The sequence below is a fragment of the Anomaloglossus baeobatrachus genome, chromosome 9, assembly GCF_048569485.1.
Source record: "Anomaloglossus baeobatrachus isolate aAnoBae1 chromosome 9, aAnoBae1.hap1, whole genome shotgun sequence".
Lineage (NCBI taxonomy): Eukaryota > Metazoa > Chordata > Amphibia > Anura > Aromobatidae > Anomaloglossus > Anomaloglossus baeobatrachus.
In genome coordinates, this window is record NC_134361.1 from 37,994,790 (window position 1) to 38,116,615 (window position 121,826).

General features: G+C 46.9%; 4 protein-coding genes across 5 annotated transcripts; 1 reads left to right on the forward strand and 3 right to left on the reverse strand.

Moving 5' to 3' along the window:
• The first annotated feature begins 14,506 nt into the window (after positions 1-14,506).
• On the forward strand, positions 14,507-35,309 carry LOC142250405 (uncharacterized). 2 transcript variants are annotated; one of them, XM_075322567.1, is made up of 5 exons: positions 14,507-14,624; positions 27,441-27,699; positions 30,250-30,283; positions 33,644-33,764; positions 34,176-35,309. In XM_075322567.1, the coding sequence occupies exons 1-5, from the start codon at positions 14,582-14,584 to the stop codon at positions 34,469-34,471; spliced, it is 753 nt and encodes a 250-aa protein (XP_075178682.1). In that variant the 5' UTR covers positions 14,507-14,581; the 3' UTR covers positions 34,472-35,309. The 2 variants fall into 2 exon arrangements, with proteins under 2 accessions (XP_075178682.1, XP_075178684.1); XM_075322569.1 differs by having other exon boundaries at positions 27,441-27,494.
• A 3,315-nt stretch (positions 35,310-38,624) lies between these two features.
• LOC142250406 (cytochrome P450 2B11-like) lies at positions 38,625-47,239 on the reverse strand. Its single transcript, XM_075322570.1, has 9 exons — positions 47,066-47,239; positions 42,143-42,305; positions 41,914-42,063; positions 41,609-41,769; positions 41,322-41,498; positions 41,015-41,156; positions 40,601-40,785; positions 39,047-39,188; positions 38,625-38,809 (listed from the first exon to the last, which is right to left on the reverse strand). The coding sequence occupies exons 1-9, from the start codon at positions 47,237-47,239 to the stop codon at positions 38,625-38,627; spliced, it is 1,479 nt and encodes a 492-aa protein (XP_075178685.1).
• Positions 47,240-68,592: 21,353 nt separating this feature from the next.
• LOC142250407 (cytochrome P450 2B11-like) lies at positions 68,593-82,107 on the reverse strand. Its single transcript, XM_075322571.1, has 9 exons — positions 81,934-82,107; positions 73,785-73,947; positions 73,556-73,705; positions 71,890-72,050; positions 71,596-71,772; positions 71,248-71,389; positions 70,582-70,766; positions 68,989-69,130; positions 68,593-68,777 (listed from the first exon to the last, which is right to left on the reverse strand). The coding sequence occupies exons 1-9, from the start codon at positions 82,105-82,107 to the stop codon at positions 68,593-68,595; spliced, it is 1,479 nt and encodes a 492-aa protein (XP_075178686.1).
• A 25,811-nt stretch (positions 82,108-107,918) lies between these two features.
• On the reverse strand, positions 107,919-120,858 carry LOC142251056 (cytochrome P450 2B11-like). Its single transcript, XM_075323557.1, has 9 exons — positions 120,685-120,858; positions 116,699-116,861; positions 116,470-116,619; positions 115,372-115,532; positions 115,081-115,257; positions 111,258-111,399; positions 110,580-110,764; positions 108,845-108,986; positions 107,919-108,640 (listed from the first exon to the last, which is right to left on the reverse strand). Exons 1-9 carry the CDS (start codon positions 120,856-120,858, stop codon positions 108,456-108,458), a joined length of 1,479 nt encoding a protein of 492 aa, XP_075179672.1. The 3' UTR covers positions 107,919-108,455.
• Between the last annotated feature and the right edge of the window lie 968 nt (positions 120,859-121,826).

Here is a 121,826-nt window from a genome sequence, read left to right on the forward strand (position 1 = left end):
CCTGGAATAAGGCGTCAGACATAGGGGTAGGGAGTGGAGCTCAACCCTGGAATAAGGTGGCAGACATAGGGGTAGGGAGTGGAGCTCAACCCTGGAATAAGGCGTCAGACATAGGGGTAGGGAGTGGAGCTCAACCCTGGAATAAGGCGGCAGACAAAGGGGTAGGGAGTGGAGCTCAACCCTGGAATAAGGTGGCAGACATAGCGGTACGGAGTGGAGCCCAACCCTGGAATAAGGCGGAAGACAAATGGATGGGGAGCGGAGCCCAACCCTGGAATAAGGCGGCAGACATAGGGGTAGGGAGCGGAGTCCAACCCTGGAATAAAGTTGCAGACATAGGGGTAGGGAGAGAAGCCCAACCCTGAAATAAGGCGGCAGACATAGGGGTAGGGAGAGGAGCCCAAACCTGAAATAAGGCGGCAGACATAGGGGTAGGGAGCGGAGTCCAACCCTGGAATAAAGTTGCAGACATAGGGGTAGGGAGCGGAGCCCAACCCTGGAATAAGGCGGCAGTCATAGGGGTAGGGAGTGGAGTCCAACCCTAGAATAAGGCGGCAGACATAGGGGTAGGGAGCGGAGCCCAACCCTGGAATAAAGTTGCAGACATATGGGTAGGGAGAGAAGCCCAACAATGGAATAAGGCGGCAGACATAGGGGTAGGGAGCGGAGCCCAACCCTGGAATAAGGCGGCAGACATAGGGGTAGGGAGTGGAGCCCATCACTGGAGTTGAGAGATGTGCGTAACTAACCTGTTGGTAAAAAGTTTGACCCATCCCTTCCACTGTAAGAATCACCATCATCATACAGTATTTACTTTGTTTAATTTAAGGTTGTTAGAGGTTGAATTTCATGGACCTCAGTCTTCAACAGCACAACATTTTTAAAACGTCTTATGACCCCAGTAGTAATGCTGCAGGGACCCAAAAGCAGCAGGACAGAGAGGTTTCCTGGGAAGGTTCCTTTGACCTGATTTTTGCTTATATCCAAGAGAAAGCAGCTGATGCGGCAGCGCACACTGTATGTTACAGACCTTGGGAAGTTTCCCTCGTTCTCAGCGTCCGTGAGCCTCCAGAGTGGATGTGCTGCCAGCGCCTATTGTCCTGGGCTTTCAATTACTCCATAAACAATGCAGAACACGTGTTCTATTCACTTACTATAACGTCATGTAACAATGCGCCTCCAAGACCCATAATGGAAAAAATATGATCTAAAAATAATCCAAGTCTTGAAAAATATTTAGTAAATTATGGGGCATTGTTCTCTTTTCACTAAACATTCCTATGGTTTTCAGGATCTCTGCTTGCTGTCATACAATACAAACCTGCATTATTTGCAGTGTTGCTGTGTCTTGGATTGTGACACACCAGGAGTTCCAAAAATGTCCCCGTATCCGTATATTACAAAACAAAAAAAGTGACTTAAGCCCCCCGAGATGATGAATCGGCCCCGGGTCTTAGTTCCCCATTTCTTACATGACATTCTTATTCATTACAAGAGACAATTGAAAAATCTCTTTCACTGATACAATTTTTTGTATCATAAACAGATGTATTTTAAGGCATTTTTTTTTTTTTTTAGATCATTCATCACCAATAAAGGCTGAAATAAGTTTCTGTATGGGTAAAGTATCAGCAAAGTAAATTGGTTCCGGAGTAATAAAATACCGTATTTCCAGGGCTTTTCCTGCATTACAGCCCTGCTTCTGCAGGTATATATATATATATACTTACATAGGAAGGATCATGTAATCCTATGAGAGTCATCTGTTTAATTCTGCCACATGGACAAAAGCCAGGTAAGTAACCATTTATGGGTCCTACTTGGACTAGTTTATTCCTTATTTATGATCGCCATCTAGTGGGCAGAAATAGTTTTGCAAAGCAGTAAAAAAAAGCAGCCGCTGTCACTTAGGGCTCATTCAGATGTCTGATTTTTACATACGAGTTCCACTCAGGTTTTTCACAGATATCTCCTATTCCTAGTATAATCTATGGGGTTGTCCACTTGTGTATAATTTTTTGCAAACTAAGGGCATAATCGCAGAGACATGAGTGTCGGATCAAAATTGGCAATGCAGGTCTACAGGGTCATGAAAAAAAAATGGAAAGCGAACAGAACTCAGATGACATCCGAGTATTGCCTGTTTTTCATGGACTGATAGATAGGAGAACATAAAGACTTTTTTTTTTTCTTATCCAAGACAAGAATGGAGTGTGGTCAAAACTTGGATGAAAATCCATCATGCAATTAAGAGACCTTTGGTCACATGATGTCATGTCAGAAAGGTCCTTAAGCAGTCTTATCTTCAGGATATAAAACACTGGGGCCCTTAGGAGAATGGGGACCCTGTGAAATTACCCAGCTTGCTCTCCCTTCCTCCTAATGCCAGTCCTGCATACCAGCCTGTATCCTTCTGCAATTAAGAGACCTTGGTGACATGACCGTGATCTCACAAAGCTCCTTAAGCAGTCTTATCTTCAGGAAATAAAATACTGGGGCCTCTAGGAGAATGGGGACCCTTTGAAATTCCCTAGTTTGCCGTCTCTTCTCCCTAATGCCAGTCCTGCATACCATCCTGTATCCTTCTGTAATTAACAGACCTTTGGTGACATGACCGTGATGTCACAAAGGTCCTTAAGCAGTCTCATAATCAGGATATAAAACACTGGGGCCCTTAGGGGAATGGGGGCCCTGTGAAATTGCCCAGCTTGCTCTCCCTTCACCCTAATGCCAGTCCTGCATACCAGCCTGTATCCTTTTGCAATTAAGAGACCTTTGGTGACATGACCGTGATGTCACAAAGGTCCTTAAGCAGTCTCATAATCAGGATATAAAACACTGGGGCCTCTAGAAGAATGGGGACCCTGTGAAATTCTCTAGTTTGCTCTCCCTTCTGCCTAATGCCAGTCCTGTATACCAGCCTGTATCCTTCTGTAATTAAGAGACCTTTGGTGACATGACCGTGATCTCACAAAGGTCCTTAAGCAGTCTTATCATCAGGATATAAAACACTGGGGCCCTTAGGAGAATGGGGGCCCTGTGACATTGCCCAGTTTGCTCCCCCTTCCTCCTAATGACAGGCCTTCATGCCAGCCTGTCTCCTGTTCAGTTCTTTTAGACTCTTGCAACTAAGGCTAGGTTCACATTTCCGTTGTTTTGCATCAGTCACATACGTTGCCAGACGCTTGTGACTGATGCGTTGTACAACAGATGAGAAGAATTGGAATTCATTGTCATGAGAAAGCGGATTCCGTTGTAAAACGAGAGAGAGAGAATGATTGTCGCGGGTGGGGAGGAGGGTGTCGGCACACTACGCTCACCCCTTCTGCTCGGGTCCGGCGGCTGCTGCTCAGTGGTGGCTCGAGCGGTGGGCCGGATCCCGGGGGCTTCTCGAGCGGCACTCCTCGCCCGTGAGTGAAAAAGGGGGATTTTGGTTGGGGAGATTGTTTATTGTCTGTGACGCCACCCACGGTTGTGGTGATTGAGTGTACACCACCGCTGCTCTATATGGGGGTCCCGGGGATGGTGAGGCGGAGCAGCCAGTTGTTGTGTTGTCCCTCCGTGGGTAGGGGTCGGTGATCCCGGGGCCCAGTGGGGTGCAGGGGCGCAGGGGCAGCGCTGTGCCTTGCGGCACTGAGGTACTCACTCAGCCAGTAAACACGACACAGTTCTCGGTAAACAAACGGCTGGTTGGACGGGTCCCTCGGACGGTTCACGGTGCTGCGGTTCCCTGCAGTTAGCGGTGTCGGTCTCTTCCCTGCACCTTTGAAATGTCTGTTTGGTAGCGGTGGATTCCCACCGGTTACCCGCTCCCCGACTACAATCTGTGCCGGAGGAGCTCCACACTTTGCCCGCAGGCGCCGGCCCTGGGAAACTGGTGCCTTGGCGGTGGCAGTGTTTCCCCGTTGTGGTTGGACCTTTGCCGTCAATCAGGACTTGCTTGTTGGGGGATCTGCGTCCCCTTCACTAACGGATTTAGCAATTTACAGCGACTCCAAGCCTTGCCGGGATCCGAAAAGCCCCTGCTTTGGTGCTGACTGCCCTTTGTATACTGCTCCAGACCCCCGGATACACACAGCCTCCGTGGTCCTTCCAGCAACCTCCAGACAGTCCCACTGCAGATCTTCACCACTGTCTGCTGACCTTGCTGACTCCGTCTGGGCACACAGCCACAGACCAACTTCAGGCTTTCTGTCCCTTTCACTGCTGTTTCACTTCACTCTAGCTCCCTCCTGAGCTACACTCTGTTCACCTCCTACTCCTTCCTCTTCCTCCTCCCTGACTAGACTCCACTAGACTGCCTGGTACTTCCTGCCTCCAGAGCTGTGAACTCCTTGGTGGGCGGACACCAACCGCCTGGCTCCACCCCCTGGTGTGAATCATCAGCCTCTGGAGGAAGGCAACAAGGATTTGTGGGTTAGCTGGTGTACCTGCAGGGAATGTGGGGTGCGTGTGTGTGTTACCTTTGTCCCCTGGCTTGCCCAGGGCGACACACGATCAGCTGATCTCCCGGCCGCCGGCTATTGTGAACGATCAGCTGATCGCTGTCATAATAAGCCGGCCGCCGGGAGATCAACTGATCGCTCACAGAAGCCGGCCGCCGGGAGATCAGCTGATCGCTCTCAAAAGCTGATCGTTCGGCCGTCGAGAGAGCGCATGCGCAGCGAAATCAAAAGGATTCTGCTGCTCAAAAAACGTTACATGCTGCGTTCCTGCCTCCCGACGGTCAGTCGTTCCATGTCTGATCAGTCGGGCGGCGGATGTCACGCAACGGCATCAGTCATAATCTGCCGCTTATATAAGTCTATGGGAAACAACGGAATCCGCCAAACGGATTGCGTTGTTTATCAGAACGGCGGATTGTGACTGATCATAAACAACGGAAATGTGAACCTAGCCTAAGAGACATTTAATTAAATCATGGTCCCATGACTGTGAAGTCACCAAAGGTCCTTTAATAATCTGAATCTCGGAATACAAATGCAGGGGTCCCTAAGAGAGAGGGGGCTGTAAGAAACTGCGCAGTTTGGCTCCCCCATAACTTCAACCCTTTAAAGGGTGTAAAGTCACCACTAGGGGGAGCCGAAACACTGGTGTGTGTAACAGGTATATGGATCCACAAGGTGTCACAGGAGTAATCACAAATTGATTACTCAGAGAAGTCGTACAAGCAGGGTCAGAGTCGGGAGGTCACGCGGTACAATGGAGTAGGCAGAATCCGTGTCAGGGGCGAGCCAGATGTCGGGAGAACAAGCCGTAGGAGGGGGATGCAGGGACGGAACAATGAACAGGGAGCAGGAGAGGAAGACCAAAAGTTAAGAAAAGACAGAAGGGATGGGAGTCAGGGAGGGCAGACGAGGTAGCAGGCAGAATCAAGAGAACTTACGACCAGGTGAACACGCTTTAGAGCAGGGCTATAACTGGCGCCAAACCGATGGAGGAGACATCCTGATAAAGTGGCGTGATCCCGGGAACGAGGCACGGAAGGATAGGCTTCCCCCACCAGCCTAGCAAAGGGAAACATCGACCGCAGGACCAGGTGACAAATGCAACTCTGCAACAGTAGAGTCCAAACTGAATCATGACATAGGGCTTATTTTTGAAGTAGGGCTTATATTTCAAGGATGCTCCAAAAATCCTGGAAAATCATGCTAATGTGTCGCCCTGGGCAAGCCAGGGGACACAGGTCACACACCACCACACCCTACATCCCAGCTAGGAACACCACAGCTAACCAAAAATCCTTGTTGCCTTCCTCCAGAGGCTGATGATACACATCAGGGGGTGGGCCAGGCGGTTGGCTCCGCCCACCGAGGAGTTCACAGCTCTGGAGGCGGGAGAAACCAGGCAGATTAGCCCAGGCAGGGCTAGAGTGAAGTTTTAGTTAGGGGAGTGAAGGAGTAAACAGCTAAGATGAGCTAAGAAAGTGAAAGTAGAAGTGAAGTGAAGTGGTAAAGGAGGAAAGCAGGAGTGGTGACAGAGAGAAAGCCTGAAGTCGTCCAGCTGTGTGCAGGACAGGTCAGCAAGGTCAGCAACGGCGGTGACTGTCTGGAGGGGGACCGTTTGGACGTTACTGGAAGGACCTCGGAGGCTGTGTGCCCGGCGGTCTGGAGCAGTGTTCCGCAGGACAGTCAGCACCAGGGCAGGGGCCTCTCGGACCACGGCAAGGCTAGGAGTCGCCATAATTTGCCAAATTCGTCAGTGACGGGGACGTAGATCCCCCAACAACCAAGTCCCGATTGAAGGCAACAGCCCAACCAGAGTAGAAGAGACACCGCCACCGCCAAGGCACCAGTTTCTTCGGGCCAGCGCCAGCGGGCAAAGAGTAGAGCTCCTCCGGTCCAGCTTGAAGCCGGGGAGCGGGTTACCGGTGGGGACCCATCGCAACCAACAAGTACACAAAGGTGCAAGGAAGAGGGACATCACCGTCACCTACTGGGAGAGCAAGTGCAGCCGTCCGTGGGACCGTCTATCCAGCCGTTTGGTTTACCGTAAAAACTGTGTCAACGTCTCAGGCTGAGTGAGTACCACAGTGCCGCAAGGCACAGCGCTGCCCCCGCGTCCCTGCGCCCACCAGGCCCTGCACCTCCCTCACCATCACCGGGCCCCGGGATCACCAACCCTTACCCACGGAGGGGCAACGCAACATCTCGCTGCTACACACCATCGTCCCCGGGCCTATAGAGCAGCAGTGGTGAAATCACCACAACCGTGGGTGGCGTCACGGACAATAAATACTTCCCACACCCAACAAGCCCCTTTCACTCACGGGCGAGGAGTGCCGCTCGAGAAACCCCCCGGGATCCGGCCCACCGCTCGAGCCACCACTGAGCAGCAGCCGCCGGACCCGAGCAGAAGGGGTGAGCGTAGTGTGCCGACACCCTCCTCCCCGCCCGCGACAACTTGGCGTCACGAACAGGATCTTACCGCTCTGCCGTCTGGTAGAGGTGCGCCTTGTTACCGCCGGAGGTATCCGGCATAAAAATTTCAGAAGCCGCCATCTTTGGCGCGAAAAGTTCCCACTCGAGCGTCTTCTCGAGTAGTAGAGGCGCGAAGGCCAAAACCCCGCCCCGAGAGAGGAGGGGCCGGAAAGAGCTAAGGGGGACGCGATGGCGGCTGGACGCATGTAGCTGCAGCTATAAAAGCAGGGACGCCAGGACTCTGCGAATATACCGTTCCTGGAAGTAGAGAAGAAGCCATCATGTGGATGCCGTCCCGCGACACCGTAGCCCCCGCGCCTGGAACCGCGGCGTGGGTGGAAATCCGAACCGCGCAGCTCTACCAAAGGCTGCAGGTCAGGATGCAGCTCCTCATGGAGGAGTGGGAGGCCGACATGGCGGACGTTATAGCCACCGTGCGGAGACGCGAGGAGGAGGCGGAGAAAGGGAGGGTGAGTGACCCACGTCCCGATGCCCTTGAAGGGCCGGTCATCGCGGCTGTGGGGCCCGGTCCAAGCCCTCTCCCCCCGCTGCCTCCCTCGCCACCCGTCCCGGGGGCCGTGACCCCGCCACTAGGCCTGCTACCACCGAAACCGGTAGCAGTACCCAGCGTCCCCGCCCAGGCGGGCCGACCTGTAGCCGGAGCCCGCGGCACCCCGGAGGTGTTACCGTGGAAGATTCCGAAAGCTGAACCGGAGGCATCCCCTGAAAAATCCCTCGAGCCGGAGCCGATGACCCGCTCCGAGCCGAAGGCCCAGCAGCGGAAAGCCCCTATGCCCATCCCCCACACCTCGGCTGAGGTAGCGCCGGGTTGTTGTTGCAAAGCAGCGCCCAAGGCCAAGACACCGCCCAGATTCCTGACAGTGGGCAACGTCCAGGATGTCCCGCGGGGCCCAACCCGTGCGCCGGGGCTGGCGGCAGTGCCGTATTGGGATAGGGAGCCGGTACCGCTGGGCCTGGAGATCGCCGAGAGGGAGCGGAAGAAGGCCGAGCTGGTGGCCCGAGCTATCCGAGAAAAAGAAAATCTCCGCCAGGCCACGTTCCGTGTCCGGGGCCCGTTGTACGAGGGGCAGGTGAGGCGGTTTGATGTCCGCCGGGGCTACGGGTTCATCTACGAGCCGGGCCTGGAGGCCGAGGTGTTTGTAGCCCGGCGGGATGTGAATGCCCACCTGCCTGAGGAGCATCCCGGCCGCAACCTAATGCCGGGAGACCTTGTTCGGTACACCCGACACTGCGGAGAGAGGGGGTGGTTTGCCCTGGATGTGAAGCTGCGGGGCAGCCAAGAGAGCAGAGTGAGCCCTGCACCCCCTCCCTCGGATGAAGCTGAAGGCCTGGAGTAGGGCAGCGAATGCCCGTTGCACCGTCCCCGTTGGGACCACCATATTGTTTGTTGTTTGAAAAGTTGAAAAATGATGATGACCGAGTACATAACCTGATTTGCTTTGTGATTTGCAACCGGCTGGAGCCGGCACCGTTGTCCCCGTGTGGACCGTTAAAAGTTGTTCTGCATGGAGGACTATCCATGGACAAGCCCGTGAACTTGCAGGGCAACCACAAACGTTAAGTGGCTTGTAAATAAGTTGTTTACTGTTACCGTTTCCGCAATGCCGCCTCCGGAGAGGCAGGTTGGAGGGAGGGCCCTGAGCAGAGCAGGCTAGGGCCCAGCCACCAAAGGAACCGGTGGCTACCCTCTGGAGGGAAGGACTGATCCCGCTCGGGTACCGTGTGCTGGACTGTGGGTCAAGGGGTGCTGCCTGGGCTTTAGGGGCAGCATCAGGGCCAGGTTGCTTGGGTGGGAGAGAGCGGAAAACCGTAACCGTGAACCGTTATGCAACGTTTAAGAAATGTGCCTCCCGTAAGGGAAGAGTTATTAAAAATGTAATTATGTTATTATTTCACCATGTTATCTTTTTCAGAAAAATAAAACCGGTGTTGGACGGCAGCCCACGGACGGTCTGCATTTTGCTAAGGGGGAATGTGTCGCCCTTGGCAAGCCAGGGGACACAGGTCACACACCACCACACCCTACATCCCAGCTAGGAACACCACAGCTAACCAAAAATCCTTGTTGCCTTCCTCCAGAGGCTGATGATACACACCAGGGGGTGGGCCAGGCGGTTGGCTCCGCCCACCGAGGAGTTCACAGCTCTGGAGGCGGGAGAAACCAGGCAGATTAGCCCAGGCAGGGCTAGAGTGAAGTTTTAGTTAGGGGAGTGAAGTAAACAGCTAAGAAGAGCTAAGAAAGTGAAAGTAGAAGTGAAGTGAAGTGGTAAAGGAGGAAAGCAGGAGTGGTGACAGAGAGAAAGCCTGAAGTCGTCCAGCTGTGTGCAGGACAGGTCAGCAAGGTCAGCAACGGCGGTGACTGTCTGGAGGGGGACCGTTTGGACGTTCCTGGAAGGACCCCGGAGGCTGTGTGCCCGGCGGTCTGGAGCAGTGTTCCGAAGGACAGTCAGCACCAGGGCAGGGGCCTCTCGGACCCCGGCAAGGCTAGGAGTCGCCATAATTTGCCAAATCCGTCAGTGACGGGGACGTAGATCCCCCAACAACCAAGTCCCGATTGAAGGCAACAGCCCAACCAGAGTAGAAGAGACACCGCCAAGGCACCAGTTTCTTAGGGCCAGAGCCTGTGGGCAAAGAGTAGAGCTCCTCCGGTCCAGCTTGAAGCCGGGGAGCGGGTTACCGGTGGGGACCCATCGCAACCAACAAGTACACAAAGGTGCAAGGAAGAGGGACATCACCGTCACCTACTGGGAGTGCAAGTGCAGTCGTCCGTGGGACCGTCTATCCAGCCGTTTGGTTTACCGTAAAAACTGTGTCAACGTCTCAGGCTGAGTGAGTACCACAGTGCCGCAAGGCACAGCGCTGCCCCCACGTCCCTGCGCCCACCAGGCCCTGCACCTCCCTCACCATCACCGGGCCCCGGGATCACCAACCCCTACCCACGGAGGGGCAACGCAACATCTCGCTGCTACACACCATCGTCCCCGGGCCAATAGAGCAGCGGTGGTGAAATCACCACAACCGTGGGTGGCGTCACGGACAATAAATACTTCCCACACCCAACAAACCCCCTTCACTCACGGGCGAGGAGTGCCGCTCGAGAAACCCCCCGGGATCCGGCCCACCGCTCGAGCCACCACTGAGCAGCAGCCGCCGGACCCGAGCAGAAGGGGTGAGCGTAGTGTGCTGACACCCTCCCCCGCCCGCGACACTAGGTCTTATTTTTGGGGAAACACAGTAGAACTGTTTTTCTCCAACGTGAAAAAGACTGACATCTGAATGAACCCTTAGACTACACTTAAGGGGGCTTTACACACTACGACATCGCTAATGCGAACTCGTTGGGGTCACGGAATTTGTGACGCACATCCGGCCGCATTAGCGATGCCGTTGCGTGTGACACCGATGAGCGATTTTGCATCGTTGCAAAAACGTGCAAAATCGCTCATCGGTGACATGGGGGTCCATTCTCAAAAATCGTTACTGCAGCAGTAACGAGGTTGTTCCTCGTTCCTGCGGCAGCACATATCGCTACGTGTGATACCGCAGGAACGAGGAAGCTCTCCTTACCTGCCTCCCGCCCGCAGTGCGGAAGGAAGGAGGTGGGCGGGATGTTACGTCCTGCTCAGCTCCGCCCCTCCGCTGCTATTGGGCGGCCGCTCAGTGACGTCGCTGTGACGCCATACAGACCGCCCCCTTAGAAAGACGGCGGTTCACCGGTCACGTAAGTATGTGTGACTGGTCTGGGCGATATTGTGCGGCACGGGCAGCGATTTGCCCGTGTCGCACAACAGATGGGGCGGGTATCCACACTAGCGATATCGGGACCGATATCGCAGCGTGTAAAGCCCGCTTTACCCCTTAGGTATAAGCTCAACCTGTCATATAACAATACAATACAGCTATAGGTCGGGGCTGCAGCTACATGACGTAATAACAATCATCCTGCTGGACTTATAACTACTATAGTTTCAGAAAGCAAACAGATATTATCACTTATGTCATTATGTCATTTTGGATAAGTGATAAGTTGTATGTAATGCCTAAAAGAGAAGAGGATTAGACAAACTTGACAGTTTTCTTCCTCAAATAGCGCCACACTTTTCCATGGGTTGTGTCTGGTATTGCAACTTTGCTTCATCGAAGAAGCAAACTGCAGTGCCGCACACAATCTGTGGACAGCTGTGGCACTGTTTTTGTAAGACAGGAGCAATTTCCTTAATTAACAAAATTAAGAAAAAAAATAAACCCTCATATGACGTATTGGGGCACGTTGATCTCAGAGAAGTGCTAGGAGGAGAGCCCATGGATCATTGCATGGCCTACAGGTGCTTCTTCCCCATCTGGTGGTTTCTACACTAAAGGCGGCATCACACGCTACGATATATTGGGCAATATGTCGTCGGGGTCACGGATTCCGTGACGCACATCCGGCATCGTTTGAGATATCGTAGCGTGTGACACCTCCGAACGACTGTGAACAAGCAAAAATACCTTATCGTTGCTCGTTGACACGTCGTTCATTTTCATAAAGTCGTTCCTCCTTCTGCGCGCCGGTTGTTCGTCGTTCCCGAGGCAGCACACATCGCTCCGTGTGACACTCCGGGAACGACGAACACAACTTACCTGCGTTCCGCCGACAATGAGGAAGGAAGGAGGTGGGCGGGATGTTACGTCCCACTCATCTCTGCCCTCCGCTTCTCTTGGCCGGCCGCTGTGTGACGTCGCTGTGATGCCGAACGTCCCTCCCCCTTTAGGAAGAGGATGTTCGCCGCCCACAGCGAGATCGTTTGGGAGGTAAGTACGTGTGACGGGGTTACTGACTTTGTGCGCCACAGGCAACAAATTGCTCGTGACGCACAAACGACGGGGGAGGGTGCGATCGCACGACATATCGACGCGTGTGACGGGGCCTTTAGACATTCACCAAAGACTTCCCAACCAATATTCTGCTCTGCACTGATGAGGAGCTTTCTTCAGACGGGAGGCTTTCCTCCTGGATTAGACACTGGTTTGGCTAATATCCTAAGTCATGGGGCAAGGCTGGTTGAAAACCATTAATTTATAGAGACTGAAAACCAGCTTTTTTTTTTCGATTGAGAGAGGATCTAATATGCATATATTTTTTCCCAGTATGCCATGCATGCTCTTTAAAGGGAATCTGTCATCAGGTTTTTGCCACTGTACCACCCTTACAGCAGTCGGACTGCTCGGATCCATGGTTGCCGTGGCTCGAGGGTCTCCGGACCCGGGGGCTTGGGGTCACCTGAAAATTAACGGGGGCTATTTACAGGGGATTAACACTAGAACTACTGAGGTAGTCATTTTGACTACTTTGCACTATGTATTTCTATATAGGTGTCACGAGTCCAGTAGTTCTAGTGTTAAAGTTCGTGACGCCACTGTGGTTCGCGGTAAGGGGAGTACCGCCGCTGCCAATGGGAGTACCTGGGGGAGATGGAGTGGGACAGCCACATGACGTTCCCTCCACGGGTAGGGGAGACCCCAGGACTCTGGATGGTGGAGGTGTAGGGAAGCGTGGTGCAGGCCAGGCAGGGAGATTCAGGGGAGAGCAGCAAACTTACTTAGGCTGTATGGATGTTGGTGCGATCATTAAGCAGACTCTGCCACAGAAGTAAACCAAGTCTCTGGGTGCCGCTTTAGGTGGAGCTCGTCCGTGAATCCGTCCCCGTGGATATTGCTGATGGTTCTGGACCTGCCTCCATGCACTATGTTTAGACTGTTCTGAGTGACCCCTCAGCCTGAAGCTACCGTTAGTTAGAGGAGCTGTGCTCTCGATGGCTGACACTTGGGATCTCAGTGGGCCGCATAAGCTGGAAAGCCCTATCCCCCTCGTTGTGTTGGTGCCTTCAATCTCTGAGCTCTTGGGGAAAGTTCATAAAGAGACTATCCTCCACATTTAATTATCAGGTTGCATGAAGCTACTCCCTGATCTAGGGTCCAGTACCCTGTCGTGCTCGGTACTAGTCCGGTTACTAGATTTTCCAGTGCCGACCGTTCTCCCAAACTAAGTCTGACACCCCTCTCTAATACCCTGCGACTGGGTCTCCGTCTCCTCCGGTCCCAGACCACCGTCTGCGCCTAGCCAAGTCTCCCAGGGAGCTCCAACTCCCTTCAGCTCCTCACTCTCTGAGGGCTACCACTCAATTGACCACTCCCACCAGTCTGCCTGACCCCTAGGCGGGTGGCCCTGTTCCAGCTAGACCACCTACTGGTGTGCCTGACAGGGTGTGGTGGGAGATGTGGCTAGGATTTGAATGCTGATGGAGCAATACCAAAGGTTAGGATCCCAGAATCATGGGGGGTTGAGCTCTGCACCAAAAGAGAAAGGAGTGCAGTACCCTGTGATACCCTGATAGATTGAGGGGCGTTATACTCCCTCATCTGAGAGCAGCATGATGTACTGTAGACAAAGAGATCCTGAATCCAACCATGTATCACTTAGATTACCGGTGCAGCCCTTCTGACACAATCATAATTTTTAGCTTTAGCCATGTAGCAGAGCTAGGAGATCTGTCCTCACCCACACCAAGCTTAACAATGAGATGTCAATCAGACTGTGTGACTGCGGTGTAGGTGACATTGTAGTCCGAGCAACGATAAGTCGGCTGCTTAAACAATAGTAGCAAATAAACAATAGATCGGATTGTGACAAGACAGGCATTCCTGGATTCTCTGTATTAACCCTTGCAGCATGCTGGTTTCTGCTTACATAGCAAAAACCTGCTGACAGATTCCCTGTAAGTCTTCCTACAACAGCTGTGCATCTCCACAAGGAGAAACAATGCCTCCCAAATTTCTGATTAGTCTGAGACAAAGGAGATATATGGCTGCGACTTCTCCGGCCGGCCGGCTTTAACACCATTTCCAACCTGGGCATTCCTATATCACTTTTCCACAACACAAGTCACATAATTTCCTGACACTCCACTTGTTATTTTTTTTTACAAAAAAATCAATATACTGTATATTTGTTTTCTTTTTATAAACAGATGCAAATGGATTGAGAGTGTATATATATATATATATATATATATATATATAATATAGATATAGATATATATATAGATATAGATATAGATATAGATATATATATATAGATATATATATATAGATATATATATATATATATATATAATAAAATACATATAACAAATAAATATAAATAAATATAAAAAAATAAGCAAATATTATATTACAACACATCAGGTAAAAAAAATCTGATCAATAAAATCTGATAAAACAAATATAAATTAGACAAATAAGGAAAATAAAAGATGCGTTATAACAGATCCGTTTTTTCCCCCTTGTTTACAATATAAAAAACATGTAGATATTAAAGATTAGAAAACCGTCAGTGAAGTATTAGTGAGCGTCCATGAATTGGGTCAGTCCTCCCCGGCGGCGGTGTATTGGGGGGCGAGGTGGCAGGGTGACGGTGGCATCATGTGTCGGGGTGAATATATTAATGTCGCAGAACTCCTGTGAATGACAGAATCTGGGGAGGGGGATGTGTATTCTGTGATAGGACACAAGTGGGATTAAGGGATCAGTCCCATTGCTGCCGCCCCGGGCTGCCCCTTCACATCTGTCTCTGTCTCCCATGGAAGATCTGATCGGAGATGGATTCGTCCCTCATACACCAAGGCTACCTCAAGAAATATGGTGAGTGGGCAGCGAGCGGACGATGGAGGACCACTCCGGACCATAACATACAGGGGTGAGGGGGCTTCTGGGGCAGATGTTACATCACAAAACCTCTGGATGTCCCCGGGTGCGGACAGGGGAATAGGATTGTAGAGCTGGGTCTCTATGGTCTGTATTCTATATAGGGTTAGTATATGTGTCATCTGTGTCCATTTCTGAGAAATCAGATACTGCTGGGAGTTGTAGTTCTGCAGTTATATATTACATCTGTGTAAGAGTGTATATGTACAGAGATGTGCTCATTACAACTCATATCTTGTACTGTGGTGTATATGGTTTATGGGATAGATAGATAGATAGATAGATAGAGGGATAGATAAAGGGATAGATAGATATAGGGATAGATGAATGGATGGATAGATGAATGGATGGATAGATAGAGGGATAGATAGAGGGAGGGAGGGATGGATGGATGGATAGATAGAGATAGACGGATGGATGGATGGATGGATGGATAGATAGACTGACGGATAGAGGGAGGGCGTGAGAAAGGGATGGAGGGAGGGATAGATAGATAGAGATAGAAGGATGGATGGATAGATAGATAGACGGATAGAGGGAGGGAGTGAGGGATGGATGGATAGATAGATAGAGACATGGATGGATGGATAGATGAATGGATAGATAGAGGGATAGATAGAGGAATAGATAGAATGATAGACGGATGGATGGAGGGATAGATAGATAGATAGATAGATAGATAGATAGAGGGATAGATAGATAGAGGGATAGATAGATAGATAGATAGATAGAGGAATAGATAGATAGATAGAGGAATAGATAGATAGATAGATAGATAGATGGATAGATAGATAGAGGAATAGATAGATGGATGGATGGATGGATGGATGGATGGATAGATAGAGGGATAGATAGATAGATAGATAGATAGATAGATAGAGGAATAGATAGATAGATGGATGGATGGATGGATGGATGGATGGATAGATAGATAGAGGGATAGATAGATAGATAGATAGATAGATAGATAGATAGATAGATAGATGGATGGATGGATGGATGGATGGATGGATGGATAGATAGAGGGATAGATAGATACATAGTCCTTCCTTTTTGTGTGTTTTTGCCCCAGTTTTTCCTCCATTTATTTGTAGCATTGGTGGTCAGACATATGTATGATGGGCTTATATATTATAGAGGGTTGATGCAAGGCTTGGAGGGAACCTGACAGTATCCAGCCCTGGCTGTATGATTCCAGTCATGTATGTTTGATTCTGAATCACTGCAGCGTTTCAGAGAAAAATATACTTTAAAAGCCACTGGGGGCTGAGCCACAACGGTGACTAGTCAGAGAGGCGGGTTCCAGTGGCTTCCCCACAACCACTGCCCTGGATTGACAAGTCTGTGACTATGTGAGCATGTAGGCAAAATGTTAAAAAAAACATATGTATTGTGTGCGGCAAGATGAGGTTAAGGTAAGTGAATGTTTGCATACAAGAATGATGTGACTTTTTACTTGTCATTGCCTAGAAAAGCAACCGTACTGCCATGTGATGAGGCTGATACCGTCCATTCATTTGCATGCACAGACAGTCACGACTTCATAAAAAAAAATGTATTCATCATAATCTTAATTATTTGTGATTCATTTCGCTCATTGGTTGCTACTGGCTGAACTTTTTTTAGGGCTGGGTAACGGTTAAAACAAAATTACACACCTTGCTCATTACTTGTCCTTCCACTGCAGTTTCTGGCTTGGCCCTCTACTCACTCCCACTTGTCTGAGCATTAACTCCTAGGTCTCCTGTAATCACTCCCTTTGGTCTGAGCGTTAATGCTTAGGTCTCCTGTAATCACTCCCTCTTGTCTGAGCATTAACTCCTAGGCCTCTTGTAATCACTCCCTCTGGTCTGAACATTAACGTCTAGGCCTCCTGTAATCACTCCCTCTGGTCTGAGCATTAACTCCTAGGCCTCCTGTAATCACTCCCTCTGGTCTGAACATTAATGTCTAGGCCTCCTGTAATCACTCCCTTTGGTCTGAATATTAACTCCTAGGTCTCCTGTAATCACTCCCTCTGGTCTGAACATTAACTCCTAAGTCTCCTGTAATCACTCTCTCTTGGCTGAGCATTAACACATAGGCCTCTTGTAATCACTCCCTCTGGTCTGAGCATTAACTCCTAGGCCTCCTGTAATCACTCCCTCTGGTCTGAGCATTAACCCTTAGGCCTCCTGTAATCATGCCCTCTGGTCTGAGCATTAACTCCTTGGCCTCCTGTAATCACTCCCTCTGGTCTGAGCATTAACGCCTAGATCTCCTGTAATTGCTCCCTTGCAGTTTGACTGGCAGACTGCCGTTCAGCATGTGTGCACAGCGTGTGTGTGCAGAGCAGGATGTCAATCCAACTACCAGGGAGCGATTACAGTGTGCTCACTATATTATGGTCAGGGACTGCATCCACTCCCTCTTCAATCACAATGACTGAAAGCAAGTGGCTGCAGGTAGAATACAACTTAATGTCCTCCTTGTAGCTGCTGCTCCTGTAAACCTGCAGCCTTTACATATCAAGCCCTATATGCCAAGTCTAATTTTCAGCATCCACACTTATTCTGTATATAGGGATGCTTTACATTTGGGCCCTGAGTGTTTGTAAATTTTCAGACAGTTCGCAAAAAATTAGGGGGTTTTGGGAGTTTTTTTTGCTGGTCTATCATGTGAAAAAAATCCCCCCATCCATACATGTCATATACAAATACATGGCATATACAGGGCAAAGAGGTCTTCAGCCTTTCCTACCAACAGCAATCTGAATTAATTTTTGGGGCTTAAGGTTGTGGTGTGGAGGGAATCTTTATCAAGGGGTGGGGTCAATGTCCCTAAAATTTTTCTACAGGTGAGAGGTAAGTATACTTTATTATTTTTAACCCCTTCCCTTCCTTCCATTTATTATTCTTTGGAGTCGGGAGAGATCTCTGAGCGCAATAATCGTCCACTACATTATTGACAATTGGGTCATTTTTAATTCGCTTTGAATTAATTTGCTGCAAGTTTAATTTCCAAGCTAAATTTAATTGAATCTCCCAAATTTGTGCTCTGTATAGTCAGCGACCGGGATGACTAAGGGGTACTTTACACGTTGCGACATCGCTAGTGACTCGCCCACCCCAGGGCTATGGGACACCCGGTGCCGGGCCGGACTAGTCCGGAGGTCGTCAGTGGTGGCGGGGCCCGACTCCGTGGCCCTGGTGGGTGTCAAGTAATATGGCTGGTGACTTGGGGTGAATAAATTTTGTGTTCGTGACGCCACCTGTGGTATGCGGCTATTAAGCCGCCGCTGCTGTATGAGGCCTCCGGGGTGATGGAATGGCAGCAATGATGGTACTGCTCCCCACAGGTGGAGCGGTGCCCCGGGGCACAGTTGGTGCTTGTAAATGTCTATGCAGAGAAATAACTGAGGCAACACCAGGGGTGCAGTTTCAAGGTCTTTACTCACAGTTCTTGTCAAGGCCTGCAGGAGCCTTTGGCCTGCTGGGACCACCGTCAGGGACCTCCGCCGATCCTGGGTAGATCTGGGGGTAAATGCTAGTGCACCCCTCTCTCTAAAGTGTCTCTGTCTTCAGCTGTCTCCTTAAGCCCAGCTCTTTTAGGATGAACCTGCTCGGCCTCCACTACAGCCTCCAGGCTGGGAGCTCGCCTGTCGGTTACTTGTCCCCTTTCTAGAGGTTCTGCTGTGGGCTGTGGCCCGGGGAGTTTGCAACTTTCCCTGGGCCTCGGTTTTTACTGTTGGAGATGATTTTTCACTCCTTCTGTTCTAGGGACCGTCCCCTGTTGCAGCTTGATCCCTCCACCGATGTTCCTGTGGAACAGGTCACCACAGCTCACCAGCTATCCGTGGCCCTGGGATCCCTTCGTTCCCTGCTTGGTACCTGGACCCTCTGAGTCCCAGGGTCTTTACCAGGAAGCGTCACTTTCGTTTCTTAGCTCCTGTCTGACTAGAGCTTCCTTACTCTCTCTCCTTCTCCTCTGCTTCGCGCAGACCTCCTCCTCCTTCTCCCCTCACTCTCAGACTACTCAAACTTGACCTTCCTTTCTCTGTCTGCTCTCTGGTGGCTCCTCCCACCTCCCCAGTTGCTAAGCTGTACCCTATAGGAGCAGGGATGGGTCTTACGGCCCCTCCCAGCATGCAGCATGGGAGGGTTGCTGCCACTCTCCCTGGTCCCAGTGTGTACCTAACAATGGGTGTAGTGTAGATTTGCCTGGGGACCTGGCATGTACCCCTTTCCTTACCCAGGATGGGACATCACACCTCTGGATGGGGTGCAATGTCTCTGTGGCGACGGAAGCCTCAGTGGCGCCACACTAGCATCGGCTAGCGATGTCAAGCGCAATAGCACCCGCCCCTGTCGTACTTACGATATCTGGTGATTGCTGCCGTAGTGAACATTATCGCTACGGCAGCTTCACACGCTCTTACCTGGTCGGCGACGTCGCGGTGACTGCCGAACAATCCCTCCCTCAAGGGGGAGGTGCGTTCGGCGTCACCGCGACTTCACCACGACGTCACAAAGCGGCCGGCCAATAGAAGTGGAGGGGCGGAGATGAGCGGGACATAACATCCCGCCCACCTTCTTCCTTCCGCATTGCCGGTGGACGCAGGTAAGGAGATGTTTGTCGATCCTGCGGCTTCACACACAGCGATGTATGATGCCGCAGGGACGACGAACAACATCGTACCGGCAGCAGTAACAACATTATGAAAATGAACGACGTGTCACAGAACAGCGATTTTTGACGCTGATGCGCTCATTCATCGTCGCAACTAGGATTTACATGTTGCAATGTTGTTACCGGCGCCAGATGTGCGTCACTAACGACTTGATCCCGACGATATATCGGTAACGATGTCGCAACGTGTAAAGTACCCCTAAGCTTACTTTATTATACTGAGCTTTGTCATTTCGGTCTCTGTCTATGCAGAGCGAAGCAGCCGATGACAAATCCATCTCCACTGCTGCACTCTGCATAAACAGCTCTAGGCGAACAACCAGTGGGAGCGGCGAGGGAGAAGGGGTCCTGAAATGTTGCATTCCCATAGACTGTGGGATCGGGGGCAATCAACCCCCTCCCCCTTCCGATCCACACTGCACCACTGGTTATCACCTATCCACACAAAAGATGTAAACTACTATATTGTGGAAGTTCCAGTAGTTGTGACCATAAGCACATACGCCCGGTGCATCATGTAGCACCCAAACAATTAAGTGCACCTTTCCACCTGTCTGTTTCCAACTATTTCTGCCCTTCTTTAGCGCTATGAAGCCAGATCTGTCAATCAAAGAAGGGGGGGTGGAGATACAGAGTGGGAAGGTGCACTTAAATATTTGTCCCCACCTTGATGCACTGAGTGCCAGTGCTTGGTTTGAACAGTCACTGTGCTGTAGGAGTCCCTTCAACCATAGGTCCAACAGGTCTCTTTTGTAACATCATTATGTTATAGGTTTTGTCCTGTTTCACACACCCTATAAAGGTATTATAAAGTAATAGAGGGGCTTGCACACTCCCACTGGAGAGCTCAGCTTGTTTATATACAGTCATAGCTGAAAGTGTTGGCGCCCTTGAAATTGTTCCAGAAAATGAACTATTTCCCCCAGAAAATTAATGCAAGTACACATTTTGCTAAACCCATGTTTATTTCCTTTGTGTGTATTAGAACAACACAAAAAAAACTGGAAAAAAAGGCAAATTAGTCATAATTTCACACAAAACTCCAAAAATGTTCCGGACAAAATGATGCCACCTTTACAAAATTGTGGGTAAACAACTTTGTTTCAAGCATGTGATGCTTGTTAAAAGTCACCTCTGGCAAGTAACAGGTGTAGGCAATATGAAAATCACACCTGAAACCAAATAAAAAAGGGAGAAGTTGACTCAATCTTTGCATTGTGTGTCTTGTGTGTGCCACACGTGGCATGGAGAACAGAAAGCGGAGAAGAGAACTGTCTGGGGACTTGAGAACCAAAATTGTTGAAAAATATCAACAATCTCAAGATTACAAGTCCATCTCCTGAGATCTTGATGTTCCTTTGTCCACAGTTTACAACATAATGAAGAAGTTTACAATTCATAGCTGTCACAGGTATGTCATGGGTGACAGACAGTCATGTGGTTTCTGGCAATAGAAGGTCACAGTGTTTGGCTGTGCAAAATGCTCCCTGACTTTCCATTGTTTCTGCTGTCAGTATTGATAGGTATTTTCCTGTTGGATTCATCTCTCTCCCCTTTGGACCCAGCAGGAGCTCGCCTTCCACCCAGCTGCTGATCATTACCATTATCTTGGCACTTAAATAACCCTTCCTTCCTTGGACTGGTGCTGGTGATATTTTCAGTTCCTTCAACCCGAGGTTGCAAGCAGGTGGCTTATACTCCTCTGTGGTATCGTTGCTGAAAACCTTGCTGAACTTCTACCTGAGTCATCTAATGATAAGTAGTTCAAGCATTTTCCCCTGTGTGTCCTCCTTGTGTCTTCCCTTAGTGTTTAGTGGGTTTGATGAAGAGCTCATCCCATCCGTTCTCTATTTAGGGTCCAGCACTAGGGATACCTTGGGTCAGGTATCCAGCTCAGCACATAGATGCGGAACCTATCTAAGGTGGTAAGGGACCCCATGAACCAGCAGCAGGGATACCTAGGGTCAGGTATCAGGCTCGGTGCATAGGTGTGAAACCTATCTAGGGTAGTGAGGTACCCCAGGGACCAGTAGCAGGGATACCTAGGGTCAGGTATCCGGCTTGGTGCATAGGTGTGGAACCTATCTAGGTTGGTGAGGGACCTCACGGACCAGCGGTAGGTTTAGTCAAGGGTCACCATCTTCCCTTTCCCTAGACACAGGGTTCCCCTTCCCCTTCGCCGTTCGCTTGGTACTTCCTCGTACCTAGTGTGACAATATCACTGTAGCTAATCTCCCTGGATGTGGATGGCAGACCAAAATTGCTGAAAGGTTGCAATGCAGGATAGTCTGGAGGGTAGATAAGCCCCAATCAAGGTCCAAAGACATTCAAGCTGGTCAACATGTAATTCCTAATTTCCCACTGATAGTGCTCTAGGGAACTGATCCCCTACTACCATCTGATTGCTTCTAACAAATAAAGCCTAGTCTGCCATTTAAATTCTTGGTACTATTATATAGTCTAGGTAACTTAAAAAGTCATGGCTCTTAGGGTTGAGGATGGCAGATAATAATTGGTCACAAGTTGCAGAGGAAGAATAGAGCTCAGACATATGGTACGTGCCATTCAGGGACTCACCTCTTGCACGCACTCCTGGGGTCCATGCCCATATAATCTATCTTTTTCCTCCCGCCTTCACTCAGTGCCCGGCTATATTATGTGTTCTGTAGAAGATTAGTCTCACTGCTACGGATATAATTGTGTTTTAATCCATAGGAACTGCTTCTGAGCTCCGGGAATGTTTTGTAATCCACGGAGCACGTCCAAAGGCTCAGATTTAATATGAGAAAGCGATGTACTGCAGTGATGGACAGATGTGTTCGCAAATTCATGTGTAGACGCGTGCCGATGTTTAGCTCAAAGGGGAAGAAATTTAAAGAGACAGCGAGAAAATGTTACAAGTATAGAAAAGACAAATAGCAAACTAAAGGCCATTAACATTTCAGTGTACCACTAATAATACCATAACTACTATGCCATGGTGCAATAAGGGGCCGAAATAATTTTGAGCCCAAATCATCTTCTGTTCTACATTGGCCAAAAACATTGAAAGGGAACCTGACAGCTCATACCTGGTGCCCAATCCACGGGCACCAGGTATCAGCTTCTCCCTGCCCGCTCCCCTGGAGTGATTCATGATGCTTTGCACACAGTTAAAGCCTCGAGTGCCAGAGGCAGTAACACAACCCAAAAACATTTCTGAGCCGCCACCATATTTGACTGTAGGTACTGTGTTCTTTTCTTTGTAGGCCTCATTCCATTTTAAGTAAACAGTAGAATGATGTGCTTTACTCAAAAGCTCCATCTTGGTCTCATTTGTCCACAAGATGCTTTCCCAGAAGGATTTTGGCAAACTGCAGTCTAGCTTTTTTACAGTGCCATAGGGTGTAAATTTCTTGATTTATATTGCTCACTGTGGACAAAGGAACATCATGATCTATGTAGATCGACTTGCATTCTTGAGATTGTTGATATTTTTCAACAATTTTGGTTCTCAAGGCCTCAAACAGTTCTCTTCCCCTCTTTCTGTTCTCCATTTCTCCATGCTTAGTGTGGCACATACAGACACACAATGCAAATATTGAGTCAACTTCTCCCCTTTTTCTTTGGTTTCAGATGTGATTTTCATATTGCCCACACCTGTTACTTGCCACAATTGAGTTTGTTTATGTATAAGAAGGAGATATACAGATGAAACTGGGTGTCATGCCGCGCTGATCACCATTCAGACCAAATAAATTATTCCATGTCTTTATTAAAAATTGGCAAGTACAGGTCAACGTGTTTCGGAAGTCGCAGCCCCCTTCCTCAGGATATGGCAAATTGGACATAATTTCACACAAAACTCCAAAAAAGGCCGAACAAAATTGTTGGCACCCTAAACTGGTTGCCTATCCTTTGAAATAAATAACTTCCATCAATTGCTTCCTATAACCGTTCACAAGCTTCTTGCTCCTCTCACCTAGAATTTTGGACTCTTCGTTATAATCTGCTCCAGGTTTCTCATATTTGAAGGTGTCTTCTCTTCTCCCAACATCAATTTTAAGATCATTCCACAGTTGTCAATGGGATGTAGATGCAAACTCATTGCTGCCACTTCAGAGCTCTCTAGCGCTTTGTTTCCACCCATTTCCTGGGACTTCTTGAAATGTTTAGGGTCATTGTCCCACTGGAAGACCCATAACCTAGGACACAAACCCATCTTTCGGACACTTGGCACTACATTGCCACCAAAAATCCATTGGTAATATTCAGATTTCATGATGCTCTGCACACAGATAAAGCCCTGAATACCAGAGGCAGCAACACAACCCCAAAACATCTCTGAGCCTCCACCATATTTGTCTGTAGGTACTGTGTTCTTTGTAGGCCTCATTCCATTTTTAGTAAACAGTAGAATGATGTGCTTTATCAAAAAGCTCTATCTTGGTCTCATCTGTCCACAAGATGCTTTCCCAGAAGGATTTTGGCAAACTGCAGTCTAGTTTTTTTTTCAGTGCCATGGGGTGTAAACCTCTTAATTATATTGCTCACTGTGGACAAAGGAATATCATGATCTATGTAGATCGACTTGTATTCTTGAGATTGTTGATATTTTTCAACAATTTTGGTTCTCGTGGCCTCAGACAGTTCTCTTCTTTCTGTTCTCCATTTCCTCATGCTTAGTGTTGCACACACAGACACACAATGCAAATATTGAGTCAACTTCTCCCATTTTTCTTTGGTTTCAAATGTGATTTTCATATATTGCCTACACCTGTTACTTGCCACAATTGAGTTTGAAGGAACACCACATGGTTGAAACAAGGTTGTACACCCACAATTTTGGAAAGATGTCAACAATTTTGTTTGCTCCATTTTTTGAGTTTTGTGCAAAATTATATCCAATTTGCTTTTTTCCTCTGTGTCTGTTTTGTGTTGTTCCAATACACAAAGGAAATAAGCATTATCTGGTAGAAAATTTGGCAAAATGTATCAGTTATCAGGTTCAGTTTAAAGAGTTTTTCCCAAAACAACAAGTTACTTCATATCGATAGGATTTGGGATAAACTTGTTGAATACATGGGGTCCTACTACTGGGACACCCCACGATCTTGAAAAAAGGTCTCTGCAAAACCCAATCTTCAATAGATAGAATATGCATATGTTTAAGTCTATTCATTGTCTATGGGACTTCCGGAGATAGCAGAGTACAGTTCTCTATCGGACAATGAATGGAGCAGAGAGGAGCATGTCCGACTTCTTCATTCAGATGGGGACTTCAGAGTCCCTTTCTAGGGATCAGTGTGGGTCCCAATAGTTAGACCTCCATGGTCTATTATTTTTGGATAACTTGAAAACTTAGTACAACCCCTTTAAATACAGGAGCCTAGATAACACTCCTAAGCAGTGTTGCTACCACCTTACACAATGACAATAATATACAGAAGGAGGCTGCACAGGCTTTAAGGAACAGCCACTTCCAGCTCACACTGCCCTCCATGAGATCCGGTGGTTGTGATCAGATGTGACTTTCCAATTCTGGTGCATCTAATATGTTGCGTCACTTGTGAGGTGGCTGCGGGCTGCTATATGTAGGCTGGGGAGGACCCAATATCCATTGACCTTCCCATCCTAATATCAGCCCCTAGCTGTCTGCTTTACCTTTGCTGGCTATCAAAAATTGCATAGGCCACATGTTATTTTTTTATTTTCATTTTTATAATTATTTGGTTAATAGCTGTAAAATCTATCTATCTGTCTTTTCACATCTTTAACACATAAAGCCCATTAATTTTAGTGTCATGGTTTTTATCGGTACGTGTCGGATGTTATACGGATGGCACACACGGATGGTCAAATGGATGGACAAAACAGAACATGCCACACCTGCGTTTTTTTATGCCTAAAGCCCGCTTTACACACAGCGACATCGCTAGCGATGTCGCTGGTGAAAGCATCCACCCCCATCGGTTGTGCGTCACGGGCAAATCGCTGCCCGTGGCGCATAACATCGCTAACACCCGTCACACGTACTTACTAGCCTAGCGACGTCACTGTGACCGGCGAACCGCCTCCTTTCTAAGGGGGTGGTTCATTTGGCGTCACAGCGGCGTCACTAAGCGGCCGCCCAATAGAAGCAGAAGGGCGGAGATGAGCGGGCCGAACATCCCGCCCACCTCCTTCCTTCCTAATTGCTGGTGGCCGCAGGTAAGGTGATGTTCCTTGTTCCTGCGGTGTCACACACAGCGATGTGTGCTGCCTCGGGAACGACGAACAACCTGCGACCTACAACAGCAACGATATTTGGAATTTTAACGACGTGTCAACGATCAACGATAACGTAAGTAATTTTGATCGTTAACGGTCGTTTGTAGCTGTCACACACTACGACGTCGCTAACGAGGCCGGATGTGCATCACGAATTCCGTGACCCCAACGACATCTCGTTAGCGATGTCGCAGCGTGTGAAGCCCCCTTTAGGGAGTGTAGCAAAGAAAACAATAATCTCCTCTAAAAAGTTTTTTCTTTTTAATGAAACAAAAAAAATTAAAATTGTTCATTTTTAAGCCGCTATCTGTGTGGAGAGACTTGTGCCAAATAACGAAATCACTGAGTAACCAAATTAAAAAATGGAACTAATCCCACTGTTTTTCCATCTGCTCCATCATAATGTTTATTACCATAGTTGAAAAAAATATACACAGCTGTAAAATTCTAGATATTACCCCTATGGCTCATTCAGACATCCATTTTTTCATGTATGAGTTCTATCTGTGTACAGCACGAGTAGTACTGGTACCAAGTAATATCTATGGGGCAATTCACATGGCCAATTTTTTTTGCGGACAAAGGGATCTATGCAAAATTGTAGAGTCGTGTCAGATGTTAATCCGAGGGTCAGATCAAAATTGGCAATGAACGTCTGAGGGTTCATGGAACAAAAATGTTTCCCACATGAAAATAAAAAAGAGACGTCTGACTGACCCTTACAATTGTGCTCCAATCTATTAGCTGTAAAGGCCCCGTTACACGCAACGACATATCTAACGATATATCGCCAGGGTCACGGATTCCGTGACACACATGCGGCATCGTTAGCGACGTTGTTGCGTGTGACACCAACGAGCGACCGTTAACGATGGAAAATAGTCACCAAATCGTCCATCGTTGATACGTCGTTCATTTTAAAAAAATCGTTGATTGTTGAGGACACAGGTTGTTAGTCGTTCCCGAGGCAGTACACATCGATATGTGTGACACCTTGGGAACAACGAACTATAGCTTACCTGTGGCCGCCGGAAATGAGGAAGGAAGGAGGTGGGCGGGATGTTATGGCTGCTCATCTCCGCCCCTCCGCTTCTATTTGACGGCCGCTTAGTGAAGCCACACGAACCGCCCCCTTAGAATGGAGGCGGTTCGGCGGCCACAGCGACCTTGCTAGGCAGGTAAGTCCGTGTGATGGCTCCTAACGATATATTGCGCTACGGGTAGCGATTTTCCCGTGACTCACAAACGACGGGGGCGGGTGCTTTCATCAGCGATATCGCTAGCGATATCGCTGCGTGTAAAGCCCCCTTAAGAGTAGCTCCATACATAACACTGACTGTCTAATTAGGACCTAGAAAACTTATTAAATCCCTCATGCAGGAGAATTTTTACAGTTTCTGGCAGAGTGGTCCAGTGATGGGATTTCCCGAAAATTGATTTTCTAAGGTGGTCAACTCCTTTTCTGCACCAAGAAGGCATATAGTCCACATTATATAGTATTGACACCCAGGACAACCCTTAGGAAACCCCATGCAAATAAATATTTTATGATCCATGGATCAGCTGAAAATTCCCTCTATTCTTTCTACTCCTGTGTCAGAGGTGTAGGAACAAGTCATGGTGGTCCACATATGCGAAAATATGGTGTCAGTTGACTTTAGATTTGGTGAGTTTCTTAGGAAGGGGCATTCATGTGTCGCTTTGATCGGTGATTGCCCATAGACACCTTTACTGCCCTGATTCAATTCTACCTTTTACAATAAGATTACACAATAACTTTTTGGCCGGTTTCACACATTAGTTTTATACAAATATTTACTGTCTTCTATTTTTTAGGTGGCTTTCTTTTCAAGCAGTGGAAGGAACGATACTTGCAGCTCACCCAGGAAGGTAGCCTTCTCCTGTCCAGAGATCCAGACTCTTCAGTAGACCTAGAAATCCCACTTCTTACTCGTTGTCAAGCTATAATGGAGGGCACTGAGATTGGGGACCTGCCCAAACTGCCCATTGGCATACAGAGGACCAACTGTTTAGGTCTCTCCTTGAGTGACGGGAGAACACTTCTGCTTCATGCCCCAGATTCACAGGAGTGCAGGTATCTCCGTCTACACATCCCACTATCTCAGTTCTTCAGTCATATTATATTTACAAGTCAAATAGGCATAAACACCAGGTAAATGTTTTGCAAGGTCCATTGGGCTTTCATAAAAAATTTGGGTAAATAACTTTTATGAGCTTTGGATGAGTAAACCGGTGAATCCCTTGTGGCTCACTCATGGGCTTTTTTACTGGTGGTGCCAGTCCTGAATGTCCCTCTTTGTAGCAGTTTACTATGTTCTTCTTGAATTTCAATGCTCCTTTCCCCTTTATTATAACTCAGTGGAGTGTGGGGGATTCTTTATTAAAATAAACTGGGTTTTTTTTTCTTGTGTGTGTGTCTTTTAACTCTACACTTACCGAGTTAGCAATGGGAACATCTGATAGATGCCTCTACATTATTAACCCCTGGGCTTGATGCCAGCTGTCAATTGATAGCTGACATCAACTCCAAAAGTATTACCTTGATTGCCACTGTCTCAGTGTTATCGGGATGAGTCAGAATTGGCATATTTAATGGATGCACCACTTTTAGGATAGCTGTGGGCTGCTATTTTTAGGCTGGGAAGGGCCCATAACCAAGGCCCTTCCCACCCTGATAATACCAGTCCGCAGCTGTCTGCTTTACCTTGGCTGGTTATCAAAAATGGGGGGGACCCGAAATCGTTGTTTAAAATATGGCGTGGGGTCCCTTCTATTTTTGATAACCAGACAAGGTAAAGCAGACAGCTGCGGACTGGTATTATCAGGGTGGAAAGGGCCATGGTTAATGGGTCCTTCCAAGCCTAAAAATAGCAGCCCACAGCTGTCCTAAAAGTGGTGCATCCACTAAATGTGCCAATTCTGGCTCATCCCGATAACCATGAGGCAGTGGCAATCAAGGTAATACTTTTGGAGTTGGTGTCAGCTGTGAATTGACAGCTGGCATCAAGCCCAGTGGTTAGTAATAGAGAGGCATCTATCAGATGCTCCCATTCCTAACTCGGTAAGTGGATGCAGCCCCCAGCTGCCTGCTTTACCTGCGCTGGTTATCAAAAATAGGGGGGACCCCACTTCATTTTAAAAAAAATGTATTGTTTACAATAGCGTAAAGGCATCTTCCCCATTACAAAAAGCTTGTTGATTTGAAGCCTATAAGCAACATTTTTTAGCATATTAACAACACCCAAACTCTGAACTTGAACACGGATTCGATTTTAAAAAGCCCTGGACACCAGGTGACCCGTACAAACCTCAATCCTTACTGTTTGGGTTTGCTCATCTGTTGTCACCATTATTCCTGGCTTAATTCCTTAAATTCATGAGTGTACTGGAACTAGAGCTGCAATATCAATTAGGACCAGATGCTATGGAACCACTCAGGTCTTTTTGTCGGTAAAACCAAATAGTGGCTTTCTACTATTTCTGGGATGTCAATAGGAAGTCTTTGGGGTAGAATATCTACTATACTAATTACTATAATTTCTGCTCAAAGGATAATTATATAAAGAATGTACGTCTGGAACACCATGGTGTGAACAAGGTGCAAGACTTAAAAATATACAACTAAACAATAGGATAAAGAGTCACACACTAGTCACAATGTATAGGGGAATAATGAAAAGCAGAACTGCTATGGGAATACTAGACTGAAAAATACAATGGACTATCTGAAAACAGTGAAAAACATGAAAATGGAATGTGCATAACTGCTATGAATAATTGGAATGAGAGATGTTTAGCCATTGTATTGATCAATGCAAAGGAGCCCCAAAACCAACGCCAAGGTAATCTCTATTTTTGGGATCCCTAACCTATGTGTAACCTCACCTGCAGTTAAAAACTTGCTCTGTATGGGAAGCAAAGGACCAAGCTATATATGTGAAATAAGACCCATGGCTATGGGTGGGGCAGGGTTCTCAGACAGAAAATGCATACTAATTAAAGAATGTACGTCTGGAACACCAATGGTGTGAACAAGGTGCAAGACTCAAAAATATACAACTAAACAATAGGATAAAGAGTTGCACACCAGTCACAATGTATAGGGGAATAATGAAATGCAGAACTGCTATGGGAATACTAGACTGAAAAATACAATGAACTATCTGAAAAAAGTGAAAAATATGAAAATGGTATGTGCATAACTGCTATAAATAATAACTGCAGGTGAGGTTATGTTAGGGACCCCAAAACTAGAGATTACCTTGGCGTGGTTTGGGGGCTCCTTTGCATTGATCAATACAATGATTAAACATCTCTCATTCCTATTATTCATAGCAGTTATGCACATATCATTTTCACTTTTTTTCAGATAGTCCATTGTATTTTTCAGTCTAGTATTCCCATAGCAGTTCTGCTTTTCATCATTCCCCTATACATTGTGACTTGTGTGCAACTCTTTATCCTATTGTCCAAAGTATATTTAAAAGCTGAGCACCCCTGACTTATTTGGGGTGTTAATAATTCCTGTAACGCCTCCTCCATTGTTCATGCATTTTTGTACCATACTTGTTTTAAGAATGTGATTATGATTATGTTTTCCTTCTTACAACCTTTTTTTTTGTAGCAAATGGATAAATATTCTACGAAAAGTTAAAGAGGTGAGTAAAACACAGGAAAGAGATTGTGAATGCATGTCATAGCTGTTTGATATTGTTACTCTCTATTGAGTAAGACGTATATTAGTATCAATGCTATCCCATCACATTCAACTTTCTTGATTTGAAAAAAAGGAACTGTGGCCTGTCAATAGAAGGTCACAGCGTTTGGCTGTGCAAAATGCTCCCTGACTTTCCATTGTTGTTGCTGTTAGTATTCATTGTAATAGGTATCCCCTCTGCTGGGTTTTCATCTCTTCCCCTTTTGTACCCAGAGGAGCTCTCCTTCCATCCAGCTGCTGATTGTAACGCCTGCCTGGATCAACAGACTCAGGGGGAATGTAATGGACAGACTAGAGGGAAGCCACTCACCAAGCAGGACCCCCAGAACCCTGACACCCTTTAACCCCTATACAGGGATTTGGAATTACACAGGGCTCTGGAGATCATTACCTGTGGAAGGCTGCAGTCCAATGAGCATAGTCGTCAGGCAGGGTCAAACCAGGAATAGCAGAACAGGGACAGAATCGGCAGACAAGGACGTAATCAGAAAACAGAGCAGAGGTCAAATCCGGATCGGGCAGCGAGGTACAAAAACAGCAGCCAGAAGGGTAGTCAGAGAACACGCAGAAGTCAGCACACCGGAATCACAAAACAGAATAGGACGGACCAGGAGCCAGGAAATCAGAACTATCTCTGGCAGTGGTCATGTGACAGGAGTGGGAATAAGAAGGGTGTGGTGTCTTCCCATTGGCTGTAGCTGAACGCTGGCAACTTCAGCTGGAAGACACACGCCACCCACAGTCAGCCAGCGGTACTGCAGATCCCAAGATAACCCAGCCCAGTGGATGATCGGAGCCTGCGCCCACTGGTGCCATTGGCATCGACTCCTCTCGCATCACCAGCACCATCCACGGCAGGAACACGGCGTCGCCTGGTGATCGGAGCAGAAGTCGCTGGAGCAGACTCTGGCGGTGACATAACACTGATTATCAGTATTCCTCTTGTGCTTAAATATTCCTTTCTTCTCTGGACTGGTTGTAATTGGGTATGCGACAGAGCAGTAAGGGACGCCAGGCCGAGGAACAATCCAAAGGGCTTTTTTTAACCACAAAGATAAAGCACTAAACATGAATATAAATCCTTAAAGTCTGTAGGGGTCCACAACAAAACAACAGATCCGGGGTCGCCTCCTGGTATTCCGACACCAGGGAAAATATGGCAATGGTCCTTATATGAGTTCCTTGAGTCCAACAGGTTGAACAACAAAACACAATCCAACGTGGCCACTGATCTCCAATCTGTAAAAGTCCATACACAGGCACTAGGATCCAGCCTCCACTATAGATCCGAGTCCTTCTCCAGCCGAGATCCAACTAACTGACTAACATGGGTCTCATTGTTCTCTTCTCCTGGGATCAGACCCTTAGGTGGGCAGAAAGGCCCACCTCCCCCTGGACATTTGATACATGAAAGGACTCTAGATGTCCTGGCTCTATTCTGTTTACCAAGTTGTGGATTGGATGAGTCCCATGCTGAGAAGAACAAACAATCTCCCACCAGAAGTAGTACATTCAGGGCAGTCAAGGAGGGACAGACTATTACAGCATGAGCACAGGCGGGGGAGGGACAGGCTATTACACTGGTGCTGGTGATATTATTCAGTTCATTAAAGCTGTGGTTGCAAACAGGTGGCTTGCTCTCATCTGTTGTATCGTTACTGAATCTTTGCTGAACTTCTACCTGAATCATCTGTGGATAAGTAGTTCATGCATTTTCCCCCGTGTGTTTTCCTTTTTTCTCCTCTAGTGTTTAGTAGGATTGACGAAGAGCTCATCCCACCCATTCCCTATTTAGGGTCCAGCACTAGGGAAATTAAGTAATACGTAAATATATTCCCAATGTGCAAATATTTTATTGGTAAAATCACACTTAGTAACACAAACAAGCTAACCCAGAAAAGGTTTCATACACGAGTAATCTCACTAGACCCCAAATATAACTCCCCATCTGTTTCTGGATACCGGGAGCAGAGTGGAGAGAGCAACTCAGGTCTTTATGACCATACAGATCACACAGGTTACGGTTTTATACAAACATATAAATATGCACAGAGACAAGATATAACAAATGCTCAACAGTACTTAACTAAGGATAAGTAGTCTTATCACAAACATATATTCCACTGCAGTAGGTGGATGAAGAGAGGTGTTGGCAAATAGTCCTCTGTATATTGTATGCACCGTAGATTATTGATGATAAGCCTGGTGATTTTGCCTCCAGCACTAGGGATACCTAGGGTCAGGTATCCGGCTCAGCGGATAGGTGCGGAACCTACTGTATCTAGGGTGATGAGGGACCTTAGGGACCAGCAGTAGGTTTGGTCAGGGGTCACCATCTCCCCCTTCCCTAGACACAGGGTTTCCCTTCCCTTTCACCATTCGCTTGGAACTTACCTGTACCTAGCGTGACACATGATCGTATTGGTACAAAAATGCAGTAAGACTTCCATGGATCTTCAAATGGCTTCTGCATAGAGTCCAAAGGAAATATTTTTTCCTGTTACATCAGACTCTATCAATGTCTTCCCCTCGAAGCAACGGAATCCAATGCTTCTTATATGTCATGGAATTAAGACAGTATGGTTCAATGTTCATAAGCCTTCAACTTCTGGAGCCTCATGACCATGTTTGCTGGATCTTCTGGAGCCTTTAGTGACCCACGATATACTGTATTTTTGTTTTCAAATTCTGAGAATAGTTTCCAAATAGGACTCTGGTCTCACAAGACCAGAAGTTGTAATTTTTTTTTCCATCAAATTAAAAACCCCTGATCTGCATCAAAGATCTGAGACAATTTTTGGGCTTTTGTTATAAGCAGAAGCACAATACTGGTGTGAATAGAACCGACAGCTGGCTTCACATCACATCTGTTTCTCCATTCATGATTCAATTCAGGGCTTCTTTATGAATCCCTGAAAATTTGGATTCAGAAATGCCCCCGATGGAGTCATTGACTTCATTTAGGCAAACATAGTCCAAAATTAGATACATTGGACTCCATTTCACATCTTATCCAACGTAGTTTGGCACAATAGCATAGTAGGTCAAATGGAGTCCAAAATTTCATAGTTTGGACTTTTTTTTGCCTCAGTAGTTCTGTTGGGAGTGTTTCTTGAAGATTTAGATGAAGCCTATGATGGAGTCGTTACCAGGGACAGAGCTCATCTGAATCTTAAGACCATGTGACCATTTACGATGCTTTTTTGCAGTGGTTTCAGTGGTTTGAGTGCTTTAGTTAAACCTACTGACTTACAAAACTCTAGTTGTCCATATATAACACATTTTTCTCCACATCTTTTAGAGTTTGTCACAGCCTCCACTATCCCCAAACAGTTGTAGACTTCACAATGCATCCCCAATCCGGAGATGCTGCTGGAGCGAGATTTCCAATCAACCGAAGGACAAGGCTCAAGGAAAAGAAGGTTTGCGATGTCCATTTTATCTATAATTAGAGGCTGTGAAGTACTTTAAATTCACCACAAACCAATTTGCAATGTATCAAATTTCCTGGGAAAATTCGGCAAGTTTGGTAAAATCAAATTTTAAAAATTTTGTTTAAAACTCTTGTTTCCCATTTTTTTGATTTATTAATTTCAAATTTCTAAAATTTGCTTATCCCTCGTTTAAAAATGATTGTCGAGTAATACAAAATCTGCCCTTGTAAAATGTTTTCAATTTACCCATAAATTCCTAATATTAAAAACCATTCCACCCTTTTCTGTTACTTTCTTCAATGTCTAATGCATTTATTGTTTACGGGTGGTATTTCGGTAGTCCAAGAAAAATATCTTTGGATACTTTACATTGTGTTTCCCAATTCCTTTTCTTCTCAGGTAGACCAGCTCATCGTAAGGAAAAGTGTCCTCCACACTGTCTGCGTCATGGCTCCCAGTTGCACTGGGGGGTGAAGACGGCATGTGTGCTAATGGGAGGTGCTGCTGCAGGTCCAACCCTGGGGTATATGGTGACCTCAAGTCATGGTGCTCGTTCTATTGACACTGCTCCACCAGATTTCCGAGAGCTGGGCTACCACCCCTCGTCAGATGTAGAAGGTTGCCAGTATGATGTGGATTTTGAAGGCATGGACCAGGATTTCAATGGTTTTGATTTTGGTGGATTTGCCTTTTAAGCATTTTTTATTGTATTTATACCTATTGCTCCAAAGTAAGACTATTGTAACCTGCTCTTATCCCAGTCAATCTTAGTCAATGACTGATCACTGTCAAGGACCGCTCGTAATACCTTACCACTGTCCATTGAGAGCCTCCATCGTCATTGCCTGATGGCCAATGAGTATCCTATAGATGACATTGTTCTATATGTTTGTGACTTTGCACTAGTGTTTGAGGGTTTAGTGCCACTTATGGGTCATTGTGTCAAAAGTATGAGTTTGTGAAGTGATTTTTTCGCTATTATGGGTCAAATCGATTTCTGTATGTATTATCTTTTGATTTCCTGAGCACAGGAGACAAGTGTCAACCTTTTGAAAATGGTTTTGCTTCCATGGAATTTTCCGACTAAATACATTTAAATGGATTATCCGGTAGGAAAAAATTATCATCGGTTCGAAGGATAACTGATTACCTCTAGATCAATGGGTGTCCAACACCCAATGAGCGCCAAAATGGGGCGTTATGGTGACTGTCTTTCCATTCATTCTCTGTGGGACGTCCGATGGAGTGCTATACTCGGCTTTCTCCAGCAATATCACCAAAGATGATGTTATCACATCATCTTTGGATAGGTGATAAGTTCTTCACAGGATAGGTGATAGATTAATAATCATTAAATGTTCGACAGCTAAGACCCTCATGGATTCCAAGAACAAGGGTCCCAAAGCTCTAGTTGTGAATGGGACCACCACTCCAATGGTAGTGATGATAAAGGACCTACAGCAATCATATAGTTATTACCTATGCTGAGAATAGGTGATAAACATATTTAATAGAAAAAAACTTTAAGATATACAGTGTGTTTAATAAAATCAATTTTATATTAAATCTTGTGATAGTATTGTGGTCTTCGAAAAACAGCTCTGACCTACGTCTAATAAACAAAAATGTACAGACCGGAAGACTTGACTTTGTTAAAATTGGTTGGCTACAGGAGCCAAAGAGGAGACAGCTAGTATCCAGGGAAGGGTGGGAAATATGTCAGATCCTCCACTCTTTTAGGGGCCCCCAGGAGTTCTACTCCAAGGTTAAGACTGCTTAAGGACCTTTGGTGATATCACGGTCATGTGACATTGATGTCATCAAAGGTTCTTTAAATTTTAAAGTCTAGAGGAAATGGAGAGGAGACGGTGTGAATGGTAAGTAACGTATGTGCAGCGTAAAGGGTGCTTTACACGCTGCGACATCGCTAGCAATAGCTAGCGATGTCGTGCGCGATAGCACCCACCCCTGTCGTTCATGCGACATTTGGTGATCGCTGCCGTAGCGAACATTATCGCTACGGCAGCGTCACATGCACATACCTTTTCAGCGACGTCATTGTGACCACCGAACAATCCCTCCTTCAAGGGGGAAGTGCGTTCGACATCATAGTGACGTCGCTAAGCGGCCGCCCAATAGCAGAGGAGGGGTGGAGATGAGTGGCCGGAACATGCCGCCCACCTCCTTCCTTCCTCATTGCCAGTGGACACAGGTAAGGAAATGTTCGTTGTTCCTGCGGCGTCACACATAGTGATGTGTGACGCCGCAGGAACAACGAACAACCTCGCTACTGATGAGACAACGATTTTCGGTAAATAAACGACGTGTCACAGACCAACGATTTTTGCCTCTTTTGCGATCATCTAAGGTCGCTCATAGGTGTTACACGCTGCGATGTCGCTAACAACGCTGGATGTGCGTCACAAACACCCTGACCCCGACGATATATCGTTAGCGATGTCGCAGCGTGTAAATGGCTCTTAAGAGTAAAGCGGGCTTTACATGCTGCGACATTGCTAGCAATTGCTAGCGATGTCGAGTGCGATAACACCTGCACCCATCGTATGGCCGATATGTGATGATCGCTGCCGTAGCGAACATTATCGCTACGGCAGCGTCACACGCACATACCTTCCCTGCGACGTCGCTTTGGCCGGCGAACCGACTCCTTTCTAAGGGGGCGGGTCGTGCGGCGTCACAGCGACGTCACACGACAGCCGTCCAATAGAAGCAGAGAGGTGGAGATGAGCGGGACGTAAACATACCGCCCATCTCCTCCTTTCTTCCGCATTGCCGGTGGAGGCAGGTAAGGAGATGTTTGTCGCTCCTGCGGTGTCACACACAGCGATGTGTGGTGCCACAGGAACGAGGAACAACATTGCTAACATGCAGAGAACGATTTTTTGTTTCAGGACGACCTCTCCGCGGCAAATGATTTTGCCCGCCTTACGATTGTTTAAGGTTGCTCGAACGTGTCACACACTGCTGTTACGATCCGGAACCATGGAAGACAACCATAAATCATTGGTAAAAGGTGACAAGAGCATTGGCAACTAATCCGGCCGCCATCCCCTTACTAACCATCACAACTAGAAACAGCCGAGGGGTGAACTAACATCCTGTGCACCGTGAACCCAGCCGGAGAACTAACTATCCTAAAGGTAGGAAAGATGAATAACTCTCTGCCTCAGAAAATAGATAAAGAATAGCAAGCCCCATACATTCAAAGACTGCGGTGACATAGGAAAACACAATACACAGATAGATAGGATTAGCAAAAAGTGAGGCCCCCACTGACTAAATAGGACAGGACAGGAAAGGGACTGATGGTGGCCAGAGAAAAACCCTGCAAAAATCCAACAACCTGATAGTACAAAAAAGCCCTCAGATCACTAGATCTGAACTCCGTCCTATCCCAGGCACTCTTGTCATACCAATGAACAGAAAGCATGAACCATTACAAATTCAAGAAGCAACAAACACATGGACTTATAGGAGCAATACTCCAAACATAGCTGCAGGGAGCTTCCCAGCTAAGCACAGAGAGGGAAGATCCCTGCATGCAAATAAACTGAAAACAACCACAGCAAATGACAAACTCAGATAAGAACAAAAAGAACCAAACAAAAATAAAGAGCCAAGCACTTATCTAGCATACATGTGGTCTGGAGCAGGATGAAGCAGGCTGGTGAACAAAGAACAACTGACATCCGGCATAGCCTGCTATCAGACCAGGGTTTAAATAAGCAGAGAGTTAGCAATGGAAACGCCCATTGCTCATCACACCTGGTCTCTGTCCAAACCATTCCTGGCCACAAGAGGGAGCCTCACAGCAGCCAAAGCATAACTGACATTCACAACACACTGCGATATCGTTAATGACGCCGGATGTGCGGCACTAACGACGTGACCCCGACGATAATTCATTAACAATATCGCAGCATGTAAAGCCCGCTTAAAATGTTGGTTTTTCGACAAGAATAAATGTGGATTGTGGTTCCTGGAAAAAATAAGAAATCCCCTGAAAATAAGCCCTAGGAGCAAAAACTAATATAAGACCCTGTCTCATTTTCAGGGGAACACGGCACTATTGTTTTACCAGTATATCGATACTTTGATTTACTTAATAATGACAAATGTTGAAAGCAAAAAAAATAATTTTTATTTCAAGAAAATATATATATTTTTTTTATTTTTTTTAATTCTATTTTCACATAGTAAATATATGGGTTTCCAATTGGGGACATTAATTCTAAATACACTCAATTATCCCGCTGTTTCTTTGCCTTTCTTAGGACATTTTGTTTACATCAAGCAAGCCTAAATATGAATGCAAAATTATTAATAAAGCACATGGTACACCGATAGAAGCATTAAAACTAATCATACGAGTGTCATCCCCCATGTGAGACTGCTGTAAAACAGTCCTCACATTTTTTTTATTACGCCTTAAAATCAAAAAGCAAAAAATAAAAATAAATAAGACTGGGGCTATACTGTGACTTTGGCCACAACACAGAATTATGCTTCCAAAGATGCCGATGTTACATATGGTCCGACCAACAAGGTACATGAGTTGCGAAACGTCTTACAACTTGTGTTTCACAATCTCGACAGCTAGGCCTAAAGCTTTATTAAAGCCAAGTTTAAAACAAGTCTAAAACCTAATGCCAGGCAAACCACTTTCATTCTAATTTATTGATAAAGAAGAGATGAAAACAGCGAGGCCTCCATCTGATTGCCCTATTAGTGGTGAATAACCTAAGTGCCCACCAGTGATTAATGGTCCTTGTGAAAAAGATCTCAACATGCACAAATCTGGTCTGTTTTATTTATTGTAGTATAATGCTAGTTATGAGAAACTGCAGACATCTTGTAAGAAGGGGGCATGTGGTCGGCACTGCTAAATTCAGGATATAAGTCAATGTCTTCTGTGGGCACCACCGTGGTCAGGGTGAACTTCTGGAGGAGTGTAGTTAGGAACAGGAAAAGTTCCATTCGAGCCAAAGCTTCTCCTGGACATATTCGCCTTCCTACGAAGAAAATAAATATTTTTAAGAATTTTAATTCAAACGCTTCTCGGGTTCACAACATTCTACGAAAATTAATTGAGAGTGTAAACTATAGGATTATGTTCAGCCGGGATATTTATTGAAGGGTAATCCATTCGCAACCCGCAACTAAGGTTTTGGTGAATAAGTTGACTTTCCAAGTAAATGAGTGGTTTCGTAAGATAATGATTCTAATTAAAAGCAAAAAGGACATTTTACCTGCAGAGAATGGCATAAGAGCTGCCTGTTTCTTTACCACCCCCTTATCATCCAGGAACCGATCTGGGGAGAAGTGCATTGGTTTTGGAAACTCTTTGGGATCCTTTAAAACAGTAGTCAATAATGGGAAAACATCTGTGCCCTGAAAGTTGAAGAAAGAAAAAGTTAGATTAATTAATATTTTGAACCAAGTTTTCCTAAAGTTCTCATTTAGGATTACATAATCCAAAGCACTGTATGGAACGAGACAATTTTTTTACATCAGTCCCAGGAGAACCTACACAAACATGGGAAGAACCTGAGTGCAGCAAGATAACAGCGCCAGGTACACAAATGACAACTGTTAACTACGTGCAATGGAAATCATCATCATGGAGGCCATCAAAAAGGGACATCTGATTCCTTTTGATGGTCAGATATGAAACTCCACATTAAAATCTATAGTGAAAATATTGAATCCACTGTTCGAGTCTTTCTACACATAGATGTTAGCCAAAGTCATGAAATTATGGAGGACGGCGGTAGATACCACTTTCAGTAACATTTTTAGTTCTAAAGGCCCCGGTTACACGCTACGATATATCGGGCGATGTGTCGTCGGGGTCATGGATTCCATGACGCACATCCGGCATCGTTTGACATATCGTAGCGTGTGACAGCTACAAGCGACGGTTAATGAGCAAAAATACTCACCTAATCGTTGCTCGTTGACACGTTGTTCATTTTCAAAATATAGGTCAAATTCCTTGATGCAGGCTGTTTGTCGTTCCTGAGGCTGAACACATCGCTCCGTGTGACACCTCGGGAATGACGAACACAGCTTACCTGCGTCCCGCCGGCAATGCGGAAGGAAGGAGGTGGGCGGGATGTTGTGTCCCGCTCATCTCCGCCCCTCCGCTTCTATTGGGCGGCCGCTGTGTGACGTCGCTGTGACGCCGAACGTCCCTCCCCCTTCAGGAACAGGATATTTGCCGCCCACAGCGAGGTCCTTTGGGAGGTAAGTACGTGTGACAGGGGTGACCGACTTTGTGCGACATGGGCAACAAATTGCCCGTGACGTACAAATGATGGGGGCGGGTGCGATCGCACGATAAATTGACTCGTGTAACGGGGCCTTTAGGGTCAGGTCATATTAACTTAGGTTCTACATCCAGGATACAGATTTGGAAATACTCTGTAGGTAAAATGAACACAATTGTATACATGTGTGACATATGTACAGTATGATGGTACTATTCACGTGAGCTAAAAGTACAGCCAAATTGTTTTTTCAGGGAGGAAGGAGATGAACTCTAGTGCCACCTATTAGAAGTAGCAATCCTAAAAGTCAAAAGTGGCTCTTTAACAAACCTTTTCATATGACTTAGGATTTATGCCAGATCAGAACCTCAATTTTCAGACACTGTGTTTTGGGGTGATTGGCCCTCGTCACTGCAAAGTATGAGATCTGATCTGGCTGTATGAGAAGCCCAAACATGGTAGGATCTTAGCATTCGAGAGTAGCTGATACTCCATGTGCCCATCATTATCTTTTCCCAGTTCCTAGGGTTTTACCTTGGGAATAGCATATCCTCGAAATATGGTGTCCTCAGTTGTAGAATGGGGAACCCCCGTGGGAACAAGATCACTGTATCGCTGGAACTCACAGATTACAGCTTCAGTAAAAGGCATGTTGGTTCTATCTTCTGCTAAAGGTAGACGGTCACCGATGACATGGTCAATTTCTTCCTGGATTTTTGCTAAATGAGATATACAGTATATTCATGTTTAATTGGACTTCAACCTTACTGTAGGGAAAAGTTGGTCAAAGTGGGAAAAGATTACCGTAATTGTCCACAAGTTGTTTAAACAACTAACCATACGGATTCGTTAATCAATTTTTGTTGGTGGAAACCAACTCGTAACCTGTACATAATTCCCTTTGGCACAGAATATAATCCAAGTGTAATTACATTTTTAACTTTATACCTTGAATTTCAGGATATTTAAGTAAAGCAAGGAAGCCATATCGTAGGGTGGTACTGGTCGTCTCTGTCCCACCAAAGAACAAGTTCAGTGCTGATCCTACAAGATTCTCGTTATGAAATTCTGAGGTTCGATTTTGTTTTTCCTGTAAAAAGGCAAAATAAAATGAGAAAATCATGTCTAGTAAGCAAGATGGGTGGCTGGTTTGTATAATTGGACCTTAGAAAAACCTCATGAGACAACCACCAAGTAATCTCTATAATTAAGAGTTTAATTAATTAATTAAACCTTGGACAGAAATATTGTTTACCTGTTGCATCTTAACCAGAAAGCAATCAATAAAATGCCTTGTAGAGTCAGCATTAAGGGTTTTCACACTTTCATCCACCTCCTCTTGGATGAATGCTTTGAGGTCGAAGAGATGTTGAAGACCTTTATGGTGAGGACCAGGAATATGGCGTATACGTCCATGCAAGTAGAAGAAAAGCTAAAATAATCAAATTGTTCAAGTTAACTAAGGCTTGTGATCTATTGTCGAGAAGTCATCTCTAGAGGTAAATAACAAAAATAGTAGAAAAAGGTAACACTGGTACTCACCAAACCCCATACAGAACTCATAAATCGAAGAGTCCCAGTGATGTTTTTAAGTAGAGACAAAAAACGTTCGTCTTTGTAACTAAACCTCTTGCCAAATAAAACAGAGCAGATAATGTTGGATGCGGCACAACTAAGAAAAAAAGTTGGGTCAAACATTTTCCCTATAGAGAAAAAAAAAGTATAGAGATTTTATGCAACTTATGAAGAATGATTGGGCACTAATGACTTTGTGTCGAGCAACTAAACTCCGGAATGACTAGTTGCATGACATAGAGACATGTATGGGACATGAAATTCTTCCACACCTTCAGTTTTCCTGAATTCCTCCACTAAAAACTGGGCCTCCTCCTGGATTCTCTCTTCTATGCTCCTCTTGCCCATCCCGAAGTTTCTAAGGGTGGTAAGTGCAAAGCGTCTCATCTGCTTCCAGCGATCTCCATTGCTGCCTATGATTCCTAGACGAAAAAGTACTCAGGTGGGTTTCCTAAGTGTGACAAGTCTAAGTTGGACAAGTCTAATGAAACCATATCTTACCATATCCCTTCATCACATATTCCGGCACTACCATCTTCCCTCTCGCACCGAACACATCCTTGTTGTCTATTAAGGCCTCTTTTACTGCATCATATCCACAAAGCACAACAGTTGGGCGAGATCCAAAATAAATAGTGAATACTGGGCCATATTTTTTCTGGAACTGTGAAGAAAATAAAAAAATGAGGTAAAAATACACCAATTCCCTTACATACCTAAAACAATTCTATACAAGCCAACTGTCCTTGCTTCAGCAGGACAGCCTAGAATTTATTGAGCTGTCCTGCTAGTTCGAGAATATTTCCCAACTATATCTGCATCTACTGTATGTTCCCTGCTCACAGATGCATTTGAAAAAGGAGCCATCACATCCCGATTCTCCAATTTTTCTTGGGCAGTGATTAAAGGACCTACAAAGACCTGCAGGTCGTGTGTTATTTTCACATCATGTGACTGGGCAGCAGAGACCAGCACAGTAACAGAGGAACAGGGATGTGAAAGGACACACAATCCTGGAAAAATTCAACCTGTGTGAAAGGGAAAATCATACTCTGGGACAGAATACACTGTGGGAAGGACTTTGAGAGGCATCATCCTGTCTGTGGGAGACAGTGGGGACATCATACTATTTATGGAGGCTTTGATGGCATCATACTGTGTGGGGGCAACATACTGTGGGGGGCCTTTGGGGGAATTATACTGTGTGTGGAATACTTTGGAGACATCATACTGTGTGTATGGGTCTTTGGGGGAATTATACTTTGTGTTGGGTGCTTTGGGCCATCATACTGTATGTGGGGGTCTTTAGGAAATTAAACTGTGTGTGGGGTGCTTTGATGGCCTAATACTGTGTAGGGTGGTCTTTGAGGTAATTATACTGTGTGAGGAGACCACTGTGTACTTTGGGGGCATCATACTGTATGGTGGGTTCTTAGGGGGAATTACTGTGTGTGGAATGCTTTGGGGTCATCATAGTGTGTGTGTGGGACAGTGGGGACATCATATGGTTTATGGGGGCTTTGATGGCATCATACTATGCGGGAGGTGGAATTATATTGTGTATGGGATGCTTTAGGGGCATCATACTGTTTGTGTGGATCCTTGATGGGATTACACTTTGTGTGGGGTGCTTTAGGGGCATCATAATGTGTGTGTGGGGTCGTTGGTGGAATTTTACTGTGTGGGGGGTGCTTTGGTTGCATCATCCTGTGTGTGGGAGTCTTTGGGGGAATTAAGAGAATTATACTATGCATGGGAGGCACTATAAAGGCCAGTTGAGAGGTATCGTACTATGTGGGACTTCACTTCAGCTCATGTGACTAGGCAGCAGAGAGTAGCACAGTAACAGAGGAACAGTGATGTGGTAGGACACACAGCTGTGGACGACTTCATCCTGTGTGAATAAGTGTATCATACTGTGTGGGGGAGAATATACTTTGGGAAGCACTGTAGGTGGCATTATTTTGTCTATGGAAGACAGTGGGAACATCATAATGTTTATGGGGGCTTTGATGACATCACACTATGTGGGGGGTATTTGGGGGCATGATACTGTGTGAGAGTCTTTGGGGGAATTATACTATTTCTGGGATGCTTTGGGAACATCATACTGTGTGGGGGTATTTGGGGGAATTATACTGTGTGTGGGATGCTTTGTGGACATCATACTGTGTGGGGGTATTTGGGGGAATTATACTGTGTGTGGGATGCTTTGTGGACATCATACTGTGTGGGGGTGTTTGGGGGAATTATACTGTGTGTGAGATGCTTTGTGGACATACTGTGTGGGGGTGTTTGGGGGAACTATACTGTGTGGGATGCTTTGGGGACATCATACTGTGTGTAGGGGTCCTTGGGGGAATTATTCTGTTTTAAGAGGCCACTGTGCTCATCATACTATGTATGGGAGGTGCTGTGAATGCCAGGAGGAGGTATTATACTATGTGGGACTTCACTAGGAGCAATATATCTGGGTGGGCAGGACTAGTGTGACAGTAGTGGCTATGAGTAAAATAAAAATGATATATTTATACAGTCAGACTAGGACTTGTGATCATAAAATGAGTGCAGAAATATAGGACATATAGTATATTAAACTTTTGTTTATTAGACTTTATATATATAATTGCCTTATTCTGTCTGTCTGTCTCCAAAATTGTGTCCTTACGGTGACACAAAGCTGATTGGCCGCTGGGCTCGCCATGGCCCCGCCCCCCGCACGGATTGGCCACTCGCCTCGCCTCGGCTTCGCCCCCCCCCACGGATTCGTCGCTCGCCTCGGCCTGGCCCCGCCCTCCGCATGGATTGCCCGCTCGCCTCGGCCCTCCGCACGCATCGCCAGACATAATCTTGCGCTGCTGGGATCGTGACGGAGCCGGTGAACGCTGGTAATCATTATACACATCGGGTAACTAAGGTCCCTTGGTTACCCGATGTGTATCATAGTTACCAGCGTACACCGGCTCCCGGTACACATGTGCAGGGAGCCGGCATTATACTCCTCTCCCCCCAGGACTACTCCTCCTATTATAGTCCTCCTATTATACTCCTCTCTGAGTATAATAGGAGAACTATTATAGCATGGGGGATGGAGCACGATGGGGTGCACAGCATGGGGGATGTAGCACGATGGGGGGTGCGCAGCATGGGGGATGTAGCACGATGGAGAGTGCGCAGCATGGGGGATGGAGCACGATGGGGAGTGTGCAGCATGGGGGATGGAGCACGATGGGGGGTGCGCAGCATGGGGGATGGAGCACGATGGGGGGTGCGCAGCATGGGGGATGGAGCACGATGGGGGGTGCGCAACATGGGGAATGGAGCACGATGGGGGGTGCGCAACATGGGGAATGGAGCACGATGGGGAGTGCGCAGCATGGAGGATGGAGCACAATGGGGAGTGCACAGCATGGGGGATGGAGCACGATGGGGAGTGCGCAGCATGGGGGATGGAGCACGATGGGGGTGCGCAGCATCGGGGATGGAGCACGATGGGGAATGCGCAGCATAGGGGATGGAGCACGATGGGGGTTGGGCAGCATGGGGGATGGAGCACGATGGGGGGTGCGCAGCATGGGGGATGGGGCACGATGGGGGGTGCACACCTCCCCCCAACACACACACACACACCACACACACACTGGGAACCTCAAACACCGCCCTACACAGACACCCACACACACAGACAATGCCGCACACACACAACACCCAACACACAAACACTGCGGCATACATAAATATACGCACATACCGCACAACACACACATTGCACAAAACATACCTCCCCCCAAAACACACCACACCCACACAAACCGCGCAACACACACACACACACAACGCGACAGACACACAGCGCTCCACAAACAACGCAACACACGCAACACACATACAACACCGCTCTCACCCCCCGCCACACCCAGACAACACCCAGAACATGTACAGCGCCCTACATAAACACTTGGTAACTACACACAACAACATCTATATATATATATATATATATATATATATATATATATATATATATAACAAAAATCATACATTAACTACACAATACGTAAATTCTAGAATACCCGATGCGTAGAATCGGGCCACCTTCTAGTGGTATATATGCTGGAACAGATTGTGTGACTTTTGTTTTTATTTTTTAAAAAGTCATTTTCATAAATGATTATTTGTATTTCGATAATAAAAACATAGGGTGGTTTCAAGGAAAATATGAAAAGCACTGTAAAAAGAAAAAAAAGCCAAGATGAATAAGAAAAAATGAGTTATAAATATAATCTGATGTAAATTTTCATTTTAGAGACATTCAATAATTGACCGATCTATTGTTTCTAGAAAGTGATTCAGTTTTGTATAGTTTCTTAGAAAAGGTGGATTTAGCTCCGGTCTGGATCCTCATGGGCGGAGTCAGTAAGTTGACATTTGTTTCAACTACTTTTGTTTAAAAAGGTAAAGGTTTATATTCACCTTTGACTTTTAATCCATGCTATATAGATTTTTTAGATATACTAAATTAGGAAGAAAAGTTAGTTGAAAAAATGGACATATCCTTGAAAAATCGTTGATAATCATTGGTGGATAGATTAACCAATCCCTGCCTCTAAAATGAAATCTGCTCTCTGATTGGTGCCGATGGGTAACACTAATTTTTCTACCCGACTCTCTTGATAAATTTCAAACATATTTCATGGATTTCACTAGACGTATTGGTTGCATTACATATGAGCTAGTCTAAAGCCAACTTAAGCAATTTTAAGCTCAGCTTTGGAGGATTACATATTTGTACCTTTATATACTTTAAAGAAGGAGATGCTAATTAATTTACGGCATTTATAAATTATTACAGCACTTTAGGAACAAAATCAAAAGCTAATAACGCAATATAAACAATATATAAGAAACACAGATGGTAAAGAAGACAATTGCAAAATTTGTAATAAAACTTATTTTTAGGTGAAAATATAAACATTTAGTTAAAATAAAAAGGGGACATTTTAGCAGAATTTTTCCCCCATACATTTTACATGTATATCATTATAATATATATATATATATATATATATATATATATATATATATATATATATATATAATATATACATAGATAGATAGATATAACAATGGAACGGATCCAGCAAGAAATTCGGAAGTCCAGATGGCAGTAAAGAAATATTATTTCTCTTTATTGAGCATGATTAAAATAATCCAGAGCTCATGACATATGGTGGATACAAGGCACACACAGAAAACGGACTAGGCGTTTCGGCGATACTAGCCGCCTTCCTCACGGTCCAAAGCCAAAACATTTACTTTAAATAAAAGGGGACATTTTAACAGAAAAATCTTTTTCCCATATTTTTATATAAATATTGTTATAGTTATATATATAGTTATAGAGATATTATTCCCATTGTTTACCTTCTTGAGCGAGAGCAAAAACTTCAGGGGTTTTATTTGGAGAATGTTACCGATCACTGGGAACGGACGAGGTCCCGGAGGCAGGTGTAGTCCATCCTTAGGTTTTCCTTTGATCCACACTGTCCAGACCAGACATAATAAGACAAGGAGGAGGATAGTCGTGGCTAGGAGCATGCTGATGAGTCTGGGTCTCTCTTGGAGAGGTGTAATGCTGCTCATCTCCGGAGGGCTCTTATATACAACCTCCAAGGTGGGGACTCCGGTGATCCCGGCTCATGTCCTTCGGGTCATGGAACCAGGGACCGGGAACTAAACATTTTTCCACTGAGGAATTTTGTCAATAATCCCTATTATTGAAATGGACAGGGCACATACCGAGCGTATTACCTAATATATATATAGTGATCACAGCTCTAAGAGCTAAAAATACTCAGAGCTGCGTCCTTTCACCCATTATTGTGTCTATGCTACAGGGTCAGTCTATAGAAATGTCACTGATACAATGCAATGTGCTACATGAAATCGACAAATCTAGAAAATTGGTCTTAGTGTAGAAGATATTAAATAAAAGGGCTTTGGATAAGTCTACATTGATTATAAGACCATCACAAGGAAATCCCGCCAAGTCGCCACTGTATATTTGAGGGTCCTAATTGGGCTCCTCTTCTTTTAAGTCTACATTTCCAAGAAGACATTTGAAAAAAGTTCTGAACTAACCAACGCCTTTAGGAGTCAGCATAGCCTTGCTGTATATAACATTGCAGTACTTATATCATTATTTCGACATCTTTATTTTTAGTTATTTTTGTTTTTAGAAAACTTTGGGGTACATATATATTACTATCAATTATTTATAGGAGAAAAAAAAATCATATATGATGAGTTGTAGTTAAAGTTGAAGAGAGTTGAGTAAAAAAAATTGTCACAGCCCCATTGTGTTCTCCTTGGCAGCCGGCCACTTCACTTGTATACCCGGCATCACTGGTGGACATGTGCCGCCCTGCAGCGGTCGAACCGCTTGGATCCAGGGCTTGCTGTGGCTCGAGGGTCTCCGGACCTGGGGGCTCATGGCCACTTCAAATGTAAAGGGGATATTTACAGGGGATAAGAGTTTGTGACGTGGTGTGCGGTAAGGGAGTACCGCCGCTGCCGATGGGAGTACCCGGGGGAGATGGAGTGGGGCAGCCAGATGACGTTCCCTCCACAGGTAAGGGAGGCCCCGGGGCTCTGAGGATGAAGGTGTTGATGCCTTCGATCTCTGAGCTCTTGGGGAAAGTTCATAAAGAGACTATCCTCCACAGGTTAATTATGAGGTTGCGTGAAGCTACTCCCTGATCTAGTAGGGTCCAGTACCCCGCCGTGCTCGGTATCTGTTCAGTTACTAGGTACTCTGGGTACTCTGGTGTCGACCGTTCCCCTAAACTAAGCCTGACACTTTCTCCAATACCCTGCGACCGGGTCTCCGACTCCTTCAGTCCCAGATCACCTTCTGCGACCTAGCCAAAAGTCCCCATGGAGCTCCAACTCGAAGCTCTTCACTCTTTGAGGGCTACCACACATCTGACTATAATCCCTCCCACCAGTCTGCCTGACCCCTAGGCGAGTTGCCCTGTTCCAGCTACACCACCCACTGGTGTGCCTGACAGGGTGGGGTGTGAGGTGTGGTTAGGATTTGAATGCTGATGGAGCAATACCAAAGATTAGGATCCCAGAACCATGGGGGGTTCAGTCCTGCACCAGAAGAAGAAGGAGTGTAGTACCCTGTGACACCCTGACTAGTTCAGGGGCGTCACAGACACACACAGATAAGAACCCATGTGATGTCTTACTCTTAACATCTTCTTAATCAACAGAACAAAAATGTGAGCTGCTCTCTTAGCGGCTCTCAGCTATCCAATATTAGGCCAAACATTCTCTATTTAATTCCAAAAAGATCCTTGCCGGAACGTTTTTCAAATGTAAACTGAGGCTTAGCAAAAGAATCTCATATCCGAAACGCGTTGCTGCATAGAATGTTTTTATAACTTGTTGGAATTAAAATATAAGAGCAATATCTAGACGGATATCAGGTAGTGAAGGGCTAGCATACTTTCCTTCTTTTTCTTTCGTTGTTTTCCTCACACAGCCATGCACCGCAGAATTGCATCCTTACATGCTTGATGAGCCCACATCACTTTTTACTGAACAAATGTCACTGTTTTCTTGTATCTGTCATTTTTAGTGATGAGCGAATTCGCAAATAACCGGGACCAGCGGGTCTAACCAGGTTAAAAAAAAAAATCCCAGTTCTGGTTTGGGATTGGTCACGGTTATCTGGCTGGATGCCGGTCCCCAAATAAGTCTATGGTTACCAGAATCCAGCGATTAAAAATGGTGGTAGAAGGGATAGGGGGATAGGAGCAAGCACTTCATATTTATCGAGGCTCTGGCGTGGCTGTAACTGCTTCCAGGCCGCTCATTCACTTCTGTGGCTGCTCATTTACCTTCATGCATATGCGCTGCTTTCCCCTCCCACTGGCTGTCCTGGCATCTGTGCACTTCAGTCCTTCAGCCTGCTGAGCAGTGCATTCCAGTCCTTCAGCCTGCTGAGCAGTGTACGTCAGTCCTTCAGCCTGCTGAGCAGTGCATTCCAGTCCTTCAACCTGCTGAGCAGTGCACGTCAGTCCTTCAGCCTGCTGAGCAGTGTACGTCAGTCCTTCAGCCTGCTGAGCAGTGCACTCTAGTCCTTCAGCCTGCTGATCAGTGCACTCTAGTCCTTCAGCCTAATGAGCAGTGCACTCTAGTCCTTCAGCCTGCTGAGCAGTGCACTCTAGTCCTTCAGCCTGCTGAGCAGTGCACTCTAGTCTTTCAGCCTAATGAGCAGTGCACTCTAGTCCTTCAGCCTGCTGAGCAGTGCACTCTAGTCCTTCAGCCTGCTGAGCAGTGCACTCTAGTCCTTCAGCCTGCTGAACAGAGCACTCTAGTCCTTCAGCCTGCTGAGCAGTGCACTCTAGTCCTTCAGCCTGCTGAATAGTGCACTCCAGTCCTTCAGCCTGCTGAGCAGTGCACTCCAGTCCTTCAGCCTGCTGAGCAGTGCACTCTAGTCCTTCAGCCTGCTGAGCAGTGCACTCTAGTCCTTCTAGCTGGCACACTTTTAATAAAAATATTTTAGTGTTAGGACTTCCCCAAGAGATTTGCCATGACGTTAGCGGGGTGGCTCGAAAATTTGCAATTTTTTGCCAAAAATCTCATTTTTTCAATAGTACAGCTTGGAATGTTGGTACTCTGCACACTTTGCAATACATAATATTTTGAGTAGAGGTTGTTTTTATGTTGTTTTTCATTGTTATATAGGTTTTCATTCTAGTACTTCAGTCTGCTGAGCAGTGCACTCTAGTCCTTCAGTCTGCTGAGCAGTACACTCTAGTCCTTCGGCCTGCTGAGCAGTGCACTTCAGAGCTTTTTTTTTTTGAGTGATCTGTAAGGATCTCATGTGTGGCCCCTACCTGCAGGAGATGGAAGTTACAATATTATTAATTTTTGTTATCATACTACCAGGGCAATCATGGTTCAAAGGTGTCTATCCATTTTAGATCCCAGGTGATACAAGAATGTACCCCTATATTTGGTATTTGGGAACAGTTGCACTTAGAAAATGGGGGTTGTAGGTCAGCATTCAATCCTCTATTCTGGTCACAAAGTGGAAATAGAACTTTATTGAGGCTGCAGTGCAACGCGTTTCGAAGACCCACTTGGTCAGGTGAGCAAAATCAATTGTTTGTGGCATTTACCGAACCCTCTGTCAAGATCTTAGCAGGGAGAAGTCTATCAGGCTACTTTTTTCTTTTAGATATTATGCTCTCAGCATAACTTCACCAAGTGAGAGTTTCTACTCTTTCTATCATGGGTGTGTCACGGGTGACAGACAGTCATGTGGTTTCTGGCCATAGAAGGTCACAGTCTTTGGCTGTGCAGAATGCTCCCTGAGTTTCTATTGTTCCTGCTGTCAGTATTCATTGGTATAGGTAGCTTTCCTGCTGGATTCATCTCTCTCCTCTTTGGACCCAGCAGGAGCTCATCTTCCACCCACCTGTTGATCATCAGTATTATTTTGGTGCTTAAATGACCCTTCCTTCCTTGAACTGGTGCTGTTGATATTATTCAGTTAATTCAAGCCTTAGTTGCAAGCAGGTGGCTTGTGCTCCTCTGTGATATTGTTGCTGAAAACTTTGCTGAACTTCTACCTGATTCATCTGTAGATAAGCAGTTTATGCTTTTTTTTCCCCTGTGTGTCCTCCTTGTGTCTTCTATAGTGTTTAGTGGGGTAGAGGAAGAGCTCATCCCATCCGTTGCCTATTTAGAGCCAAGGACTAGGGACCTAGGGTCAGGTATCCGGCTTGGTGCATAGCAGTGAAACCTATCTAGGGTGGTGAAAGATCTCAGAAACCAGCAATAGGCTTGACCATCTCCCCCTTCCATAACCTGCCCTTTTGCTGTTCGCTTGGTACTTCTCCGTAACTAGCGTGACATTTTCCAACCGGACAGTTGTGCTCTATGAAGCGCAATCTTTCTTTTTTATTTTTTATATATAGATATTTTTGGTATTGCTGTCATCATAATTCTTTTATCTGCAGTGTTAAGATTTTGCTGACTAGCAAGAAATAAATACTGCGACGGGATTGCACTATGTATATATGGTCTATATGTTTGCACTTATGAACTTCCTTCTATTCTGGGAGACACTTGTTTGCTTATACTGTAGCTGTCCATTGTGCTATTTGTTTGCTCTTTGGACACACCATAGCTATATCATCTACATCAGAGGTTAGACCTGTATGACATAAGTGTAGTGCTGAAATACATCACGATTTGATGATATCCCTTAGACAGGCCTCCTGTGATATTACTGGAGATGGATTGATGGATACAATCTCTACGATTGCTTTCACATGAAAAATTGGATAAGTCAGTAATCAAACATGGTGGTAAATCTCATTGGAAAGGCTGAAGAAGACATTTTTCCAAGACTGCTCTATTTTGGCAGAAGTTCATATCTTCTGGAGATATGGCAGGACATATATCAAACCTCTACTATGGGTATTCCCCAGCACTAGTGAGTCAGCAGGAAGGTGGGGGCAGCTGGAGGGAAGGGGGAGGACACGCAGTTTTTACATCAGAATAGTCTGAGACTCAGAACAACAGAAGCTATAGAGAGTGCTTAAGAGCTTCTATAATTAGGACCGAGCAGACTGGATGGAGCGGGAAATGACAGTAGAAGAGCTGGCTGACCGGCAGCTCCCATGGGACGAAGGAGAAACACGGTTGCCAAGGGGAGAATTTTATTGCTCCCTTGGGACTGGCGCCGATCAGGGTGCAGAGCCCTAGGGTGGAACAGACTTCACGTTGGATCACCAGAATCTGCAGGACAGGGGGATTGCATGTCCCTCTGGCCACCACAGTTCCCGGATCACAGTGCTATTGTCGCGGGCGGTGGGGACGCGCTCACCACGCTCGGGTCCGGAGCTTCTGCTGCTGCTGCTCGGTGGCTCAAGCGGTGGACCTCGCCCGTGAGTGAAAAGGGATGGTTTAGTTAGGGAGATTGTTCGTGACGCCACCCACGGGACGTGGTGATGATGGCACCACCGCTGCTGGTAACGGGGATCCCGGGAGAGATGGTAGGGTGCAGCTAGGATATTATCCCCCCCGTGGGTAGGGGGTTGGTGATCCCGGGGCCCGGTGGTGTAACGGGGAGGCCGGATAGCTGGGGTGCAGGGACTGCGCGGCGCGGTGCCGGATGGCACTGGTGTACTCACTCAGACAATCACTGACAGAGTCGTTGGTAAACCAAACGGCCGGATGGACGGGTCCCGCAGTTAGCTGCAGTGTTGTTGTTGTGCTCTCCCCGGACGGCTGATGGTGGCTTTTAGAAATGTTCTGACTCCTGTGGTTTCCCACCGGTAGTCCGCTCCCCGGCGTATAGGTGCCGTAGGAGCCCGTGTTGCCCGCAGGCGCTGGCCCTTGGATCTCTAGCCTGTGGCGGTGGCTGTATATCCTCTCTGGGTGGACGGTTGCCTTCAATCGGGACTTGGTTGTTAGGAAACCCCTGGGGTTCCTGTCACACTCATATTTGACTATTGATGGCGGCTCCAAGCCTGGTCGGGGTCCAGGCTTTGTGTGCTTAGCTTTACTCCGTTCCCCGGTCCGGTACCGGCGGGCCGACGCCCGACCCCGGTCCTTACGGCTCTGCGGAGTTCCACCAACTCCTGCAGACGGCCACCACCGTCTGCCAACCTTGCTGTCAGTGCCTGGGCTCCTACCCAGACACCTCAAGTGTTTACTCCTCTCACTTTCACCTCCAAGACTGAACTGACACTTTTCCCGCCTCCAGGCCTGTGAACTCCTCGGTGGGTGGGGCCAACTGCCTGGCTCCGCCCCACCTGGTGTGGACAACAGACTCTGGAGGGAGGCAACAAGGGTTTTTGTCTGACTGTTGTAACTGCCTAGGGTGGGGGTGTGTATGTTGGTATGTATGTGACTACCTGGCTAGTCCAGGGCGTCACACTATATATGGTCCGGAGCCGTGAGTGGAGTCTGGCCACACCACGGATCCGTGGCACCTGCAGACGGGACAGGAACTTTAACACTACACCGGGGTCCCCAAGCACTTCAGGTCACGGGGATCCACACTAAAAGGCGCAAGGAGGAAAGGCTAACAGACTACCAGACCGGTTCTGACCTTTGACTAAACTGGGATTGGCTGGAGCTTAATGGCAGCGGACACCAGTGCCTCTGGGCAATCTACGAACTGTGAGTAAAAGACCTGGAACCGCAATTGCCGTGTCACACCTTTATTGCTGGCGCCGTCACCCCGCGCTTCGGCGCCAGCAGCCACTGTCTCCCCCATCACCTCCTTGGGGCCCGCTCCACCTGTGGAGAGCAGAACCATCTTTGCTGCTACTACCATCCACCCCGGAGGACAGTGACAGCAGCGGCGGCTAATCCTTGGCCGCGTACTGCAGGTGGCGTCACAAGACAAACGTTCATTCCATCATCACCATCCCCCTTTTATTTTAAACCTCGGGGCCACGAAGCTGGGCAGGACCACCTGTGACATCCCAGACCCACATCACCGGCCCGGCGGCGAGTATTTAACCCCTGCCCCGTGGGTGCTACAAGTTCTCCCCTAAAAGACCCTACAATAGTCCCTGGCTAAGGACTGGGCAGGTGAAGGACGCTAGCCTCACTGCTGCACTAGAAGAACACACCAGGAAAGGAAGACAGACAGGGGGAAACCACTACAAAAGACTGCTGCAGTCAGCACCAACACTGCAGCCACCAAAGCAACTTTAACAGAGGATATCCACCAGCTCTTTCCACCTCCAGGACCAGCATCTAAGTGGCCAAAGAGAATAACCAGCCCCCTCTGCTGGTAGCAGAGGGTATATATCGGGACTGGGAGCGGTCCCAAATCAGAAACACCTGAGCTGGTACTTAGCAAGGAATCCTGACATTAACCCTCCAACTGCCAAAGGAAAGGAAACACGTTTAATATTTAGAGTCAAGAAAGGAATATGACTCTGAACACCTGAATCTGTCACTAGTCTCATAATACAGGGAGATGGCCATAATACTAGGTCATCGATGTCATTTGACCTGACATTCCCTTTAATGAGGGAAGGGTAGGATCTGCTATGATCTGGTATGCATGGTGATCTTAATACATTTCATATTCTAGTCTTTCTTTTTAGCATAAATGTTTCACTGTGACATTTAGGGCCTCTTTCACACGTCCGTGCCTCCGGTACATGTTTGGTCCGTTTCCTCACGTACTGGAGACACGGGCACACGTAGACCCTTTAAAATCAATGGGTCTGCGCTCACGTGCGTATTCTGCCATGGACTGTGTGTACGTGTGGAGCATACGTGTGCCCCACACGTAGACATGTCCGTTTTCTCTCTGGCATCACGGGTGTCACACGGAACGCAAACGGGTCACACGTAACGCAAACGGACCACACGGATGTGTTCCGTGTGACACGTGCCGGATAAAACACATGTGTATGTGGTTCGCCCTGGACAAGCCAGGGGACACAGGTAACAACACACACACCCCCCCACCCCCAGCAGTTCACAGCAGACATCCCCAAAGTGACCTGCTTTCTGCCTCGGGCTCAGACTGACACACCAGGTGGGCGGAGTGAGGAGATGGGGACGCCCACCTAGGAGTGAGCTGGCCGGAGGCAGGAAACAAGCCCAGTCAAGTCCTAGGAGAGGAAGAGAGAAGGTCTGCAGGGAGGCAGACATAGCCAGGGGCCTAGGTTGGAGCCTAGGGCCTCGTACAGAGAGTCCGGCAGACGCTAGGTGCCGTCTGCAGGAAGCCGGGGAGACAGCTGGTGGAACCGCAGGTAGCCGGGGCTGGGCAGTGGCCACCCGGTACGGAGTCGGGGAGCCAGCGGAAGCCGGAGTGCAGGAGAAGGGTGTACGGAAGTGAAGAAAGGACTTACACCACCAAACTGGGTCAGGGGAGAAACAACAACCGCAGCCGTCTGTGGGTACCCGTCCATCCAGCCGAGTGTTTTACCAAGAACTGTGTCCTGATTACTGGCTGAGTGAGTACCACAGTGCCGCAAGGCATAGCGCTGCCCCCGCGTCCACCAAGCCCTGCATCCCCCACCTCTTCACTGGGCCCCGGGATCACCAACCCCTACCCACGGAGGGGCAACATAACAACTGGCTGCTCCACATCACCACTCCCGGGATCCCCATATCGAGCAGCGGTTGTGCTAACAAATCACCACAACCGTGGGTGGCGTCACGGACAATAGACTTTATCCCCAAAACACAATCCCCTTTCACTCACGGGCGAGGAGTGCCGCTCGAGAACCCCCGGGATCTGGCCCACCGCTCGAGCCACCACTGAGCAGCAGCAGCCGGACCCGAGCAGTGGGGGTGAGCGCAGTGCCGACACCCTCCTCCCCGCCCGCGACATATGCAAGAAAGAAAAAACAACTTTACTCACCTTCTCCAGAGCTGCTGTCTCTGTCGCTGCTGTCACTTGCTTTTGACCGCAGCTCATTATGCTCATGAATATTCACTTCACTGCGGCCGGAAGCTGCAGCAGCACGGAGTCGGCAGGACCGGAGACCGAAGATCAGCACCACGGACAGCGACGCCAGAGACAGGTGAGTAGAAAGTTCTCGTTCTCCGTGTGTTATCACGGATAACACACGGAGAACACACGTGTGCCATAAACAAGGCTCACGGAGGGCAAAACGCACCTTTGACACTTCCGTGAAAAACGTGCGTGGTTTTTCACGGACGTGTGAAAGAGACCTAAACTAGACTCGGCTATCTTCATCCTGCAGCATCGGGAACGTCATAGAGGCCATTCGAGAGCAAAAGATCATGTCTACAAAAATGTGACCTGACCTCACAGCAAACAATTTACAAAAGTTTCCACAGCCGAGCAATGGGCAGTGTATGCGCTGGCTGATAACACTATTCTTACCTATGCTACCAGTGTGTGGTTTTTTTTGTAAATGTCCATGAAAAATTATTTTTTTATACCTTTGTATCTTTTTTTTTAGTAACACTCAATAAACAGTATAAAGGGTGCTAAAAAATCCGGAACTTTAGAAATGCAAATCTCAGCCGAATAAAAGAAACTTTAATTCTATCAACTGGAATCATGTCCGGCTTGTAGGGATATTGAGGCTAAATGAGCAGATTTTAAAGCTATATATGCTTAAAACTTACAAGGTGGAAGGTTCTGAAAAAGGAATGAAGCAGATAATGGAATCCAGTTAACTGAAAAAAAAACAGTAAAATAAATCCACCCCCAAAAATCTAAATACAAAAATATTAAAAATAAAAAAATCTAAAAAATATTGATCCACTTAACCATAATCATGGGGATACAATAGTAGAGGAGATAGAGGAAGGTAAGGCAATACATATGTACAAAATTGTATTCACAATTACTAATACCCCAGGCCAAGAGGATATTCACCCATGGGTATTAATGATTATTAAACTGGTAATTGAAAGCCACTGAGAAAGATGGGTTAGTTGCATTATGAGTGGCCTTTCCTTACCACAGCTTTCCTGGTATCTTCAGTGTTAGATTGGATAGGCAGGGTGTACAGTAGTGTGAGCAGCCTCTTCTTTCCTCAGGATCCTTTGTATCTCAAGCCGAGATCTCATCTGCGGATGCGCCACCTCCAGGCGCTATTTTCCTTAAGTCCGCTGCTGGGAGATCAATGGACGAAAGGCAGCACATGCACAGATAAGATCTTGAGCCAAGAGCTTGATCTGTGCATGCATCGACTCCGGGCACCATTATTTGAAGCTTGTACCACCGACAGAGCATCTTAACCGCTGCACCGCCCTGCTCCACACATCTCCCACCGCAGCCAGCACAGCCCCCACCGTAGTCAGCACAGCCCCCACTGCAGCCAGCACAGCCCCCACTGCAGACAGCACAGCACCCATCGCAGCCAGCACAGCCCCCACTGTAGCTAGCACAGCACCCACAGCAGCCAGCACAGCCCCCACCGTAGCCAGCACAGCACCCACTGCAGCCAGAACAGCACCCATCGCAGCCAGCACAGCACCCACCGCAGCCAGTACAGCCCCCACCGAAGCCAGCACAGCACCCACTGCAGCCACCACAGCCCTAACTGCAGCCAGCACAGCACCCATCGCAGCCAGTACAGTCCCCACGGTAGCCAGCACAGCACCCAACGCAGCCAGAACAGCACCCATGCAAACCAGCATAGGACCCAACGCAGCCAGCACAGCACCCATCGCAGCCAGCACAATACCCATGCAAACCAGCACAGGACCCACTGCAGCCAGCACAGGACCCACCGCAGCTAGCACAGCACCCACCGTAGCCAGCACAGCCCCAACTGTAGCCAGCACAGCCCTCACCACAGCCAGCACAGCACCCACCGCAGCCAGCACAGCACCCACCGCAGCCAGAACAGCACCCATGCAAACCAGCACAGGACCCAACGCAGCCAGCACAGCACCCATCGCAGCCAGCACAGCACCCACCGCTGCCAGCACAGCACCCACCGCAGCCAGCACAGCACCCACCGCAGCCAGCCCAGCCCCAACTGTAGCCAGCACAGCCCTCACCGCAGCCAGCACAGCACCCACCGCAGCCAGCACAGCACCCACCGCAGCCAGCACAGCCCTCACTGCAGCCAGCACAGCACCCACCGCAGCCAGCACGGCACCCCGCAGCCAGCACAGCACCCATTCTCCACCTCCCACTAAGCTACATTCGCATTATAAGATACACCCCTCATTTTCCTCCCAAATTTTTGGGAGGAAAAGTGCGTCTTATAATCCAAAAAATAAAGTATGTGTGCCCTTTTTGTTGTATATCTATATATTGTTGTCCTGATGAAGGAAAATTTTGTTCTCTGAAATGCGTAAACCCAAATAAAAAAGAATATGTAGACAATAAACAGATTGTTCATTCAGCGACAGTGCGGTATAAACCTCGTCCTCCTCTCCAGCTTGAGTGACTAAGCATGTGGCAGCCACTAGCAGAAGCATCACCACCACTGGCAACAGTAGTCAGAGTAGTAATACTATCAAACCTTGATCGCCGCTGCCCTCCTTTGACTTTCGTATGAGTTAGTAGGAAAAAAGCAGAGGTGCATTATGGAATAACTGGTTACTGTAATTACTCATCTCAGTCACAGCAGCATGATGTTACCTCTGGCAGCAACACCAACAGTTTGGTTTAGTTTTCTGTACAAAATGGTCTGCCTGATCATGGATGACTGAGAGTGACTCTTTTGGTCCATATTTTAATTATAAAAATACATGAAAAATATTTCAGCTGTTTTACTTAATGAGCTCTTGATTACTACCAGGCTACAACTTTGACAATAGTAAGAGCTGTGTTATTGTAAAAAAGCGTGAGAGGGGTTGCATACAGTCCTTTGATACCTCATCTTTTTTCAGGGCATTTGGAATTTTTTAGGATTAGAATTCGAGATTTAAAAAATGATCAAACCTGGTGAAATAAAACTTCCAAAGATTCTATCATGTCTAGTTGTTATGAAAACTCATCATTGATGTCAGTCCAGCTTCGGTGACCTTAAGGTCATGGTCATGTAATCAGAAGTCAGGGACATGATTATTTTGTGTCAACAAAACTGGCATTGAAAATTGTGGACTGTTTGGGGATTGACAAAGTGCTTTATATTGTGTTATATTATGTTTATTGTACGTGGATAGAAACAGAGGGGAATGTTAAAGGGAATGTGTCAGGGAGCTGCCACTTTCAGCCGTTATGGGGACAAACTGAGCAATTGACCAAGGCCCCCACTCCCTTGGGGAACCCCAAGGTCAACAGCTGCAGCTACACTGAAAATAGCATTAAAACAATAAAAAAATACTCATATTTGATATTGCTGAGTTCATAAAACTCCGATCTATCAAGATATGAAGTAAACAAATCCATTTGGTAAACTGCGTAACAACAAAGAAAAGCAAAACTCCAGAGAATTACGTTTTTTTGGCAACCGCAACATAGCAATAAAATGCATTAAAAGGCGATCAACATCATATCTGCGTCGAAATTGTATATATATATATATATATATATATATATATATATATATATATGCTCTGTATACTTGTGTGTGCTGTTTGTATGTATAAATATGCGTGGTTGTGTATACATATGCGTGTGTGTGCTCAGTGTATAGATCAAAAAAATGGTCTGCACGCAGACAAGTGGGTGGTGGTTCAAGTGAGAAATGGGTCCAATCCAAGATAATAATAAATTCACTGCACTCATAGATTGTGATGCAAAAAATATATTTAAATTTATTGAGGCGACTGTGAAGTAATTCGACATTTCGACCCCGCCTGGGTTTTAAGCAGGCTTTACACACAGCGACATCACTAACGAGATGTCGTTGGGGTCACGGAATTTGTGTCGCACATCCTGCCTGGTTAGCGACGTCGTTGCGTGTGAAACGCAGGAACGACCGTTAACGATCAAAATTACTCACCTTATCGTTGATTGTTGACGCGTCGTTCCTTTCCCGAATATCGTTGCTGTTGCAGGACGCAGGTTGTTCGTCGTTCCCGAGGCAGCACACATCGCTATGTGTGATACCGCAGGAACGAGAAACTACATCGTTCATGCGGCCGCCGCCAATGAGGAAGGAAGGAGGTGGGCGGGACATTCGGCCCGCTCATCTCCGCCCCTCCGCTTCTATTGGACGGCTGCCGTGTGACGTCGCTGTGACGCCGCACGAACCGCCCCCTTAGAAAGGAGGCGGTTCGCCGGCCACAGCAACGCCACTAGGCAGGTAAGTCCGTGTGATGGGTGTTAGCGATGTTGTGCACCACAGGCAGCAATTTGCCCGTGACACACAACCGACGTTGGCGGGTGCTTTCACCAGCGACATCGCTAGTGATGTCACTGCGTGTAAAGCAGCCTTTAGTCAAGAGTCACTTAAAGATGGGTGCATGGGATATGGAGATTTGAGTGGATTATAGCGTTGGTAGAGAATACCTTGAGGATAAAGGTCCAGTCACACTAAGCAATTTACCAGCAATCCCAACAACGATAGGGATCGCTGGTAAGTTGCTAGGAGGTTGCTGGTGAGATGTCACACTGCGACGCTCCAGCGATCCCACCAGTAACCTGACCTGGCAGGGATCGCTGGAGCGTCGCTACACAAGTTGCTGGTGAGCTCACCAGCAACCAGTGACCAGCCCCCAGCGCCGCGTGGAAAATGCTGCGCTTGGTAACTAAGGTAAATATCGGGTAACCAACCCGATATTTACCTTGGTTACCAGCGCACGCAGCTACACGTGCAGAGAGCAGGGAGCAGCGCACACTAAGCGCTGGCTCCCTGCTCTCCTAGTTACAGCACACATCGGGTTAATTACCCGATGTGTGCTGCAGCTACATGTGCACAGAGCAGGGAGCAGCGCACACTGCTTAGCGCTGGCTCCCTGCTCTCCTAGTTACAGCACACATCGGGTTAATTACCCGATGTGTGCTGCAGCTAAATGTGCACAGAGCAGGGAGCAGCGCACAATGCTTAGTGCTGGCTCCCTGCTCTCCTAGCTACAGCACACATCGGGTTAATTAACCCGATGTGTCCTGCAGCTACATGTGCACAGAGCAGGAGCCGGCACTGACAGTGAGAGCGGCGGAGGCTGGTAACAAAGGTAAATATCGGGTAACCAAGGACAGGGCTTCTTGGTTACCCGATGTTTACATTGGTTACCAGCCTCCGCAGAAGCCGCCTCCTGCTGCCTGCACATTTAGTTGTTGCTGTCTCGCTGTCACATACAGCGATGTGTGCTTCACAGCAGGACAGCAACAACTAAAAAATGGCCCAGGACATTCAGCAACAACCAACGACCTCACAGCAGGGGCCGGGTTGTTGCTGGATGTCACACACAGCAACATCGCTAGCAACGTCACAAAAGTTGTTCGTTAGCAGCGATGTCGCTAGCGATGTTGCTTAGTGTGACGGGGCCTTAAAGGTCCTGGGTTTAGCCATCGGAGCAGTGCTGTGGCTGGTGATATGGTGTATCCTATGGTGTATACCCCATATCACCAGCCACAGCACTGCTGCGCTGGCTAAACCCAGGACCTTTATCCTCAAGGTATTCTCTACCAACGCTATAATCCACTCAAATTTCCATATCCCAGGCACCCATCTTTAAGCAACTCTTGACTAAGACCCAGGTGGGGTTGAAACGTCGAATGACTTCACAGTCGCCTCAATAAATTTAAATATTTTTTGCATCACAATCTATGAGTGCAGTGAATTTATTATTTTGTGCTCAGTGTATACATGCATGTGTGCTTTGTGTGTGTCACAAGGAGATTTTTGCAGGTATCCCCAACTTTCATGGTGGTGTCAGGGTCCATGGAGACTACAGATTCTGGCACTCTGCCTGCTAACTCCTCTGATGTCTGTGATCAGTGCAGGAAGACATGGATATCAACCCACAGACTTAAGCAGTGTAGCAAGACGTAATCTCGGCTGGGCTGCTTGTGATCCAGACATACTGGTAGTTGTGCATTATTACTGAGCGCAGTTGTGGTGTTAACCCTTGGTTTTTTTTCTTGCTGCCTTCCTGCTCTTACTTTTCTCCTTAGTCTCTTGCTGTTTATTTCTGTGAGTTTGCAGTATGTCTGAGTTTTGGTTTTCCCTTGTCTGTCTTAGGCCTCTTTCACACGTCCGTGAAAATCACGCACGCTTTTCGCGGATATGTCAAAGGTGCGTTTTGCCCTTCGTGAGCCGTGTTTATGGCTCATGTGTGTTCTCCGTGTGTTATCCGTGATAACACACGGAGAATGGGAACCTTCTACTCATCTGTCCCTGGCTTCGCTGTCCGTGGTGCTGAACTTCGGTCTCCGGTCCTGCCGACTCCCCGCTGCTGCTGCTTCCGGCCGCAGTGAAGTGAATATGCAATGAGCATAATGAGTGGCAGTCGGAAGCAAGTGACAGCAGCGGCAGAGACAGCAGGGCTGGAGAAGGTGAGTAAAGTTTTCTTTTCTCGCAGACACATGGGTTTTCTCCGGTGCGTGTCACACGGAACACATCTATGTGGTCCGTTTGCGTTCCATGTGACCCGTTTGCATTCCGTGCGACACCCGTGATGCCGGAGAAAATTGGACATGTCTACGTGTGGAGCACACAGGTACACGTATGCTCCACACGTACACACGGTCCATGGCATAATACGCACATGAGCGCAGACCCATTGATTTTAATGGGTCTACGAGTGCCCGTGTCTCCGGTACGTGAGGAAACGGACCAAACACGTACTGGAGACACGGACGTGTGAAGGAGGCCTTAATCTGTATTTCCGTCACACTTTTGCCCCTTCATTCCCTGGGTGGGGGGGACAGATTAGATATGGCCAGGAGAATAGTAAGGCACGAGACTCCACCTTCAGGGGTAATCCAGAGGTCATTGATAGCCATAGTATAGGAGCCCTTTGTCCTCCACTATCCTGCAGTTGTAACGGGGTGCCAGGGGTGCCTCGGGGATTGTAGTCGTGGCCCCTTTTTCTATCAGGCTTACCCCCGGCTTCGCCGTCACTTTTGGGACAGGGGATTGTTCTGTGGGGCAGAGTGTGGTGGAAGAGAGCATACTGTCAGCCGCAGGAAGACTCATCAGGCAGGGATCAGATAAACCAAATTACATCTTTATTGCACGAAGTTTCAAAGACAGCTCAATGCACTGATTTTGTAGCACACAGTCACAATTCCTGTCCGGGGAAATCTTTCCTTGTTGTCTCCTCTAGTCGGGATGTGCCCGGCTACTCCACTTCACCTAGGCTCCCACTCCGGCTATCACAGACTGGACCCACACCAATTCTGCTTCACCCTTGAGGACACTTCTTCTCTCCTTCCCTCCGTTCTTCCTGTCCACTCAGCTCCACACTCTGCCCCTGGCTGTTCCTTCTCCCCCGTCCCGGAATCAACTGCCTTCAACACACACACACTCCCTTTCCCCCTAAGCTGCCGGCTCCTCCTCCCTCCTGTACAGTTTCTATGGGGACAGCCGTCCCACCCGGCCACTAGGGGAAACCCACTAAAATAGTGCAATTACAATAAAACATCAACATAACACATCAACAGCTTTGTCTACCCCAGCGGGGGTATCTTCAGGGGAAAACACTGCACCTCCTTGTAAGGGGTCTGCCCACCCCTTACATTCCTCCCCTCTTTCTGCCTAAGCCTCCCGGCAAGGCACGAACCTGGAAAACAGAATTTAGCAGCAAGACAAACTTTGAATAAAACTTTAAAACCTTCATAAACAAAGTCAACCACGGAGCGCACAAGTTCTGCGCCCGGAGTCCCTCCTGGGAGCTCCCGATCTTTGTAGACGGTGTGCCCGGAGGCTTTCACAGCACTCCCGGTCTTTGTAGGTAGGAGTACAAACAGTAAAGTCTCCGTTAACAACACAGAGGGAGCCCTGGGCTCAGTCCAGCATCAGGCTCCTTCCGGGCTCGGTAGGTTAAACATGGTTGCAAACTGTGGAACTTTTCCGGCTCTTTCAACAATGCCGGTACTCAACACAAACAGGCCCATTATCTCCGGTCATTACGGGTCACTCGGGGTGGTAAGCGCGCTGCCATTCGGCCCGCTGGGCCCTCACATAATCGGAAAGGGACTGACCTGGCAAGCGGCGCAGCCTCCGGAATGGTTCGTAGTTGACTGGTGGTTCTGGCGCCTCTGTCTCCGGTTTTGCCTCTTCAACCCCCGACGGGGGTGATGGGGTCACTGAACGGGACGGCTGGGGACTACCCACGACGATCACCGGGTGTGTGACCATGCTCTGGTGGATCGCTAACACCACCGGTGTCCCCTTTTCTGGGTCAGCACTCCGTCCTGTCATGATTTCTGGCGACACCGCCAGAGTGTTTCTCGGCTGGGAAATCTCAGCCAGCACCGGTCTCTGTTGAGTGCGTCTCCGGTACTGGCACTCTTCCCATTCGATCTCTTGCTGTCACTGTGCGGCCTCTTGTGTCGTGGGCATCCGGGTCACTCCCACGGCAAATAGGCCCCGGCATCCCACCGCCACCTCTCTCCGGAACTTCACTTTTTCTCCCGGGTACAGCGTATGAAGGCGTTGTGGTAAGCCCTCAATGTCCAGGTTAACCCGGTTGTAGAAGAAATGGTCACCGTTCTCTTCATCCTCAATGAATCCATAGCCCTCCGCCTGATTAAATTTGACCACGGTGCCAACGGTGCACTGCCGATCAAACTCGTCGCTAAGGGGACCGTCCATCATTTCGCGGGCCACGGTCTCGGCCAGTAACCTTTCCTGCACCGGATCGGGTTCAGGCGGTGGGGACTTTCGCTGAGTCAGGGGCGTCGGCTTTACCGGCTCCCAAAAGAATCCCCACTCGTCTTCTTCTAGCTGGTTGGAGGTCTCACCTCGCCTGGCATGAACATCTCCGGACACTGGAGTGGTGCTCCCAGGACTTCGCCTCCCGGCCGTAGCTGCGCCGTGTAGGTGGCTCGAACTTCAGTCGAGGTCTCACCGGTCGCGGTATCCCAGGAAATGCCCCACGTTACTTTTGTGGGCCGCTCCGGTCCTCCTGGCACAGCCGGTAGGTTAAGGGTAAGTCCTTCCGCGGTCGCAGTCTGCTTCGGGCGTCCTCTCCCCAGGCTGGTTGCTACCAGCACGCCCACTGCAGCATGCTGTTTTCTCGGGGTCTCCTTCTCGCTCGGAGTCGGTCTCTGGGTTGGCGTTTCTTGCAATGGCGCCGGGGTAGGTGGAGATGCTGGGGAAGGTGGAGGCGGGCCTTCTTTTCCCGCTCTTGGATACACTCCACCCCCAGTCTCGCACATCAAATCGACCCGGCCGAGGCGGCTCTTCTTTTTTCCTGTAACGCCGCCCACTTCACATGTCTTCGTCAGCATCCTGGGGCCAGCACCTCCCCTCTTTGAGTGGCGTACTCCGCATTTCTTTTTCTTCACCGGCTAGCCCCAGGCTTTTCTTTTGGCGCCAATTCTTCGCGCACTCACTGTGTTCGTGAAGACGGCGGCCATCTTGCCGCCATCTTGTGCCCGGTCCAACGCCTTAGGCACCACTTGTTCTTCCCACCATGGAATCGGGACCCTTCGCTAATAATCCGGATCCTGCCGACTACGCCACATGTAACGGGGTGCCAGGGGTGCCTCGGGGATTGTAGTCGTGGCCCCTTTTTCTATCAGGCTTACCCCCGGCTTCGCCGTCACTTTTGGGACAGGGGATTGTTCTGTGGGGCAGAGTGTGGTGGAAGAGAGCATACTGTCAGCCGCAGGAAGACTCTTCAGGCAGGGATCAGATAAACCAAACGACATATTTATTGCACAGAGTTTCACAGACAGCTCAATGCACGGATTTTATAGCACACGGTCACAATTCCTGTCCGGGGAAATCTTTCCTTGTTGTCTCCTCTAGTGGGGATGTGCCCGGCTACTCCACTTCACCTAGGCTCCCACTCCGGCTAACACAGACTGGACCCACACCAATTCTGCCTCACCCTTGAGGACACTTCTTCTCTCCTTCCCTCCGTTCTTCCTGTCCACTCAGCTCCACACTCTGCCCCTGGCTGTTCCTTCTCCCCCGTCCCGGAATCAACTGCCTTCAACACACACACACTCCCTTTCCCCCTAAGCTGCCGGCTCCTCCTCCCTCCTGTACAGTTTCTATGGGGACAGCCGTCCCACCCGGCCACTAGGGGAAACCCACTAAAATAGTGCAATTACAATAAAACATCAACATAACACATCAACAGCTTTGTCTACCCCAGCGGGGGTATCTTCAGGGGAAAACACTGCACCTCCTTGTAAGGGGTCTGGCCACACCTTACACAGTCACATTGTGACATTTTGGTATGTGTTTGTGTGTATGTGCTCAGTGAATACATGTATGTGTGCTATGTGTGTGTATACAGACGTGTTTGTATGAGTGTATACATAAGTGTGTGTAACATACAGTGTTTATATTATATAGTGTGTACATAGTATCCACATTTATAAATCTCGATAGAGCAGACTAGAGTTGATAGGTGTAAACTTGTCGTCAATCGCTCAATGAACGAGCAAAATGCTGCTCATTAATCGGGTGATTGGATTGTTTATGGATGAACAAAAATCATTCTTCTAAGTAATGTCGATCACACTCCTTTACCAGTCTGAACTCGGTGATGGTGCAATATGTAAGCATGTAGGGCCCCGCTTTAAACTTTTATCCAGGGCCCCCTTTGTCTGCAGGCATGTCGGTGCCGCCACGGTTGGTGCCAGCCCTCAAGTACTGAGCAGTGACTGTTGTTGATGTGTGCACGCCTCTATGACTGAAAGCCAGCGACTCCTGGGAGGAATAAAGTTTATTTCCTCTAGTAACCCGCACTTTCAGAAAGGCGTCCATAGAGCATTTTAACACTACTAACCTGCAGATTAACCCCATATCTACAATTTATTACAGATTCCCAATGTTCATAGATATGTTGAGAGGTGTGCAAAATGGCAGTATCTGCCGTATTTTTCGTTTTATAAGACGCAGCGCAAATTCAGAGCAAGAAAAGGTGAAAAAAAGAGGGTCCATCTTGTAATCCGGTAGTACTTACTGTAGTAACGGTGGTGGAGGAGACTTTGCTGGTGCAGAGGCGGAGGCTGATGCAGCGGCGGAGGCTGGGGCTGCTACGGAGACTGGGGCTCGAGCTACAGAGGAGGCTGGTGCTGCCGTGCTGGGGCAGCTGTGCACGGGCTCAGGCTGCGGCAGCTGCTGCTGAGGCGGAGGATGAGCTCGGGATGCGGCGGAGGCTGGTGCTGCCATGCTGGCGCAGCTGTGCTGGGGCTCAGGCTTCGGCGGCTGCTGCTGCGGTGGCTGCAGACGGTGAAGGCTTCAAAGAAATGGTGCTCGGAGTCAGAGCAGATTGAGCTCTAGGCTCAATGGCAAGCCGTGATCTCATCTGTGCAAGCGCCACCTCTGGGCACAATTTTCCTGAAGTCCGCCGGAGGGAGATCAATGGACCGGAGGCAGCACCTGCGCAGATGAGAGCTTGAGCCGAGAGCTCCAACTGCACATGTGCCAACTCCGGGCGGCATTATTTGAAGTCCTCACCACCCGACCCGCAGCGCCAGTAAAGCTGCCGGAGACCCCGCGCAGCAGCTACTGACACTGCACAGCCAGCCCAGCACCAGCCTCCACAGACCCCGCACCAGCCCAGCCACCGCAGCCCCTGCACAGCCACCGCAGCATTCCCCCAGCCCCTTGAACCCCTTCTCCACGACCCCGGTAAGCTACATTCAGATTATAAGACGCACCAATCACTTTCCTCCCAAACTTTTGGGAGGAAAAGTGCATCTTATAATCCGAAAAATATGGTAAGTTCTCACTGCTACTGCCTATTTTTATTGATATACTGGTAAAATAATTACATTTAAATAACAATTACAAATGTTTCAAGCAAAAATAAAATTTTATTTCAAGAAAATTAGAAACATTTTTTACATTCTATTTGCATGAAATAAATAAATGATTTTCCAATTGTGGCCAGCAATTATACAGTATATATACACACAAAATACGCTTTTTTTTTTCCTATTTTTTTAGGACTATTTGTTCACGTAAGGCAGGCCTAAATATGGATGCCAAGTCAATGATGAAACACACTGTACAACAAAAAAAAATGTAATGCTAAAAATAAGATAATTTCTTAATGTTATTAAAAAGAATCTTAAAAAAAACTATGTTTGTCCTTAGCTTTAAAACAAAAAAAAGAAAAAAAATAATAAATAAATATATAAATAATTAAAGCTAGGGACTACACGGTAACTTTGGAAATTAAGTACAATGTGCGGCCGAAGATACCAATGCTACATCGCACCATAATGAAAGTGAATGTGGTCATGTTGTGGCCATTAATGTTCTGCGAAAGCCACAAGTGACAAAAAGTCAAGCAGATTTGGACTTCGGGTGAGTTTTACATACCGCAACAACCAAAAACATTACTATTGATATAAACATATATACATCATAAAGTTAGTGACGAGGAATCGCAGACATCTTGTAAGAACGGGGCAGATGGCCGGCACTGCTAAACTCAGGGGTCAAGTCCAAGTCATCTGTGGCCACCACTGTGGTCAGGGTGAACTTCTGGAGGAGCGTGGTCAGGAACAGGAAAAGTTTCATTCGAGCCAAACCTTCTCCTATACAGATTCGTCTTCCTACAAACAAAAGAAACATTTTTAAGAATTTTTGTTCAAATGCTTCTCAAGATTAATTCCGTATGTAAATTATAGGATTGTTTTCTGAGGGCAATTACCGAAGGTTGGTCAATTCGTGACCCAGAACTAAAGATAATATTTTGTTAAAGAACTTGATCTTCCAAACAATTGTTAATTAACTCATCTTCACCAATAACAAAGCCCATTTTACCTGTGGAGAATGGCAGAAAAGCTGCGTGTTTCTTCACCGCCCCCTTATCATCTAGGAACCGATCCGGGGAGAAGAGCTCTGGTTGTGGAAACTGATCAGGATCCTTTAGAACAGTCGTCAATAACGGGAAAACATTTGTTCCCTGAAGGTTGAAGAAAGAAAAAATTTAGATTAATTCTTTATCTTAAAAGAGTTTTCCTAATGTTTCAATTTATCATTTCTGTTTTTTAAGTAGCACCAACATATTCCATAGCAGTGTACAGAGACAGACATTTTTCACATCAGTCCTGGAGGAAACTGCACAAATATGGGCAGAACCTCCGCACAGTAAGATAACAGTAACCAGGGGCAGAACGATCACAGTCACAGGGATCCAGGGGTGCAGGGGATCCGCCGGCCCCAGCCCCTGCTTCAGCTGGATGTGCCTCTGAGGCTGCACATACAGCTGAAATGCATCACAGTGCAGAGACCCATTGGGTCCCTGTACTGTAATACACGCTGCCGGTCAAACAGAAGCTGACAGCTTTCATCTATGTCCGAGTGACTGAGGGCGGCGCATGGCAATGATGTCATGCGTTGCAATAGCGATGACACTGATTAAAGCTGCTGTACACTGTCTGCTGGATACACAGGACCCTGTGCGATGTGTGAACCAGGGATGATGAGTACAATGTTGTTTTGGCATTAAACAGAATGGATGGGGATATATAGCAGGAGGGGGACAGTAGATACCAGGAAGGGGACAGTATATACAAGGTGCAGGACAGTATATACCAGGAGGGCCCCAGAAGGGGGACAGTATATGCCAGGAGGGGCTCAGGATGTGGACATATATACCAGGATACTGACATATATACCAGGATGGGAACAATTTTACCAGGATGGGGTTATATATACACCAGGATGTGGGCCAGAATGGGGACCATATATACTAGGATGGGGACATATATACCAGGATGGGGAGATATATTTGCCAGCATGGGGGACATATCAGGATGGGGTTATAAATACCAAGATGGGGGACATATTTACAAGGAAGGAGCCCAGGATGCGGGACATTAGAACAGGCTGGGGACTTTACTACATAATGGGGGTGCAACTCGTATGTCTTTATAGGAGAGAGAATGCCAAATATATACATACATAACAACGGAACTAAACATCATGGAGGATAGTTCCTAAAACGACAACAGAAAATGACTTCTGATTCTTTTTGATGGTCAGAGTAGAACCTTCATGTTGAAAACTGTGATGAATATTTTGCATCCAATGTTCTTTCTACGTTGGCCTAAGTCTAGAGATCATGTAAGCTATTGGTGGCTTCAAGATAATGGTTCTTCGGCGTTTACTCTTTCTACTCAATATAAATCATGTTTTTGGCTCTTAGGTTCACGTTACACTTAGGTTTTATATCCAGCATACAGGTAGACAATGGGAGTGAATGTATACATATGCCCACAGAAGTATATATCTGAAGCACATGTTTTGGTGTCAATGTGTATGTCAAATGTACACACAAACATGGGGTGAACTTTGCCTCAGAGACTAGCTGACAATTTTGGTGCCCATCCTTTCTTTGTGTTAGACTTTTACCTTAGGAATAGTATAATCTCGAAATAAGATGTCCTCTGTTGTAGAGTGAGGAACCCCGGTGGGAACAATATCACAGAACCGCTGGATCTCACAAATTACAGCTTCAGTGTAAGGCATGTTGGTTCGATCTTCTGCTGATGGCCGACGGTCGCCTATCACGTGGTCAATTTCATCCTGGATTTTTGCTAAAGGAGAATTAAATTGGAAGTTAATTAGCCTTCAAAGAGAAATGGGGATCAAAGGGTGGGAAAATATATTTGTGCGTGACCTCTAAACATCTGCCAAGTGCCACCAATTTCTCATAACCAACCAGCCAGACGATCGGTGGTGCAAGAGCCAGTTTGACCTCCAGGTCTCTTTGAACTAGTTATAATACTAATTGTGAGATGGGTTCTATGGTTTATAGATGTTAGATGTTTCTGGTGCCATTTTTAAAGTCCCAGTCTCCTATCACGTATGCTACCTATTGTATATTTGAGATACTACCCTGGTGCATTTTGTGGATCAATATTTTGTCTTCTGACCCAGCTTGTCTATCTTGTATTTCTCCTGATTAATCTCTGGATGTTTTGACCCTTGAAATATAATGCGATTCTTAAAAATTGTGTAAAATTCTCTTTCACTCAGATTTGAATCTAAATGCAAATACGATCGTAACTTATTTACCTTGTATTTCAGGATATTTTAGTAGAGCGAGGAAGCCATATCGTAGGGTGGTACTGGTCGTCTCTGTCCCAGCAAAGAACAAGTTCATTGAAGACCCTAGAAGATTCTCATTATGGAATTCTGAGGATGGATTTTCTTTTTCCTGTAAAAAGACAAAAAACAGATTATGTTTAGTAAGCGAGATAGGTGGCAGGTTTGAATATGTGGATCTCAGGAAAAACTAATAAAGCAACCACTAAGTTAAATTTCTGGTCATATATATCATATATTTTTTAATATTGACTAGTTAAGTCTTAATGAAACTCTTAACAACAAATCTCTAAAAACCAGAAAATTTAATTTTTGTACCTGTTGCATCTTAACCAAAAAACAATCAATAAAGTGCCGTGTAGAGTTGGGGTTGAGGGTCTTCACACTTTCATTCACCTCCTCTTGGATAAATGCTCTGAGGTCGAACAGGTGCTGAATACCTTTCTGGTGAGGACCAGGAATATGGTGCATAACTCCATGAAAGAAGGAGAAAATCTAAAATAGGACAATTGACCAAGTTAGCGAAGGATTTTGATCTAGTGTCGAAAAGTCATTTTGAAAGGCAACTTCTTAAAATAAAAAAAGAGTGAAAAGTAAAACAATGGTACTCACCAAACCCCATACAGAATTCATGAATCGCACAGCCCCAGTGACATTTTTAAGAAGAGACAAAAATCGTTCATCTTTGTAACTAAACCTCTTGCCCAATAGAACGGAGCAGATAATGTTGGATACAGCACAACCAAGGAAAAAAGTTGGGTCAAACAGTTTCCCTATAGAGAAGAAGAAAAGGATAAATTATAATAATATAATCTAATAAAGGTGACTTCTACTCGCTTGTCCTTTGCGTTGACCCTATAACACATGGCGATGGACAGTAGTTTATGGAATTTTAGAAACTTGTTTATGAAGAACAATTGGGCATTAATCATTTTGTGTAATTGGGCAATTGGACGTTGAGTTATACTTGGATTATATTATATTTGTCACAATTCCTCTGTGCAGAGCATTTTGCCTTAGGATATGCTCTGCGGCGCCTTCCTTAGATACTGAACTTTCAACTTTGTTTACAACGCAGGATTCCACGCTGGTTTTGGGTTGGTGCTGACTACTCAGGTGTTCCACTTTCCTGGTAATTGCTAAGGCTTCTTTACTGAGCATACTAACCCAGAACCTCGCCAGTTGTATTTTCTGGTTCTGCAGTGTTGCTGTTGGTTTGTGTGTCTGTTAGTGTTTTGATCTTGGTTTTCTGACCCTGGTCTGTTATTTGACTACTCTCTGCCCGCTCCCTGTTACCGCCTTTGACCTCGGACCGTTACTTGACCACGTCTCTGTTTTCTCCCTGCATCACTACGTGCTTTCCTGGTATTCTGACTCTCAGATTGTGACCTGACTATGCTCCTGTTTACCCCTTATGATCATACATGTCCTCCTGTTACCAGAGCCTTGCTTTCCTGACTACTCTTCATCTATACTATCCGTAAGGTAGTGACTAGCATCACAATATTGAAGCATTGTAAAGTGTCTACATTTCTCACTGTACGGTAATACAGGCTATGGAATCATTCTGCAAATTTGGGGGATTGGAAACTCAAACACCATTGGCACACTTAATGGGAACTTGTCACCTCATTTTTGGCTGCAAACTGCACCCTAGTTATAAAAAATGAAATATAAATGGATGCAGACTTAAATACTGATGAAGAGTCTTTTGGGTAGATTTCCTCTTCTAAGGTGTCATGGAGTCTGGTACCAAAACATGCCCTTCCTGGCCTGACGAACATAACTATTGTTTCATTTTCTCCTACCATCTATTCAGTGGAGAACATCTCTGTCTAATGCCACCACTTTCTCTTAACCGGCCAGACAGATGGGTGGTAGAAGAGCCAGTTTGACGTATCCTCCAGGTGGTCTGGCTGACCAGCCAATGGTTTGGAGCTAGTTATCAGACTAATTATGAGATGGCTTTTGTGGTCTATAGATGATTCTGGTGCTCTTTTAAACCCCCAGTCTCCTATCACGTATGCTACCCATTGCACTTTTGTGATAGTACCATGGAGCATTTTTGTGGATCAATATCTTGTCTTCTGACCCAGCTGTCTATCTCAGAATTCTCCTGATTAATCGCTTAATGGTTTGACCCTTGGAATGTCTAATGTGGAACACATCCTGGACCCCAACTTATCTTTCCTTGTCTATGCCTTTGTAACACATTTTCGACTACAATGACTAGTTGCATAATGTAGAGACACGTATGGCACATGACATTTTTCCACACCTTCAGTTTTCCCGAATTCTTCCACTAAAAACTGGGCCTCCTCCTGGATTCTCTCTTCTATGCTCCTCTTACCCATCCCGAAGTTTCTAAGGGTGGTAAGTGCAAAGCGTCTCATCTGCTTCCAGCGATCTCCATTGCTGCCTATGATGCCTAGAGGAGAAAATATTCAGGTGGGTTTCCTAAATGGGACAAGTCTAAGTTGGACAAGTCTAATGAAAGGGCATCTTACCATATCCCTTCATCACATAGTCCTGCACTGCCATCTTCCCTCTCCCACTGAACACATCCTTGTTGTCTACTAAGGCCTCTTTTACCGCATCATATCCACAAATCACCACAGTTGGGCGAGATCCAAAATAAATAGTGAATATTGGACCATATTTTTTCTGGAACTGTGAAGAAAATAAAAAAAGTAGGTGATAATACAGGAATTCATAATGTACTTAAAATTATATACCTTCCAAGTGACCCAAATCCAGCAGGTTAGTCGTGAATGGTTAGTCGTGGTTTTTTTGTCAACGCGTTTCGGAATCACCAGATTCCTTCATCAGGACATTCACATTGGTAATGTCTGGTAACTCCGAAACGTGTTGACAAATAAGCACACTCCAGGATTATTCGTCTTGTTCTATTCGTCTACCGGCAGTGCAGGATTAACTCCTTCCTTCCCAATCTTTGATGTCAAACCCAGTGGGGCTCTGCAGCAACCTGTGTAAGCCATTTTACTGGTTGGATCTCACAACCACATCAGGTGGGAACCTGTCTTGCTTTCTAAGCCCTTCTTATTCTCAGATAAGACCTTATGGCCCTCCTTGTCTCTCCAGTTTCATATCTCATGATATCTCAAGATATTGAAGTCAATGATGGTTGTGTAGGGTTATGTCTTGTATAGGATTCCGGGTAGCTTATGACACGGAGTTGCCAATAAGAAGACCCTCATGAAGACGAGGTATAGATAACTTTTTGGGTGGGGTAGGTACCTTCTCTTTGAGTGGTATTTTATATACCATTATTGGTGCATTCTTCTACATGTCTACTCTTACATTGTGTGTATATGTGACGCCCTGGGCAAGCCAGGGGTCACAGGTCATCACACCACCACACCCTACACCCCAGTAGGAACACCAAAGCTACCGAATTCCTTGTTGCCTTCCTCCAGGGGCTGATGTTCACACCAGGAGGTGGGCCAGGCGGTTGGCTCCGCCCACCGAGGAGTTCACAGCCCTGGAGGTGGGAAGAACCAGGCAGTTGAAGCCAGACTAGAGTCTGAAGAGGGTGAAGTGTAGGAAGTGAAAGTAGAAGGAAGTGGCAGTGGAGCTTAGAGAAAAGCTGAAGTAAAGTGGCAAGAAACAGTAGTAAAGCCTGAAGTTGGTCCGGCTGTGTGCCTGGACAGTGTCAGCAAGGTCAGCAACGGCAGTGACAGTCTGGAGGTGGACTGCTCGGAGGTTGCTGGAAGGACCGCGGACGGGTAGTGGCCCGGCGGTCTGGAGCAGTATACGAAGAACAGTCAGCACCAGGGCAGGGGCCTCTCGGACCCCGGCAAGGCTAGGAGTCGCCGTAAATTTGCTAAATCCGTCAGTGAAGGGGACGTCTGTCTCCAAACAACCAAGTCCCGATTGAAGGCAACCGTCCAACCATTGAGGAGAGACACCGCCACCGCTAGGGCACCAGTTTCTCAGGGCCAACGCCTGCGGGCAAAGTAGGGCTCCTTCGGTCCAGCTTGAAGCCGGGGAGCGGGTTACCAGTGGGAACCCTTCGCAACCATTGTAAACATAGGTGCAGGACAGAGGGACCGTCACCGTCACCTATTGGGGAAAGCAAGTGCAGCCGTCCGTGGGAACCGTCTTTCCAGCCGTGTGTTTTACCGAGAACTGTCATCGTCTCAGGCTGAGTGAGTACCACAGTGCCGCAAGGCACAGCGCTGCCCCCGCATCCCTGCGCCCACCAAGCCCTGCATCTCCCACCTCTCCACTGGGCCCCGGGATCACCAACCCCTACCCACGGAGGGGCAACACAACAACTGGCTGCTCCATACCATCCTTCCCGGGATCCCCATACAGAGCAGCGGTGGTGCTAACAAATCACCACAACCGTGGGTGGCGTCAAGGACAATAAACAACCCCCACACCCAACAACAACCCCCCTTTTCACTCACGGGCGAGGAGCGCCGCTCGAGTCCCCGGGATCCGGCCCATCGCTCGAGCCACCGAGCAGCGGCAGCAGCAGGCCGCAGTGCCCGCCGGACCCGAGCAGAAGGGAGAGCGCGGCGTCCCCTCCTCCGCCCGCGACAACTTGGCGTCACGAACAGGATCTTACCGCTCTGCCGTTGGGTAGAGGTGCGCCTTGTGACCGCCGGAGGTGTCCGGCTGAAAAATTTCGGAAGTCGCCATCTTTGGCGCGAAATGTTCCCGCTAGAGCGTCTTCTCGAGTAGCAGAGGCGCGAAGGCCAAAACCCCGCCCCAATAGAGTAGGGGCCGGAAAGAAGCTAAGGGGGACGCAGATGGAGAAATGGTGGCGTCCCCGAATTGGAGTGCGGGAATACCCGCCATCGGAGTACCCAAGCTCTGGGGGAAACGAGGCGGAGTAGCTTTTGAGGACTGCGGCCCGGGTGAACTCCCCGCCGGGACCGCTGCGTGGCTAGAGCGGGAGTTGGGCTGGTTCTGCGTGAAGGTGAGGGCGCAGAGCCTGCAGCAGTTGATGGACTGGAAGGCAGAGATGCGCAGGATGGTTGCCGTAGTGGGTGCCCGTGAGCAAGGGGCCGCTGCCGCCGTGCCGTGTCGCGACCAGTCCACCCAAACCCCCGAACCAGCCCTGATTGAGTGGGAGACGGACAGCAGCGCCGCGGCCGGGGGGCCGGAGAGAATGCCGTTGATGGAAGAGGAGGTCCCAAGTGCGCTGCCTCTGCCGCCATTCCCAGCGGCTGTCGGTGGTTTGGGGTTGAACTGCCAATGGAAGGAGAACCCCATGTACCGTTCGGTCCTGGAGTGGGCCGACCCCCTGTGGTGGTAGCCGCCTCAAGGGCAGCGGATGCCCGCTGCAGCAGTCCCCGTTGGGACCACCACTGAGTTGATTGTTTGTTTGAAAGTTGAAAGATAAAAATGAAAATAATAACCGAAGTTTTATCTGATTGTCTAACCGTGATTGAACCGGCCGTAGCCGGCACCGTTGTCCCCGTGGGGACCGTTTAAAAGTTTTGCATGAGGAACTGCTTATGGACAAGCCCGTGAACTTGCAGGGCAACCACAAACGTTAGTGGCATGTAAATAAGTTGTTTTACCGTTACCGTTTCCGCATTGCCGCCACCGGAGAGGCAGGTTGGAGGGAGGGCCCTCAGCAGAGCAGGCTGGGGCCCAGCCACCACAGGAACCGGTGGCTACCCTCTGGAGGGGAAGGACAGATCCCGCTCGGGTAGCTTGTGCAGGACTTGGGTCAAGGGGTGCTGCCTGGGTTTTAGGGGCAGCATCAGGGCCAGGTTGCTTGGGTGGGAGAGAGCGGAGACCGTAACCGTAAACCGTTAGTAACGTTTAAGAAATGTGACTCCCGTTGTGGGATGTTGTCATAAATTGTATGTGTGTTATTCTTTTTACATTTTCCAGAAAATAAAACCGGTGTTGGACGGGCAGCCCGCGGACGGTCTGCATTTTGCTAAGGGGGAATGTGACGCCCTGGGCAAGCCAGGGGTCACAGGTCATCACACCACCACACCCTACACCCCAGTAGGAACACCAAAGCTACCGAAATCCTTGTTGCCTTCCTCCAGGGGCTGATGTTCACACCAGGGGGTGGGCCAGGTGGTTGGCTCCGCCCACCGAGGAGTTCACAGCCCTGGAGGCGGGAAGAACCAGGCAGTTGAAGCCAGACTAGAGTCTGAAGAGGGTGAAGTGTAGGAAGTGAAAGTAGAAGGAAGTGGCAGTGGAGCTTAGAGAAAAGCTGAAGTAAAGTGGCAAGAAACAGTAGTAAAGCCTGAAGTTGGTCCGGCTGTGTGCCTGGACAGTGTCAGCAAGGTCAGCAACGGCAGTGACAGTCTGGAGGGGGACTGCTCGGAGGTTGCTGGAAGGACCGCGGACGGGTAGTGGCCCGGCGGTCTGGAGCAGTATACGAAGAACAGTCAGCACCAGGGCAGGGGCCTCTCGGACCCCGGCAAGGCTAGGAGTCGCCGTAAATTTGCCAAATCCGTCAGTGAAGGGGACGTCTGTCTCCAAACAACCAAGTCCCGATTGAAGGCAACCGTCCAACCATTGAGGAGAGACACCGCCACCGCCAGGGCACCAGTTTCTCAGGGCCAGCGCCTGCGGGCAAAGTAGGGCTCCTTCGGTCCAGCTTGAAGCCGGGGAGCGGGTTACCAGTGGGAACCCTTCGCAACCATTGTAAACATAGGTGCAGGACAGAGGGACCGTCACCGTCACCTATTGGGGAAAGCAAGTGCAGCCGTCCGTGGGAACCGTCTTTCCAGCCGTGTGTTTTACCGAGAACTGTGTCATCGTCTCAGGCTGAGTGAGTACCACAGTGCCGCAAGGCACAGCGCTGCCCCCGTGTCCCTGCGCCCACCAAGCCCTGCATCTCCCACCTCTCCACTGGGCCCCGGGATCACCAACCCCTACCCACGGAGGGGCAACACAACAACTGGCTGCTCCATACCATCCTTCCCGGGATCCCCATACAGAGCAGCGGTGGTGTCAACAAATCACCACAACCGTGGGTGGCGTCACGGACAATAAACAACCCCCACACCCAACAACAACCCCCCTTTTCACTCACGGGCGAGGAGCGCCGCTCGAGTCCCCGGGATCCGGCCCATCGCTCGAGCCACCGAGCAGCGGCAGCAGCAGGCCGCAGTGCCCGCCGGACCTGAGCAGAAGGGAGAGCGCAGCGTCCCCTCCTCCGCCCGCGACATATATAATATATACATTTCACGCTTCTTACCCCAAGACCCTTCAGATGGCCGGCATCAGCTCTGTTATTCTTAATCTCCAGCACGAGGGATTTCCTCTACAACATGTGGTAGACAACACATTGTAGATGAAGTTAATGAGTGAACAGAGTCCAGTGAAGAAATCCCTGGTAATAACGCAAGAGTCACGCCATGGCTGTCAAACAGTAGAGGACGGACCCCGGCACGTCACATTCCAGGTCCTCATCCCTGGATCATGTCCACCTCTCCTGACCTGGAGTTTTCATTACTCCACAAACTGTGTTTTGGCTGTTTTATTTGTATAATGTAAATTGAACCAATTTTACGCACAATTAGAATATGGGGGAATTTCATTAAGTCTAAAAGTCTAAAAGTCATGGGTCTAATGATTTGAACTAATGGGATCATAAAGATTCTAATTGGTTGCTATGGGTAACAAACATTCCATTATGTTTAAAGGATTTACTGTCTTTTTTACTCATGAATGGGAATTAAAGGTCCCTTTAAGGAGTAATCATCATTTTATTATTATTTTTTGGGCGGAATTCAATACTACTCATGAAAAGAAGAAACTTTGTAACATGTATGATCAGGGAAATACACTTCTTTCTCATCTTGGACTGATTTTTCTTTCTCAAAGTTCGCATTTCAGGGGTAATATCTGTCCTCAATTTCCCATTACTAAGATAGGAGATGGCAGTTGGTGCTCATAATGTTCTATGGAAAACTTGTTTTAATAGAACTTACAGTGGAATGTCTGGATTTGCCTATAGATCCTCTTCCATAGAACTTTATAAGCACCAACTGTCGCCTATCTCAGTAATGGTAAAGTCGGTGTCCACTGAATGCAGATCTTATCCATGAATGGCTGTGTCTGGTATGGTAGTTTGCTGCTCAATCCCTCTCCTTTGAGTTTGCTGAGCGACAGTACCAGATACATCCCATGGACATCAACGGAGCCGCTTCTGGAAAAAGCTATTTCTTTTCTACTCCTGTACATTTGATGACATAATTAAAAAATATGGATATCTTTAGGTGCATTTTAAATTATATATATATATATATATATATATATATACACACAGTATAATATATATATATATATATATATATATATATATATATATATATATATATATATATATATATATAAAAAAATAATGGGAACACCTAAACAACAGAATCGTATTTTGGTGTTCCCTTTATTTTTTTTTGAGCAGTATGTATACTGTATATATCTATCTAACTATATATTGTGTATAATATATAAATATATATATATATATATATATATATATGTATAATATATATATGTATATATATTTAAAATATATATATATATATATATATATATATATATATATAAAATTCATTTTTACAATTTGATTTGCATAAAAATGTTGCGCTCCTTGCTTCATAAAGCTTCTGTGTTGATCTGTCTTTTGCCAGTTGCGGAATGAGTTAACTGACAGTTCATCAGTGAGCTCTTTTTTGAGCAATAGTTTATAACTCCTAGGGTATATGCGCACATTGAGCATTTAGTTGCAGAAATTTCTGTATCATTTCTGCATCTCTTGGCAGAAAAGAGGCAGAGTAAAAATACGATTTTTGTCTCATTTTTCGCAAGTCTTTTTATTGCTTTCAATGGGGGAAAAATGCTACAAAAACACTGAATAAATTAACATGCTGCAGATTATTTTCTGCACCAAATCTGCAATAAAAAAAACTCCCTCAGCATGTGCACTACACTTCAGGATTCATTGACTTTTCTGGCTTAAGGATTAGCTTGCATGGTTTTTTTTTACAAATCACATAAAAAAGCGCTAAAAACTCTCAGATATAGTCCTTCTCTCAGATGATTCATGACAGCCTGATAAATCAGGTGAGAGGAGCTCAGAAGAAAAATTAAAGATATAACCTCTTATATCAGAGCAATCTCACTGACCGATTCTCAGTTAACTCCTGTAACTAGCCATAGACCGTGCAACAGCATAGAAGTCAAATGAATCAAAATTTGTAATTAAATCCAATTGCAAATAATTTTTTTGCAAATAAAAAATGCACTATACAGAAAAAAAATCTTTATATCCGATAAAGTGACATCTAATAAAAATAAATAAATACATAAATTATTTAATAAAAACGTCTCTAGAATGTATACTATTTTTGCATAAATCCAATTATATGTATTAATTACCCTAATTTTTTTTTATAAATAAATTATTTAATAAAAAAGTCTCTAGAATTTATATTATTTTTGCATCAATCCAGTTTTATGTATTAATTACCCTACATTTTTTTTTATAAATAAATTAATTAATAAAAAAGTCTCTAGAATTTATACTATTTTTGCATAAATTCAGTTTTATGTATTAATTACCCTAATTTTTTTTTATAAATAAATTCATAAAAAAGTCTCTAGAATTTATACTATTTTTGCATAAATCCAGTTTTATGTATTAATTACCCTAATTTTTTTTATAAATAAATTAATAAATAAAAACGTCTCTAGAATTTATACTATTTTTGCATAAATCCAGCTTTATGTATTAATTACCCTCATTATTTGTATAAATAAATTATTTAATAAAAAAGTCTCTAGAATTTATATTATTTTTGCATCAATCCAGTTTTATGTATTAATTACCCTACATTTTTTTTTATAAATAAATTAATTAATAAAAAAGTCTCTAGAATTTATACTATTTTTGCATAAATTCAGTTTTATGTATTAATTACCCTAATTTTTTTTTATAAATAAATTCATAAAAAAGTCTCTAGAATTTATACTATTTTTGCATAAATCCAGTTTTATGTATTAATTACCCTAATTTTTTTTATAAATAAATTAATAAATAAAAACGTCTCTAGAATTTATACTATTTTTGCATAAATCCAGCTTTATGTATTAATTACCCTCATTATTTGTATAAATAAATTAATTAATAAAAAAGTCTCTAGAATTTATATTATTTTTGCATCAATCCAGTTTTATGTATTAATTACCCTACATTTTTTTTTATAAATAAATTAATTAATAAAAAAGTCTCTAGAATTTATACTATTTTTGCATAAATCCAGTTTTATGTATTAATTACCCTAATTTTATTTTATAAATAAATTAATAAAAAAGTCTCTAGAATTTATATTTTTTTTGCATCAATCCAGTTTTATGTATTAATTACCCTAATTTTTTTTATAAATAAATTAATAAAAAAGTCTCTAGAATTTATACTATTTTTTCATAAATCCAGTTTTATGTATTAATTACCCTAATTTTTTTTATAAATAAATTAATAAATAAAAACGTCTCTAGAATTTATACTATTTTTGCATAAATCCGGTTTTATGTATTAATTACCCTCATTTTTTTTTTATAAATAAATTAATTAATAAAAACGTCTCTAGAATTTACACTATTTTTGCATAAATCCAGTTTTACATATTAATTACTCTAATTTTTTACCTGTTGGAGTGAAAGCAAAAACTCTTGAGGTTTTATTTGGAGAATGTTACCGATCACTGGCAATGGACGGGGTCCCGGAGGCAGACGTAGAGGGTCCTTAGGTTTTCCTTTGACCCATATTGTCCAGACCAGACATAATAAGACAAGGAGGAGGACAGTCGTGGCTAGGAGCATGCTGATGAGTCTGGGTCTCTCTTGGAGAGGTGTAATGCTGCTCATCTCCGGAGGGCTGTTATATACAACCTCCAAGGTGGGGACTCGGGTGATCCCGGCTCATGTCCTCCGGGTCATGGAACCGGGGGCTGGGAAACAAATAATTTAGCACTGAGTAATTTTGGCAATTATTCGTATTATTTTGAAATGTACAAAGCACATACCGAGCGGATTACCTAATACAAGTAGTGACAACATCTCTAAGAGATAACAGCGCTCAGACCTCGTCCATTCACCCAACGCTGAGTCAAATCTACAGAAATGTCACTTTTCAGGCAAATACCTCTTGGAATCCACTTAAGTAATAAAAAACAGCACAAATAAGGAAATACGCTGCGCACGCGCTCCTTCTCTTCAGTTCCTTTTCAGGGTTCCGAAGCAACAAATCAGTTAAAAGAGGAAACCTGAACATTCTTCTGGCGGCTTCCGCTTAGAAGTCGCTCACTATTAATATACGCAAATTAAAAAAATAAAAACTAAAGCAGCAAAGAAAAAAAAACATTTAAAAAGCTGTAAAAGGAAAAAGACATATTTTGCAGGAGAAACTCAGTGGGTACGCTATGTGCACATATTCTTAAAGGGTTTTAAACAAATGCCCATTGATTATAAAATCACAGGAATTCCACACTGATCAGTACTAACCTATGTTAGAAATAGACAGCGCCTCCGCAGGAGAAATGAAGCATTACATGATGACCAATAATGGGCAGTTATGTAGTCCTCCAAAGTCAAAAATGCTCTTTGTAGCTCCCCTTTGGTTAATCTTTGGGGGTCCTGAATGGGCTCCCCCTCTCAAACTCTGAATTCCTAAAAAGATATTATGAAAATGAGTTTTCTGAAGTTAGTACTTTTTGCTTTGCAAACTTGTATATTATATTATTTTATTAATGTTATTTATTTATTTTTTAAAGAGCACTTTGGGGAATTTCGAGTCCTCTTCCCACATGTTTGGTGCCTGATTTTCAGCCACCAAACATGCAGGGATTGACTGCCAATTACACTAATGTCGTAGCCATATTGGCTACTGGCATTACTGTGATTGGCAGGCACAGGGAGAAAAAAAAGAAAATAGCCTGCGGTCCCCGCCTATTTGTGATAGCCAGCGCAGGTAAAGGAGACAGGTGGAGACTGGCATTCTCAAACTTGGAAGATTCAAGGTTATTGGGCCCTCCCGAGCCTAAAAATAGCAGCCCACAGCCACCCCACAATTGGCACATTCCTTAAATGCGCCAATTATGGAGCTTTACCCAGCTCATCCCGATTACCCTGGTGCTGTTGCACTTGGGGTTATATATGGGGTTGATATGAGCTGTGATTTGTCAAAAATCACAGCTGCCATCAAGCCTTGGGATGGTAATGGAGATGGGTCTATGAGATTCCCCATTGCCAACCTTGTAAATAACAAGAAAAAAAACACAAATACATAAAAATCCTTTATTTAAAACAAAAAAAAATAACCTCTTTCACAAATTTATTAAACCCCAAAACACCCCCGCAGGTCTGATGTAATCCACATGACATCCCACGATGATCCCAGCTCTACTACACCCAGAAGCTGCAGTAATCTAAAACATGAACGATCACTGCAGCATCTAGGGCATACTGGTGGCAGCGGGTGACCCGGCTGTAAGACGTGGTGACCTGAGTCTGGTCACCGAAGTTCAAAGCTGGGTTCCCAGGGTACCAATTGTGACTACCGGTGAACCTACTATAGAATTGCTGGATTGTGGGACATGGTGGCACAGTAGTTTGGCAATCCAACAGCCAGGTCACCGGGTTTCCCACTCGTGACCTGTAATCCAACAGTCTGGCATTGGGTTCAAATGAGAGCAGCGGGGGAGTGTGAACACCAGTGACCTGACTGCTAGACTTTCAGATTGCTGGACACGGCGGCACAGCAGTCAGACAGTCCGTTAACTGTGAAAACCCGAAACCTTAATGGAGCCTTCAAAGGATTCCACGTTACCAAGTGTGACCACCAGTGAACCTGCTGCTGGACTGCTGGATTGCGGGGCATGGCTGTACCACTGCACCTTCCATCCTTCCATCGTCAAGACACCTGTTACGCAATGTAAACCGAGAACCATGATCGGCCTGGAGGCTGAAGGGAAAACCTGGGGTCCGATATTAATATATGGGAGTCTCAATACGCTGGTTCATAACCAATGAGACTAGACTAGAAAATCAAGAGCTTTTTTCAGGAATAGCTCTAATCCTCTCCATGCCTTTGGTTTAATATTGTAGCTCAACTTCTTCAACGTGAATAATGTTCACCTGCAATACCAAGCACAGCCAGTGGACAGTGGTGGCGCTGTTATTGAAAAAAATAAGTAGCAATGATTTGCCAATCAGTACAATTTTTAAAATCCAACTATTCTGAAAATCAAAGTTGCATACATTTGACTACTTTTGCCCTAATGGCACTGACAGCTCCGGGGGACTATTTTGAGCAGTTTTTGGGCTTCTCAAGATCTAGGCTTGGATTGATCTGTAAAGATGTTAAGTTAAAGGTGCCCTTTAATTTTTGGTATTATGGTCAAATGTATAAATTCAGTTTAGAGCCCGGGTACATTAATCATTCCCTGTTTTTGGTATTTTTTTCTGCTCACTGTGTTCAGATTTTGCTGACTATCAAGGAACAGATGACGTATGGGGTTTGCACTATGTAAATATGATGGATATATTTGCACAAAGGAACTTCCTCCTGTTCCGGCGGACACTTGTTTACTTACAACCGGACACTGGGTCTTTGGTTGCTCTTTGGACATAGTTATGTCACCTACATGCCAGACCTGGATGACATTCCAGTCCAGTCACTGCTAATGGTGAGGCTGTCAACGCCAACGCCCGGACAGAATGAGATATTGGGATATCCTATAGAGAGAATGCCTTTGGCATTAATAAATGGAAACCCAACCTGTTAACCACTGGAGATGGACTAAAGGAAACAATCACCAAGATTGAAAGGGCGGTATGCAGCATAGCGGTAAATCTCAATGGGAAGGATAAAGCCAATTTGCCAACATTGTTATATTGGGGAGAAGTCTATATAAAACTTCTGAAGTCCAAAATAGTTCTGTGCATGCCCATAATTACCAATTGTCCCCAATGTAGTGTGTGCCGCCCCCACGCCTGTAGCAGCCGGGCTGCTCGGATCCGGACCCTTTGCGTGGCTCGAGGGATCCTCTGGACCCGGGGGTCACGCAGACACGCCAAATGAAAAGGGGGACGTAGTTGTACGGGCTTGGCCGTATTCAGTTCGTGACGCGACCCACGGTGTGTGGTGAAGTGTGGCAACATCGCTGCAGTTGCGGGTCACCCGGGGGAGATGTACTGGCACCTGGATGTTAACCCCTCCATGGGTAGGGATGGTTGCCCCGGGACCCAGCGACTCCGTGCAGGGAATGGCAATGGCAGGGGCCGGCGCGCCCGGACGTACCAGGGGATGTTTGGTTACTCACAGTTGAACAAATCACACTAGTCTTTTGGTAAACCAATGTGCTGGTGGCCGACCGCCGTGGCCGGTTGTACTCCGGTCCCCCACCCGGGCTGGTGGTCGCCGTCTTTTCCCTCTGCACTGTTTGTGTTCGTGTTGGACTTCCCAGTATGCAACACGGGAGTCCACTCCCGGCTTGTTGTGTACCTGAGGAGCCGTACCCGCTGACGCTGACCCGTGGGATCTCCTGGGCCCTGGTGGTTGCCCTATCCCTCTCTGTGGGTGGTTGTCTGCTTTCGGGACTTTGGTTGGGACAGAACCTACAATCCTGCCCTCAATTGGTTAATTAGCTAGGCCGTTGGTTCCAGTCCTGGCTTCAGGGTCCAAGTACCCACTCTGTGCACGGTTTCCGGGTCAGTTTTCCGGTGTCGGTACCGGCGGGCTACAACCCTATCCCGGTCCACCTTGGATCTCTGGCTGCCGTCTTCACGTCGCCTGCTGACGGAGACCACCGTCTGCCACCTAGCCAAGGCACCAGGGCTCCAACCCTGGCGCCGGTCAACTTGAGCTTCACCTCCGCTGGAGCTACACCTAGCACCAGCCTCCACTCCTCTCAACTTGAACTCTACTTAAGAACTGTGTTTCCCGTCCCAGGATGTCTAGACCCCTAGGTGGGCATTTCCTAACTGCCTGGTCCCGCCCACTGGTGTGCCTGTCTTACCCAAAGGGGGGTGACTAGGGTTTCAGGTATGTAACCCTGTGGGGGGTGGTGTTATGCGGGGGCCTAATGTGTGACTACCTGGTTCTGCCAGGGCGTCACATACTGACTCTAGGGTATATGTTAAATGTGTACATTGCTTGTGTGTGAAGTGTGCATGATTCTTGTGTGAAGTGTGAAGTTTGGCACTGTGCTTGTGTAACATGTGCACTGTATTTGTGTGAAGCGTGCGTGGTGCTTGTGTGAAGTGTGCTCTGTGCTTGTTTGAATATTTCGGGGATGCAGAGAATATATATATATATATATATATATATATATATATATATATATATGTATATATATATATACACGGTATATCTAATATATAAAGCTGAATGTGTGTATGTGTGTATGTATGTATGTCCAGGATTGGCATCTGCACCGTCGCAGCTACAGCCATAAAATTTTGCACACTCACACTTCTGGACCCTGAGAGCATCATAGGCTATGTTTTGAGGGGAAATTTTAACCCCGCGCTTTACAGTTATTCACCAAAAAACCTGCCTCCATTAAAGCAAATGGAGCTGGGAGCCACAGTGCAGCCAGAACTTCAGAAGAATGCACAGCCACGCCCTTATATGGAATGTTAGCGTGTCACTATGCAGCCAGGGAAAGAGACAGACACAGACAGGGGAAGAGGCAGACACAGACAGGGTAAGAAACAGACAAGACAGGGTAAGAGACAGACACAATGAGACAGACACAGACAAAGAGACAGACTGACACAGAAAGAGACAGACAGGGAAAGAGAGGGAAAGAGAGACAGGTTAAGAGACAGACACAGACAGGTAAAGAGACAGACACAGGGAAACAGACAGGAAAAGAGAGGGAAAGAGACAGACAGGGTAAGAGACAGACAAATACAGGTAAAGAGACAGACAAAGAGACAGACACAGGGAAAGAGACAGACAGGGAAAGAGACAGAGAGGGAAAGTGACAGAGATAGATAGACAGACAGGGAAATAGATTGAGACAGACGAAGAAAGAGACAGAGACAGTCAGAGACAGACAGGGGAAGAGACAGACAGACAAAGAGATAGAGAGAGACAGAGAGATATATACAGAGGGGGAGACAGATAGAGAATGGGAGAGAAACAGAGAGACAATTACTATCCCCGGCGTTAATAGATTCTATTTATACATTCTATCCCGGGAATGTTAATACATTCTATTTTGTTAACAACAGTTATTAACCCGGGCGAGTTTTCGTGGTGTGCACCAGAAATCCAACTCCAGTTGTGGACTTTAGCTATGGCGTTTCATATGTCAAAAATCTTATACATTAGACAAGGTTTGGCATCCTGACTCCATCCCATCTCAACATTTTGTTGAGAGCCAGGGCTGCGGAGTGCGAGTCCATTTTTGTTGAGTCTGAGTTGATATTTGGTATTTGGGAACAGTTGCACTTAGAAAATGGGGGTTGTAGGTCAGCATTCAATCCTCTATTCTGGTCACGAAGTGCAAATAGAACTTTATTGAGGCTGCAGAGCAACGCGTTTCGAAGACCCACTTGGTCAGGTGAGCAAAATCAATTGTTTGTGGCATTTACTGAACCCTCTGTCAAGATCTTAGCAGGGAGAAGTCTATCATTCTACTATTTCCTTTTAGATATTATGCTCTCAGCATAACTTCACCAAGTGAGAGTTTCTACTCTTTCTATCATGGGTGTGTCACGGGTGACAGTCATGTGGTTTCTGGCCATAGAAGGTCACAATGTTTGGCTGTGCAGAATGCTCCCTGACTTTCTATTGTTCCTGCTGTCAGTATTCATTGGTATAGGTAGCTTTCCTGCTGGATTCATCTCTCTCCTCTTTGGACCCAGCAGGAGCTCATCTTCCACCCACCTGTTGATCATCAGTATTCTTTTGGTGCTTAAATGACCCTTCCTTCCTTGGACTAGTGCTGTTGATATTATTCAGTTAATTCAAGCCTTGGTTGCAAGCAGGTGGCTTGTGCTCCTCTGTGATATTGTTGCTGAAAACTTTGCTGAACTTCTACCTGATTCATCTGTAGATAAGCAGTTTATGCTTTTTTTACCTGTGTGTCCTCCTTGAGTCTTCTATAGTGTTTAGTGGGATAGAGGAAGAGCTCATCCTATCCGTTGCCTATTTAGAGCCAAGGACTAGGGACCTAGGGTCAGGTATCCGGCTCAGTGCATAGGAGTGGAATCTATCTAGGGTGGTGAAAGACCTCAGAAACCAGCAATAGGCTTGACCATCTCCCCCTTCCCTAACCTGCCCTTTTGCTGTTCGCTTGGTACTTCTCCGTACCTAGCGTGACACTTTCCAACCGGACAGTGGTGCTCTATGAAGCGCAATCTTTCTTTTTTATTTTTTATATATAGATATTTTTGGTATTGCTGTCATCATAATTCTTTTATCTGCAGTGTTAAGATTTTGCTGACTAGCAAAAAATAAATACTGTGACGGGATTGCACTATGCATATATGATGTATATGTTTGCACTTATGAACTTCCTTCTATTCTGGGAGACACTTATTTGCTTATACTGTAGCTGTACATTGTGCTATTTGTTTGCTCTTTGGATATACCATAGCTATATCATCTACATCAGACGTTAGACCTGTATGACATAAGTGTAGTGCTCCAATAGATCACGATTTGATGATATCCCTTAGACAGGCCTCCTGTGATATTACTGGAGATGGATTGATGGATACAATCTCTACGATTGCTTTCACATGAAAAATTGGATAAGTCAGTAATCAAACGTGGTGGTAAATCTCATTGGAAAGGCTGAAGAAGACATTTTTCCAAGACTGCTCTATTTTGGCAGAAGTCCATATCTTCTGGAGGTATGGCAGGACATATATCAAACTTCTACTACGAGTATTCCCCAGCACTAGTGAGTCAGCAGGAAGGTGGGGGCAGCTGGAGGGAAGGGGGAGGACACGCAGTTTTTACATCAGAATAGTCTGAGACTCAGAACAACAGAAGCTATAGAGAGTGCTTAAGAGCTTCTATAATTAGGACCGAGCAGACTGGATGGAGTGGGAGATGACAGTAGAGGAGCTGGCTGACCGGCAGCTCCCATGGGACGAAGGAGAAACACAGTTGCCAAGGGGAGAATTTTATTGCTCCCTTGGGACTGGCGCCGATCAGGGTGCAGAGCCCTAGGGTGGAACAGGCTTCACGTTGGATCACCAGAATCTGCAGGACAGGGGGATTGCATGTCCCTCTGGCCACCACAGTTCCCGGATCACAGTGCTATTGTCGCGGGCGGTGGGGACGCGCTCACCACGCTCGGGTCCGGAGCTTCTGCTGCTGCTGCTCGGTGGCTCGAGCGGTGGACCGGACCAGGGGACTCGAGCAGCGCTCCTCGCCCGTGAGTGAAAAGGGATGGTTTGGTTAGGGAGATTGTTCGTGACGCCACCCACGGGACGTGGTGATGATGGCACCACCGCTGCTGGTAACTGGGATCCTGGGAGAGATGGTAGGGTGCAGCTAGGATGTTATCCCCTCCGTGGGTAGGGGGTTGGTGATCCCGGGGCCAGATGGCTGGGGTGCAGGGACTGCGTGACACGGTGCCGGACGGCACTGGTGTACTCACTCAGACAATCACTGACAGAGTCGTTGGTAAAACAAAACGGCCGGATGGACGGGTCCCGCAGCCGGCTGCAGTGTTGTTGTTGTGCTCTCCCCGGACGGCTGATGGTGGCTTTTAGAAATGTTCTGACTCCTGTGGTTTCCCACCGGTAGTCCGCTCCCCGGCGTATAGGTGCCGTAGGAGCCCGTTTTGCCCGCAGGCGCTGGCCCTTGGATCTCTAGCCTGAGGAGGTGGCTGTATATCCTCTCTGGGTGGACGGTTGCCTTCAATCGGGACTTGGTTGTTAGGAAACCCCTCGGGTTCCTGTCACACTCAGATTTGACTATTGACGGCGGCTCCAAGCCTGGTCAGGGTCCAGGCTTTGTGTGCTTAGCTTTACTCCGTTTCCCGGTCCGGTACCGGCGGGCCAACGCCCGACCCCGGTCCTTACAGCTCTGCGGAGTTCCACCAACTCCTGCAGACGGCCACAACCGTCTGCCAACCTTGCTGTCAGTGCCTGGGCTCCTACCCAGACACCTCAAGTGTTTACTCCTCTCACTTTCACCTCCAAGACTGAACTGACACTTTTCCCGCCAACAGGCCTGTGAACTCCTCGGTGGGTGGGGCCAACTGCCTGGCTCCGCCCCACCTGGTGTGGACATCAGACTCTGGAGGGAGGCAACAAGGGTTTTTGTCTGACTGTTGTAACTGCCTAGGGTGGGGGTGTGTATGTTGGTATGTATGTGACTACCTGGCTAGTCCAGGGCGTCACACTATATATGGTCCGGAGCCGTGAGTCGAGTCTGGCCACACCACGGACCCGTGGCACCTGCAGACGGGACAGGAACTTTAACACTACACCGGGGTCCCCAAGCACTTCAGGTCACGGGGATCCACACTAAAAGGCGCAAGGAGGAAAGGCTAACAGACTACCAGACCGGTTCTGACCTTTGACTAAACTGGGATCGGCTGGAGCTTAATTGCAGCGGAGACCAGTGCCTCTGGGCAATCTACGAACTGTGAGTAAAAGACCTGGAACCGCAATTGCCGTGTCACGCCTTTATTGCTGGCGCCGTCACCCCGCGCTTCGGCGCCAGCAGCCACTGTCTCCCCCATCACCTCCTTGGGGCCCGCTCCACCTGTGGAGAGCAGAACCATCTTTGCTGCTACTACCATTCACCCCGGAGGACAGTGACAGCAGCGGCGGCTAATCCTTGGCCGCGTACCGCAGGTGGCGTCACAAGACAAACGTTCATTCCATCATCACCATCCCCCTTTTATTTTAAACCTCGGGGCCACGAAGCCGGGCAGGACCACCTGTGACATCCCAGACCCACATCACCGGCCCGGTGGCGAGTATTTAACCCCTGCCCCGGGGGTGCTACAAGTTCTCCCCTAAAAGACCCTAAAATAGTCCCTGGCTAAGGACTGGGCAGGTGAAGGACGCTAGCCCCACTGCTGCACTAGAAGAACACACCAGGAAAGGAAGACAGACAGGGGGAAACCACTACAAAAGACTGCTGCAGTCAGCACCAACACTGCAGCCACCAAAGCAACTTTAACAGAGGATATCCACCAGCGCTTTCCACCTCCAGAACCAGCATCTAAGTGGCCAAAGAGAATAACCAGCCCCCTCTGCTGGTAGCAAAGGGTATATATAGGGACTGGGAGCGGTCCCAAATCAGAAACACCTGAGCTGGTACTTAGCAAGGAATCCTGACATTAACCCTCCAACTGCCAAAGGAAAGGAAACACGTTTAATATTGAGAGTCAAGAAAGGAATATGACTCTGAAGACCTGAATCTGTCACTAGTCTCATAATACAGAAAGACACCCGTAATACTAGGTCATCGATGTCTTTTGACCAGACATCCCCTTTAATGAGGGAAGGGTAGGATCTGCTATGATCTGGTATGCATGGTGATCTTAGTACATTTCATATTCTTTTTAGCATAAATGTTTCACTGTGACATTTAAGCTCTCCTTCACACGTCTGTGCCTCCGGTACGTGTTTGGTCCATTTCCTCACGTACCGTAGACATTAATTGATTAAAATCAATGGGTCTGCGCTCACGTGCGTATTCTGCCAAGGACCGTGTGTACGTGTGGAGCATACGTGTGCCCCACACGTAGACATGTCCGTTTTCTCTCTGGCATCACGGGTGTCACACGGAACGCAAACGGACCACACGGATGTGTTCTGTGGGACACGCACCGGAGAAAAGACGTGTCTGCGAGAAAAAAAAAAACAACTTTACTCACCTTCTCCAGCGCTGCTGTCTCTGCCGCTGCTGTCACTTGCTGCCAACCGCCGCTCATTATGCTCATGAATATTCACTTCACTGCGGCCGGAAGCTGCAGCAGCGGGGAGTCGGCAGGACCGGAGACCGAAGATCAGCACCGCGGACAGCGAAGCCAGGGACAGGTGAGAAGAAAGTTCCCGCTCTCCGTGTGTTATCACGGATAACACACGGATAATACACGTGTGCCATACACACGGCTCACGGAGGGCAAAACGTACTTTTGACACGTCCGTGAAAAACGTGCGTGGTTTTTCACGGACGTGTGAAAGAGGCCTAAACTAGACTCGGCTATCTTAATCCTGCAGCATCGGGAACGTCATAGAGGCCATTCGAGAGCAAAAGATCATGTCTACAAAAATGTGACCTGACCTCACAGCAAACAATTTACAAAAGTTTCCACCGCTGAGCAATGGGCAGTGTATGCACTGGCTGATAACACTATTCTTAACCTATGCTACCAGTGTGTGGTTTTTTTGTAAATGTCCATGAAAAATTATTTTTTTATACCTTTGTATCTTTTTTTTTAGTAACACTCAATAAACAGTATAAAGGGTGCTAAAAATCCGGAACTTGACAAATGCAAATCTCAGCCGAATAAAAGAAACTTTAATTCTATAAATTGGAATCATGTTTAGCTGGTAGGGATATTGAGGCTAAATGAGCAGATTTTAAAGCTATATATATATGCTTAAAACTTACAAGGTGGAAGGTTCTGAAAAGAATGAAGCAGATAATGGAATCCAGTTAACTGAAAAAAAATCAGTAAAATAAATCCACCCCCAAAAATCGAAATACAAAAATATTAAAAATAAAAAATTCTAAAAAATATTGATCCTCTTAACCATAATCATGGAGATACAATACTAGAGGAGATAGAGGAAGGTAAGGCAATACATATGTACAAAATTGTATTCACAATTACTACTACCCCAGGCCAAGAGGACATTCACCCATGATATAATGATATTTAAACTGGTAATTGAAAGGCACTACCTGTTGCATTATATGTGGTCTTTCCTTACCACAGCACTCCTGTTATTTTCAATGTTACATTAGATAGGCAGGGTGTACAGCAGTGTGAGCAGCCTCTTCTTACCTCAAAACCCTTAGTATCTCTTATGTTATATCAAAAAGATAGGATTGACAGCAGTGTGAGCAGCGTCTTCTTTCCTCAGGAACCCTTGTATCTCAAGCCGACATCTCATCTGCGGATGGGCCACCTCCAGGTGCCATTTACCTTAAGTCCGCTGCTGGGAGATCAATGGACCAAAGGCAGCACATGCACAGATAAGATCTTGAGCCGAGAGCTCAATATGCGCAGGTGCCGACTCCAGGCACCATTATTTGAAGCCCGCACCACCGTCAAAGAATCTCAACTGTCGCACCGCCCTGCTCCACCCAGCCCCTACCGCAGCCAGTACAGCCCCTACCGCAGCCAGTACAGCCCCCACCGCAGCCAGCACTGCCCTCACCGCAGCCAGCACAGCCCCCACCGCAGCCAGCACAGCACCCACTGCAGCCAGTACATACCCCACTGCAGCCAGTACAGCCCCCACCGCAGCCAGTACAGCCCCCACCGCAGCCAGAACTGCCCTCACCGCAGCCAGCACTGCCCTCACCGCAGGCAGCACTGCCCTCACCGCAGCCAGCACAGCCCCCACTGCAGCCAGCACTGCCCTCACCGCAGCCAGCACAGCCCCCACTGCAGCCAGTACAGCACCCATTGCAGCCAGCACAGCACCCATCGCAGCTAGCACAGCACCCATCGCAGCTAGCACAGCACCCATCGCAGCTAGCACAGCACCCATCGCAGCCAGCACAGCCCCAACTGTAGCCAGCACAGCCCTCACCGCAGCTGGCACAGTGCCCCGCAGTCAGCACGGCACCCATTCTCCACCTCCCTGTAAGCTATATTCGCATTATAAGATGCACCCCTCATTTTCCTCCCAAATTCTTGGGAGGAAAAGTCCGTCTTATAATCCATAAAATACAGTATGTGTGCACTTTTTGTTGTATATCTATATATTGTTGATTTTCTCTTGTCCTGATGAAGGAGAGTTTTGTTCTCTGAAACGCATAGACCTAAATAGCAAAGAATATGTAGACAATCAACAGTTTGTTCATTCAGCAAAAGCGTGGCATAAACCTCGTCCTCCTCTCCAGCATTGAATGGCCAAGAATGTGGTGGCCACTAGCAGATGCACCACCACCACTGGCAACAGCCGTCAGAGTAGTAATACTATCAAACCTTGATCGCCGCTGCCCTCCTTTGACTTTCGTAAGTGAGTTAGTAGGAAAAAAGCAGAGGTGCATTATGGAATAACTGGTTACCGTAATTACTCATCTCGGTCACAGCAGCATGATGTTACCTCTGACAGCGACTCCAACAGTTTGGTTTTGTTTTCTGTACAAAATGGTCTGCCTGATCATGGATGAGTAAGAGCCTTTTTGGTCCATATTTTAATTATAAAAATACATGAAAAATATTTTAGCCCTCTGTTTTATTTAATGGGCTCTTGATTACTACCAGGTTACCACTTTGACAATAGTAAGGGCTGTGTTATTGTAAAAAAGCATTTTCAGGGCATTTGGAATTTTTTAGGATAGGAATTCGAGATTTAAAAAATGATCACACCTGGGGAAATAAAACTTCCAAAGATTCTATCATGTCTAGTTGTTATGCAAACTCATCATTGATGTCAGTCCAGCTTCGGTGACCTTGAGGTCACGGTCATGTAATCAGACGTCAGGGGCATGATTATTTTGTGTAGACAAAACTGGCACTGGAAATTTTGGACTGTTAAGTGCCTGGCCGCCAGACGGAAAGTGTGGCACTTGGGAGAAGATGAACTTTTTTCTTCTCAGGAGCCGCCACTTTCAGGCGTTGGGGGGGACAAACTGAGCAATTGACCAAGGCCCCCACTCATACCTCCCAACCGTCCCGGATACAGCGGGACTATCACGATTTGCATTGTTTGTCCCGTTGTCCCGGGCGGGAGGTCCGTATCCCGTGGCTCCGCCCACCCACTCTCTCCTCGCCTCGCTGCTTTTCCCTCCTACCATCCTAACACGTGACGTGAGCATAACAGAGCAGAGCGCGCTACCCGAAACTAGTCTCTGTCTGCTCTGTGGTCTGTGCTGCTGCTAAGGTATGAAAACTGAATCTCCCCAGCGCTGATTCCCCTCCCCTGCGCTCCCGGCCGGAGCGTGAGATCCTGTAGCTGTTTCTCTGACTCCCGTGTGTCCTTATCTAACGTGTGTGCCTTCCCTGCAGCATTGAGAATCAAGCAGTGTTTGCTTCTCAATGCTGCAGGCACACCACGGTAGATCAGGACATTGGGGAGAGGACAGTGTGTACTTACCACTTGTGTCCTCTCCTGCAGGTGCACAGCACTGGCCGGTAATATGCAAAGATAGAAGCATTGCCTATGCTTCTATCAGCTACCGTCCACATGATCCCCTGCCTGGCAGAGCTGCTGTTCACACATCAGTTTTTTCCAATCAGGCACAATACGATTTGTGCCTGATGCAACGGATTGTGAAAAAACTGATGCGACGGATCCGTTTTTTTTTTTTTTATGCTGAGAGAGACCCCACATGCACACACGCAGGCACTACCTCGCACGCATCATCACCGCACACGCAGGCACTACCTCACACGCATCATCACCGCACACGCAGGCACTACCTCGCACGCATCATCACCGCACACCCCTGCACTACCGCATGCATCATCACTGCACACCCCGGCACTACCCAGCACGCATCATCACCGCACACCCTTGTACTACCGCATGCATCATCACCGCACATCCCTGCACTACCGCACGCATCATCACCGCACACCCCTGCACTACCCAGCACGCATCATCACCGCACACCCCTGTACTACCGCACGCATCATCACCGCACACGCAGGCACTACCCAGCACGCATCATCACCGCACACCCCTGCACTACCGCATGCATCATCACCGCACACCCCTGCACTACCGCACGCATCATCACCGCACACGCAGGCACTACCCAGCACGCATCATCACCGCACACCCCTGCACTACCGCACGCATTATCACCGCACACCCCTGCACTACTGCACGCATCATCACCGCACACGCAGGCACTACCACACGCATCATCACCGCACACCCCTGCACTACCGCACGCATCATCACCGCACACCCCTGCACTACCGCACGCATCATCACTGCACACCCCGGCACTACCCAGCACGCATCATCACCGCACACCCTTGCACTACCGCATGCATCATCACCGCACACCCCTGCACTACCGCACGCATCATCACCGCACACCCCTGCACTACCCAGCACGCATCACACTCCACTATGAAGGGGCACTGTGTATTGCAAGGCTTGATTGGTTCAGATCGGCATGGATCTGATTGGAAGGCTATTATTTATAAGCATGCACCTTCTCATTGTGAAACCACCCCCGGAAGAAGGATCAACACGAAACCTATAGGCCGGGGCTTATCCCTCATCCCACACTTAGGTATGCTAGTCTGCTTAGTATTGTGACCTTGCAAATCGTTTGTACACTGTTACATGGCTTATTGAACTTACTATATGGTCACGGTGGGACATTGTGTGTTTATCAGCACATTTCTATCTCTGGAACACCTCTGTCTTTTCACGGGCAGCTGTCAGCTGGGCTGTCATTAGTGTCGGCTTATTTCAGAGCGGACTTACATGCCTATGTGGTATGAGGGCGCCATCTGCTGGTGTTTACCGTTCATTTCATGACTTTTACATTTCTATGTATTTTTTGTATTTGCTATAATGCCTTTATAATATCTAATAAAATTATTTGTACCTTTTGTAATCAAGCTATTGTACAGAATTTTCTTTTCTGTTCACCCTTGCACTACCGCATGCATCATCACCGCACACCCCTGCACTACCGCACACATCATCACCGCACACCCCTGCACTACCCAGCACGCATCATCACCGCACACCCCTGCACTACCGCACGCATCATAACCGCACACCCCTGCACTACCGCACGCATCATCACCGCACACCCATGCACTACCCCACGCATCATCACCGCACACCCTTGCACTACCGCATGCATCATCACCGCACACCCCTGCACTACCGCACGCATCATCACCGCACACCCCTGCATTACCACACGCATCATCACCGCACACGCAGGCACTACCGCACGCATCATCACCGCACACGCAGGCACTACCCAGCACGCATCATCACCGCACACCCCTGCACTACCGCACGCATTATCACCGCACACCCCTGCACTACTGCACGCATCATCACCGCACACGCAGGCACTACCACACGCATCATCACCGCACACCCCTGCACTACCGCACGCATCATCACCGCACACCCCTGCACTACCGCACGCATCATCACTGCACACCCCGGCACTACCCAGCACGCATCATCACCGCACACCCTTGCACTACCGCATGCATCATCACCGCACACCCCTGCACTACCGCACGCATCATCACCGCACACCCCTGCACTACCCAGCACGCATCACACTCCACTATGAAGGGGCACTGTGTATTGCAAGGCTTGATTGGTTCAGATCGGCATGGATCTGATTGGAAGGCTATTATTTATAAGCATGCACCTTCTCATTGTGAAACCACCCCCGGAAGAAGGATCAACACGAAACCTATAGGCCGGGGCTTATCCCTCATCCCACACTTAGGTATGCTAGTCTGCTTAGTATTGTGACCTTGCAAATCGTTTGTACACTGTTACATGGCTTATTGAACTTACTATATGGTCACGGTGGGACATTGTGTGTTTATCAGCACATTTCTATCTCTGGAACACCTCTGTCTTTTCACGGGCAGCTGTCAGCTGGGCTGTCATTAGTGTCGGCTTATTTCAGAGCGGACTTACATGCCTATGTGGTATGAGGGCGCCATCTGCTGGTGTTTACCGTTCATTTCATGACTTTTACATTTCTATGTATTTTTTGTATTTGCTATAATGCCTTTATAATATCTAATAAAATTATTTGTACCTTTTGTAATCAAGCTATTGTACAGAATTTTCTTTTCTGTTCACCCTTGCACTACCGCATGCATCATCACCGCACACCCCTGCACTACCGCACACATCATCACCGCACACCCCTGCACTACCCAGCACGCATCATCACCGCACACCCCTGCACTACCGCACGCATCATAACCGCACACCCCTGCACTACTGCACGCATCATCACCGCACACCCATGCACTACCCCACGCATCATCACCGCACACCCTTGCACTACCGCATGCATCATCACCGCACACCCCTGCACTACCGCACGCATCATCACCGCACACCCCTGCATTACCACACGCATCATCACCGCACACGCAGGCACTACCGCACGCATCATCACCGCACACCCCTGCACTACCGCACGCATCATCACCGCACACCCCTGCACTACCGCACGCATCATCACCGCACACCCCTGCACTACCGCACGCATCATCACCGCACACCCCTGCACTACCCAGCACGCATCATCACCGCACACCCCTGCACTACCGCACGCATTATCACCGCACACCCCTGCACTACTGCACGCATCATCACCGCACACGCAGGCACTACCACACGCATCATCACCGCACACCCCTGCACTACCCAGCACGCATCATCACCGCACACCCCTGTACTACCGCACGCATCATCACCGCACACGCAGGCACTACCCAGCACGCATCATCACCGCACACCCCTGCACTACCGCATGCATCATCACCGCACACCCCTGCACTACCGCACGCATCATCACCGCACACGCAGGCACTACCCAGCACGCATCATCACCGCACACCCCTGCACTACCGCACGCATTATCACCGCACACCCCTGCACTACTGCACGCATCATCACCGCACACGCAGGCACTACCACACGCATCATCACCGCACACCCCTGCACTACCGCACGCATCATCACCGCACACCCCTGCACTACCGCACGCATCATCACTGCACACCCCGGCACTACCCAGCACGCATCATCACCGCACACCCTTGCACTACCGCATGCATCATCACCGCACACCCCTGCACTACCGCACGCATCATCACCGCACACCCCTGCACTACCCAGCACGCATCACACTCCACTATGAAGGGGCACTGTGTATTGCAAGGCTTGATTGGTTCAGATCGGCATGGATCTGATTGGAAGGCTATTATTTATAAGCATGCACCTTCTCATTGTGAAACCACCCCCGGAAGAAGGATCAACACGAAACCTATAGGCCGGGGCTTATCCCTCATCCCACACTTAGGTATGCTAGTCTGCTTAGTATTGTGACCTTGCAAATCGTTTGTACACTGTTACATGGCTTATTGAACTTACTATATGGTCACGGTGGGACATTGTGTGTTTATCAGCACATTTCTATCTCTGGAACACCTCTGTCTTTTCACGGGCAGCTGTCAGCTGGGCTGTCATTAGTGTCGGCTTATTTCAGAGCGGACTTACATGCCTATGTGGTATGAGGGCGCCATCTGCTGGTGTTTACCGTTCATTTCATGACTTTTACATTTCTATGTATTTTTTGTATTTGCTATAATGCCTTTATAATATCTAATAAAATTATTTGTACCTTTTGTAATCAAGCTATTGTACAGAATTTTCTTTTCTGTTCACCCTTGCACTACCGCATGCATCATCACCGCACACCCCTGCACTACCGCACACATCATCACCGCACACCCCTGCACTACCCAGCACGCATCATCACCGCACACCCCTGCACTACCGCACGCATCATAACCGCACACCCCTGCACTACTGCACGCATCATCACCGCACACCCATGCACTACCCCACGCATCATCACCGCACACCCTTGCACTACCGCATGCATCATCACCGCACACCCCTGCACTACCGCACGCATCATCACCGCACACCCCTGCATTACCACACGCATCATCACCGCACACGCAGGCACTACCGCACGCATCATCACCGCACACCCCTGCACTACCGCACGCATCATCACCGCACACCCCTGCACTACCCAGCACGCATCATCACCGCACACCCCTGCACTATCGCACGCATCATCACCGCACACGCTGGCACTACCCAGCCCACATCATCACCGCACACGCAAGCACTACCCAGCACGCATCATCACCGCTCACCCAGGCACTACCCAGCATGCATCATCACCGCACACCCCTGCACTACCGCACGCATCATCACCGCACACCCCTGCACTACCGCACGCATCATCACCGCACACCCCTGCACTACCCAGCACGTATCATCACCGCACACGCCGGCACTACCCAGCACGCATCATCACCGCACACGCAGGCACTACCCAGCACGCATCATCACCGCTCACGCAGGCACTACCCAGCACGCATCATCACCGCACACCCCTGCACTACCGCACGCATCATCACCGCACACGCCGGCACTACCCAGTACACATCATCACCGCACACCCCTGCACTACCGCACGCATCATCATCGCACACGCAGGCACTGCCCAGCACACATCATCACCGCACACGCAGGCACTACCCAGCACGCATCATCACCGCACATGCAGGCACTACCCAGCACGCATCATCACCGCACACGCAGGCACTACCCAGCACGCATCATCACCGCACACCCCTGCACTACCGCACGCATCATCACAGCACACCCCGGCACTACCCTGCACGTATCTTCACCGCACACAACCCGGCATTACCTCAGTGACATCACCGCTGACAGCGCGACTCCCTTCAGTTGCTGCGTGGAGCTGATAGAGAGAGGCGGTGTTCTACTGCCGTTCCTGTCAGCTTCATGTAGTAGAGCTGAGAGCGTATTTGGGGATTTTAATAAAATGGTGAAAGAGGGTGTTTTTTTGTCTTTTATTCCAAATAAAGGATTTTTTTGGGTGTATGTGTTTATTTACTTTCACTTACAGGTTAATCATTGGGGGTGTCTCATAGACGCCTGCCATGATTAACCCCTTATTACCCCGATTGCCACCGCACCAGGGCAATTCGGGAAGAGCCGGGTAGAGTCCTGGGACTGTCGAATCTAAAGGATGCGGCAATTCCGGCCGGCTGCTGGCTGATATTTTTAGGCTGGGGGGCTCCCCATAACGTAGAGCTCCCCATCCTGAGAATACCAGCCTTCAGCCGTGTGGCTTTATCTTGGCTGGTATCAAAATTGGGGGGGGGACCGCACGCCATTTTTCTTTTAGTTATTTAATTTACTGCACAATATAGACCCGCCCACCGGCGGCTGTGATTGGTTGCAGTGAGACAGCTGTCACTCAGCGTCGGGGTGTGTCTGACTGCAACTAATCATAGGCGCCGGTGTGAATACAAGATTGAATAATGGGCGGCCGTCATTTTCAAATCAGGAGAAGCCGCCGGAGCAGTGTCACAGCCGTGCAGCCCCGCGCCGGTGATCGGTGAGTGGGTGAGAGTGAGTGAATGAGTCAGTGAGTCAGTCAGTGACTGAGAGAGTTTGAGAGAGAGTGAGTGATTGATTGATTGATTTTCTGACAAGCAATGAATTTATATCACTTTTGGGCATGTTCAGAAGTAAAAATCGGAAACGGTACATGCTTCCGGCGTTTGAAGCATGACACCGTATCCGGCTCGCATAAACTTTCATTATGCACCATGCCGCACAGCGCTGCATCCGGCATTATGCATTTTTTTGCCGCTGGCAAAAACCGTTCCTCTCTGCGTCCTGTGCGGCCGCCGGAGTGACGATTTTTGCCGCATCCGGCAAAAACCGGATCAAAGGTAAGTACATGCGGCACAATCCGGCGCTAATAAAAGTCTATGAGGAAAAACCGCACCCGGCGGAAAAAAAAACCCAGATGCATTTGTCACGGGCGGAGGAGGGGACGCTGCGCTCTCCCACTGCTCGGGTCCGGCTGCCGCTGCGGCCGCTGCTGCTCGGTGGCTCGAGCGATGGGCCGGATCCCGGGGACTCGAGCGGCGCTCCTCGCCCGTGAGTGAAAAGGGGTGGTTTGGGTTTTGGGGATATTGTCCATGACGCCACCCACGGTTGTGGTGATTGTGTGGACACCACCGCTGCTCTGGACGGGGATCCCGGGAGCGGTGACAGGGAGCAGCTTTGTTGTTATTTCTCCCCTCCGTGGGTAGGGGGTTGGTTGTCCCGGGGCCCGGTGATGGGGTAGGGGTGGATGGCAGGCCGGGTGCGGGGCCTGGTGAGGTGCAGGGTCGCGGGGGCAGCGCTGTGCCGCTCGGCACGGTGGTACTCACTCAGCCTGAGACGATGACACAGTTCTCGGTAAAACACACGACTGGAAAGACGGTTCCCACGGACGGCTGCTGTTGCTTTTCCCCGGTAGTTAACGGTGACTGTCTCTTTCCCTGCACCTAGTACTTCTGTTGGTTCCAATGGGTTCCCACCGGTAACCCGCTCCCCGGCTTGGATATGGGCCGGAGGAGCCCCTCTTTGCCCGCAGGCGCTGGCCCTGAGAAACTGGTGCCTTGGCGGTGGCGGTGTCTCTCTCATACGGTTGGACTGTTGCCTTCAATCGGGACTTAGTTGTTTGGAAACCCGGAGGTCCCCTTCACTGATGGATTTGGCAAATTCACGGCGACTCCAAGCCTTGCCGGGATCCGAAAGGCCCCTGCCAATGGTGCTGGCTTCTCCTTGTGAACCGGTCCGGTACCGCCGGGCCACCGCCCGTCCACGGTCCTTACGGCAACTCCGATAGGCCACTCCTGCAGACGGTCACCGCCGTCTGCTAACCTTGCTGTCTCTGTCCGGGGCACACACCCGGACGCTCTCAGTTAGTTACTCTACTACCACTTTCCTCCTCACACTCTCCCGTCCAACACTAAACTGGTCTCTTTTCCCGCCTCCAGGACTGTGATCTCCTCGGTGGGCGGGGCCAACCTCCTGGCCCACCCCCTGGTGTGAACATCAGCCCCTGGAGGAAGGCAACAAGGATTTTTGGGTCTAGCTTTGATGTGCCTAACCGGGGTGTAGGGTGTGGTGATGTCATTACCTGTGACCCCTGGCTTGTCCAGGGCGTCACACATTTTTCCCGCAAAGCGCCGGATTGTGCCGCACAGCAAAAACCTGATGTGTGAACATACCCTTAGCTGCACACCATGTTCAGCCCTCCTCCTAGGTCCTAGCTGCCTGCACACCCTGTTCAGCCCTCCTCCTAGGTTCTAGCTGCCTGCACACCCTCTTCAGCCCTCATCCTGGGTCCTAGCTGCCTGCACGCCCTGTTCAGCCCTCCTCCTAGGTTCTAGCTGCCTGCACACCCTGTTCAGCCCTCCTCCTGGGTCCTAGCTGCCTGCACACCCTGTTCAGCTCTCCTCCTGGGTCCTAGCTGCCTGCACAACCTGTTCAGCTCTCCTCCTGGGTCCTAGCTGCCTGCACACCCTGTTCAACTCTCCTTCTGCATCCTAGATGTCTGCACACCCTGTTCAGCTCTCCCCCTGGGTCCTAGCTGCCTGCCCACCCTGTTCAGCTCTCCTCCTGGGTCCTAGCTGCCTGCACACCCTGTTCAGCTCTCCTTCTGCATCCTAGATGTCTGCACACCCTGTTCAGCTCTTCTCCTGGGTCCTAGCTGCCTGCACACCCTGTTCAGCTCTCCTCCTGGGTCCTAGCTGCCTGCACACCCTGTTCAGCTCTCCTCCTAGGTCCTAGCTGCCTGCACACCCTGTTCAGCTCTCCTCCTGGGTCCTAGCTGCCTGCACACCCTGTTCAGCTCTCCTCCTAGGTCCTAGCTGCCTGCACACCCTGTTCAGCCCTTCTCCTGGGTCCTACCTGCCTGCACACCCTGTTCAGCCCTCCTCCTGGGTCCTAGCTGCCTGCACACCCTGTTCAGCTCTCCTCCTGGGTCCTAGCTGCCTGCACACCCTGTTCAGCTCTCCTCCTGGGTCCTAGCTGCCTGCACACCCTGTTCAGCTCTCCTCCTGGGTCCTAGCTGCCTGTACACCCTGTTCAGCTCTCCTCCTGGGTCCTAACTGCCTGCACACCCTGTTCAGCTCTTCTCTTGGGTCCTACCTGCCTGCACACCCTGTTCAGCTATCCTCCTGGGTCCTAGCTGCCTGCACACCCTGTTCAGCTCTCCTCCTTGGTCCTAGCTGCCTGCACACCCTGTTCAGCTCTCCTCCTGGGTCCTAGCTGCCTGCACACCCTGTAGTTAACTCCCTGCCTGTTCTGCACATTGCTGATCTGTGGTGGCTCAGAGCGATCACGGACAGCTTCTGCAGTTTCAGTTTGCTGGATGGGTGTAGATGGGGAGTGGATATGGGTGTCGCCGTTTGTAAAATGGGTGTGGTTGGGGGCGTGGCCTAGAAATCGCCGCAAACTTTGGGCCTCTTACCCTTCTTTAAAAGTTGGGAGGTATGCCCACTCCCTTGGGGTCTCCAAGGTCAACAGCTGGAGCTACACTGAAAATAGCATTAAAACAATAAAAAATATACATATTTGATATCGCTGAGTTCATAAAAGTCCGATTTATTAAAATATAAAGTAAACAAAGCCATTTGGTAAACGCGCGTGACAACAAAGAAAAGCAAAACTCCCGAATTATGTTTTTTTTGGCCACCGCAACATTGCAATAAAATGCATTAAAAGGCGATCAACATCACATCTGCCTCAAATTTGTATATATATGCCCTGTTTACATGTGTGTGTGCTTTTTCTGTGTATACATATGTGTATATATACTGTATGCTCTGTATACATGTGTGTGCTGTTTGTATGTATAAATATGTGTGGTTGTGTATACATATGTGTGTGTGTGCTCAGTGTACAAAGCCTTGCAAAAGTATTCAGCCCCCTTGAATTTTTAAACCTTTTCCCACATTTCAGGCTTCAAACATAAAGATAAAAATGTTAATGTTTTGGTGAAGAATCAACAAGGGGGACACAATTGTGAAGTTGAACAAAATTTATTGCTTATTTTAAACTTTTATAAAAAAATAAATAACTGAAAATTGTGGCGTGCAATATTATTCATCCCCTTTACTTTCAGTGCAGCAAACTCACTCCAGAAGTTCATTGAGGATCTCTGAATGATCCGATATTGTCCTAAATGACTGATGATGATAAATATAATCCCCTGTGTGTAATCAAGTCTCCGTATAAATGCACTTGCTCTGTGATAGTCTCAGTGTTCTGTATAAAGCGCAGATAACATCATGAAGACCAAGGAACACAACAGGCAGGTCCGTGATACTGTTGTGGACAAGTTTAAAGCCTGATTTGGTTACAAAAAAAATTCCAAAACTTTAAACATCCCAAGAAGCACTGTGCAAGCGATCATATTGAAATGGAAGGAGTATCATACCACTGCAAATCTACCAAGACCCGGCCGTCCATCCAAACTTTCATCTCAAACAAGGAGAAGACTGATCAGAGATGCAGCCAAGAGGCCCATGATCCCTCTGGATGATCTGCAGAGATCTACAGCTGAGGTGGGAGAGTCTGTCCATAGGACAACAATCAGTCGTACACTGCACAAATCTGACCTTTATGGAAGAGTGGCAAGAAGAAAGCCATTTCTCCAAGATATCCATAAAAAGGTGTTGTTTAAAGTTTGCCACAAGCCACCTGGGAGACACCAAACATGTGGAAGAAGGTGCTCTGGTCAGATGAAACCTAAATCGAACTATTTGGGCACAATGCAAAACGATTTGTTTGGCGTAAAAGCAACACAGCTCATCACCCAGAACACACCATCCCCACTGTCAAACATGGTGGTGGCAGCATCATGGATTGGGCCCGCTTTTCTTCAGCAGGGACAGGGAAGGTGGTTAAAATTGATGGGAAGATGGATGGAGCCAAATACAGGACCATTCTTGAAGAAAAAGTGTTGGAGTCTGCAAAAGACCTGAGACTGGGACAGAGATTTGTCTTCCAACAAGACAATGATCCCAAACATAAAGCAAAAGCTACAATGGAATGGTTCATAAATAAACGTATCCAGGTGTTAGAATGGCCAAGTCATAGTCCAGACCTGAACCCAATCGAGAATCTGTGGAAAGAGCTGAAATCTGCTGTTCACAAATGCTCTCCATCCAACCTCACTCAGTTCCAGCTGTTTACAAAGGAAGAATGGACGAGAATTTCAGTCTCTCGATGTGAAAAAACTGATAGACACATACCCCAATCGCAGCAAAAGGTGGCGCTACAAAGGATTAGCTTAAAAGGGTCGAATAATATTGTACGCCCCAATTTTCAGTTTATTATTTTTTATAAAAGTTTAAAATAAGCAATAAATTTAGTTCAACTTCACAATTGTGTCCACTTATTGTTGATTCTTCACTATAACATTACATTTTTTATCTTTATCTTTGAAGCCTGAAATGTGGAAAAAGGTTGAAAAACTCAAGGGGGCCGAATACGGGCTGAATACTTTTGCAAGGCACTGTATACATGCATGTGTGCTGTATGTGTGTCACAAGGAGATTTTTGCAGGCTTGGCCAACTGTCATGGTGGTGTCAGGGTCTGTGGAAACTACAGATTCTGGCACTCTGCCTGCTAACTCCTCTTAACCAACAAATCCACTTATATCCTCCAAAAAAGAACCTAACTCCTCTGATGTCTGTGATCAGCACAGAGAGACACGGATGTCGACCCACAGACTTAAGCAGTCTAGCAAGACAAATTCTCGGTTGGGCTACTTGTGATCCAGACATACTAGTAATTGTTGTGCATTATTACTGAGAGCAGTTGTGGTGTTAACCCTTGTTTTCTTTTTCTTGCTGCCTTTCTGCTCTTCCTTTTCTCTTTAGTCTCTTACTGTTTATTTCTGTGAGTTTGCAGTATGTCTGAGTTTTGGTTTTCCCCTGTCTGTCTTAATCTGTATTTCCATCACACCTCTGCCATTTCATTCCCTGGTATAGGGGGAGAGATTAAATCTGGCCAGGAGAATAGTAAGGTACAAGACTCCACCTTCAGGGGTAATTCAGAGGTTATTGGTATATTGATAACCATAGTATAGGAGCCCTTTGCCATGCTGGGGCAGCTGTGCTGGGGCTCAGGCTGCGGCGGCTGCTGCTGCGGTGGCTGCACACGGTGAAGGCTTCAAAGAAATGGTGCCCGGAGTAAGAGCAGATTGAGCTCTAGGCTCAATGGCAAGCCAAGATCTCATCTGCGCAAGCGCCACCTCCGGCCACAATTTTCCTGAAGTCAGTGGAGGGAAATCAATGAGCCGGAGGCAGCGCCTGCGCAGATTAGAGCTTGAACCGAGAGCTCCAACTGCACATGCGCCGACTCCAGGCGGCATTATTTGAAGTCCTCACCACCCAACCCCAGCGCCAGTAAAGCCGCCAGAGACCACGCGCAGACCCCGCACAGCTGCTGTAGCAGCTGGAGACCCTGCAGAGCAGCTGCTGACACTGCACAGCCAGCCCAGCAACAGCCTCCGCAGACCCCGCACCAGCCCAGCCACCGCAGCCCCTGCACAGCCACCGCAGCATTACCCTGGCCCCTTGCACCCCCTTTCCATCACTCCGGTAAGCTACATTCAGATTATAAGACGCACCAATCACTTTGCTCCCAAATTTTTAGGAGGAGAAGTGCGTCTTATAATCCGAAAAATACGGTAAGTTCTCACTGCTACTGCCTATTTTTATTGATATACTGGTAAAATAATTAGATTTATACAACAATTACAAATGTTTCAAGCAAAAATAAAATTTTATTTCAGGAAAATCAGAAACATTTTTTACATTCTATTTGCACGAAATAAATAAATTATTTTCCAATTGTGGCCAGCAATTATACAGTATATATACACACAAAATACGCTTTTTTTTTTTCCTATTTTTTTAGGACTATTTGTTCACGCAAGGCAGGCCTAAATATGGATGCCAAGTCAATGATGAAACACACTGTACAACAAAAAAAACCTTTAATGCTAAAAATAAGATAATTTCTTAATAAGATTAAAAAGAATCTTAAAAAAAACCTATGTTTGTCCTTAGCATTAAAAAAAAGAAAAATAAAAAAATTTAAAAAAAAGAAATAAATATATAAATAATTAAAGCTAGGGACTACACGGTAACTTTGGAAATTAAGTACAATGTGCGGCCGAAGATACCAATGCTACATCGCACCATAATGAAAGTGAACGCGGTCATGTTGTGACCATTAATGTTCTGCGAAAGCCACAAGTGACAAAAAGTCAAGCAGATTTGGGCTTCGGGTGAGTTTTACATAACAACAAAAAAAAGAAGACAATTGATATAAACATATATACATCATAAAGTTAGTGACGAGGAATCGCAGACATCTTATAAGAACGGGGCAGATGGCCGGCACTGCTAAACTCAGGAGTCAAGTCCAAGTCATCTGTGGCCACCACTGTGGTCAGGGTGAACTTCTGGAGGAGCGTGGTCAGGAACAGGAAAAGTTCCATTCGAGCCAAACCTTCTCCTATACAGATTCGTCTTCCTACAAATAAAACATATTTTTAAGAATTTTTGTTCAATTTTTTTTATGAAGATTAATTCTGTATGTAAATTATAGGATTGTTTTCTGAGGGCAATTACAAAAGGTTGGTCAATTCGTGACCCAGAACTAAAGATTATATTTTGTTAAAGAACTTGATCTTCCAAACAATTAACTCGTCTTCACCAATAACAAAGCTCATTTTACCTGCGGAGAACGGCAGAAAAGCTGCGTGCTTCTTCACCGCCCCCTTATCATCCAGGAACCGATCCGGCGAGAAGATCTCTGGTTGTGGAAACTGTTCAGGATCCTTTAGAACAGTCGTCAATAATGGGAAAACATTTGTTCCCTGAAGGATGAAGAAAGAAAAAATTTAGATTAATTCTTTATCTTAAAAAAGTTTTCCTAATGTTTCTATTTATCATTTCTGTTTTTTAAGTAGCACCAACATACTTCATAGTAATGTACAGAGACAGACATTTTTCACATCAGTCCTGGAGGAAACTGTACAAATATGGGCAGAACCTCAGCACAGTAAGATAACAGTAACCAGGGGTCAAACGATCACTGTCACAGGGATCGCAACTGCAACCGGGCCGAGGGGTGCAGGGGGCCTGCCGGCCCCAGCCCCTGTTTCAGCTAGATGTGCATCCGACGCTGTACATCAAGCTGAAATGCATCGCGGTGCAGAGACCCGTCGGGTCCCTATACTCCGATACACGCTGCTGGTCAAACAGAAGCCATCAGCTTTCATCTGTGTCCCAGTGACTGAGGGTGGCACATGGCAATGACGTCATGCGCACTATCATGCGCAATAGCACCGACACCGATGAAAGCTGCCGGCCACTGTGCGCTGGCTACACAGGAGGACCCTGCACAACATGGGAGCCAGGAAGAGGGAATGCAATGTTGTTGTTTTTTGTATTAGACAGAACGGAGACATATTTACCAGGAGGCGGACAGTAGATACCAGGAAGGGGATAGTATATATCAGCATGGGGACATATATACCATTACGGGGACAGTAGATACCAGGATGGGGACAGTATATACCAGGAGGGTGATAGTATATAAATTAAGAGGGATCCAGCAGGGGGACAGTATGCACCAGGAGGGCCCCAGGAGGGGGACAGTAGATACTAGGAGGGGGACAGTATATACAAGGAGGGGTTCAGGATGGGGACATACTGTATATACCAGGATAGTGACATATGTACCAGGATGGGGACATTTTTCAAAAGGATGGGGTTATATATCCACCAGGATGTGGGCCAGAATGGGGAACATATATACTAGGATGGAGGACATATATATCAGGATAGGGGGATATACTGTATATGCCAGGATGGGGACATACTTACCAGGATGGGAGGCATATACACCAGGATGGGGGACATATTTACAAGGAAGGAGACTAGGATGGGGAACATTAGAACATTGTGGGGGACATTACTACATAATGGGGGAGGGTCAACTCGTATATCTTTATAGGATTTAGAATGCTAAATGTATACATACATAGTTCCTAAAACAACAACAGAAAATGACTTCTGATTCGTTTTTGATGGTAAGATTAGAATCTTAACATTGAAAATTATGATGAATATTTTGCATCCAATGTTCTTTCTACGTTGGCCTAAATCTAGAGCTCATGTAAGCTATTGGTGGTTTCAATGGTTCTTCGGCGTTTACTCTTTCTACTCAATATCAATCCATGTTTTTGGCTCTTAGGTTTGGTTTACGTTACACTTAGGTTTTATGTCCAGCATACAGGTAGACAATGGGAGTGAATGTACACATATGCCCACAGTTGTATATATCTGAAGCATGTGTTTTGGTGGCAATGTGTATGTCAAATGTACACACAAACATGGGGTGAACTTTGCCTAAGAGACTAGCTAACAATTTTGGTGCCCATCCTTTCTTTGTGTTAGACTTTTACCTTGGGAATAGTATAATCTCGAAATAAGATGTTCTCTGTTGTAGAGTGAGGAACCCCGGTGGGAACAATATCACAGAACCGCTGGATCTCACAAATTACAGCTTCAGTGTAAGGTATGTTGGTTCGATCTTCTGCTGATGGCCGACGGTCACCTATCACGTAGTCAATTTCATCCTGGATTTTTGCTAAATGAGAATTAAATTGGAAGTTAATTAGCCTTCAAAGTTACCTAAGAGAAATGGGCGTCAAGGGGTGAGAAAATATATTTGTGCATGACCTGTAAACATCTATCAAGTGCCACCAATTTCTCATACCCAACCAGCCAGACGATCGGTGGTGCAAGAGCCAGTTTGACCTCCAAGAAGTCTGTTGCAACTAATTATAGGACTAATTATGAGATGGGTTCTATGGTTTATAGATGTTAGATGTTTCTGGTGCCATTTTTAAAGCCCCAGTCTCCTATCACGTATGCTACCTATTGTATCTTTGAGATACTACCCTGGTGCATTTTGTGGATCAATATTTTGTCTTCTGACCCAGCTTGTCTATCTCGTATTTCTCCTGATTAATCTCTGGATGTTTTGACACTTGAAATATAATGCGATTCTTAAAAATTGTGTAAAATTCTCTTCGACTCAGATTTGAATCTAAATGCAAATACGATCGTAACTTATTTACCTTGTATTTCAGGATATTTTAGTAGTGCGAGGAAGCCATATCGTAGGGTGGTACTGGTCGTCTCTGTCCCAGCAAAGAACAAGTTCATTGAAGACCCTAGAAGATTCTCATTATGGAATTCTGAGGATGGATTTTCTTTTTCCTGTAAAAAGACAAAAAACGAATTATGTTTATTAAGAGACATAGGTGGCATCTCAGAAAAAAAACTAATAAAACAACCACTAAGTAAGATTTCTGGTCATATACTGTATATCTATATATATAATTGCCTTATTCTGTCTGTCTGTCTGTCTGTCTGTCTGTCTATCTGTCTGTCTGTCTGTCATGCTCCGAAATTGTGTCCTTACGGTGACACAAAGCTGATTGGCCGCTGGGCTCGCCATGGCCCTGCCCCCCCACACGGATTGGCCTCTCGCCCCGGCTCTCTGCAGGCCCCGCCCCCTCACGCAATGCACGCTCGCTGTGGCCCAACTGACACGGGGCTCCGATTCCCAGGTGAGTACACACACATCAGATCACACTCACTCTCACACTCACCTCACACATCACAACATCCTGGGATATCGCTTGCTTCTACACCGGCTCCGTCAGGATCCCGGCAGCGCCAGACATAACCTTGCGATGCTGGGATCTTAACGGAGGCCGTGAAAGCTGGTAACCATTATACACATCGGGTAACTAAGGTCCCTTAGTTACCCGATGTGTATCATAGTTACCAGTGTACACCGGCTCACACTCACACACACATCACATCGCATCCACACATCAAGGTCCTGCAGCTGCAGAACATACATAACATAACAGCACACACACACACACACACACACAAATCAGATCACACTCACTCACACACACACATCACATCGCATCCAAATACTCACAACATCCTGGGATATCGCTTGCTTCTCGGCGGCGATATTGTGCTGTGAGCTTCCAGGACCTGACGGAGGATCACATGGCCAGAAGCATGTGATATCCCCGGATGTTGTGAGTATCAGCGCGTATGTGCAATATCGTCAGTGTCTGTGTGTGTGAGTGTATGCGATCGGGTGTGTGTGTGAGTGGATGCGATCGGGTGTGTGTGTGAGTGGATGCGATCGGGTGTGTGTGAGTGTATGCGATCGGGTGTGTGTGTGAGTGGATGCGATCGGGTGTGTGTGTGAGTGTATGCGATCGGGTGTGTGTGTGAGTGGATGCGATCGGGTGTGTGTGTGAGTGTATGCGATCGGGTGTGTGTGAGTGTATGCGATCGGGTGTGTGTGTGAGTGGATGCGATCGGGTGTGTGTGTGAGTGTATGCGATCGGGTGTGTGTGTGAGTGGATGCGATCGGTTGTGTGTGTGAGTGGATGCGATCGGGTGTGGGTGAGTGTCGGCAGAGGAGCACGGCGTGCTGGAGGAGGCTGGGAGCAGAGAGGCTGATCTTGGGGAAGGCTGGGAGGGGGGGGCTGATGCTGAGGGAGGCTGGAAGGAGAGAGGCTGAGCAAACGTGCTCCATCCGCCATACTGCGCACTCCCCATCGTGCTGCATCCCCCATGCTGCGCACTCCCAAACGTGGTCCATCCGCCATGCTGCGCACTCCCAAACGTGGTCCATCCGCCATGCTGCGCACTCCCAAACGTGGTCCATCCGCCATGCTGCGCACTCCCAAACGTGCTCCATCCGCCATGCTGCGCACCCCCTATCATGCTCCATCCGCCATGCTGCGCACTCCCAAACGTGCTCCACCCGCCATGCTGCGCACTCCCAAACGTGCTCCATCCGCCATGCTGCGCACTCCCAAACGTGCTCCATCCGCCATGCTGCGCACTCCCAAACGTGCTCCATCCGCCATACTGCGCACTCCCCATCGTGCACCATCCGGCATGCTGCGCACTCCTAAGCGGATGGAGCATGATGGGGGGTGCGCAGCATGGCGGATGGAGCACGTTTGGGAGTGCGCAGCATGGCGGATGGAGCGCGTTTGGGAGTGCGCAGCATGACGGATGGAGCACGTTTGGGAGTGCGCAGCATGACGGATGGAGCATGTTTGGGAGTGCGCAGCATGCCGGATGGTGCACGATGGGGAGTGCGCAGTATGGCGGATGGAGCACGTTTGGGAGTGCGCAGTATGGCGGTTGGAGCACGTTTCGGAGTGCGCAGCATGGCGGATGGAGCACGTTTGGGAGTGCGCAGCATGGCGGATGGACCACGTTTGCGAGCGCGCAGCATGGCGGATGGAGCACGTTTGGGAGTGCGCAGCATGGCGGATGGAGCACGTTTGGAAGTGCGCAGCATGGCGGATGGAGCACGTTTGGGAGTGCGCAGCATGGCGGATGGAGCACGTTTGGGAGTGCGCAGCATGCCGGATGGTGCACGATGGGGAGTGCGCAGTATGGCGGATGGAGCACGTTTGGGAGTGCGCAGCATGGCGGATGGAGCACGTTTGGGAGTGCGCAGCATGGCGGATGGACCACGTTTGGGAGTGCGCAGCATGGCGGATGGAGCACGTTTGGGAGTGCGCAGCATGGCGGATGGAGCACGTTTGGGAGTGCGCAGCATGGCGGGTGGAGCACGTTTGGGAGTGCGCAGCATGGCGGATGGAGCATGATAGGGGGTGCGCAGCATGGCGGATGGAGCACGTTTGGGAGTGCGCAGCATGGCGGATGGAGCACGTTTGGGAGTGTGCAGCATGGCGGATAGAGCACGATGGGGAGTGCACAGTATGGCGGATGAAGCACGTTTGGGAGTGCGCAGTATGGCGGATGGAGCACGTTTCGGAGTGCGCAGCATGGCGGATGGAGCACGTTTGGGAGTGCGCAGCATGGCGGATGGACCACGTTTGGGAGTGCGCAGCATGGCGGATGGAGCACGTTTGGGAGTGCGCAGCATGGCGGATGGAGCACGTTTGGGAGTGCGCAGCATGGCGGGTGGAGCACGTTTGGGAGTGCGCAGCATGGCGGATGGAGCATGATAGGGGGTGCGCAGCATGGCGGATGGAGCACGTTTGGGAGTGCGCAGCATGGCGGATGGAGCACGTTTGGGAGTGTGCAGCATGGCGGATAGAGCACGATGGGGAGTGCGCAGCATGGCGGATGGAGCACGTTTGGGAGTGCGCAGCATGGGGGATGCAGCACGATGGGGAGTGCGCAGTATGGCGGATGGAGCACGTTTGGGAGTGCGCAGCATGGCGGATGGACCACGTTTGGAAGTGCGCAGCATGGCGGATGGAGCACGTTTGGGAGTGCGCAGCATGGGGGATGCAGCACGATGGGGGGTGCGCAGCATGGGGGATGGAGCACGATGGGAGGTGCACACCTCCCCCCAACACACACACACACGCGCACTGCACAACACACACACACTAGGAATCACAAACAACGCCCTACACAGACACCCACACACACAGACAACGCTGCACACACAAATATACGCACATACTGCACAACACACACATTGCTCAAAACATACCTCCCCCCAAAACACACCACACCCACACAAACCGCACAACACACACACACACACACAACGCTACAGACACACAGCGCTCCACAAACAACGCAACACACGCAACACACATACAACACCGCTCTCACCCCCCGCGACACTCAGAACATGTACAGCGCCCTACACAAACACTTGGTAACTACACACAACAACATCTATATATATATATATATAACAAAAATCATACATGAACTACACAATACGTAAATTCTAGAATACCCGATGCGTAGAATCGGGCCACCTTCTAGTATCATATAACTTTTTAATATTGACTAGTTAAGTCTTAATGAAACTCTTAACAACAAATCTCTAAAAACAAGAATATTTAATTTATGTACCTGTTGCATCTTAACCAAAAAACAATCAATAAAGTGCCGTGTAGAGTCGGGGTTGAGGGTCTTCACACTTTCATTCACCTCCTCTTGGATAAATGCTCTGAGGTCGAACAGGTGCTGAATACCTTTCTGGTGAGGACCAGGAATATGGTGCATAACTCCATGAAAGAAGGAGAAAATCTAAAATAGGACAATTGACCAAGTTAGCGAAGGATTCTGATCTAGTGTCGAAAAGTCATTTTGAAGGCAACTTCTTTAAAAAAAAAGAGTGAAAAGTAAAACAATGGTACTCACCAAACCCCATACAGAATTCATGAATCGCACAGCCCCAGTGACATTTTTAAGAAGAGACAAAAATCGTTCATCTTTGTAACTAAATCTCTTGCCCAATAGAACGGAGCAGATAATGTTGGATACGGCACAACCTAGGAAAAAAGTTGGGTCAAACAGTTCCCCTATAGAGAAGAAGAAAAGGATAAATTATAATAATATAATTTAATAAAGGTGACTTCTACTCTCTTTTCCTTTGCGTTGACCCTATAACGCATGGCTAAGGACATTAGTTTAGGGAATTTTAGAGACTTGTTTACGAAGAACAACTGGGCATTAATCGTTTTGTGTCAAGCAACTGAATTGAGTTAGACTTGGATTATATACGGTAATACAGGCTATGGAAACATTCTGCAAATTTGGGGGATTGATAACTCAAACACCATTGGCACACTTAAAGGGAACTTGTTGCCTCATTTTCGGCTGCAAACTGCACCCTAGTTATAAAAAATGAAATATAAACCAATGCAGACTTAATTACTGGTGAAGAGTCTTTTGGGTAGACTTCCTCTTCTAAGGTGTCATGGAGTCTGGTACCAAAACATGCCCTTCCTGGCCTGACGAGCATAACCACTGTTTCATATTCTCCTACCATCTTTTTAGTGGAGAACATCTCTGTTTAATACCACCACTTTCTCCAAACCGGCCAGACAGATGGGTGGTACAAGAGCCAGTTTGACGTATCCTCCAGGTGGTCTGGCTGACCAGCCAATGGTTTGGAGCTAGTTATCAGACTAATTATGAGATGGGTTTTGTGGTCTATAGATGATTCTGGTGCTCTTTTAAACCCCCAGTCTCCTATCGCGTATGCTACCTATTGGACTTTTGTGATACTACCATGGAGCATTTTTGTGGATCAATATCTTGTCTTCTGACCCAGCTGTCTATCTCAGAATTCTCCTGATTAATCGCTTAATGGTTTGACCCTTGGGATGTCTAATGTGGAACACATCCTGGACCCCAACTCATCTTTCCTTGTCTATGCCTTTGTAACACATTTTCGACTACAATGACTAGTTGCATAATGTAGAGACACGTATGGCACATGACATTTTTCCACACCTTCAGTTTTCCCGAATTCTTCCACTAAAAACTGGGCCTCCTCCTGGATTCTCTCTTCTATGCTCCTCTTGCCCATCCCGAAGTTTCTAAGGGTGGTAAGTGCAAAGCGTCTCATCTGCTTCCAGCGATCTCCATTGCTGCCTATGATTCCTAGAAGAGAAAATACTCAGGTGGGTTTCCTAAATGGGACAAGTCTAAGTTGGACAAGTCTAATGAAAGGGCATCTTACCATATCCCTTCATCACATATTCCGGCACTGCCATCTTCCCTCTCCCACTGAACACATCCTTATTGTCTACTAAGGCCTCTTTTACCGCATCATATCCACAAATCACCACAGTTGGGTGAGATCCAAAATATATAGTGAATATTGGACCATATTTTTTCTGGAACTGTGAAGAAAATAAAAAAGTAGGTGATAATACAGAAATTCATAATGTACTTAAAACAATTATATACCTCCCAAGTGACCCAAATCCAGCAGGTCAGTCCTGAATTTGGGGACCAGTCCCACTAGATTTGGAATATGTCCTGACTTTAAATGTATCAGGGTTCTCTGGTCACATAGACAGTTGAATATAATGGTGGAACAGGGAGCCGTCACTCTCCTGCTCCACCATGCCATCTAGGGAGAGATTGAAGGACCTGGAGGGACCTTCAGGTCACATGACATTCTAAGATTATGTGACTGAGCAGCAGAGACGTCTCAGTAATAGAGGAACAGGGATGTGACAGATAAGAGCTAAGCTTGTGTGGGGGCTACTATGGGGGACTTTATACTGTGTGCATGGAGTGTATTGTAAGAAGAACTATAAGGGGCACAATACCCTTGGGGGTGGCATCAAACTATGGAGAACTGTGGAGGAATCATAGTGTAGGGGGCATGATAAAAGGAATTTTTATATATTTTTGGAGTACAATGTCTATGTAATGATAAGATATTGTAAAGGAATGGGTTAATCCTGTGGTGCCGGTGGATAGGAAGAACAAGCTGAATAATCTCAAAGTATGGGGGTTTTTTTTGTCAACGCGTTTCGGAATCACCAGATTCCTTCATCAGGACATTCACATTGGTAATGTCTGGTAACTCCGAAACACGTTGACAAATAAGTCACACGCCAGGATTATTCGTCTTGTTCTACTCGTCTACCAGCAGTGCAGGATTAACCCCTTCCTTCCCAATCTTTATTGTCAAATCCAGTGGGGGTCTGCAGCAGCCTGTGTAAGCCATTTTACTGGTTGGATCTCACAACCACATCAGGTGGGAACCTGTCTTGATTTCTAAGCCCTTCTTATCTCAGACAAGACCCTATGGCCCTCCTTGTCTCTCCAGTTTCATATCTCATGATATCTCAAGATATTGAAGTCAATGATGGTTGTGTAGGGTTATGTCTTGTATAGGATTCCGGGTAGCTTATGACACGGAGTTGCCAATAAGAAGACCTTCATGAAGACGAGGTATATATAACTTTTTGGGTGGGGTAGGTACCCTCTCTTTGAGTGGCATTTTATATACCATTATTGGTCCATTCTTCTACATGTCTACTCTTACATTGTGTGTATATAATATATACATTTCACGCTTCTTATCCCCAAGACCCTTCAGATGGCCGGCATCAGCTCTGTTATTCTTACTCTCCAGCACGAGGGATTTCCTCTACAACATGTGGTAGACACAACACATTGTAGATGAAGTTAATGAGTGAACAGAGTCCAGTGAAGAAATCCCTGGTAATAACGCAAGGGTCACGCCATGGCTGTCAAACAGTAGAGGACGGACCCCGGCACGTCACATTCCAGGTCCTCATCCCTGGATCATGTCCACCTCTCCTGACCTGGTGTTTTCATTACTCCACAAACTGTGTTTTGGGTGTTTTTTTTTGTATAATGTAAATTGAACCAATTTTACACACAATTAGAATATGGGGGAATTTCATTAAGTCTAAAAGTCATGGGTCTAATGATTTGAACTAACGGCATCATAAAGATTCTAATTGGTTGCTATGGGTAACAAACATTCCATTATGTTTAAAGAATTTACTGTCTTTTTTTTACTCATGAATGGAAAAAAGGTCCCTTTAAGGAGTAATCATCATTTTATTATTATTTTTTGGGGAGAATTCAATACTACTCATGAAAAAAAGAGACTTTGTAAGATGTATGATCAGGGAAATCTACTTCTTTCTCATCTTGGAATGATTTTTTCCTTCTCAAAGTTCTCAATTAATATAATATCTATCCTCAATTTCTCATTGCTGAGATAATTGATGGCAGTTGGTGCTCATAATGTTTTATGGATGACTCATTTTAGGAGAACATACAGCGGAATGTCTGTATTTGCCTATAGATCCTTTTCCATAGCACTTTATAAGCACCAACTGTCATTTCCTATCTCAGTAATGGGAAAGTCTGTGTTCATTGAATGCAGATGTTATCCATGAATGGCTGTGTCTGGTATGGTAGTTTGCTGCTCAATCCCTCTCCCTTGAGTTTGCTGAGCGACAGTACCAGATACATCCCATGGACATCAACGGAGCTGTTTCTGGAAAAAGCACTTTTTTTTCTACTCCTGTACACTTGATGACATAATTAAAGAATATGGTTATCTTTAGGTGCATTTTAAATGTATATATATATATACACAACATAATATATATATATATATATACACATAGACAGTATAATATTATAATATATATATATATATATATATATATATATATTTATATATATATATATATATATATATATATATATATATATATATATCTGTTGCTTAGGTGTTCCCATTCTTTTTTTTTAATATATATATATATATATATTAAAAAAAAATAATGGGAACACCTAAACAACACAATCGTATACTGTATATATCTATCTATCTATCTATATATTGTGTATAATATATATATATATATATATATATATATGTATGTATAAAATATATATATGTATATATATTTAAAATATGAATTTTATATATATATATATATATATATATATATATATATATAAAATTCATTTTTACAATTTGATTTGCATAAAAATGTTGTGCTCTTTGCTTTATAAAGCTTCTGTGTTGATCTGTCTTTTGCCGGTTGCAGAATGAGTTAACTGACAGTTCATCAGTGAGCTCTTTTTTGAGCAATAGTTTATAACTCCTAGGGTATATCCGCACATTGAGCATTTAGTTGCAGAAATTTCTGTATCATTTCTGCATCTCTTGGCAGAAAAGTTGCACAGTAAAAACACGATTTTTGTCTCATTTTTCGCAAGTCTTTTTAAAGCTTTCAATGGGGAAAAATGTTACAAAAACGCTGAATAAATTAACATGCTGCAGATTATTTTCTGCACCAAATCTGCAATAAAAAAACACCCTCACCATGTGCACTACACTTCAGGATTCAGTGACTTTTCTGGTTTAAGTATTAGCTTGCATGGTTTTTTTTTACAAATCACATAAAAAAGCGCTAAAAACTCTCACATATAGTCCTTCTCTCAGATGATTCATGACAGCCTGATAAATCAGGTGAGAGGAGCTCAGAAGAAAAATAAAAGATATAACCTCTCATATCAGAGCAATCTCACTGACCGATTCTCAGTTAACTCCTGTAACTAGCCATAGACCGTGCAACAGCATAGAGTCAAATGAAGCAAAATTTGTAATTAAATCCAATTGCAAATAATTTTTTTGCAAATAAAAAATGCACTTTACAGAAAAAAATCTTTATATCCGATAAAGTGACATCTAATAAAATAAATAAATACATAAATTAAATAATAAAAACGTCTCTAGAATGTATACTATTTTTGCATAAATCCAATTATATGTATTAATTACCCTAATTTTTTTTATAAATAAATTAATTAATAAAAAAGTCTCTAGAATTTATATTATTTTTGCATCAATCCAGTTTTATGTATTAATTACCCTACATTTTTTTTATAAATAAATTAATTAATAAAAAAGTCTCTAGAATTTATACTATTTTTGCATAAATTCAGTTTTATGTATTAATTACCCTAAATTTTTTTTTATAAATAAATTAATAAAAAAGTCTCTAGAATTTATACTATTTTTGCATAAATCCAGTTTTATGTATTAATTACCCTACTTTTTTTTTTATAAATAAATTAATTAATAAAAATGTCTCTAGAATTTACACTATTTTTGCATAAATCCAGTTTCACATATTAATTACCCTAATTTTTTACCTGTTGGAGTGAAAGCAAAAACTCTTGAGGTTTTATTTGGAGAATGTTACCAATCACTGGGAACGGACGGGGTCCCGGAGGCAGGTGTAGAGGGTCCTTAGGTTTTCCTTTGACCCATATTGTCCAGACCAGACATAATAAGACAAGGAGGAGGACAGTCGTGGCTAGGAGCATGCTGATGAGTGTGGGTCTCTCTTGGAAAGGTGTAATGCTGCTCATCTCTGGAGGGCTGTTATATACAACCTCCAAGGTGGGGACTCGGGTGATCCCGGCTCATGTCCTCCGGGTCATGGAACCAGGGGCTGGGAACCAAATAATTTAGCACTGAGTAATTTTGGCAATTATTCGTATTATTTTGAAATGTACAGAGCACATACCGAGCGGATTACCTAATACAACTAGTGACAACATCTCTAAGAGATAACAGCGCTCAGACCTCTGTCCATTCACCCAACGCTGAGTCAAATCTACAGAAATGTCACTTTTCAGGCAAATACCTCTTGGAATCCACTTAAGTAATAAAAAACAACATAAATAATGAAATACGCTGCGCACACGCTCCTTCTTTTCAGTTCCTTTTCAGGGTTCCGAAGCAACAAATCAGTTAAAAGAGGAAACCTGAACATTCTTCTGGCGGCTTCTGCTTAGAAGTCGGTCACTATCAATATACGCAAATTAAAAAAATAAAATTAAAGCAGCAAAGAAAAAAAAACGTAAAAAAAGCTGTAAAAAATACATATTTTGCAGGAGAAACTCAGTGTGTACGCTATGTGCACATACTCTTAAAGGGTTTTAAACAAATGCCCATTGATTATTAAATCACAGGAATTCCACACTGATCAGTACTAAGCTATGTTAGAAATAGACAGCGCCTCCGCAGGAGAAATGAAGCATTACATGATACCCAATAATGGGCAGTTATGTATTCCTCCAAAGCCAAAGATGCTCTTTGTAGCTCCCCTTTGGTTAATCTTTGGGGGTCCTGAATGGGCTCCCCCTCTCAAACTCTGAATTCCCAAAAAGATATTATGAAAATGAGTTTTCTGAAGTTAGGAGTACTTTTTTGCTTTGCCAATTTGTATATTATATTATTTTATTAATGTTATTTATTTGTTTTTTTTAAAAGATCACTTTGGGGACGT

What these genes read in the sequence shown, in the direction of transcription:
- LOC142250405 (XM_075322567.1), top strand. Translation starts at nt 14,582, where the DNA reads ATGGATTCGTCCCTCATACACCAAGGCTACCTCAAGAAATATG. An exon ending in TTCTACGAAAAGTTAAAGAG is followed by an intron (nt 30,284 to 33,643) that starts GTGAGTAAAACA and finishes CACATCTTTTAG; the next exon opens with AGTTTGTCACAGCCTCCACT. An exon ending in CAAGGCTCAAGGAAAAGAAG is followed by an intron (nt 33,765 to 34,175) that starts GTTTGCGATGTC and finishes TTTTCTTCTCAG; the next exon opens with GTAGACCAGCTCATCGTAAG.
- LOC142250406 (XM_075322570.1), bottom strand. Translation starts at nt 47,239, where the DNA reads ATGCTCCTAGCCACGACTATCCTCCTCCTTGTCTTATTATGTCTGGTC. An exon ending in ATATGTGATGAAGGGATATG is followed by an intron (nt 42,064 to 42,142) that starts GTAAGATATGGT and finishes TTTTTCGTCTAG; the next exon opens with GAATCATAGGCAGCAATGGA. An exon ending in GGAATTCAGGAAAACTGAAG is followed by an intron (nt 41,770 to 41,913) that starts GTGTGGAAGAAT and finishes TTTTCTCTATAG; the next exon opens with GGAAAATGTTTGACCCAACT.
- LOC142250407 (XM_075322571.1), bottom strand. Translation starts at nt 82,107, where the DNA reads ATGCTCCTAGCCACGACTGTCCTCCTCCTTGTCTTATTATGTCTGGTC. An exon ending in AGAATTCGGGAAAACTGAAG is followed by an intron (nt 72,051 to 73,555) that starts GTGTGGAAAAAT and finishes TCTTCTCTATAG; the next exon opens with GGAAACTGTTTGACCCAACT. An exon ending in TGAATTCTGTATGGGGTTTG is followed by an intron (nt 71,773 to 71,889) that starts GTGAGTACCATT and finishes GTCCTATTTTAG; the next exon opens with ATTTTCTCCTTCTTTCATGG.
- LOC142251056 (XM_075323557.1), bottom strand. Translation starts at nt 120,858, where the DNA reads ATGCTCCTAGCCACGACTGTCCTCCTCCTTGTCTTATTATGTCTGGTC. An exon ending in TTTTGCTTTCACTCCAACAG is followed by an intron (nt 116,862 to 120,684) that starts GTAAAAAATTAG and finishes TTTTCTTCACAG; the next exon opens with TTCCAGAAAAAATATGGTCC. An exon ending in AGAATTCGGGAAAACTGAAG is followed by an intron (nt 115,533 to 116,469) that starts GTGTGGAAAAAT and finishes TCTTCTCTATAG; the next exon opens with GGGAACTGTTTGACCCAACT.